The 131,074-nt window shown below is 42.4% G+C and overlaps 7 protein-coding genes and 2 pseudogenes across 7 annotated transcripts; 3 read left to right on the top strand and 6 right to left on the bottom strand.

The window, feature by feature from the left end:
• Positions 1–6,588: 6,588 nt before the first annotated feature.
• On the bottom strand, positions 6,589–10,886 carry LOC139392810 (probable polypeptide N-acetylgalactosaminyltransferase 8). Its single transcript, XM_071141076.1, has 11 exons — positions 10,697–10,886; positions 9,510–9,756; positions 9,103–9,269; positions 8,786–8,969; positions 8,497–8,694; positions 8,179–8,293; positions 7,813–7,998; positions 7,421–7,558; positions 7,158–7,253; positions 6,839–7,003; positions 6,589–6,723 (listed from the first exon to the last, which is right to left on the bottom strand). Exons 1-11 carry the CDS (start codon positions 10,884–10,886, stop codon positions 6,589–6,591), a joined length of 1,821 nt encoding a protein of 606 aa, XP_070997177.1.
• A 3,902-nt stretch (positions 10,887–14,788) lies between these two features.
• Positions 14,789–17,194, bottom strand: LOC139392931 (probable polypeptide N-acetylgalactosaminyltransferase 8). Its single transcript, XM_071141252.1, has 5 exons — positions 17,005–17,194; positions 15,818–16,064; positions 15,411–15,577; positions 15,094–15,277; positions 14,789–15,002 (listed from the first exon to the last, which is right to left on the bottom strand). The coding sequence occupies exons 1-5, from the start codon at positions 17,192–17,194 to the stop codon at positions 14,789–14,791; spliced, it is 1,002 nt and encodes a 333-aa protein (XP_070997353.1).
• An 11,795-nt stretch (positions 17,195–28,989) lies between these two features.
• Positions 28,990–35,003, bottom strand: LOC139392902 (dual specificity tyrosine-phosphorylation-regulated kinase 4-like). The gene is made up of 14 exons (XM_071141227.1): positions 34,769–35,003; positions 33,944–34,033; positions 32,866–33,039; positions 32,588–32,702; positions 32,229–32,392; positions 31,967–32,103; positions 31,702–31,842; positions 31,363–31,501; positions 31,126–31,207; positions 30,832–31,004; positions 30,652–30,712; positions 30,029–30,158; positions 29,456–29,646; positions 28,990–29,270 (listed from the first exon to the last, which is right to left on the bottom strand). Exons 1-14 carry the CDS (start codon positions 34,790–34,792, stop codon positions 28,993–28,995), a joined length of 1,899 nt encoding a protein of 632 aa, XP_070997328.1. The 5' UTR covers positions 34,793–35,003; the 3' UTR covers positions 28,990–28,992.
• Positions 35,004–39,420: 4,417 nt separating this feature from the next.
• LOC139393105 (RAD51-associated protein 1-like) lies at positions 39,421–43,463 on the bottom strand. The gene is made up of 9 exons (XM_071141459.1): positions 43,301–43,463; positions 42,922–42,968; positions 42,652–42,796; positions 41,803–41,909; positions 41,505–41,597; positions 41,243–41,380; positions 40,956–41,135; positions 40,698–40,850; positions 39,421–40,564 (listed from the first exon to the last, which is right to left on the bottom strand). The coding sequence occupies exons 1-9, from the start codon at positions 43,396–43,398 to the stop codon at positions 40,437–40,439; spliced, it is 1,089 nt and encodes a 362-aa protein (XP_070997560.1). The 5' UTR covers positions 43,399–43,463; the 3' UTR covers positions 39,421–40,436.
• Positions 43,464–70,000: 26,537 nt separating this feature from the next.
• LOC139393182 (fibroblast growth factor 4B-like) lies at positions 70,001–78,906 on the top strand. Its single transcript, XM_071141599.1, has 3 exons — positions 70,001–70,779; positions 71,289–71,392; positions 73,957–78,906. Exons 1-3 carry the CDS (start codon positions 70,440–70,442, stop codon positions 74,134–74,136), a joined length of 624 nt encoding a protein of 207 aa, XP_070997700.1. The 5' UTR covers positions 70,001–70,439; the 3' UTR covers positions 74,137–78,906.
• Positions 78,907–80,432: 1,526 nt separating this feature from the next.
• Positions 80,433–81,624, top strand: LOC139393247 (fibroblast growth factor 23-like). Its single transcript, XM_071141721.1, has 3 exons — positions 80,433–80,667; positions 80,774–80,877; positions 81,178–81,624. Exons 1-3 carry the CDS (start codon positions 80,433–80,435, stop codon positions 81,622–81,624), a joined length of 786 nt encoding a protein of 261 aa, XP_070997822.1.
• A 6,875-nt stretch (positions 81,625–88,499) lies between these two features.
• Positions 88,500–94,420, top strand: LOC139392930 (fibroblast growth factor 23-like; annotated as a pseudogene).
• A 3,060-nt stretch (positions 94,421–97,480) lies between these two features.
• LOC139393085 (fructose-2,6-bisphosphatase TIGAR B-like) lies at positions 97,481–105,992 on the bottom strand (annotated as a pseudogene).
• A 1,527-nt stretch (positions 105,993–107,519) lies between these two features.
• Positions 107,520–122,007, bottom strand: LOC139393019 (G1/S-specific cyclin-D2-like). The gene is made up of 5 exons (XM_071141336.1): positions 121,464–122,007; positions 120,276–120,491; positions 117,843–118,002; positions 115,769–115,917; positions 107,520–110,922 (listed from the first exon to the last, which is right to left on the bottom strand). Exons 1-5 carry the CDS (start codon positions 121,653–121,655, stop codon positions 110,734–110,736), a joined length of 906 nt encoding a protein of 301 aa, XP_070997437.1. The 5' UTR covers positions 121,656–122,007; the 3' UTR covers positions 107,520–110,733.
• Between the last annotated feature and the right edge of the window lie 9,067 nt (positions 122,008–131,074).

The raw sequence follows: 131,074 nt of genomic DNA, 5'->3' as shown, positions 1-131,074 counted from the left end.
GCTCCAACTTCTTAATCATAGCCTCAATTTTGTCCCGCACATTGAATATAGTTGCAGAGAGTCCCTGTAATCCTAGATTCAGGTGAGAAAAAACATCACCCAGATAGGCCAGTCGGAAACTCGTCATCATGCAAGCGGTCAGACAAGTGAAAATGATGGTCAGTAAAGAAAACTTTAAGCTCGTCTCTCAATTTAAAAAAAGGTGTCAATACTTTGTCCCTTGATAACCAGCGCACTATGTATGTTGTAAAAGTGTTACATGGTCGCTTCCCATATCATTGTATAGTGCAGAAAATACATGAGAGTTCAGGGGCCTTTCTTTAACAAAGTTAACCATTTTCACTCTCGTGTCAAAAATGTCTTTCAAGCTGTCAGGCATTACCACTCCACTGTGTCTCCTTGTCATGGCTTTTGTGCCATCAGATACCAACATGAGCAGCAGCTACGTTTGGCTACATATGGACTGTTAGTGGAATTCTCGCGAGAGAGTAACGGTTAATGTGATTGGATGTTAATTATTTGACTAGGCTACCTAAATTTGACATTGTATTGTTATTTCACTGAACACAAAATGGTTACATTTTATTTTTGGCAGTGAAACGAGGCTACTCAGGCGAGACAACAACCTCACCCAAATGTATAGCCGCATTTGAGAATATAAATGAACTGTAAAAATGTGAAGAAAACTGTAAATAAAAGTACATTTATAAACAAAAATGTGAATCACATTTTTATTTGGCGTACCCCCGACGGCATTGCATGTATCCCAGTTTGGAAATACCTATGCAAGAGGATTTTAGAATCTAGGCACTATCTTGTTGGCCTAATGTTATATCCTAATTTGACTTTGGTGCAGGTCATGTTGTTCTTCGCATTACCATATCTGATAAACACCCACACTATACCAAATAAAATCAACGTTCATTTGTCACATGCACAGGATACAGAAGGTGTAAACGGTACAGTGAAATGGTTACTTGGATAGTGGAGTATTTTGTTTAGCCATGTAGCTAGCTAGTTAGCTAAGCAATGAACGATGATCCCAACTCATGTTACACCCTGCATGACTCTACAGGTATTTAAACGTTAACCAACTAGGTTCAATGTTAGCTCGCTAGCTAACATTAGGCTATAACTAGCAATGCAAATGGCTAGGAGAAACGAATAATATTACTACACTAATCATACAAGTAATGTTAGCTAGTGAGCTAACCAGCCTACATTAGCTAGCTAGTTCACAGTACGCTTTAACTTGCAATGAAAATGATTTCATGGCAAAATTTTAAACGTATAATATCTGAAAATGTAGTTAGCTCGACTCTCTTACATGGAACACTTCTCCCTTTCTGTCATGGATGCCATGACCGCCCTTAGTTTTAAGATATAATCCGGAGACAGCTGGTGACAGGTGATTTATACAACAGCCATCTGTTCTCTTCTCGATTCCCCCTGCATTTGCAATCAAATGCCTGAGGTTTCTCCATCTCCTTAGCTATCATACTCGGCTTCCACCGGGCATTCCACTGATTTCAAAACCCGGTCCTACAGAAAGTGGAGCTCTATCTTTAAAAAAAAATGCACGTTAGAAAGGATTACCTACAAATACTGAGCAGCTCATTCTAGACAGAAGAAGAGTGCTACATGGCAGACCAATTCGAACTCATCTCTTGACATAACCATTATCTCAGCCAATCCTGGCCAGCGAGAAGGTTCCTGCTTTTTTTCCGTGGCTGAACCAACTAGGCTCGTAATTTAATGATTTTATTTGTATTTACAGATGTAATACAAGTCTGTTATTAAGGCACATGAAAGTTCACATGTTCCAGAAGGCATTTCTGCCAAAAATGCATTTTGATTAAAAAAAAACATTTATTTTACATTCAAATGCCTCTCCTGTGTTGATGTTTTCGTTGAAATGCGGTACAAGCTGGCTGTTCTGACCAAGATCAAACTCTGTTGGCCTGACTGGATTCGGAGTGCTTCCAGATCTATCTCTCTTTGTCGCGCTCCCAGCTCCATCTCTTTTAACTGAATGGCATGCGTACGTTCTTCTTGTTGTAGTCTGGCTGCATATTCTCGTTCTTTGGCTGCATGTTCATCTGATCTTTCCCTGTTCTCCAATTCTATTGCTCCAACTTTGCCTTTAGTTCTAACTCTTGGTTCAACCCGCGGCAGCTTAATCAAACTCTGTCAAGTAGAAGAACCTAAAGGACAAAACTGTAAATAAAGAGTGAAAACAGGAAGAGAAAGTAAACTAGTCAAATTATTTTACTAGCGAACGCGAAAACCAAGATGGAAGGGTGCTAAAATGCCTCTAACTCAGGGGTGGGCAGTTCCTCGAGGGCCTGATTGGTGTCACAGTTTTGCCCCAGCCACAGCTAACTCACCTGACTCCAATACTAATTGGAGCACTTGGTCATTTTGAGGAAACAGTGGAAAAAATGCTTACATGAAGCGTTTTTGATTTTCTTGTGACAACTAATGGCATTAAAGACGAAAGTGCCAACATTCCTTAGTGTGATGGGAGCTAAAACGTTTAACCTGCTAAGTAGCCTGGTCCAGCCTGAGAAAGCAGGTGACCAGTCATTTGTGGACATTGTGAAAACCTTGGAAGGACATTTTTGCCCCAAGCCACTTCTAATCCTACTAATATACAGTATATATTTATAAAAAAATATTTATGGAGGATTGGAAATCATATAGACAATTATATTGATGGAAGCTACAATCTATCTGCAATATTAAAGCTGATCTACCCCAAAAACTAAAAAATTATCAAAACATTATTTTTCAACTTAAAACACCCCACCTAAAAACAGTGACTGAAGCTTTCTAAATAAGTTAATGCTCTCTTTGTATCAAATGGTGTGACTCCTTGCAAAAATGTCTATAAATAATTTTTCCCTTTGTCATTATGGTGTATTATGTGTAGATTGATTTGAAAAAAAAGAGTAATTTAATCCATTTTAGAATAAGGCTGTAACATAACAAAATGTGGAAAAAGTCAAGGGGTATGAATACTTTCAGAATGCACTGTATAGTTTGGAATTATGGTTCATTGTTTATCTAGCTAGTGACATATCTCAAAAACAAAAGACTCCACATTATAAGATAATGATTACATGAACCATCAATTTAGCCAGGTGTGTCTGGGGTTGATGACAGCCATATTATTAACATGTGTACATGTCTAGACAATAGTGGCCCATCCACTTAGTTAGAGGTCTCTGGAGAGACTTGAAAATAGCTGTGCAGTGACGCTCCCCATCCAACCTGACAGAGCTTGAGAGGATCTGCAGAAAAGAATGGGAGAAACTCCCCAGGTATAGGTGTGCCAAGCTTGTAGCGTCATACCCAAGATGACTTGAGACTGTAGTGACTGCCAAATGTGCTTCAACAAAGTACTGAGTAAAGGGTCTGAATACTTATGTATATGTGATATTTCAGTTTTTCATTTGTTATAAATTTGCCCCACTCAAAAATGTATTTTTTATGTTTTTGCTTTTTCATTTAGAATAAGGCTGTAACGTAACAAAATGTGTCTGAATACTTTCCGAATGCACTGTACAGGCTTATATATAGATGTCCTAGCGTACCTATTTCAGGTAATACATTCAATGCAGTATTAGCCATATATTTAGCTAATGAATGATGGGTTATGAGTAATAAGCTTCTAACTTATAGCCTCTGTCTCTTGCGCAATACGCACCTGTGCTCCGCTGGCCTCTCTCTGTAAAATAGGCACCGTAGCTCTTGAAGTCCCATGCAGGAAAAGCTAGACTAGAACTCCTTGCTGGAATTTTTTTTTTGTGTGCATTTTTTAAAGCAATAGACTATTTCAAGAGGGATCCAAGCTCTTGTTTGGTGAATGTTTGAAAGAAGAACGAACACGCGATGGCGGTTCAGCTATAGTTATTATTTATTCAGACACATAACCATTCAATCCTCATGAAGAGAAGTGAAAGCCTCCTTTATCTCGTTCTAGTCCAATATTATTCAAGCATATCATTAGAATGAGGAAGATAAGGACAACACAACTTATTGCATTTGTTGAAAGAGAGGAAGGAATGGAGCAACGCTAGAGAGAGAAAGAGGAGGTAGGCTAATAACATAAGGGGAAATATTATGAAACATTTTTATCAAATTAGCTAGCCTATACTTGTAACTTTGTAGGCCGCATGTGCTGCACCTTATCATGGTTTGAACAAGGTGTGTAATTCCTGTCCATTTAATATATTACAATACAATAAAGTAATAGAGGTCACACTCAAAAAGATTACTGGAGCTTGTTTAATTTATTTACCCTTAGCATAGCTACATCTATGTGCTTTTATCGTTTTCTGTCTTATAAAAGTGTTGAATAGAGTGTCGACAGTGTTGAGTAAGAACTTGAACATGAACTCACTCATTAAACCAGCAGCTCTTTGCTGTATTCATTGACAGTTTAAACGTTTTGAAATCTCACAGTATCAACTTTGTGTGGCTTTCTTTTATGGCTGCTATGTTTCTTTTATGGCTGCAATGTTTCTTTTATGGCTGCTATGTTACTGCAGACTGTTACTGTAAGCATAGAGGGCACGTGATTTGTTCTCTAGGCCCGCCGGGAATGCAGAGTTTGTTCCTTCAGACACATGAAATGGTTCAAAATGGCTACCGTTCGCCTACCTGGCGCGCAGGGCGGCTGAAACGGGTGCATGTACCGCCAACAGCCCGAGACGGGGAAAAAAATAAGATCACAAGGCTTTATTTTTTTTTTTTTTTAAAGAAATGTTTGCCGATCGCCTAGGAATACCTTGCTTCTCTCTGTGGCCTGATATTTCTGCACAGCAGTCCTGGGGAGCTGTGTGGCAGTCTCTTGCTACTGCGTGCATGAGCAATCGCTATGTCGCTCTGGATAGAAGCGTTGGTTAAATTACTCAAATGTAAAAACCTCTTAATCGACTCGAAGAGTAAGGCTTACATGTTCGCAAAATAGAAGTGCAACTTTTGCAAGCATGCAGTGGAGTCCTTAGGCCATGTGATTGATGCTGACGTTCTCAACACAGCTCCATCGAAAGTGACAGTCATTGCAGAGGGACCTGCTCCCGAGAATGTAAGCCATCTGCGGTCTTTCCTGGGCCTCCTGAACTACTACGAAGGTTCATCAAAAAGCTGGCGAAGCAGCTGAAGCCTTTGCATGAGTTAATGAGAGAGAACAAACTCTGGTCGTGGACAAAGGAGTGTGACGCTACTTTCAAGAAAGCAAAGGCAGTGTTGATTGATAAGGTGTTGATTTACTTCAACCCATCCAATTCAACTGGCCTGTGACACTTCCCCATATGAAGTTGGGGCCGTCGTGTCACTCCACACCTGCAGGAGAAGATAAGCCCATTGCCTGCATTTCAAGGACTGAAATACCCGCAGATTGAGAAAGAAACGTTGGGTATTATCTTCAGGAACAAAAATTCCACACCTACCTGTTCGGATGGAGGTTCACCTTGCTGACAGAACATCGTCCCCTGACCTTTTTGTCCGCACTCTGGCAGCAAGCTGAGTGCTCACAGCTATGACATCAGGTAAAGGAAGGCCTGAAGCGCATGCCAATGCTGACAGCTTGTCACGGCTTCCCCTCCAGGACAAGTCTCTGAATGTCTTTGAGTGGCCCAGCCAGAGCCAGGACTTTTTAGAATAAGGCTGTAACTTAACAATGTGAGAAAAGTAAAGCGGTCTGAATACTTTCCGAATGCGCTGTAAAACTCCCTGCCACCGAAGCTGTAAGAGAGAGAGAACTCATAGAGAAATCCCTGAGCAGTCACGGACGGGTCTTCTTCAAAACTACACTGATGTCAACTCAGCTCTATATGATGTCAATGCAGAAAAATATTATATGACCCTCTTTGTTGAAAATCTACACTGAATCAATAAACCACAAATGAGCGTAAATACAGGAATCATATTTATTATTTCTTTGCAATTACATTCAGGCCCAAGGACAACACAGCTCAACAGCATTCCACATTCTGTGAAAAAACTGTAAATCTGTCCCCATGAAGCTATGTCCAACCAACACCTCACTAAGATCACACAGTCATCTCACTGCTGACCACTGATTGGCTTTTCAAAGCGTCATGATAATGCTATATTCATGAAGAAGTGGGAAGATGGTAATTACCAGTTGTGAAGTCGTAAATATCAGTTGAATGCATTCACGTGCTTTCAACTTGTTGAGAAACTCAGATTGGCTAACGGCCAACAGGCTACGTCAACCATAAACTGTAAGTACAGCTATCATGATTGTACAAAAATGATAGTGTTCAAAAACTTTGTGTAAATAATGTTTTGTTGTTGCATTTAACTGCTGATAATGCCGTTAAAAAGGTAATTTCCTTAGTAGGTGACGTCAGAGGTCAGCATCTGGGAGGTGTTGAATCTCAGGGATGATAGACGAGTTTCCCACAGGTAATTAATTACCAGTTGGATGGGTGTTCAAGTGGATTTTACAAATCGTATGTGGTAAGTCCCACTTTCCCACTTGTTTATGATCGCGGCATAACTCCTATAGTCCTGCTGTATTGTCTCTGGTACAGTAGGCCTAACTATCTCAGTGTATCAGAAGTCTTTTATCACATTCCGTATTTTCCAGTGCTGCCCACTGCACTCCTGAATGATGAGCTGGTAGAAAGTGTCCTCCCCGGGGGCAATCTCCAGACATCTCTTTGTCTGTCTGTTCTGGATGGCTTTTCCCTGTAAAACACAGCAAACATTCTACTGTACAACATCACTCTAAAGTCAAAGACATCTCCCATGTTTCCAACAGTTTATAAGCATCAATTTCCCTATTTCATGTTGGAGTGCTTACCTGTTGAAATTCCCAGAGCATGTGGAATCCCTTCTGCTTGGCCTCCTTGCAATCATACAGTCCTGGGGTTTGAGTGCCAATGTCCATCAGACAGCGATTACTGTTGTACTTGTGAGACTTGATGCCTCCAATGTAGATCTCCCCGCTGGCTCGATAATAACAGTTCTGGACAGAGAGGATAGATATTTAGACTTTTCTGTATCTGTGGTATTGACAGTACTTTGCATTGTGGTATGGGTTAAATCCTGGCTCTACTATGGGATGGACCATATTATACAATTGGCTACATTCTAAAATACTAAGCAATAATTCTACAAACCTGTGGAGTAAAATAATGGCATCCATGTAAAATAGGTGTGTTCCCCGGAACTGGGCCTTGATCTATACAGAGATCCGTCTTCAGGTCATTGACCAGCTGTTGATTTTATGGACACAGATTAAACAATTATAAAAGTGCAAATTCCTATCCTGATAATGAGTTGGAATTATGACCCTGCATCCAATTGAAAAAAAGAATGACATGCACCAAACATAGTTGATGAGGAAATTCCAGAACAACAGTAACATTTTAGCATTACTCACAGCTCCATAACCAAGCAAGTCACCCAGGGGGTCTAACATTGGATACACATTGTCCAGATACCACTGGAAGGGTTTGCAGTTCAGACTCTTTCTCAACTTCTTCCTCTCTGAAACATCCCCAATGTCTATGCCATGATCCTGTGGTGAGAAAGAGGAAGATTCCTAATACAGAATCACAGGCTGTGTGAGCAATCCTTGATGATGGCTTACCACCATCATTTTACATAGATCCTATGATCTTTATTATGGCATTGAGTAATCGAATATTTTATAATATTGACTGTCTAGTCTACTTATTTTCAAGCACAAAGCATGCATAACAGTGATGATTGTTATTCCATAGGAGCAGCTGAACAAAACCTACTTTTTTAATGGTTTGTTGTGTACAGTACCTTCAGTGGGAGGTTCCAGGCGATGTTGACATTATGTTTGTATTCATCCATCCAGACCTCAGCCACTCTCAGAGCATTCCTCTTCATTGTAATGCTCAGGTCTGGGAGATAGGGTTTATGGGCCCTTTCGATGTGGGCTATTTTAGAACAAGGTATGACCTCGACACTTCCACCACACAGCCACACCTAGACACACCAAACACCAAGAGACAAGTACGAGTTTATAGATATGGACTGAAGTGTCTGGATGTTGGACGTAGATTGGCTTGTTCAAACTGAACGACTCAAGAACAGAAAGCATTTCTGCAAACACAAGTCTGCTTTGATTTCTAACATTCATTCATAAACTGTAGCAGAGGGGCTTACCCGGATGCCCAGTTCAACATTTTCACCTCCATAGATCTTCATACCACCATCCAGAGCACCAATTTCCCCAAAGAACAGGCGATCAACCACTAGTATGCCCATAATGGAGGGGCTCCTGACAAACATACACAACAAATCATGGTCATTTCTAAAATGGGAGATGTGACATTCGTTTTAATGAATAGATATCGCAAAATAACAATACAGGTGTAAATAGTAGGTAAGATTTTCTTTTCAAAGCTGTGGTTTCCTTTTCGCCTATTCAAACAGACTTGTGAAACAGGACATTCCTTTGTGATGAAATCACAAACAACTCACTTTCCTGGCTGTGTCTCGTCTTTTAAGGCATACCACTCAGGTCTGAAGGACTCGTACATACACCACAGGGCCCAGTCAAAGGCGTTTGCATTCGGCCAATAACGTGTGACTGTCAAGTCATCGAAATGGACTTTGTCAAACACCGGTGTCAACACCAACGTGCGGTCCTCCTTTATCCGAGCTAACAGAGGCTCCGCCCTGTTCACAGAAACACAGAGTGAAAACATTGCGTTAAAGGAGACAAAAAAAGATCACTGAGTGTCTTTATAATATAAATCATTCAGACTACCATTCCACGTGGACTTCTATGTGGGCATCCAAGATGGCCACCACGTCTCCTTCAGCTTCCCTCCACCCTGAGAGGCGGGCCTGTGTGAGACCGAGCTGCTCCAGGTGTCTCACTCTCTTCAACAGGCCCGGACGCTCTTCATCGATGAAGCTGATGTAGGCATCCAACTTCTCCTTTAGGTCCTCTGGGAAAGCAGACACTTGCAAATCATTGGTACACAACAAAAGTTGAAATCCACACTTGAGTTCAAATATACTTTCAAATGTTTCTAGAGAGCATAGACAAAGAGCAGAGAGCATAGACAAATTAGGGCGAACCATTGGAGCTGTGGTCATCCACCAGTATGATGTCTTTGAGTAGGTGTTGGGGGGTCTTGTCTATGATGCTGCGGACAGCTCTCTTGATGATTGACAGGGCCTCGTCCAAGTAGATCAACACCACGCTGATGGTGGGCAGGTCATGGGGGTACTGGTGATTAGCACACCTGACAGACACAACAAAAACATTTGGTCCACCTCATATCATTCAGTCACTTCACCAAAGCTGCTGTTTCACTCTTAAAGTTAATCCATTTCAGTGTCATTTGTCAAATTGCATTAAAAGGGCTGGAGATGGAATTGACCTCGGATGAGCGCAATGGAACAGACTGATTATAATTCAGAAGTCTTGAGTTATCCTTCATTTTTTGTGCAGAGGTGGCAGAGAGATGAGGAAAAGGATTTACTTAGGATTGCGAGTATCAGGGATTTCCCTGTTCAGGGGTAGTCTGTCACTCAGGAAGGCATTGTATCCATACATCTGAAACAACCCTTCTGCCTCTTTCTGCTCCTCCTCTGAGAGCTCATCACCCCAGGTTGTAAACAGAGCTGAGTTGGGGTACAACTTCTTCACCACCTTCCTCTCCTTTTTGACCTTGGTAGCCTTCACAGCTTGCCCCTCTTTCAGACTGATCCTGTTGTTGATTGACTTCACTGTGGACACATGACAGATGTTCATCACACTGTAATACATGTTAAGGCTGCCAGAATCAATCCGAGTTAGTCCTTTTGATAAAACAGGGCATGACCTCGTTTACAGTATCTGCCTTGGAGAATTACCTTGAAGTAAAACCAACGTCAAACTTTCTTTATTTTTTGTTTGTAATAGTAAGCAATGTGGCAAAATTTGGCACACAGAAGTTGGTAGATCAACATGTTAACAAATGTTGTTCAACATGCAACAGCATACAGGATTAAAGAACAATCTGAAATTATTATATCTGTCACAATGTTCGTAATAATGGTCGGACCAAGGCGCAGCATATGTTGAGTTCCACATATGTTTAATGAATAAAGTGAAACTTAAGCAAATACAAAACAAATAAAGAATAAACGAACCGTGACGACAATTTAGTGCGAACAGGCAACTAAACATAAACAATATCCCATAACCCACAGGTGGAAAAATGCAATTTAAGTATGATCCCCAATTAGAGACAACGATTACCAGCTGCCTCAAATTGGGAATCATAAATAAACCCCAACATAGAAAATCAAACCTCGAACCCCACATAGAAATAATAAACTAGACTAAAAAACCCTAGTCACGTCCTGACCTACTCTACCATAGAAAATACAGGTTTTCTATGGTCAGGACGTGACAAGATCCTTTGTTAGTTCATTTAAACCCTTTATATAACTGAGAACAAATTCCCTTTTACAATCATCACTGTGAAGTGTGAAATAACATACTGGGATCAACTCTACATTTAGGCTCAGGCTAGATTCTAATGTGTTCCCTAACCCTCCCCTCTAAATCTGCCCTACCAGCTACAACAGTGGCAGACTGCAGTCCGGGTACAGTATGTGGACAGAGCTACTGACATTTCCCTTCCAGGTAAGTCACAGTTAAATGAAGGAGATTGAGACTTACCCACCTCAATGTGAGACTCCATCTTCTCCAGCCTCTTGAGCATGTCCTGGCTCCTGACCAAGTCATCCTGATGGGCCCTCTGCAGTCTTTCCCCATGAGAATCAACCTCCCGCTTAATGGATGTGATGTAGAGTATTCCAGCGCCCATGGCCAGCAAAGAAGCCAGCCCTCGAACCCAGCTTAGCCTCATCGTCCGTCTGCGTGTGAGCGCTCAGCCTGGGGATACAGACAGAATGGCCTTTCTCTCTCCCTCTCTCACTAAGATCCAGGCTCGCCTGAAAGGAGGGAGGGGTGATGTAATAGACAGTTCCAAGTGAACAAAAAAGAAGAGCAGTCGCAGATAGTCAATTAAAATGTATTTGGTTTATTACAAGTTGGAACAGAGAGAAAAATCCAGTCCATAATTATATAACACGTTTAACTGGTGTCCTCTGAGAACGCTCTTATATCCTTATCAGCATACAATTGTTCTACAAGCCTGAGAGGCTTGTAGGAAGAAAAAACAGAAGGCAGAGACTTTATCAGCTGCTACAGAATAATAATCAGTGTATCCTCTGTCCTTGTTCTTACAGTCTTGTGTCAACCATATCGGCAGTTATGAGTTTAATCCATAACATACAGCCTCTCGTCTAGTGACCATCAACGCGAGTGTTACGAACAGATTACTGGAATTCACGTGTGTTACACAAACTCCAAATATGCTAAACATTGTTTTGATCACTTAAAATTAAATACGAACTTTAGTCATAAATAGTCCCATTACAGGTGAGGTGCTCCATACCTGTCTGGCTGGCTCTCAGGGGGTGCAAGTTTCTCGTCACTCTCCTCCCCTAGGCCAGCGGACCTTTCTCTGCTGTCAATCATTGTAAGTGTCAATCCAGTCCCTGGTCCTGGAGTTTGGGTCAAAATGACAATTTGCAAAATTATGGGCACTTACAGTCATAATGTGTAAAACATTATTCCTCCTCCACCAAACTTTACAGTTGGCACTATGCATTGGGGCAGGCATCCGCCTAACCCAGATTCGTCTGTCGGGCTGCCAGATGGTGAAGCGTGATTCATCACTCCAGAGTCCAATGGCGGCGAGCTCTACACCACTCCAGACAACGCTACACTTCTGTGAGGCTGCTCGGCCATGGAAACCCATTTCATGAAGCTCCCAACTAACAGTTATTGTGCTGACGTTGCATCCAGAGGCAGTTTGGAACTCGGTAGTGAGGGTTGCAACAGAGGACAGACCATTTTACGCAATTTAGCACTCGCCAGTCTCGTTCTGTGAGCTTGTTTTGCCTACCACTTTGCGGCTGAGCCATTGTTGCTCCTAGACATTTCCACTTCACAATAACAGCACTTACAGTTGACCGGGGCAGCTCTAGGGCATCCTATGATGGTGACACGTTGAAAGTCACTGAACACTTCAGTAAGGCCATTCTACTGCCAATGTTGTCTATGGAGATTGAAAGAAGATTTTTTTACACCAGTCAGCAATGGGTGTGGCTGAAATAGCCGATTCCACTAATTTGAAGGGGTATCCACATACTTTTGTGTATATAGTGTATGTTATTTGACCTTGTTGATAGTACCCAGAGACATTGAAGCCCCCTCCTGCTGTTCAGAGACTGGCATTTTCTACAAGAAATCTTCCTCCAGAAATAAAAGATTCTCCCAGGTGGGTGTAACACCTACCCCATTGCCTGCTACACTGCAGCTTGGATTCCACCTGGCGATCTGTTCACCATCTGCCCTGGTTGTCTCCCCCTGTCTGGTACAGGTACCCCAACCACACCCCCCACCCACCCATTCCTCTCTCCCAAGCTTTCGCTCTCCTCCAGCACACAGGCACTGTTGATCTTACAATGACTAGCCCCAAGTCATTATATATATATATATATATATATATATATATATATATATATTATATATATATATATATATATATATATATATATATAAAAAATAAAAAAATTGTGCATTTTGCTATTTCACTATTTGCCTCATGACTCCTGCATTCTGTTGACTACGAACTTTCTTTACCCAACTGTGAGACAGACTATGTTTGTTCCCACACTCGGGACTCTGACTCTTTATTGCTTACACTGACTTTTGGCATCCCATCCCATTCTAACCATCTCTCGCCAGATTTGTATTTGTGTTATCTGATGAAATTGCTGTAATTGTTGCCATCTGATGCACATTCAGATGTCATAAATCATCACTGCAGAGCACTCCCTGTCCTATGCCGTGCCTTGATTGTATTACTGTTGATGATATCTGGAAATGTGCATGTACACCCGGGCACATCTTCAGTTGCTAGCCCCAAATCTGACTTGTGCTCTGATATATGCTTCACTGATATCTGCTCTCGTAAAAGCCTGTGTTTTCTGCACGTTAACACTAGAAGTTTATTATCTAACATGGATCAATTGAAAGTGTGGGTTCACAGCTCCAATCCAGATGTGTTGGTCTTTACTGAGACGTGGTTAAGGAAGAGTGTTTTGAATACTGATGTTAACCTTTCTGGTTATAATCTTTTTCGGCAAGACAAATCTTCCAAAGGTGGGGGAGTGGAAATCTTTACCAAGGATCACCTTCTGCTCTGTACCATCACTCATTCATATATCCTTATGTACATATTCTTTATCCCCTTACACTGTGTACAAGACAGTAGTTTTGGAATTGTTAGTTAGATTACTTGTTATTACTGCATTGTCGGAACTAGAAGCACAAGCATTTCGCTACACTCGCATTAACATCTGCTAACCATGTGTATGTGACAAATAAAATTTGATTTGATTTGATTCAGTGCTCGGTTGTCTCCACCAAGTCTGTCCCCAAACAATTTCTCTTTGTTGACTGTCGCTGGGTGCTATCGTTCTCCATCAGCACTGGCCTGTACCCTACCTGCCCTAAACTCTCTCTTGGCCCCTTACACTAAGTCTGAATTTGTCCTACTAGGTGACCTATATGCTTAAACCACCTGACCAAGTCCTAAAGCAATGGGACTCCCTAAATCTTTCTCAGATTATTACCAATCCCCCAAGGTATGACTCCAAGCATGCAGAAAAGGATACTCTTCTTGATGTTATCCTCACAAATAATCCTGATAGGTATCAGTCTGGGGTTTTCTGTAATGACCTTAGTGATCAGTTTTACAGCCTGTTTTTGTAATGGCTCCTCAGTGAAACGGCCTGTCCTGATTTGTCATAGCCTGTCAGGTGTGTGCGTACTGGTAGCGAAGTCAGGTGCAGGAGAGCAGAGAGTTGTGAACAGGCGCACACTTTATTGAGGCAGGAGAAACCAACAGACAGACGCAACTGCATCAAAACCTCCAGCCATAGCAAAAGTGCAAAAACGCGCAAAACAGTCACAATAATTTATGTTTAACCTGTTATGGCTGCAATCCTGATACCGGGATCGATATGACAACTACCAGTGAAAATAGAAGGCGCCAAAATTCAAACCACAGAAATCTCATAATTACAATTCCTAAAACATACATGTGTCTTATATCATTTGAAATCTATTTTCGTTGTTAATCCCACCAAAGTATCCGATTTCAAATAGGCTTTTCAGCGAAAGCACTACAAACGATTATGTTAGGTCTCCACCAAACCACAATAAGCACAACCATTTTCCAGCAAACTATAGCCTCCACAAAAACCAGAAATAAAGATAAAATTAATCACTAACCTTGAATTATCTTCATCAGATGACACTTAAAGGACTTCATGTTACACAATACATGCATGTTTTGTTTGATATAAAAATAAAAACACAACAACATAGAAGCCTCATTATTATTTCTATTGATGGTTGACATCGAGTGGAACCCCTAGGCAGTGCAACATCATTCATATCTCACGGGGATTTCATTGGGGACTCTGGTGAATACATACATTTCTGACTTCCTGTTTTGATTTCAACTCAGGATTTTGCCTGCCATTATGAGTTCTGTTATACTCACAGACATCATTCAAACCGTTTTAGAAACTTCAGAGTGTTTTCTATCTAATACTACTAATAATATGCAAATATTAGCAACTATGACTGAGGAGCAGGCCGTTTGATATGGGCACTTTTCATCCAAGCTACTCAATACTGCCCCTGCAGCCATAAAAAGTTATCGTCTTTTAAGGCATACCACTCAGGTCTGAAGGACTCGTACATACACCACAGGGCCCAGTCAAAGGCGTTTGCATTCGGCCAATAACGTGTGACTGTCAAGTCATCGAAATGGACTTTGTCAAACACCGGTGTCAACACCAACGTGCGGTCCTCCTTTATCCGAGCTAACAGAGGCTCCGCCCTGTTCACAGAAACACAGAGTGAAAACATTGCGTTAAAGGAGACAAAAAAAGATCACTGAGTGTCTTTATAATATAAATCATTCAGACTACCATTCCACGTGGACTTCTATGTGGGCATCCAAGATGGCCACCACGTCTCCTTCAGCTTCCCTCCACCCTGAGAGGCGGGCCTGTGTGAGACCGAGCTGCTCCAGGTGTCTCACTCTCTTCAACAGGCCCGGACGCTCTTCATCGATGAAGCTGATGTAGGCATCCAACTTCTCCTTTAGGTCCTCTGGGAAAGCAGACACTTGCAAATCATTGGTACACAACAAAAGTTGAAATCCACACTTGAGTTCAAATATACTTTCAAATGTTTCTAGAGAGCATAGACAAAGAGCAGAGAGCATAGACAAATTAGGGCGAACCATTGGAGCTGTGGTCATCCACCAGTATGATGTCTTTGAGTAGGTGTTGGGGGGTCTTGTCTATGATGCTGCGGACAGCTCTCTTGATGATTGACAGGGCCTCGTCCAAGTAGATCAACACCACGCTGATGGTGGGCAGGTCATGGGGGTACTGGTGATTAGCACACCTGACAGACACAACAAAAACATTTGGTCCACCTCATATCATTCAGTCACTTCACCAAAGCTGCTGTTTCACTCTTAAAGTTAATCCATTTCAGTGTCATTTGTCAAATTGCATTAAAAAGGCTGGAGATGGAATTGACCTCGGATGAGCGCAATGGAACAGACTGATTATAATTCAGAAGTCTTGAGTTATCCTTCATTTTTTGTGCAGAGGTGGCAGAGAGATGAGGAAAAGGATTTACTTAGGATTGCGAGTATCAGGGATTTCCCTGTTCAGGGGTAGTCTGTCACTCAGGAAGGCATTGTATCCATACATCTGAAACAACCCTTCTGCCTCTTTCTGCTCCTCCTCTGAGAGCTCATCACCCCAGGTTGTAAACAGAGCTGAGTTGGGGTACAACTTCTTCACCACCTTCCTCTCCTTTTTGACCTCGGTAGCCTTCACAGCTTGCCCCTCTTTCAGACTGATCCTGTTGTTGATTGACTTCACTGTGGACACATGACAGATGTTCATCACACTGTAATACATGTTAAGGCTGCCAGAATCAATCCGAGTTAGTCCTTTTGATAAAACAGGGCATGACCTCGTTTACAGTATCTGCCTTGGAGAATTACCTTGAAGTAAAACCAACGTCAAACTTTCTTTATTTTTTGTTTGTAATAGTAAGCAATGTGGCAAAATTTGGCACACAGAAGTTGGTAGATCAACATGTTAACAAATGTTGTTCAACATGCAACAGCATACAGGATTAAAGAACAATCTGAAATTATTATATCTGTCACAATGTTCGTAATAATGGTCGGACCAAGGCGCAGCATATGTTGAGTTCCACATATGTTTAATGAATAAAGTGAAACTTAAGCAAATACAAAACAAATAAAGAATAAACGAACCGTGACGACAATTTAGTGCGAACAGGCAACTAAACATAAACAATATCCCATAACCCACAGGTGGAAAAATGCAATTTAAGTATGATCCCCAATTAGAGACAACGATTACCAGCTGCCTCAAATTGGGAATCATAAATAAACCCCAACATAGAAAATCAAACCTCGAACCCCACATAGAAATAATAAACTAGACTAAAAAACCCTAGTCACGTCCTGACCTACTCTACCATAGAAAATACAGGTTTTCTATGGTCAGGACGTGACAAGATCCTTTGTTAGTTCATTTAAACCCTTTATATAACTGAGAACAAATTCCCTTTTACAATCATCACTGTGAAGTGTGAAATAACATACTGGGATCAACTCTACATTTAGGCTCAGGCTAGATTCTAATGTGTTCCCTAACCCTCCCCTCTAAATCTGCCCTACCAGCTACAACAGTGGCAGACTGCAGTCCGGGTACAGTATGTGGACAGAGCTACTGACATTTCCCTTCCAGGTAAGTCACAGTTAAATGAAGGAGATTGAGACTTACCCACCTCAATGTGAGACTCCATCTTCTCCAGCCTCTTGAGCATGTCCTGGCTCCTGACCAAGTCATCCTGATGGGCCCTCTGCAGTCTTTCCCCATGAGAATCAACCTCCCGCTTAATGGATGTGATGTAGAGTATTCCAGCGCCCATGGCCAGCAAAGAAGCCAGCCCTCGAACCCAGCTTAGCCTCATCGTCCGTCTGCGTGTGAGCGCTCAGCCTGGGGATACAGACAGAATGGCCTTTCTCTCTCCCTCTCTCACTAAGATCCAGGCTCGCCTGAAAGGAGGGAGGGGTGATGTAATAGACAGTTCCAAGTGAACAAAAAAGAAGAGCAGTCGCAGATAGTCAATTAAAATGTATTTGGTTTATTACAAGTTGGAACAGAGAGAAAAATCCAGTCCATAATTATATAACACGTTTAACTGGTGTCCTCTGAGAACGCTCTTATATCCTTATCAGCATACAATTGTTCTACAAGCCTGAGAGGCTTGTAGGAAGAAAAAACAGAAGGCAGAGACTTTATCAGCTGCTACAGAATAATAATCAGTGTATCCTCTGTCCTTGTTCTTACAGTCTTGTGTCAACCATATCGGCAGTTATGAGTTTAATCCATAACATACAGCCTCTCGTCTAGTGACCATCAACGCGAGTGTTACGAACAGATTACTGGAATTCACGTGTGTTACACAAACTCCAAATATGCTAAACATTGTTTTGATCACTTAAAATTAAATACGAACTTTAGTCATAAATAGTCCCATTACAGGTGAGGTGCTCCATACCTGTCTGGCTGGCTCTCAGGGGGTGCAAGTTTCTCGTCACTCTCCTCCCCTAGGCCAGCGGACCTTTCTCTGCTGTCAATCATTGTAAGTGTCAATCCAGTCCCTGGTCCTGGAGTTTGGGTCAAAATGACAATTTGCAAAATTATGGGCACTTACAGTCATAATGTGTAAAACATTATTCCTCCTCCACCAAACTTTACAGTTGGCACTATGCATTGGGGCAGGCATCCGCCTAACCCAGATTCGTCTGTCGGGCTGCCAGATGGTGAAGCGTGATTCATCACTCCAGAGTCCAATGGCGGCGAGCTCTACACCACTCCAGACAACGCTACACTTCTGTGAGGCTGCTCGGCCATGGAAACCCATTTCATGAAGCTCCCAACTAACAGTTATTGTGCTGACGTTGCATCCAGAGGCAGTTTGGAACTCGGTAGTGAGGGTTGCAACAGAGGACAGACCATTTTACGCAATTTAGCACTCGCCAGTCTCGTTCTGTGAGCTTGTTTTGCCTACCACTTTGCGGCTGAGCCATTGTTGCTCCTAGACATTTCCACTTCACAATAACAGCACTTACAGTTGACCGGGGCAGCTCTAGGGCATCCTATGATGGTGACACGTTGAAAGTCACTGAACACTTCAGTAAGGCCATTCTACTGCCAATGTTGTCTATGGAGATTGAAAGAAGATTTTTTTACACCAGTCAGCAATGGGTGTGGCTGAAATAGCCGATTCCACTAATTTGAAGGGGTATCCACATACTTTTGTGTATATAGTGTATGTTATTTGACCTTGTTGATAGTACCCAGAGACATTGAAGCCCCCTCCTGCTGTTCAGAGACTGGCATTTTCTACAAGAAATCTTCCTCCAGAAATAAAAGATTCTCCCAGGTGGGTGTAACACCTACCCCATTGCCTGCTACACTGCAGCTTGGATTCCACCTGGCGATCTGTTCACCATCTGCCCTGGTTGTCTCCCCCTGTCTGGTACAGGTACCCCAACCACACCCCCCACCCACCCATTCCTCTCTCCCAAGCTTTCGCTCTCCTCCAGCACACAGGCACTGTTGATCTTACAATGACTAGCCCCAAGTCATTATATATATATATATATATATATATATATATATATATATATATATATATATATATATATATATATATATATATATATATATATATATATAAAAAAAATAAAAAAATTGTGCATTTTGCTATTTCACTATTTGCCTCATGACTCCTGCATTCTGTTGACTACGAACTTTCTTTACCCAACTGTGAGACAGACTATGTTTGTTCCCACACTCGGGACTCTGACTCTTTATTGCTTACACTGACTTTTGGCATCCCATCCCATTCTAACCATCTCTCGCCAGATTTGTATTTGTGTTATCTGATGAAATTGCTGTAATTGTTGCCATCTGATGCACATTCAGATGTCATAAATCATCACTGCAGAGCACTCCCTGTCCTATGCCGTGCCTTGATTGTATTACTGTTGATGATATCTGGAAATGTGCATGTACACCCGGGCACATCTTCAGTTGCTAGCCCCAAATCTGACTTGTGCTCTGATATATGCTTCACTGATATCTGCTCTCGTAAAAGCCTGTGTTTTCTGCACGTTAACACTAGAAGTTTATTATCTAACATGGATCAATTGAAAGTGTGGGTTCACAGCTCCAATCCAGATGTGTTGGTCTTTACTGAGACGTGGTTAAGGAAGAGTGTTTTGAATACTGATGTTAACCTTTCTGGTTATAATCTTTTTCGGCAAGACAAATCTTCCAAAGGTGGGGGAGTGGAAATCTTTACCAAGGATCACCTTCTGCTCTGTACCATCACTCATTCATATATCCTTATGTACATATTCTTTATCCCCTTACACTGTGTACAAGACAGTAGTTTTGGAATTGTTAGTTAGATTACTTGTTATTACTGCATTGTCGGAACTAGAAGCACAAGCATTTCGCTACACTCGCATTAACATCTGCTAACCATGTGTATGTGACAAATAAAATTTGATTTGATTTGATTCAGTGCTCGGTTGTCTCCACCAAGTCTGTCCCCAAACAATTTCTCTTTGTTGACTGTCGCTGGGTGCTATCGTTCTCCATCAGCACTGGCCTGTACCCTACCTGCCCTAAACTCTCTCTTGGCCCCTTACACTAAGTCTGAATTTGTCCTACTAGGTGACCTATATGCTTAAACCACCTGACCAAGTCCTAAAGCAATGGGACTCCCTAAATCTTTCTCAGATTATTACCAATCCCCCAAGGTATGACTCCAAGCATGCAGAAAAGGATACTCTTCTTGATGTTATCCTCACAAATAATCCTGATAGGTATCAGTCTGGGGTTTTCTGTAATGACCTTAGTGATTTTTTTTTTTTTACAGCCTGTTTTTGTAATGGCTCCTCAGTGAAACGGCCTGTCCTGATTTGTCATAGCCTGTCAGGTGTGTGCGTACTGGTAGCGAAGTCAGGTGCAGGAGAGCAGAGAGTTGTGAACAGGCGCACACTTTATTGAGGCAGGAGAAACCAACAGACAGACGCAACTGCATCAAAACCTCCAGCCATAGCAAAAGTGCAAAAACGCGCAAAACAGTCACAATAATTTATGTTTAACCTGTTATGGCTGCAATCCTGATACCGGGATCGATATGACAACTACCAGTGAAAATAGAAGGCGCCAAAATTCAAACCACAGAAATCTCATAATTACAATTCCTAAAACATACATGTGTCTTATATCATTTGAAATCTATTTTCGTTGTTAATCCCACCAAAGTATCCGATTTCAAATAGGCTTTTCAGCGAAAGCACTACAAACGATTATGTTAGGTCTCCACCAAACCACAATAAGCACAACCATTTTCCAGCAAACTATAGCCTCCACAAAAACCAGAAATAAAGATAAAATGAATCACTAACCTTGAATTATCTTCATCAGATGACACTCAAAGGACTTCATGTTACACAATACATGCATGTTTTGTTTGATATAAAAATAAAAACACAACAACATAGAAGCCTCATTATAATTTCTATTGATGGTTGACATCGAGTGGAACCCCTAGGCAGTGCAACATCATTCATATCTCACGGGGATTTCATTGGGGACTCTGGTGAATACATACATTTCTGACTTCCTGTTTTGATTTCAACTCAGGATTTTGCCTGCCATTATGAGTTCTGTTATACTCACAGACATCATTCAAACCGTTTTAGAAACTTCAGAGTGTTTTCTATCTAATACTACTAATAATATGCAAATATTAGCAACTATGATTGAGGAGCAGGCCGTTTGATATGGGCACTTTTCATCCAAGCTACTCAATACTGCCCCTGCAGCCATAAAAAGTTAACAATAAACATCTTTGTGAACAACACAGTATAAGCAATCCAGTCTGGCGCGTTAACAAAAAAACAAAAACACGTAACACAATTAATTCCCCCTTTTCCCCTGCCCAGCTACAAAGTTTCTCCCTGCAGGCAGTCACTGAGTCCGAGGTGCTAAAGGAGCTCCTGAAACTTGACCCCAAAAAAGCATCTGGGTCAGATGGTTTATACCCTTTCTTCTTTAAGGTTGCTGCCCTTATCATCGCCAAGCCTTTCTCTGACCTTTTTAACCTGTCTCTCCATTTTGGGGAGTTTCCATTGCTTGGAAGGCAGCCACGGTTTAACCTTTGTTTAAAGGGGGCGATCAAGCTTGTCCTAACTGTTATAGGCCTATTTCTATTTTGCCCTGTTTATCAAAAGTTTTGGAAAACGTGTCAATAATCAACTGACTGGCTTTTTTGATGTCTATAGTATTCTCTCTGGTATGCAATCTGGTTTCACTGTGTCACTGCAACCTTAAAGGTCCTCAATGATGTCACCGTTGCCTATGATTCTAAGCAATGTTGTGTTGCTATTTTTATTGACTTGGCCAAAGCTTTTGATACGGTAGACCATTCCATTCTTGTGTGCCAGCTAAAGAGTATTGGTGTCTCTGAGGGGCTTTTGGCCTGGTTTGCTAACTACCTCTCTCAAAGATTGCAGTTTATAAAGTCAGGAAATCTGCTGTCTCAGCCACTGCCTGTCACCAAGGGAGTACCCCAATGCTCAATCCTAGGCCCCACGCTCTTCTCAATTTACATCAACAACATAGCTCAGGCAGTAGGAATCTCTCTCATCCATTTATATGCAGATGATACAGTCTTATACTCAGCTGGCCCCTCCCCAGATTTGGTGTTAAATGCTCTACAACAAAGCTGTCTTAGTGTCCAACAAGCTTTCTCTACCCTTAACCTTGTTCTGAACATCTCCAAAACGTGTGGTTTGGTATGAATGACCCTCTCCCAACAGGTTTGATTACTACCTCTGAGGGTTTAGAGCTTGAGGTAGTAACCTCAAACAAGTACTTGGGAGTAAGGCTAGACGGCACACTGTCCTTCTCTCAGCACATATCAAAGCTGCAGGCTGAAGTTAAATCTAGACTTGATTTCCTCTATTGTAATCGCTCCTCTTTCACCCCAGCTGCCAAACTAACCCTAATTCAGATGACCATCCTACCCATGCTAGATTACGGAGACATCATTTATAGATCGGTAGGTAAGGGTGTTCTCGAGCGGCTAGATGTTCTTTACCATTCTGACATCAGATTTGACACCAATTCTCCTTATAGGACACATCACTGCACTCTATACTCCTCTGTAAACTGGTCATCTCTATATACCTGTAGAAAGACCCACTGGTTGATACTTATTTCTAAAACCCTCTTAGGCCTCACTCCCCCCTGTCTGAGATATCTACTGCATACAACACCCGTTCTGCCAGTCACTTTCTGTCAAAGGTCCCCAAAGCGCACACATCCCTGGGTCGCTCGTCTTTTCAGTTCACTGCAGCTAGCGATTGGATCGAGCAACAACAAACACTCAAACTGGACAGTTTTATGTCAATCGCTTGATTCAAATACTCAATCATGGACTCTCTTACTGACAGTTGTGGCTGCTTTGCATGATGTATTGTTGTCTCTACCTTCATGCACTTTGTGCTGATGTTTGTGCCCAATAATGTTTATACCATGTTTTGTGCTGCTATCATGTTGTGTTGCTACCATGTTGTTGTCATGTGGTGTTGCTACCATGCTATGTTGTCATGTGCTGCTGTCTTGCTATGTTGTTGTCTTAGGTCTCTCTTTATGTAGTGTTGTCTATCTTGTCGTGGTATGTGTTGTGTCCTATACTTATATATATATATATATATAAAATAAAACATGTAATCCCAGCTCCCAGCCTTTTGGTAGGCCATCATTCTAAATAAGAATTTGTTCTTAACTGACTTGTCTAATTAAATAAAGGTTAAATATTAAGGTTAAAAATAAAATAAAAATAGTAAAATGTTATGTTTGAATAAATATCATTGTTTCAAGGTCATGCCATCAACCTAATTAAAGAGTTATATTGACATAAAATATGAAGCCACAGTCCTGCCTGAACAGTGACTCCTACTGGTTTATGTGACCCGTTTCAAGAAGCTAGGCGTATGTCTACCCCTGTAGAGGTGAATCCAGGCACTGCAGTGCCTAGATCCACTCCTATTCCTCAGGCGCTCTCTATTGATGACTTCTGTAACCGTAATAGCCTTGGTTTCATGCATGTTAACATTAGAAGCCTCCTCCCTTAAGTTGTTTTATTCACTGCTTCAGCACACTCTGCCAACCCGGATGTTCTAGCCGTGTCTGAATCCTGGCTTAGGAAGACCACCAAAAATTCTGAAATCTCCATCCCTAACTACAACATTTTCAGACAAGATAGAATGGCGAAAGGGGGCGTTGCAATCTACTGTCCTTCTATCCAGGTCTGTACCCAAACAATTTGAACTTCTACTTTTAAAAATCCAACTCTCTAAAAACAAATCTCTCACCGTTGCCATCTGCTATAGACCACCCTCTGCCCCCAGCTGTGCTTTGGACACCATATGTGAACTGATTGCCCCCCATCTATCTTCAGAGCTCGTGCTGCTAGGTGACCTTAACTGGAACATGCTTAACACCCCAGCCATCCTACAATCTAAGCTTGATGCCCTCAATCTCACACAAATTATCAATGAACCTACCAGGTTACCCCCCCCCATGCCGTAAACACGGGCACTCTCATAGATATCCTAACCAACTTTCCCTCTAAATACACCTCTGCTGTTTTCAACCAAGATCTCAGCGATCACTTTCTCATTGCCTGCATCCGTAATGGGTCAGTGGTCAAACGACCTCCACTCATCACTGTCAAACGCTCCCTGAAAAACTTCAGCGAGCAGGCCTTTCTAATCGACCTGGCCGGGGTATCCTGGAAGGATATTGATCTCATCCCGTCAGTAGAGGATGCCTGGTTATTCTTTTTAAATGCCTTCCTCACCATCTTAAATAAGCATGCCCCACTCAAGAAATTTAGAACCAGGAACATATATAGCCCTTGGTTCTTTCCAGACCTGACTGCCCTTAACCAACACAAAAACATCCTATGGCGTTCTGCATTAACATCGAACAGCCCCCGTGATATGCAACTTTTCAGGGAAGCTAGAGACCAATATACACAGGCAGTTAGAAAAGCCAAGGCTAGCTTTTTCAAGCAGAAATTTGCTTCCTGCAACACAAACTCAAAAACGTACTGAGACACTGGAAAGTCCATGGAGAATAAGAACACCTCCTCCCAGCTGCCCACTGCACTGAGGATAGGAAACACTGTCACCACCGATAAATCCACTATAATTGAACATTTCAAAAAGCATTTTTCTACAGCTGGCCATGCTTTCCACCTGGCTACCCCTACCCCGGTCAACAGCACTGCTCTTTCTAAAATTATCTGCCGAAATTGTTGCAACCCCTATTACTAGCCTGTTCAACCTCTCTTTCGTGTCATCTTAGATTCCCAAAGATTGGAAAGCAGCTGCCGTCATCCCCCTCTTCAAAGGGGGGACACACTCTTGACCCAAACTGCTACAGACCTATATCTATCCTACCCTGTCTTTCTAAGGTCTTCGAAAGCCAAGTCAACAAACAGATTACCGACCATTTCGAATCCCACCAAACCTTCTCTGCTATGCAATCTGGTTTCAGAGCTGGTCATGGGTGCACCTCAGCCACGCTCAAGGTCCTAAACGATATCATAACCGCCATCAATAAGAAACAATACTGTGCAGCCGTATTCATTAACCTGGCCAAGGTTTTCGACTCTGTCAATCACCACATCCTCATCGGCAGACTCGATAGCCTTAGTTTCTCAAATGATTGCCTCGCCTGGTTCACCAACTACTTGTCTGATAGAGTTCAGTGTGTCAAATCGGAGGGCCTGTTGTCCGGGCCTCTGGCAGTCTCTATGGGGGTGCCACAGGGTTCAATTCTTGGACCGACTCTCTTCTCTGTATACATCAATGATGTCGCTCTTGCTGCTGGTTAGCAATGTAGTGAAGTAAAAAAATATAAATAGTAAAGTACAGATACCCCCGAAAATGACTTCAGTAGTACTTTAAAGTATTTTACTTCAGTACTTTACACCACTGAGTATGTGGACAGAGCTACTGGCATTTTCCTTCCAGATAAGTCACAGTTAAATGAAGGATATTGAGACTTACCCAGCTTCTTGATCTTCTCCAGCCTCTTAAGCATGTCCTGAGTCATTCTGATGGGCCCTCTGCAGTCTCTCCCCATGAGAATGAACCTTCCTCTTTATGGATGTGATGTAGAGCATTCCAGCAGCCATGGCCAGCAAAGGGGCCAGCCCTCGGACCCAGCCTAGCCTTATCATCCCTCTGCGTGTGATCGCTCACCCTGGGGATACAGACAGGACGGCCTTCCTCTCTCACTCGCCGACTAAGATCCAGGCTCCCCTGAAAGGGGGGAGTGTGAGGTGCACCATACCTGGCTGCCACTCACCAACACCTTTTTTAAATATTTGCACAACTGAACAGGTCAAAAACATGCACCTAATGGATCCAACTGTTCATTTGGCATTCAAGTCATTGTTGAGGCCAGGGAATAAATGCCGAAAGCCACAATACTACAGGCTGCAAAGGTGTGGCTCTCTGAAAGTGATGGTCTTGGCTGTCACTAGCACTTTGTCTTGTAATTCAAACTCAAGCACACAATGAAGAGTATCTGTAGCTCTTCCCATTCTAGAGTAACCGAAAATCTGGTTGACCACCTGCTTTTAAGAGGTAACGGAGCAACCTGGTCTCAGAGCATTTCGTATTATTCCGTATGTAAATCCACGACACTCCGCTTAGTATGACATGTTATATTTCGTATGGTATGTATTCATTTGTAGTTGTTCATCATCCATTTTGAATGATACATTATGTTACGAATTACAATTCATATGATATGTCGCAAATTGCAATTCTTACAATATGTTATGAATTTGCAAGACGTATGATACTGTATGTACGAATTCCAATTAGCTAGGTGGATAACACTAACGTTAGGGGGTGGCTAGCGTTAGCTAGGTTGGGATTTAAGGTTAGGTTAAAGGGTTAAGGTTAGGGGAAGAGTTATCTAACATGCTAAGTAGTTGCAAAGTAGCTAAAAAAAAGTAGTACTGTAGGTAGTTGCAAAGTTGCTAAAAAGCTAAAGTGCTAAAGTTGTCCATGAGATGAGATTCAAACAGACAACCTTTGGGTTGCTAGATATTCACGTTATACACTCAACCAACCACCCTCCTTTTGTTCTTGCCTTAAGAGACCTTCGGTCTTATGCAACCATACCAAACGTAACATATCATACAAGTTTGAGCATGCCGGATTTACTTTTAGTATGCTACGTCTAGTCTATGAGACCAGGCTGAATGGAGCATTGAAGTACATCTCAATTTCCCCTGTGTCTAACTTGCTCTCAGAGCTCAAACCAAGCAGCATGAGGGTCTGGATGCACAAGGTTGACCACTGACCCTGTCTGGTAAATGAGGATTGAGCATAGAATGTGTGATCAATAGAGGCAGGGAACAATGACACTTTGTTAACTCTGTGATCACCATACCTTCTCTTCTTCCTCTGGCCTGTATGTTCACCCCTCACTCTACCTACATGGTAATGCTATATGTTGCTATCGTTTCGTCGACTCATAAGCTGAATGTTTGATTTACACAGCATCAAAATTATCAAAGGTCCAATCAAATGGGCAGAGGCAAGGAATATAAAACACAATTTATTCAATTATATGTTCTTTCAATTACATGTTCATTAATTTTTTCACATCAATGTACAGTTCATCAGGTGGAATGCCCTCAATTCAATTACTTCCAAATAGACCACAATGGTTGATTGTGAAATAATTTGGTTGAAATGAATGCACACACTTTATTTGTTTTAGTACAGTACAATAAAATCAACAATGTCCTGGCATGCTATTATACAGACTTAGAGAAAGCAAAACAGTAATTCAGTACATCACACAATATGATCATTATGGGCACCAGTCTGTGGGGCTCTCTTAAATAACAATGTTCAGTGAGCACGGAAGAATAAACAAGAAAATCATTAAAATTACAATTGAAACATGGTAAAAAAATATATATTTCATTGAGACATTGCCAATGTGACCTGGTTATGTACACATACAGTGCTTGAGATATATTACCACAAATATTTCATATACATGTCACACCTTAAACCAATCATTGAATCATAACAAAATTGTAAAATGTACATTCAATTATGTACTGTTAAAAAGGAAATCTATTCCATTTCTGATCATGTTACAAATATAAACACTGTTTTAAAACTACTTTCTATAACTGGAGCAAGTGAAAAGCATCAGTACAAGTTGCCATAAAGAAGTTTAGAGAGAACAAAAAAAATCTACTCTCCTTCATTTGGCCCAAGTTTTATTGAAGAAAGCTCAACATTGTAGCAAATTGTCCTTTTGTCGAGGTAAGAGAAGTTAATCAAAATAGATGGAACTGCTTTGATGAGGAATTAAGCTTTTTAAAATGAAGTTTGTGTGAGGAGGAGTAAAAAAACAGATGATGCATTGTGGGTCAGAGGGAAGTCACTTTGGATGCTGAAAGGCACATTTGAATAACAAGTTGTGAGGATCACTGGTCAGAATATTCCTGTTTTGCAGACACTGGAAAACTTTGTATATGACGTATGAAGAATATCAAACCATCCAATACCAGTCCAAGCTAGACATTTCAGGCCAGGAAAATAACATTCATCTTCATTGACAACTTGTGAGCCCTCTTTTAGAGGTAAAAGTTGTTGTCAGGTGGACAGCATTTTTTCTGACTTATAAGTGATTGTAATTTTATTCAGTAACACCTAGGGTTGTATTAATCTTCATAATAAACTAGTAATGAAACATACTATGATCAACAACCACAAATGATTGAATCAAAGTCAAACTCCATAAACATGGTAAACTCTGAGTAATCTCTAGGGGAGTTTGTGCACATTAGTGCTTTATGTTTTTCCCCTATCACCATCATCTCTGCATGGGAGATGCTTTGTGCTGCTAAGAGCCTTAAACATCGCATCCATGGCACGGGCAACTCCTTGGGCTTGCCATGCGTATTTCAGTGCAAACAGGGGCCAGGGCTTAGCCTGTGTATATTTTGGGTCAGACGTCTGTTGTCAAAGCCAAAACGTCAATGCCAGTAGAAAACGTGCAGGAAATTAGCCTACTCAAAGAGCTTTAAACCTCTGGCAAAAGGACATTAAATGTGGCTCGGCCTAACCTGGCTAGACCGAGAGTGGAAAACAGGCCAATCTGGGCATTGATCTGGGTTCTAAGCTAAGGGATCCCATTTTAAACTAATGCAAATGACCTGTGCTACTTTCCAAGCTTATGACAAGTGAATGTGGCCACATTCTAGATGCAGTAAGTCCATTTGTGACTACTGCAATAACAGAGAATACCAACAGTTGCTGATACACAGCTCATTACCAAAAGACCCACCAAAGACTGTGTTCCAAAGACGTCTCCTGCAGCTAGACAGAGTCCAAGCACTAAACATGTGATTAGACAAGGAAATAAATGTTATAGTGCAGCACAAATATAACAAATTGATAACCCACTACATCTACAAAACAGGATATACTCCAACCATGACCCCCATTTAATGTTATTAATATGTGTCTTATGTTTGACCTCTGATGATACTAACCCTGATGTGACTTATGCATCCCCCCTCCCCTCAACCCCCTCCCAGCCCCAAGCCCTCTGTCCCTGGGGCCTTTATGTGATGGGGGACAGGCCCTGCTGGTGCTCCAGACTGTCACTGTCTGCAGTGTGCTCCAGCGGGGGCCTGATGACAATGTGGACAGATCTCTCCCTGGGTACCTCCTGCTTGCTGCTGCTAACAGCCCTGGTGCTCTTGGTCCTGCCCTCGCCTATCTGGCCCTCAGCCGAAGCCCCGATTGGACGCAAGCGCTCGGCGGACGCCAGCTTCACAGAGTTCTCTCTCTTGGGCCTGTCTGTGGCGCTGGAGAACGGGCTGGAGAATGCCTTGTCAACTGCGTCAGAGAGGGGGAAGTAAGATGCCTGTTACTTTATGTACATCATAGAGATGTGGATTCAATTTAGTCTTTGTGTCAATCTGCCACTCTCAAAGTGTAAAAAATGCCTAGTGAAGTTTTTTTTTTTTTCACATGCAAACACATACGTATGAGAAAGTATGGTGGTAGACTGTTCCTCTTACCTATCCTGTTGATAAGGGCTGGTTTGTGGGAAATATGCTGCGCTATCTTGTTGTTGTTCTCCACGTTGCCGAGGCTCTCGTTGGGCCTTCTCACGGTGCGGGTCTTGGGCCGAAACTTGCTGGAGCGTGCCTCCTGGATCCACTCATGCTGCATGGCCTCGTCGGGCGTCATGCGCTTCTTAGGGTCCCACCTGACAGAGAGAAGAGAGTCAGTCAGAGGGAAAATCCCAATTGCATACTCCTCGCGTCCTCTCCTTCTCAAAACCGATCGGAGGAGAAAATCAGGGGTCCCTCCCCTCTGACCTTCTCCTCCATTGGGTTTTGAGATGGATCTCGGGAGAGAGAAGAGAGGATGCAAGGAGGATGCAAATGAGATTATTCCTGAGAGAACCAGAGGTAAAACCACACACTGGACTTCCTTGTAGATTTCAATCTCAATGGGCCTCACCTGGAAGCGAAAGAGGGCTCACTTCACCTGACAGTTTAAAATGATTCCTTACTATTAGTAATATTTGAGATTGGGTGATTCTATGGCTGTGTTATTGACAGGTGTACAGTGTGTACAGTACATACGTGAGACAGCGTTTGATGAAATCCAGAAAGAGAGGATCGTTGGTCTTCAGGGCACTGGCCAGATCCTTGGAGTTGGGCCGTCTCTTTCTCCCCTTGCTGTTGGTGATGTTCCTGGGGTTGCCCTTGGAATCTGCACAATCACAACCAGGGATTATCAACAAGAGGATCTCTTACTAAGAATTATAAACCGGGTAGTTTGGGTCCTGGATGCTGATTGGCTGAAACAGCATTTCAACCGGCTATATATCAAACAATATACCATGGTTGTGACATAAACATACCTGTTTACTGTTCTATTTATGTTGGTAACCAGTTTATAATAGCAATAAGGCACCTCGGTGGTTTGTGGTATATGGTTGATATTCATGCACTCCCTTTCACGTTGTGCATAAGAACAGCCCTCAGCTATGTTATATGGCCAAGATACCACACTCCCTCAGGCTTATTGCTTAATTAAACACCCTGTGACACTAAAATTATGCAAATCCCTACATCAGAAATGTATACATTTAACTGTGATCCTATTGGTACGTCAGTAGAAGTGAAAGGTCTCAGTTAAACAGAATTTCCATCGAACAGTCAAAGAGAAAACCATGTGACTGCACTAGATCAAAAATGCTTACCAAAAAATTGCCTTTTCCTGGTCGCTGTTGACAAGAAATCAGTTGGAGGCATTCCCAGTACCTGAGAACAAATCAGACAAACACACACAGTGAGTAATACATCAACATTGCTAGCCAAACCACAAGGTTGAAAGAGCCATTAACAAAGAGAACATGGTATTGTAGGTACTAGGTAGGTACCTCCATGATGCAGGCAATCTGCTCCACCTCACTCTCCCCAGGAAAGAGGGGGAAGCCAGTGTGGAGCTCAGCCAGGATGCAGCCAAAGCTCCACATGTCGATGGCCATGCTGTAGGGATGGCCCAGGAGCACCTCTGGGGAACGGTAGAAGCGGCTCTGGATGTAGGTGTAAACTGTGGAGGAGGAGAGCCAGGAATTAGGTATGCTATAATGTGATGCTATAATGAGGTTGTGCCCCTGTTTGCCTACTTGATCCAACCTTACATTAGAAAACATACAAACTAAGACACTCACCTCTCTGCTGCTCGTAGCAGCTGGAGCCAAAGTCAATGACCTTGATGTTGCCTTGGCCTTTGTTTGACAGAAGAATGTTTTCCTGGAAAATAAACACCCAAGTATGAGCACATTCTCTCCATCTCCTGTGGCACCATTCAACTGAACCAACAAGGAATATGTTTGCAAATATGCTTCACTTTTCATTATGTAATGTTAAGGTGGTTAGGGGTTAAAGGTCATGGCTAGGGGTCATACCGGTTTTAGGTCACAGTGGATGATCTTCTCTTTGTGCAGCATCTGCAGGCACTTGAGGAGGGAGTAGGCAAAGCGGCGCACCAGGATCTGGCTGAAGCCCTGGAAGTTGTTCTTCTTAAGGAGTTCGTACAGGTTCACTCTGCACGGTCAAAGATAAGCTAACATCCTTTAGATTTAAATGGCCAAATAATCTTAATACTACATGTTTACCTCCTGTGGATGAAATATAGCAGAAGTATTCTCTCCTGAACTAAATCAACAAATAACAAAAGGGTATTATTGTATTTCTGAATATGATCTTATCTTTGGCCCTACAGTGTCAGTGTCCGTCAATCCTACCCCAGGAGCTCGAAGGAGATGCAGAGATGGTTCCGGAAGTAGAAGTGCTCCTTCATGTGAATGACGTTGTGTTGGTTGTCTCTGTCCTTCCTTCTCAACGCATCCAGGATCTTCAACTCCACCATGGCCTGGTGGTGGAACCTGCAGCCAATCATAACAGAAAAGCAGTGTTATAACATGTGTCATAGCATGTTATTAGTGAAAGGTTGGTATTGGACAACCCAGCTGTACTACGATATGCTAGCTAGCTGGTGGCGTTAGTCACCTTTTCTTGTTGCGAATGACCTTGATGGCGACAAGTTCAGTGGTCTTGTGATCCAGGCACTTCAGGACCTGTCCGAAGGATCCTTTCCCGATCACCTCCAGCACCTCAAACCGGAAGCCTATGTGGTCATGCGCGACCTGCAGAGAAAAGGGCATAATTTACTTTAAAGCAATACTGCAAAAAGTTTACTCTATATGGCACTAAAACTGGTTCTGAAATTCACAGTTTCTTTACTGCCATCTTTGTGCCCATTTTATGTTACCTTCAGATAGCCTCCGCTCTCATCGTCGAAGCCAGAGTTGTGTGGCAGGCTGGGGGAACCCTCCATCTTCTTGGCATCCAGGCCCAGGTACCAGACCTCAGAGTAGTCCATGATCTCCTCCTGCTCATGCTCCGTCAGACGATCTTTGAACGCCTTCAGGACCTCTGTATAGGAGGAAAAGGAAATTCCTGTCAGCAAATCCCAGTTTGCATTTGTTTCTTCCTGATTAAATAAGATCAAGGGACAGAAAACTCTTTCTCCTTTAGAATTGCCAATACTAAACGCCAACACCAGCAACTTCCATCAACGCTTCCCTACTCTCCAACTCAGGCCTAGTCCTACCCTTAGCCCACACACACCTGCAGGAGACATGGGCAGATTTTGTCCCTCAATATTCCTCTTTTGCTCCTGATTGTTCTTCCTGTTGATGGACTCTGGCAGACTCTCCACTGTGGAGCTCCGTAATCTCTCATCCTGTCAATTACAAAACATACAGGAAATTAACTAGTTGCAGAGGTTTTGCATGGTAACAATTTAACACTGTTATAATTTCTCAGTGGAATGTTTCATTGCTTCACTATACTAGGCTCTAAGTACATAATACCAAGAGATTAGCCTAATTGTAACAAGGACTCACCTGGAAGCTTTCCTGGTGCCTGGTACCTGAAAGCTGCCCATCACAAGTGTTTTGCAGCCCCTTGCTGGTGATATGGGGCAGGATGCTTTCGGACTGGTGATGGTACTTGGCATTGTTTACAACCAAGGGCTTAGCATCCAGCTTAGGCAGAGTGCCTTTGCCCGAGCCACAGTTCTACAGCCAGAACAAGAGAGAGAGGGCAGCAGAGAGAGAAGGACCCACATTTAGAGGGTCATCTAGGTTAAATCAAACAGACAATACAGGTGTTGTTTTATAATGAGGTTTGAGGCACAGGGTGTTTCTAGTTTTCCTGCCGATTCAGTAATAAGGCAAGTAGCCTGTGGTGCCCAGAAAGGGCATAGAGTTACGTGCCAGGGCGAGAGTGAAGCAGGGTCTACAGCCTTGGAGGTCTGCTTTTCGACAGAAGCTTTCACTGCAGCCCGATTCGGAGTCTCTCTCTCCATGTATTTTTCCTTCACTCTCTCTTGTTTATAGGCTGATTGTCTTTCTCGGTACTCTATGTAACACATCCTCTCGAAAGCTGCCCAAAAGGCTAAGCTATACCAGGGCATCACCTCTGACTGAATAGAGCTGTGCTGCAGTTACAGTAGTATGGCTCTCGTGGCCTTATTGATTTGAACTGAAACAGCGCTGCCAAATCGAGAGGGGAATTTCTATTTATAGAATGCACTGTTTAATCTCCAGGGCTTTACTGCAGTATCTGCAAGATAAATTATTCATAAAAAGCTATATATAGCAACATGGTACCGAAGACAGTTACCTCTGCACCCGGCCAGCACGTTTTCACACTCTGTTATTATGAACATTGAATTGTTTGGGATAAGGAAAATTACTGTTAATCTTAAAACTCAGGATCCACGATTCACAGCTGGTGATAACTACCTTGCTCCATCTTTTCAGAGGTGCGGGCTGGGCAGTTGCATCATACAGTATTCCCCCACAGCTCACACTAGTCACAGTACTCCCACACAACGACCAGATCATGACACAGTCATCGTATTCCCCCGCACACCCACAAACAAGAGCAAAATACTGGAGGACCAGGGAGTAGCTTTACCTGCTGCTGCTGGTAGGCCCGGCTGGACCCAAGGCGTGTGCATTCAGGCTGGAGTTTGTGTTGCTGGGAGTAGGCGTCGGGCCTCCCTGCCTGTGGGGATTGGACGAGAAAAGAATGTCATATAATATGAGCTAGCTGAAGATGAACACACTTGTGCACACACCTACAAATAAGCACACATTATTTTGCTTGGCCCCAGCACTCACACACACACCAACTGCATATAGAATATCTATGAAGGCCAACGTTGTAATTCAATTACAATGTATTTTTAGAACTAGCGATGATTCTCACATGTGGTTCCTATGCAGCTGTAGTCAATACTGCATAAATGCATGGGGGGGGGGGGGGGGGGGGTATTCCACTATGGCTACAGTAGACACATTAAGCCCGTTTTTGAATACTGCAATATAAAAATGTGCAGTAGCCCAAATATATTGTGAATCCAGTGCTGACACCAGCTAGGTGTCAGCCATGACAAACAGATCATATTAACCCAGTAGACCCCAGGAAGCTAATGATCCATTCCTGAGCACACTGAGCTGTAGATCATGGGGATTAAAGTGGGTTAGTCCATCTGAAGGTCAGTGGAACCATGAGACCATGGGAGTAATTATGTTAACACATTGACATCTGATTCTGAAATCTGCTGAAAAGTGTTTTCAGACCTAATTACTGTCTGTCCAGTACAGTCTGTACAGTACACTTAGAGTGCAGAGAGGTTCCAAATACAGTACTGTGAAATAAAACATGCAAAAAAGCTCATGTTGAATTTGTATCCAATAAGCTACACAAAACAAAGCAATAGCATTCTTTATACCTCACCTTGATATGAATTTCTGGAAACATTGCTTTATAACCGGGTGAATTTCAATTATCATCGATAAATCACTCCTAGTTGGTCCACGTGAGCGCACAGCTTGAAAACATTCCCAGGCTCAATTTTATTCCCGAGTAAACGCAGAAACCAATATTCCGCTTCGCATCAAAACGACGTTGGGGCCCGGTGGAAATTGCAGAGTAGTGCTGCTGAATAGTAATGAACGGACTGTAATATTGGAAAAAGCTTTGTCAGCCGAAGATTATGGCGAGTGTGCACGCTGTTGTTAGCCTGACGCGCATATCGTCGGCTTATTTCACATCGACAAGCGACACCGTGGACTCCCGATATAGATTGCTTGTCAATTAATTCAACTGTCCAACTCCGCAGACTCCTCAGTCATAACTTTCCAAGCATGAGAATCAACATTGCGCGTAAAACCGTTATGTTGCTGGTAGCCTATAGAACCATGTACAGTATTTGCCAAATCCTCCAGCAAAACAAAATCCATCGATAGTTTGTGACCAAGCTTAAACAACAACAAATCCCCTCTCTCTCTAGCCCCTGTATTACACCACTTTTTCTTAAGTCCCAAGATCCTTGGGTTCAGTCTTCGCGGTATTTTATCTCATCGTGTAGGCCTACTGTAGAGAATGGGATGCACCCACACTGGTTCAATGCTCACGTGTCAGACTCACTGTCCGGGAACTGAAACTCAGAGAAACACTGCTGAGTAGCAACCACACATCTGAGGTTACTACTTCACTTTAGTCTCCCACGAAGGTACCATCAAAATAACCACATTAAACATCGAATATTTAATGATTCACAACAACTTTACATTTGTAAAGATATTTAGTTCAAAAATGCAATTGTCAAAAACAGTACTAAATCATCAAATGTTTAATCATTGGATCAGTTTTTAAATCACACACACAGCTATGTCTTACTATACTTGTAAGGACTTTTTGGTGGACCAACAATTGATTGCCATTTAAAATCATATTTTCCCTAACCCTAAACATTAGCCTAAAGCAGCCTTTTTATAAGTGAGGACCGGCATGCCCTCACTTCTCAAAATTGTACTGTAAAAAACGAATGCACGCACGCACGCACACACACACACACACACACACACACACACACCTTATAATTGAAAGGGAATTACACATCAAGGCAAACCATGTGTTAGCTCATCCAGAGTGGAGAATCCTTTGAGATGTGGAGGAGAGCCATCTACACCTTCATATGATTCATCCTACATACCCCAAGCGTGAAGTGGGTGGTACAGTATGTTCTACTGAAGCCTACGTCTGCACGGTCAGTCATCTCGGGGTAGACACGACTACATAACTGGTCGTTTCATAACACGTTTTTAACAGTGCTGACAGAAAATACCTGTTTTCTTTTCATTGCTACCCAGTGTATTTATCTCACCTTTGATATACCATCCATATATGTTTTTTTTGCCATTACACAAGCTGCAGTCTCCATGGTGATATGATTTCCAGCTTCAGTCCACAATATTGAAGATGCGCATACAGTCACAACCAGTCCTCACTAGTAAGCCTCCAGCCTTTATCTGTTCATGGCTATAGGCTAAAGTGTTTTCTTAATGCAGTGTAGCAGTTATACCCAAAAGTGCAGTTGAGGTAATTGGGCAAAGGGTCATTGTCCACACTATTTTTGGGCTTATAACACTGGACCAACTGGGAAAAATTGCACAAAGGTAAAACATAGCCCTTTTTATTTTCTAGTGGAAACAAAGGTGTGTTTTTCCTGCAGCATGATGGAGTGCACCAGTAGACCTGTGTTGTTGTAGGTGGGTGTTTATTCTCTAACTTTAGTAGTAGGAGGTATCCAAGGCTAAGGAGTATGGAGGGACCACCCACTGGTCTAATCCAGATCAGGCTAAATGCCATTAGTAGCCTGCCCTGGACTGACTGCCAGAGACACAGAGGAAAACCACTCTGGAAGGAGCAGAGCTAGGAGCATAAGCACTGTGGTGGACATCAATAGCAACACAACTCAGAGCACACAAGGCAGTGTTAAAACTATAGCAATATAACTAAAACACAGTGGCCAAGCCTACATCTCTATTGTTAAGACCTCTACACACACACACACACACAAACCAAATGCCCTTCATGCAGTATGAATTTATATGATTGAATCCAAGGTAAATCCAACAATAACAAATAGCATTCAATAACAACCACCTCTTCACTGCTGATCCAAATAAAGACAAAACAGGCATTAGTAATCTGCCCTGTTTAGAGTCTTACCTTGTCATCTTCATGTCCCAGAACAGGCCGGGGACAGACAGGCTTGGCCTGTGTAGCTGGCCTTTCCCAAGGACCCATACTATAACACAGATTGTATCTGCTTCTATCTGCATACAGAGTCAGATAGACAAAATATTGTCTTGAGTAGACTAATATGGCGCTGCTGGCTTTACCCTAAACAGTGCTGTCTGTCAGGGGTCAGAACCGGTCTAACCTTGCTGGTCAGAGTGAACTCTATCCTTTTGACTGAGCAGTGTTGGTGACACAACTGTCCCAGACAGGCAGGCAGGCAGACAGACACCTCAGGCAGGCGGTGGCTGAGGAATGGGAAGTGAATGACAGGTTCATTCCTCTGGGAATGTGTGGGTTATTTGACTTAGCTACAAGGGGTCAGAGAGTGCACATACTTGCTTTTCTTTGTGCTTTTCCAACTAAATACTTAGACCAGGAAAACACCGGGGACACACCACAGACAAGTCAACAGAAATGTCCATCGCCATGTATAAAATGACTGCTCAGTGGACTGTCTATATAGCATGTATAACATGTTGTAGAGCACCCAACGCCTTTGGCTTATCACTCCCCATAAACCCTGAACACGGTGTAAGCAACCTGTCTGCATTGTCTGCCACTCTGAACCATCTGTCGGCACATCCGCCATGTGGTGGGGTGGGGTGAGCTGCACTGTCTGTTCCCCTGTCCGCTGTCCATGGTGCTGGAGATGAGACAGGCAGTCTGGCTCAATGTCAGCCAGGTAAGCCAAGACAGGTTTACGTCACCTCCTCCACCCCCTGCCGAGGGCAATGGGCTAGTGCTCTAACAGGCCATTTTCGGCTGCCACTGTTTGCAACCACATATGGGAACAATGAACAGACATGAGCATTTTACCTGAAACAAAATGTATAATGTGATGTTTCTTTTGAGTCCAATAGGAACCAATGAAAGCAAGCTTTAAATCAAGCAATGCTCATGTTTTTTTCTTCACTTTCATTATCAGCCCCAGCTGAGTTCTGATAGTATGTTCCAGAGTTTGTGGCAGATCGTGCTGCAGCCAGCAGCCCTAAATAGACATTTGATCAGAGAAGTCTGTATAACAACATATCTAGTAGCATGGAGATGTTTCCTTCGTGCATGGCGTGTAGAGGGAATTCATCATCTCTCACTATTTCATATTCCTGCCTTTGATTTCAGGCTTCCTCTCACTGGTATGCTACATAAAAATGAATTAGCACCACTGGATCAGGGAGTCTCCTGATGATAATGACTACTGTTTCAATTATTTGGAACTGCAGCATTGCATAGAATTCAGCCTGTGCAGAGACTGTGCTACTCAGATATCAACATATGGTCTTTTTTAATTGCCAGAGGATTGAAATTTAACTAGGGTAGGGCTTCAGATTGATGGTAAGCTTACCTTCTTCCTGTGGTAGGCCCAGTTGGATCCAAGGCTGGAGTTTTGTTGGACTGTTGGATTGTGGGCTGATCTCAGGTGGTCAAGACATAATCTAAGTGTCTGCTAAATGCCTATATTATACATATCAAGAGGAATACAGTACCTTTTCAACAATGGGAGAAGTTGGTTCCTGTTTTCGATAAGTCTCTTCAATTTATATTTCATTTCTTTCCTATTGAAACAGAAAGGTCATCAACTAGAGAGGTTGAGAGTCTGAAGATTTTTGATCTTTTGTGAGCAAGTTTTTTAAATCATATTTGTCTGTTATCCCTTTAGATGTTTGCATACAGTCAGTTGATGAGTAAATAACACAGCAATAGAATGAAAAAAAATAGAAAATGCACTCGAAAATTAGGCAAATTCACGGTTCTTTTTTTATATTTTTTATTGTTAAACAACATCTTAAATGGAAGTCATACAACTAATTCACACTTACTTTCGCTCATTGGATGGATTTACTTCGCTCATGTTCGGTGTTTGCTGCTGCAAGGTAACATAGTAAACGAAATATTGAACTCAGTCAAACGCAATGGTCAAACTGACTATGCATATATACGCGTCATGTCATTATGATTTCATGATGTCGTAATGGAGATACATTCGGACTGACGGCGGCGCGCTGTCGACTGATCAGCGCTAAAAGTGAAATTAACACGTAAAACAACGCATTATGTAACGCTAAAAATCATGATAATGTTAAGTGATTCACTTTCCATTTCTGGTTTTGGGAGAAATGAGCATTATCATTCACTCGAAAAACAACTGTCCACAATGTTCCATACCACAGGGGAGATGTTGCACAAACTCATTTGGGCCTATACAGGCGATACTGGAAACATGCTCACTACATAAAAACGTATCGTTTATATTGAATCTTTAATGTTTTATATTTACACATTGTACAAAGCTTTCGCTGAACAAAATCCACAAAACTTTTAGAAAAATAGTTTCCTATTCTACTTGATGTTAGTAAAATCAAGGTAAAAAGTTATATAAAGGGCCATTCTGTAGTTGCTACATCCATTATTTTACTTTTAAAATAAGCTGTTTTACTCCAATGTTTGTGACAGATAAACAATAAATCAACTAAATGCAAACAAACACTACCCACTGGGCAGCCTTCAGTTCAACTTCTCGTTTTTATTTACATTTGGTTTAGTTGTCAACTAACGCGAATTTAACATAAAATTAACAACAAATGTCATGTCGTTTTAGGTTAAAAGTTGGGTGAAAAAAATATATAATGCCCTTACCTTGACTTTTTGTAAATCCAAATCAGTTTTTCACGTTGATTCAACTTCATCACATATATTTTTTGGGTTGAAATGGCGTGGAAACAAAGTTGATTCAACCAGTTTTTGCCCATTGGGTATATAGCCTCAAAACATGGTTAAAACTAGTTTTGATATCACGGGTGGTCAGTCCTTACATCCACAGCTTTGTCTATGAATTTCAGAGTGGTTACATTTCTCCAGCCTCATCCCTCAGCTTTTTACCAAAACGGGGGCGGGGTCTCCCGCTTTGTTGTTGATTCAACTGATTGCCACTTTAACAATGATAATTTTGCATTTTAAGATAATTATATCCAGCAGAGTGCGCCATTGCACCATTTAATTTACATGTTGGAGTGAAAACTAAAAACAGACAGAAGACAAACTCTATTTGAAATAATAAAACACACAAAGGGTTTGAAATCTGAAGGCTTTGTTATAGGCCAAAAAACAGTATAAGTTGGGAATTGTCCTTTGTTAAGTCAAATGGTCCAAAAGAAAAAAGCTGTTATAAAAAGGAGAGCATGTACGACCCCAGACTAATAATAATTTACAGTACAATTTTAATGCCTCTTATAAAATAGACAGATCTAGAGGATTACAAAAGAAATCCTGAAAGTCAACTGTCAATTACACAGAGCCCCTCTCTAATAGATAGGTGGGGTCAGTGACTAGCAACACTGGGGTGCAGGGGTTTGACCCGCACCATGCGAGACAGTCCAAGTCTTAGACCCTGCCCTGGAGACTTCACTGGGGCACTCTGTGATGAGCTGGGACTTCTTCCAACGTGACCTGATGACAAGTTGTATGATAAAAATAATGGGTGAACTGGGTCTTAAAATGCCTGAATACAAGGCACAAACATGCAGTCCTACAACTGCTTATGAGATTACGATGACCTCCTTGACCTTTCAGTCCGTCTTACCTGGAGGATTCCACTTGGGTATTCTGCCCCCCGCTGGACTGCCAGAGACTGCAGGTCTGGAGACAGGAGAAGTGCCAGGAGACCTCTTGGGCACAGAGGCTGGCTTGGCAGTTGGACTTCTACCTAAGGTGGGAGTTTTTAGATTGGGAGTCCCTGTAAGGAACAGAAGGACAATTTGATTGAAACTCTGCAGGCTGGGAGCATAAAAAGATTGAGTTATTAGAATGGCAGTTCATAGTTCCTAAAGCTATTAAGTACCTGTCAAATGTGGTTTGGTTTTTGATGGTTTTGAAGGCTGCTTTTCTTCCTTTGGTTTAGCTTTTGGTTGCTCCTTCTTGGCTGTCTTCTCTTCTGTGTTCTTTTTCTTTGGTTTCTTTACTGTGAACTCATCATCATCACTTTCAGCTGGATCACTGAAATCAGCATCACTCTCTGAATCTGAATAGAAAGGAATATTCACTATACAGTACGCAACAAATGTGTGTCATGTAATACCTGGAATATAGAAAAACAAAGAGCTTATGCCTTTGGGTTGCTATGACAACCTGGTGTCCCTTTGGGATTGTAGTCCTCATCGCCATCCTTCAGCATGCTCCTTTGCTGCTCTGTAGCCTTGGAAGCTGCCTTCCTCTGTCTGGAGGGGGCGCAAGGGGATCCCCGATCATTCGTGATCTGGTCAAGGCCTAAGGGAGGAGAGGATCTAATCACAAAGGGATCACTAGTGACTGTGAGATGCAAAGGCATTGGATTGAATAATATTAAATAGATTTGGCAGTGGTGGGCATTTGAGATATCAAAAATAAATACCTAAAAGGTTGATGTCCACACAGGAGTTGGAAAGGCGTAATGATGGATCCAGATTTTCACCATCTCTTTGTGGTTGATTCTTGACATATTTTTCTAAAAATATATAGAATAAAACAAAATTAAATTGCAAATAATTTTTGGCACTGAGTGAGAAATGTGAGTCATCCATTCTCTACTGTATGTATGTGCATATTGTGATAAAACTACCATGGAGCCAAACCACTCCAAATTGCTGTTTTGCTGTTGAACAGCAATGTTTCAAACACCAGCTGTTAAGAATCAACAATAAAATGCAAACCTGGATTATAAGAACATTGTTCCTCATTTATCTCGGTGGTTTTAAGCAACGACAAAGTAAGAGCTGCTTCCAAATCTCTGTCATACAGCTTCTCATCCAATGGTTTCCTGAAAAACACAGGTACAATTCTGATGTTAGCATATTTTACATTAAAGGCCTTCTCAAAGTGACATGTGACAAAAGTGTGACAAAGCTAACATGTAACAAGTGATATGTGTAGTGTAGTTGAATTCTGGTCATCCTGACCTGCAGTGCTGAAGTTTCACCGACAATACTGATCAACATAGAGCAGATTGATCACAAGGTTACATTCAGAGAGACTTTGACTCTGTATCACCATGACACATCAAAACACCCCTACTGCCACTGGCCTCAGAGACCTTGCCAATGATTCACCACACCTTGTGGCTTTTTGTGATTTGATGCATGGCAGATCACAAGCAACGCGTCTGGCTAAAAGACTCATTTGAGTTTGAGCACTGATTTATGGAGTTCTCTGGGCCAGTGGTCAGCCTGATGTCATTCCATACACCATCTAGACACACTGTCCCGAATACTGCCTGCAACTGGCTATTTGTTATTGTTTATCTCTCACTATGCAGAATAAGGTGAAGGGGCACTGACTGAGGGCAACAAAGACATTCAGAGTGTCTGTGTTCTGAATGCATGCTTCTGTTTGCATAGCTGCTGTCACACACTACAAAACTGTTAAGAATGTGTCATACCTTTTGTCTCCACAACATATATATTGAGGAACAAAGAAACAAGTAATTCTATTGAATATATATATGGTGTTGTTTTATAAACGTTTAAGGGTTCTTTCTGCTTGTTTCTGATTCCACTTCCTACCTGTTCTTGTGGCCTATGGGTTGTGAGCTAGTCTCTTGACTGGAGGCCTTGTTTGAAGATTTCTTGCTCTTCTCCTGCGCTGGCTCTTTCACACTCTCCTTGGCTTTTTTGCTGGGTGGTGCTTTCACAGAGGCAAAATCATCATCTGTTTCACATGATCAGAAACAGTGGGACACATGATTACATACAAACCATAAAAGGAGAAGGGAATTGCAACACCAACTGGCTATTTACACCATAAATTAATGAAATACATTGGATTTGACATACCATCAGCCAAGTCCTGGAAATCTGAATAATTTACAAGCTTTGTCTTCCTGTCAACAAACCACACACACACACACACACACACACACACACACACACACACACACACACACACACACACACACACACACACACACACACACACACACACACACACACACACACACACACACACACACACACACACACACACACACACACACACACACCTTATAAGTGACGAGATTTGCAAGATCAAGTAACGTTAGTCTCTCTAGACAGACGGGTTGCCTCCCACAATGTACTGATGTCGGTCTGGGATTCGTACTAACGTTACGTTAGCAAGTTACTGTAGCTAATTAAGCTTAGCTAATAAAAAAAAAGGTAAGCTTTGGTTACAAACCTCGATGGTCGCTCCATATCAGTTTTATTTTCTTTAGCGATGGTTAAAATTATATTATTGCTCAAATGTTTTAATGATCGTATCATAAAAGTAGCCATAAAACATACTATGCAGATTTCTTTCAACAGTGGTCTCTGGTACACGAAAACAAAATTTCAATCATCCCGCCCGAAAATGTGATTACAAATCTCACGATTTAGATTCGTTGATTCGTCGTTTCTTGTTCTTCACGTGTGTGTGAGCCAAAGGGACATTTTCAATTCTATAGTATCGTTGCGTCCTCTCTCCTCTCTTCGTCTCCTTCTCAAAACCCAATGGAGAAGAATGTCAGAGGGGTGGGACCTCTGGCGTTCTCCTCCAATGTGTTGTGAGAAGGAGACGAGATCTTCCCAAAGATATGTATAACTAACCCTCCTTGTTCCATCTGTGTGATGGTGAGAAGAGGCGAATCTACTGAGAAGAAATACAACTTTCACCAATCTATAAACACAGGTCTAGGATCAGATTAAACCAAAGTATAGTTTTTATTTTACCTTTAGTCAACTAGGCAAGTCATTAAGAACAAATTCTTATTTTCAATGACGGCCTCGGAACAGTGGGTTAACTGGGGCAGAACGACATATTTTTTTCCCCCTTGTCAACTCGGAATTTAATCCTGCAACCTTTCGGTTACTAGTCCAACGCTCTAACCACTAGGCTACCTGCTGCCAATAAAAGTTTAATCAACAATCAGTAATCAATTAACAATTCGAGGGGTTTTGTTTTGTACAGAAATCGTTTTCTGCTTTACTTTTATTGAATTGTAAATTATGTCATTGAAGTTGTAGAAGTAGCAAGTGTTATGTGTGGCCTCTGTTTCAGGGCTAAAAATCGCTGAAATTAGATTAGCTAATTTAGATTTTGTTGTGTGAATTAACAATATCAACTTAATTAATTTAATTCGAGTTGTACAGGTTTAGCTACATAAATTGACATTTTAAGGAAGTGCAATATAAAAGCAATAGTGTAAAGTACTTAAGTAAAAATATTTTAAAGTACTACTTAAGTATTTTTTGGGGGGGGGGGGGGGGTATCTTTACTTTACTTTAGATTTTTTTGACAACTTTTACTTCCACTTCACTACATTCCTAAAGAAAATACTGTACTTTTTACTCCATACATTTTCCCTGACACCCAAAAGTACTCGTTACATGTTGAATGCTTAGCAGGACACGAAAAGTGTCAAATTCATGCACTTATCAAGAGAAAATCCCTGGTCATCCCTACTGCCTCTGACCTGGCGGACTCACTAAACGGGAATGCGTTTGTTGCTTTTTTTTGTAAATATTATTCATTAAATTTATTTTTAAGGGGTGCTTTGTTTGAAAATTATGTCAGTGTTTAAACCATGTACATTTAAAAAACATTGTGCCATCTGGTTTTATTAATATGAAATGATTTATACTTTCACTTTTGATACTTAAATATATTTTAGTAATTGCATTTACTTTAGATACTTAAGTATATTTAAACCAAATACTTGTAGACTTTTACTCTAGTAATATTTTACTGGGTGACTTTCACTTATACTTGATTTATTTTCTATAAAGTTATCTTTCCTTTTACTCAAGTACGACAATTTACATTGGCTGATGTAAAAAACGCTTCATAAATACATTTGATTGATTGAATGATTGGGTACTTTCTCCACCACGGTATAAAAGGTTAGTGCTGGCTGTGCTGGCGGAAATATTTGAGGGGGTTATTGGTAAAGTTGCCATACCGACCGGCAGATGGCACTATTTATTTATTTTATGTCGTTTGTCATGTGTGTCCAACTGGAATGTATGCAGCCGTCTATACACTTGCGTCCATTCAGGATGCAAGGGTGTCGATTTCCTTCTTAACTAGCTTTAATGGCGAGCCGCCAGAAAAGAACTGGAAAAAATATGCGTACTGTGTTAATAAAAAATACACGCCATTCCGTTCAGCCAAGGGTAAACAACAGACTGCTGCAACAGGATTGGCTGAACATCAGGAAGTACAGTAGCATTAGCCACTCTAGCATGGTGGTGGAACATTATGTTGTATTATCAAGACATTAAGCATATTGTTCCTGCTTTTTCCTGGCAGCTTTCCATTCAAGCTCTGTGTCAATCTAAGTAACATAAAAAATAAAAATAAATCCCAGTCAAAATTAGTCAGTTTAAACTAGAGATTACATTTTTTTTGCATGGCCTGCGTCTCAATCTGCCGCATGACGGCTTTCCACAATTGCGGTGGAAGGAGGCCGACCATGAGTGTTAGACCATGAGACATCATGAAAATCGTTCTTCTCTCAAAAACGTTAGTATTGTTCGAACGGTTTGGGCTACAAACTAATGTCACCACTTCATGGAAAGATGAGACTCACTCACAGTGCCCTTTCCCACCTGGACAAAAGGAAAACCTACAGTGTATTCGGAAAGTATTCAGACCCCTTGACTTTTTCCACATTTTGTTACGTTACAGCCGTAACTTTAAGCGTCAGCTGTCAGAGCAGCTTACTGACCTCTGCAGCTGTATACAGTCCATCTGTAAATAGCCCATTCAACCAACTACCTACCTCATCCCCATGTTTGTTTTTGTTTTTCTGCTCTTTTGCACATCAGTATTTCTACTTGCACATCCTCGTCTGCACATATATCACTGCAGTGTAAATTGCTAAATTGTAATTACCTCGCCACTATTGGATTATTTATTGCCTTACCTCCTTACTTCATTTGCACACTTGCACACACTGTATACAGGTTTTTCTATTATGTTATTGACTGTACGTTTGTTTATCCCATGTGTAACTCTGTGTTGCTTTTGTCTCACTGCTATGCTTTATCTTGGCCAGATCGGAGTTGTGAATGAGAACTTGTTCTCAACTGGCCTACCTGGTTAAATAAAGGTGAAATAAAAAATATATAAAAAATAGTTTTAAAAAATATTCTAAAATTGAAAAAAATAATAATAATGTCCTCATCAATCTACACACAATTCCCCATAATGACAAAGTGAAAACAGGTTTTAAGACATTTAAAAAAAAAAAAAAAATCTTATTTACAAAGTGTAACGGTCAAAAGTTTGGACACACCTACTCATTCCAGGGTTTTCATTTATTTTGACTATTTTCTACATTGTAGAATAATGGTGAAGACATCAAAACTATGAAATAACACATATGGAAACATATAGTAACCAAAAAAGTGTTAAACAAATCTAAATCTATTTTATATATGAGATTGTTCAAAGTAGCTTCCCTTTGCCTTTGTCACGCCCTGACCTTAGTTATCTTTGTTTTCTTTATTATTTTGGTTAAGTCAGGGTGTCAGGGTTTTTTTTTTTTGTATATCTATGCGGTTTTGGTATTGTCTAGGTAAATGTAGGTCTATGGTGGCCTGAATTCCCAATCAGCTGGTTCCTGAATTCCCAATCAGCTGGTTCCCAATCAGAGACAGCTGTTCATCGTTGTCTCTGATTGGGGATCCTATTTAGGTTGCCATTTTCGTTTTGTGGGTTATTGTCTATGTGTAGTTGTATGTCAGCACTCGTGTTATTAGCTTCATGTTCGTTTTGTTATTTTGTTAGAATGTTTAGTGTTCTTCGTTTTAATAAAGAAGAATGTATTCATCTCACGCTGTGCCTTGGTCTCATCGTTATGACGAACGTGACAGTCTTGATGACAGCTTTGCACGCTCTTGACATTCTCTCAACCAGCTTCACCTGGAATACTTTTCCAGCAGTCTTGAAGGAGTTCCCACACATGCTGAGCACTTGTTGGCTGCTTTTCCTTCACCCTGGGGTTCAACTCATCCCACACCATCTCAATTGGGTTTAGGTCAGGTGATTGGGTTTGTATAGAGAAGATTGTCAGATTTGGTAAGCTAAGGACACTGGGACTAAACACCTCCCTCTGCAACTGGATCCTGGATTTCCTGATGGGCCACCCCCAGGTGTTATGGGTAGGCAACAACACATCTGTCACGCTGATCCTCAACACAAGGGCCCCTCAGGGTTGCGTGCTTAGTCCCCTCTTGTACTCCGTGTTCACTCACGACTGTGTGGCCAAGCACGACTCCAGCACCATCACTAAGTTTGCTGACGGCGCAACAGTGGTGGGCCTGATATCCTACAACGATGAGACAGCCTATAGGGAGGAGGTCAGAGACCTGGCAGTGTTGTGCCAGGACAACAACCTCTCGCTCAACGTGAGCAAGACAACGCAGCTGATCGTGGACTACAGGAAAAGGAGAGCAGAATACGCCCCCATTCACATCGACTGGGCTGTAGTGGAGCAGGTCGAGAGTTTCAAGTTTCTTGGTGTCCATATCACCAACAAACTATCATGGTCCAAACACATCAAGACAGTCGTGAAGAGGGCATGACAATGCCTTTTCCCCCTCAGGAGACTGAACAGATTTGGCATTGGTCCCCAGATCTTCAAAAGGTCCTACAGTTGCACCATTGAGAGCATCCTAACCGGTTACATCACCGCCTGGTGAGCATCCCCCCTGTTTTTACACTGCTGCTACTCTCTGTTTATTATCTATGCATAGTCACTTTACCCCTACCTACTTGAACAATATACCTCGACTAACCTGTACCCCCGCACATTGACTCGGTACTTGTACCCCTGTATATAGCCTTGTTATTTTATTGTGTTACTTTCTATTTGATTTTTTACTTTAGTTTATTTAGTAAATATTTTCTTAACTCTTGAACTGTACTGTTGGTTAAGGGCTTGTAAGTAAGCATTTCACGGTAAGGTCTATAACTGTTGTAGTCAGCGCACGTGACAAATACAATTTGATTGGATTTGAACCCATACAAATTAATGGACGTATCGATGTATTAATGTGTCCAAAAAAAACAGAAATATTTCCTCAGCTTTCTTATATCTCCTAGATATAGGACAGGCACTTAAAAATATTATTCCTGAATTCTTTCACTGTCTGTGTATGTATATATGTATGTATGTATGTATGTATAATCTCTCCAAAGGGGTCCTAAAATGTAAAAAATAAAACAGCAAAATGCTCCATGGTAGGACCATCTTAAAAAATGTAATATGTTAGCTTACTACCCCTCCATGTTTGAACTGTTGTGAAATAATTTGAATTTGTACAATTTATTTTGCATATGTTGAAGGACTGACACTAGAGGGAGCTCCTGCATCATGATCATCATTCATAACATGCACATCGTAGGAGGCTGGTGGGAGGAGCTATAGGAGAACGGGCTCATTGTAATTGCTGGAATGTAAGAAATGGAATCATATCAAAAACATCAAACATATGGAAATCCCATGTTGGACTCTGTTCCTTTTATTCCATTCCAGACATTACAATTAGCCTGTTCTCCCATAGCTCATCCCAACAGCCCCCACTAATGCACACCAGGGTCTAGTGTGAGAAGACATAGCTATTTTCTTTACATTTAGAGTTACATTTGTCACATGACCAGAGCAGTACGTTGTGTACTGATACCTTCGATCACTGTTGCTGGCCCAGACTTAAGTGACATCCACAATTCCACAGAAGCCAGTGATCCAGCAGGTGGCACTATGTGACTTGTCCCACTGGATAAGTTTCAGATGGCCTGGTGACCTGGTGAGTGACATGAACGTGACACGTCCCCAGCCCGCCCACACGCCGGCTGGAAGCAATCACAACTCACTCATTTTCTCTTATAACGAGACTTCTGAACAAGCACCACTTTGGAGGGTTGTCATTTTCTAGTTTGTGGGTGGGTGGCAGACAGTCGGGTGTGGTTTGTCACGCAGTGGACCTTTCTAGTGATGGTCCATATCCCTGGACCTAGACTTAGGACGGAATGCTTACTACAGCCAGGCTAAAGGGCTTGCGGTCACATTCCTCTACTCCTACAACACTGCCTACATTTCAGACTAAAATAGGTAAAGGTGTTTCAATAGCATACAGAATGTAAAACGTTGATAGTTGGTGTCATATGCCACAGACCAGACAGTCTGAGGCAGGAGAGACAAGACTATACTAAACTGATCTAGGACATACCCATCAGAAATTTGCATTGGCACTTATCCATATAGACTTCTAGCTCTTTTTAACTCGGTACAGGAAAGGGGAAATAGCACACTCCCTGACCACTATATGTACCCAAACAAAGTCAATCATAATATTTTGGGCAGTAAGAGTAAACATCACTGTTGTTTCTGCTAAGGCAGACAGCTAATGGGTTTTACAAATGAATACACTATATTGCACTACATTTACCATTTAATCAATAACTGGAGGTTATGGGTATTAAACACAATGAATTACAGTTTAATTAAAGAGTGAATATCCAATGAATAGATTTCCAGTGTAATTACCCATTCAGAACATTCTGTGACAAGGTAGGCTAATTACATGTGACAATGTAATTACGTGCTAAGTGCTGGAGCAACCACCATGTAAATCATCTAGAGGATTTGCTGACAAATTCAACAAATAATTCACTCATTCAGTCTTAGGACTGAGTGGTTATCCTACTTGGCACGGCAGCAGTGCGGTCATCTGAATGCTACTTACTGTGAACATGTAGTATAAAAGATTGGAATTGGACATTTTGTTTCTCTTTAAACCACTACCATAACTCCTATCATTATGCATAAGACTAATGACTGTCAGTTTTAGTGGGTCTCCTAGTATAGACAGGCTGTCCTTATATGGAAGTTTCGCAGCATTTGTTGTTGTTATTTACGTTCTTTACATTGGAGTACATTTTTTAAAATCCCCTAAAAAACATATATTTAAATATATAGGTCTGTTGCTAGATATTGATGCTGTTACTGGTCACAGTCTCATTGAACCCTACATTACATTGGTTTGGTTTGGCCACACAGATTTTCATTGTTTGACTTGTCTCCTTTAATAGAGGCTCAGACAACAGGAAGATGCTTTCACAGGGACACTACCTGCGGTTATCTTCCGCATGCATCCAGTGCATGTATTTGTTGTATTCACATTACGAATATTCTTGGAAATCACAAGTTTAAGGCATTTCAACTTTTTTAAGTTAAGTTTTGCTAAATCATTTGCAAAAGGATGCTTGTCCAAAAGGATGTTTTTTTTTTTTTTACGGAGGCACAACCCTGATGATGGCACAGCAATCACACCAATATATTGGATTGAATATTGAAATCGTTGAATTCATTTGATTGTTTACCAATTAATTCAGTACTACTAGACCGGATAGTGTAATTTGTACTCTATAGGTGGCGCTGTATATATGCACACTCAACCCTCTGCTAAATATGGATTGTCTGGCTCATAAGTGTTTCGGATATCCGCCGGTACTGAGGTTGTGTCAGCGTGGTGTTGTTGTAACTCAGAAATGGCCTTAGGTCTGATGTCTTTGGGCACCAAACAGTTCTGACCACAGCAGCCACCGCTCCAGCCCTCAGGCGGACCAAAGTGGGCCAGACCAGTCACTCGATCAGTGTGTTCCGGAGTTTGTTGTCTAAGACTCCTCTTCATAAGTGTACGCTTTCAGTTACTTTATTTATGCACTCACCAGGCAGCCACAATGCTAATTGCTGGGGGGATGTGAGGCGGTAGAAAAACAATCACAAAGGGACTCACCACAGACTCAATTTCATCAGTGCTTCTCTGAGTGAGGTAGGCATATTCCGGTCCCAGAACTGAGCTGGCCTTGTGTGTAAATATCTGTGATATAGCCTAGCCAACACAGTGAAACATTGTATCCAAATTGTAAATGTTTTGAACAGGAAGTATATTGAAAATATCAAAATTCAGTTGCAGCTGTATAGTACATCATCAATGGCATATTATTCTGTAACCTTTGCACAAAACTCAGTCCTCAAATACTCCAGAAATAGAATATAACAAAAATATAGAGTTTTATATTTGATGATGGAGCACTATCAGAATAGTGCATATGAATAAATATAAATTATGTTGTATGCTGAATCATTTTTGGGGAGGAATGTAGGAACTTGAGTTCTGGGGAAGGGGATGTGGGGGGTTGTTGCCATTGTCAGCCCCTGGGTCAGGCATCTGCAGTATGATTACAAGTGCTGACAGACTCAGGGGATATGAACAGCATCTGAAGGGCCTCGCAGCATTCAGTGCTGCCAGTCTTACACTCTGACACCATTCAAAATAGCATCTTTAAAACAGCATAGTTTTCTACACTCCGGCGTGGCACTTGAAGGGCACCCGGGATCAGCCTCATTAGGACGACTTCTCCCCCAGAGGAAGTGTCTGGCTGAAAGACATTAGGACTACCTTGCCCCCAAGGGAAGTGTCTGGCTGAAAGACACAAGCACTAACAATCCCATCGCAATAGCCAGTGTTCCTATGTAGGAGTCAACTGTATGTAACTATGTAACTGGCCGTATGACAAATGCTTATGAACATTTAACTAGAGAAAATGACATACAAGTCCTATTGTATTACTTTCTAAATAACCTTGTCCCCACCCAGGCTAATTCTTACCGTAGAGAGAGCCGGCTGGCGGACGAGACAACTTGCAAACTGATTTCATATTCTTTGTACAATATGTGTGTTTTGTTTCTCGTTAAAATCTGTAAATGACTCTATAAACACAGTTTTTCTGTGATTCATGTAGCGATAGGTGTATTGCGTGTGTGTTCACTGTGCAGCTGTCTGTATCAGACCCTCCCTGTCATCCTTACCCTCACACCCTCCTTCTCTGTGCTGACGTAGAGAGACAAGCCCAGCTTTCAGACCAATCAGAGTCCCCACAAACCCACATACACAGCACTCGTCGCTTCCGGTGTAATCAAGGCATTTGGTTGCTGCACATGGGATGACTCCAGTCCCACCCTTCTCAATGAATTATTCAAAATCCATTTCATTTGTCAAATTTCTACAACTTCTCCATGTAATAGCAAATGGAAGAGATAAATTAACACAAATTAGTTATCTTTAGGGAGGGAACAACAGTTACAGCAATTAAACTGCCGTATTAAAAATATTTAGGTCTAATGTAGCTCCCTCTTGTAGATGCTCCTGGGTAGTTATTTCCTGTTTGCTATTCCACTGAGACTCACTGCCTGCAATGCAGGGGCTGACACAGTGTCCTATCACTAAAACAATGCATGATGCATTGGCTTGATAAAGTTAATCTGCTTATGTTCATGCTCCAATTAAGGAAAGGTTGTCTGTGAAAACAATGCAGATGTACAATTCTTAAACAATTCTTTTTTTATGTCCTTTAAAAATAAAAAAGACAGTTGATGCTGAGTCAAGCCATGTGCTGGTGGTGGCCCAATGAATGCTGCAATGCAGTGAATTATTATGTTGGACAGGGTGTGTTGTCTTTCCACCTGTTCCACACCAGATGGCGATGTTCACAACAGTGACTCACGCAGCCCAGAATGGAAACCAATTTCACAGTGCTACGCCAAGCCTTTTTCATCAATGTCAAGCATTGCCCTTTGACTGTGATCCAACAGTGCTTCCTAACAAATATGCTTACTACCATTTTAAAAATAAAAATCCAATGAGTTCTATCTGGACAACAAGGTGGAGTATGAATTTGACTACTTGTTATAATATGGGGACTTTCAAGAGCTTGAACTGAATTTTAAGAATGTCACCAAAAGAAACACAGATTTTTATCCAATAAATTAGCTTTCCGAACTAAAACTAAAATGGTAAAACACTGTTAGATTTAGATAAAGACCAAGGCCCGTATCCACAATGCCTCTCAGCGTAGGAGTGCGGAAAGCTTCAAGTTCCTTGGTGTCCACATCACCAATAAACTAACATGCACACCAAGACAGTCGTGAAGAGGGCACAACAAAACCTATTCCCACTCAGGAGACTGAAAAGATTTGGCATGGGTCCTCAGATCCTCAAAAGGTTCTACAGCTGCACCATCGAGAGCATGGTTGCATGGTTGCATCACTGCCTGGTTTGGCAACTGCTCAGCCTCCGACCGCAAGGCTCTACAGAGGGTAGTGCGTACAGCCCAGTACATCACTGGGGCCAAGCTTCCTGCCATCCAGGACCTCTATACCAGGCGGTGTCAGAGGAAGGCCTTAAAAATGATCAAAGACTCCAGCCACCCTACTCTACCTACATGTACATCCTACCTCAACTATCTGGTGCCTCCGCACATTGACTCTGTGCCGGTACCCCACTGTATATAGTCTCGCTATTGTTATTTTACTGCTGCTCTTTAATTACTTGTTACTTTTATTTCTTATTCTTATTCATATTATTTTTTTAAAACTGCATTGTTGGTTAGGGGCTCGTAAGTAAGCATTTCACTGTAAGGTCTACCTGTTGTATTCGGCGCATGTGACTAATACAATTTTGATTTGATCTAGGATCAATTTAGCCTTTTAGATCACAATAAATACAATTGCAAAGACAGGTGAGGACTTGATCCTAGATCAGCACTCTTACTCTGAGACGCTTTGTGGATGTGGGCCTTGATTAGCATTATTGAACATTTGAGACGTTTTCCTTGAGTACAGTCAACTTTAATTCAGTTCATTACAGTTATCCCCTCAGCTTTGTTTGATAAGTTCAGTGAATGCGGACATCCTGTCTGTTCTGTAAAGGCTGTGATAGACAGAGATTATGTCAACTTTGGTCTGCTGGCACAATGACAGAATCGGTGTATCGATGACTCACAACTACAGGGTGTGCCATCCCTGAGCGTCTCCATCAGCAGGATCACCTTTATGGATGCCTATTACATCACAAATCACTCTGCGGAGGCTAGGTGGTCACACCCTCACACCGCGCTCAAAGCCGGTGGCACAGTTTACGTTGTGTGAGGGTGAGAATGTGCGAAGCGGTGAGTGAATATGTCACAGAATTCCTTACATTCCCGGGATAGGTCTGGGGGAGTCTGGCTCGGTGTTGGGTTCCTGGGGGTAAGGAAAGAGGAGCCAGGGGAATAGGGTGCCGACTCAGCAGCTGACACCTCTGATCTCTCTCTCTCCCTCTCTCCGTCCTCCACCCTTAACTAAATACTAAGCCACACTTTTAAAAATGATCTAGCTGTTTCAACAAAATATTATTAAGTAACTGGGTTCCACAGCCTTTTTTTTGTTTACCCAACTTTTCGGGCAAAATATTACCTGAACTTAACATTTTAGTTGGCTCAAATTTAGCTCCAACATGAGAAAAACAAAGGCAAAAAAATGAACAAAACGTACAATGATGTGTTAGCTCAAATTGTCTCATAATATGAAAATCACACAGTGCTTTTAACATATAATATTTTAAACTTTCGTATTTAAACACTTTGACATGATTACATTGGGTATGTTAACTCATACAGTAATTAATATTCAACATTATCTCACCTAGGATTTTAGCTCACAACCTCTTGGTAATCGTTCTGTTACTCCACCATGTCTATGTCAATAACTGGTTTCACCTGTATTTCTACACGTTGCACTTTAAAGTACATTTCAGCTATGTTAAAAGTACACTCAAGAAAAACAATTTTATTTATCTTAGAGATTAAAGAGTGACAGTAAAACAGAGTAATATGCCCCACCAACATTAGACGAAATAAATACTTTTAGCATGCTTATAGGGAAGGCCACTCAACATGTTCGGCACTGACACAAATGACTGATGATTGGCTGAAATACATTTATAATAAGAAGATTATGTGAGCTGTTTCGGAGGGACTTCAGTATTGGAGAGACTTTGGAGTTTCGGAGGGACTTTGGTATCATTGAGCATAACATATTGCTGAAATAACTTAGGTGTAATGGATTAACATCTTCCGCCTTATCATATAGATGGGCAGATACCTATCCAATAGAACACAGAGGATTTTCTTTAATGGAAGACTCTCTAATGCAGATTCAGTTGAGTGTGATGTACCGCAGGGCAGCCAGCTTGGACCATTATTATTTTTTTTGTGTTTACTAATGACCTTCCACTGACCTTGAATAAAGCCTGTATGTCCCTGTACACTGACAACTCAACACTATACACATCGTCTGCAACAGTAAAAATAAATACCTGACACCCTTAGCATAGAGCTACAGTCAGTTTTTGAATGGGTACTAGCAATAGGCTGGTATTAAATATCTCAAAAACCAAGGGATGCAGCGGTCTTGTGGCATCACTACAGATCCGGGACAAGACTGTAACTACCAATTGTGGAGAAAAAGGAGTAAAAAGTCAAAAAATATATTTTAAAATAACTGAAAGCATAATTTTTGGGACAAATCATTCGCTCAACCCTAGATAGCAAGCTATCATGGTCAAAACATATAGGCACAATGGTTGCTAAAATGGGAAGAGGTCTGTCCATGATAAGGCATTGCTCTGCTTTCTTGATATCTCAGTCAACCAGACAGGTCTTACAGGCCCTAGTTTCATCACACCTGGACTACTGTCCAGTTGTGTGGTCAGGAAGGACCTAGCCAAATTGCAGTTGGTACAAAACAGAGCAGCAAGTACTTCACTTAGTTGTACAGAGGGTGAATGTCAATGACATGCATGTCAATCTCTTCTGGCTCAAAGTGGGGGAGAGATTGACTGCATCACTATTGGCCTTTGTGTGAGGTGTGATGTGTTGAAGGTACCGAACTGTCTGTTCAAGCAGTTGGCACACATTTCAGACACTCATTGGTACAACACAAGACATGCAACCAGAGGTGTCTTCACTGTCTCCAGGTCCAGAACATAGACTGGGAAACACACAGTACTAAATAGAGCCATGACTACATGGAACTCTCTGCCACCCCAGGTAACTCAAGCTGGCAAAAACACATATAAAAGAACACCTTACAGCACGGCAGGGACAGTGAAGAGACACAGACATTTTTATGCATTTTGTATTGTATTTGCATTGTATTCTGTATTGTATTTTAGTATGCTTGTGATATGTGTTTGCGATACAGCTGTGATATGTGGTTGTCTCACCTGGCTATCTTAAGATGAATGCAATAGCTGTGGGTCGCTCTGGATGAGAGTGTCTGCTGAATGGCTTAATTATAATGTAAATGTAGTGCTATGTATGTATATTATGTATTTTATTTGTTGTGTTGTTTCCTGTTTGGAACCCAGGAAGATGCTAACTGGGGATCCTAATAATGACTAAAAACTAATTGATGAGGGAATAGTAAGATGAACTGAAAATTGACACAGACATAGTGGTGTAGCAGGAAGATTGGAATGCCATGAAGATTTTGCCATGTAAGACCTACCAGTCTGTTTGATCACATCTCATTGAAGAGGCATTGCTGTTCCCCTCACCTCTCATGGGGTGAATCAATGTCCATGTTGTGAAGCATCCTCTTGTCATTTGGAGTGAAAGCCAATCTATTAGTTAGCCTATGAGTGATGTGGCTCGACAGGAATTGCTTTTCACCACTCAAGCCAGATGAGGAGAAAATGTGGTCATGGTCCACATTTTCCACTTCATTTTGTCCATTGAATTTGCAACTGTGTGATCAAAATAAATACAGTATCTAAAGACCTCATATCAGATTCTGCTTAAAGTGTATTGAATGGACTTAAACGCACAATTGAGTTTGGCTGACAATTTATCGGCATTGGGTTACATTGTTGTCATACATGGTGTATTGTATTTATAGACTGAGAAACCTCTTAGGAGATACTGGAGAAGTATCACATCCTTCCGACGACAGCCCTCTTCTAAGACAGTCCAGAACATTTTGCTGGAAGTATGCTAGGAGTTCCTGTTTAAATTGTATTTTTGACTCAAGTAAAATGCCAATGATTTCTGCTGTGTCATCGATTAATGTGGACCTGCAGAAAGGTCACCTCTGCCCTGGTACATTTCCCTTTAAACACTTATGCCCATTTGAGAATTTCTGTGACACTTGTGTACCAGATGCACTTTTCCTTTCTGTGCAGAGGCTGTATCCTTGAAAACTGCTTTCCACTCTGAACACTCCCGTCTGCCGAGCTGCACTTACCCAACTCAATGCCGCCAAAAGGTCGCACTGAGCATGCCATTTGAACCAGGGTTTATTATTGATTACATTCCGTGGGCCCTCTGTGGCAGCCTGTCTGTTTAGTGGTGTATTTCGTTTTTTTTTTAGGCTAGTGAATGTAGGCTACCGGGTTGTGTGTTGTGCTCACTGCTGTTCAGTAGCTTACTCCCAATCTCTCCCATACACCTCTGACTCTTTCACGTGTTTATTCCTATCAGAATGTTATGTATGCACATGTTATCCACCAGTACATAACTTAGGCTATCAGTTACGTTTCTAAGTGAGCGGCATGCATAAGTAGGTGAGTGTAACGGTTTTCTTGATGAGAAGGAGAGTCGGACCAAAATGCAGCGTGATTATTGCGATTCATGTTTAATGAAAAAACACACTAAACACAAACACTACAAAATAAAGAACGTAACAAAAACCTAAACAGCCTATCTGGTGAAAACACATAGACAGGAACAATCACCCACAAACAGTGAAACCCAGGCTACCTAAATATGGTTCCCAATCAGAGACAATGACGAACACCTGCCTCTGATTGAGAACCATATCAGGCCAAACATAGAACTGGACAAACTAGACATGTAACATAGAATGCCCACTCAGATCACACCCTGACCAACCAAAACATAGAAACATACAAAGTAAACTATGGTCAGGGTGTGACAGTACCCCCCCCCCCCCCCAAGGTGCGGACTCCGGCTGCAAAACCTGAACCTATAGGGGAGGGTTTGGGTGGGCATCTGTCCGCGGTGGCGGCTCTGGCGCTGGACGTGGACCCCACTCCATAATAGTTTTAGTCCACCTCCTTAGCGTCCCTAGATAGGTTACCCTCCTTAATGACCGCTCGGGACAGAGGGGCAGCTCGGGACAGAGGTAGCTCGGGACTGATGGGTAGCTCAGCACTGAGAGGAAGCACTGAGAGGAAGCTCAGCACTGAGAGGAAGCTCAGCACTGAGAGGAAGCCCAGGCAGGTAGTTGGATCTAGCAGATCCTGGCTGACTGGAGAATCTGGAAGAGTCTGGTCGACTGGCAGATCTGGAAGAGTCTGGACGACTGGCAGATCTGGAAGAGTCTGGTCGACTGGCAGATCTGGAAGAGTCTGGTCGACTGGCAGATCTGGAAGAGTCTGGTCGACTGGCAGATCTGGAAGAGTCTGGTCGACTGGCAGATCTGGAAGAGTCTGGTCGACTGGCAGATCTGGAAGAGTCTGGTTGACTGGCAGCTCTGGCTGCTCCATGCTGATTGGCTGCCCCATGCTGACTGGCAGCTCTGGCTGCTCCATGCTGACTGGCTGCTCCATGCTGACTGGCAGCTCTGGCTGCTCCATGCTGACTGGCAGCTCTGGCTGCTCCATGCTGACTGGCAGCTCTGGCTGCTCCATGCTGACTGGCAGCTCTGGCTACTCCATGCTGACTGGCAGCTCTGGCTGCTCCATGCTGACTGGCAGCTCTGGCTGCTCCATGCTGACTGGCTGCTCTGGCTGCTCCATGCTGACTGGCGGCCCTGGCTGCTCCATGCTGACTGGCGGCCCTGGCTGCTCCATGCTGACTGGCGGCCCTGGCTGCTCCATGCTGACTGGCGGCCCTGGCTGCTCCATGCTGACTGGCGGCCCTGGCTGCTCCATGCTGACTGGCGGCCCTGGCTGCTCCATGCTAACTGGCAGCTCTGGCGGCTCCTTGCAGACTGGCAGCTCTGGCGGCTCCTTGCAGACTGGCAGCTCTGGCGGCATCCTGCAGACTGGCAGCTCTGGCGGCTCCTTGCAGACTGGCAGCTCTGGCGGCTCCTTGCAGACTGGCAGCTCCCTGCAGACTGGCAGCTCCTTGCAAACTGGCAGCTCCTTGCAAACTGGCAGCTCCTTGCAAACTGGCAGCTCCTTGCAAACTGGCAGCTCCTTGCAAACTGGCAGTTCTGAACAGGCGGGAGACTCCGGCAGCGCTGTAGAGAAGGAAGGCTCTAACAGCGCTAAACAGGAGGGAGACTCCGACAGCGCTGAAGAGGAGGAAGGCTCTGGCAGGGCTGGACAGGCGAGGCGCACTGTAGGCCTGATGCGTGGTGCTGGCACTGGTGGTACTGGGCCGAGGACACGCACAGGAAGCCTGGTGCGGGGAGCTGCTACCGGAGGGCTGGGGTGTGGAGGTGGTACTGGAAAAACCGGACCGTGCAGGCGCACTGGAGCTCTTGAGCACCGAGCCTGCCCAACCTTACCTGGTTGAATGCTCACGGTCGCCCTGCCAGTGCGGCGAGGTGGAATAGCCCGCACTGGGCTATGCAGGCGAACCGGAGACACCAAGCGCAAGGCTGGTGCCATGTAAGCCGGCCCAAGGAGACGCACTGGGGACCAGCTGCGTAGAGCCGGCTTCATGGCATTAGGCTCGACGCTCAATCTAGCCCGGCCGACACGCGGAGCTGGAATATACCGCACCGGGCTATGCACCCGCACTGGAGACACCGTGCGCACCACTGCATAACACGGTGCCTGTCCGGTCTCTCTAGCCCCCCGGTAAGCACAGGGAGTCTGCCCAGGTTTCCTACCTGGCGTAGCCATACTCCCTGTTAGCCCCCCCCCAAGAAATGTTTGGGGCTGCCTCTCAGGCTTCCATCCGCTACGTCGTGCTGCCTCCTCATATCTGCGCCTCTCAGCTTTCGCCGCCTCCAGTTCTTCCTTGGGGCGGCGATATTCTCCAGGCTGAGCCCAGGGTCCTTTACCGTCCAGTTCCTCCTCCCATGTCCATTTCTCCAGGTGGTGCAGCCTCTCCCACTGCAGCTGCTCCTGCTGCTGCTGCCTCTGATCCTTCTCCTGCTGCACCTTGATGCGGCTACACTCCCCTGGTTTAGCCCAGGGTCCTCTCCCGTCGAGGATTTCCTCCCATGTCCAGAAATCCTTACTATGCATCTCCTCTTTTCGCTGCTGTTGCAGCCTGTTGACACGCTGCTTGGTCCGTTGGTGGTGGGTGATTCTGTAACGGTTTTCTTGATGAGAAGGAGAGTCGGACCAAAATGCAGCGTGATTATTGCGATTCATGTTTAATGAAAAAAACACACTAAACACAAACACTACAAAATAAAGAACGTAACGAAAACCTAAACAGCCTATCTGGTGAAAACACATAGACAGGAACAATCACCCACAAACAGTGAAACCCAGGCTACCTAAATATGGTTCCCAATCAGAGACAATGACGAACACCTGCCTCTGATTGAGAACCATATCAGGCCGAACATAGAACTGGACAAACTAGACATGTAACATAGAATGCCCACTCAGATCACACCCTGACCAACCAAAACATAGAAACATACAAAGTAAACTATGGTCAGGGTGTGACAGTGAGCATAGTATCATGCATGTTTTATTTACTTATTTACTTTTTTATTTCACCTTTATTTAACCAGGTAGGCCAGTTGAGAACAAGTTCTCATTTACAACTGTGACCTGGCCAAGATAAAGCAAAGCAGTGTGACAAAACAACACAGAGTTACACATAAACAAACGTACAGTCAACAACACAATAGAAAAATATATGTACAGTGTGTGCAAATGTAGAAGATTAGGGAGGTAAGGCAATAAATAGGCCATAGAGGCAAAATAACTTCAATTTAGCATTAACACTGGAGTGATGGATGTGCAGATGATGATGTGCAAGTAGAGATACTGGGGTGCAAAAGAGCAAGAAAATAAATAACAATATGGGGAGGAGGTCGTTGGGTGTGCTATTTACAGATTGGCTGTGTACAGGTACAGTGATCGGTAAACTGCTCTGACAGCTGATGCTTAAAGTTAGAGGGAGATATACAGTGCCTTGCGAAAGTATTCGGCCCCCTTGAACTTTGCGACCTTTTGCCACATTTCAGGCTTCAAACATAAAGATATAAAACTGTATTTTTTTGTGAAGAATCAACAACAAGTGGGACACAATCATGAAGTGGAACGACATTTATTGGATATTTCAAACTTTTTTAACAAATCAAAAACTGAAAAATTGGGCGTGCAAAATTATTCAGCCCCTTTACTTTCAGTGCAGCAAACTCTCTCCAGAAGTTCAGTGAGGATCTCTGAATAATCCAATGTTGACCTAAATGACTAATGATGATAAATACAATCCACCTGTGTGTAATCAAGTCTCCGTATAAATGCACCTGCACTGTGATAGTCTCAGAGGTCCGTTAAAAGCGCAGAGAGCATCATGAAGAACAAGGAACACACCAGGCAGGTCCGAGATACTGTTGTGAAGAAGTTTAAAGCCGGATTTGGATACAAAAAGATTTCCCAAGCTTTAAACATCCCAAGGAGCACTGTGCAAGCGATAATATTGAAATGGAAGGAGTATCAGACCACTGCAAATCTACCAAGACCTGGCCGTCCCTCTAAACTTTCAGCTCATACAAGGAGAAGACTGATCAGAGATGCAGCCAAGAGGCCCATGATCACTCTGGATGAACTGCAGAGATCTACAGCTGAGGTGGGAGACTCTGTCCATAGGACAACAATCAGTCGTATATTGCACAAATCTGGCCTTTATGGAAGAGTGGCAAGAAGAAAGCCATTTCTTAAAGATATCCATAAAAAGTGTTGTTTAAAGTTTGCCACAAGCCACCTGGGAGACACACCAAACATGTGGAAGAAGGTGCTCTGGTCAGATGAAACCAAAATTGAACTTTTTGGCAACAATGCAAAACGTTATGTTTGGCGTAAAAGCAACACAGCTGAACACACCATCCCCACTGTCAAACATGGTGGTGGCAGCATCATGGTTTGGGCCTGCTTTTCTTCAGCAGGGACAGGGAAGATGGTTAAACTTGATGGGAAGATGGATGGAGCCAAATACAGGACCATTCTGGAAGAAACCCTGATGGAGTCTGCAAAAGACCTGAGACTGGGACGGAGATTTGTCTTCCAACAAGACAATGATCCAAAACATAAAGCAAAATCTACAATGGAATGGTTCAAAAATAAACATATCCAGGTGTTAGAATGGCCAAGTCAAAGTCCAGACCTGAATTCAATCGAGAATCTGTGGAAAGAACTGAAAACTGCTGTTCACAAATGCTCTCCATCCAACCTCACTGAGCTCGAGCTGTTTTGCAAGGAGGAATGGGAAAAAAATTCAGTCTCTCGATGTGCAAAACTGATAGAGACATACCCCAAGCGACTTACAGCTGTAATCGCAGCAAAAGGTGGCGCTACAAATTATTAACTTAAGGGGGCTGAATAATTTTGCACGCCCAATTTTTCAGTTTTTGATTTGTTAAAAAAGTTTGAAATATCCAATAAATGTTGTTTCACTTCATGATTGTGTCCCACTTGTTGTTGATTCTTCACAAAAAAAATAAAGTTTTATATCTTTATGTTTGAAGCCTGAAATGTGGCAAAAGGTCGCAAAGTTCAAGGGGGCCGAATACTTTCGCAAGGCACTGTACTAAGTCAAAACCGTCCAGAGTATTGATGCTAGTCGGGCGGACGGGTGCGGGCAGTGATCGGTTGAATAGCATGCATTTAGTTTTACTAGCATTTAATAGCAGTTGGAGGCCACGGAAGGAGTGTTGTAATGGCATTGAAGCTCGTTAGGAGGTTTGTTAACACAGTGTCCAAAGAAGGGCCAGATCATTACAGAATGGTGTCGTCTGCGTAGAAGTGGATCAGAGAATCACCAGCAGCAAGAGTGACATCATTGATATATACAGAGAAAAGAGTCAGCTGAGAACTGAACCCTGTGGCACCCCCATAGAGACTGCCAGAGTTACGGACACCAGGCCCTTCGATTTGACACACTGAACTCTATCTGAGAAGTAGTTGGTGAACCAGGCGAGGCAGTCATTTGAGACATCAAGGCTATTGAGTCTGCCGATAAGAATGTGGTGATTGACAGAGTTGAAAGCCTTGGCCAGATCGATGAAGATGCCTGCACAGTACTGTATTTTATCAATGGCGGTTATGATATCATTTAGGACCTTGAGCGTGGCTGAGGTGCACCCATGACCAGCTCGGAAACCAGATTGCATAATGGAGAAGGTACGGTGGGATTTGAAGTGGTCTGTGATCTGTTTGTTAACTTGGCTTTCGAAGATTTTAGAAAGGCAGGGCAGGATGGATATAGCTCTATAATAGTTTGGGTCTAGAGTGTCTCCCCCTTTGAAGAGGGGGGTGACTGCGGCAGCATTCCAATCTTTGGGGGTCTCAGGCGATACAAAAGAGAGGTTGAACAGGCAAGTAATAGGGGTTGCAACAATTTCTGGGGTCATTTTAGAAAGGGAGGGTCCAGATTGTCTAGCCCGGCTGATTTGTAGGGATCCAGGTTTTGCAGCTCTTTCAGAACATCAGCTGTCTGGATTTGGGTAAAGGAAAACAAGGGGTGGGGGTTGTAACTTTGAGCAAGTTGCTGCAGGGGGTTGCAGAGCTGCCAGGGTAGGGGTAGCCAGGTGGAAAGCATGGCCAGCTGTAGAAAAATGCTTATTGAAATGATTGATTATCGTAGATTTATCGGTGGTGACAGTGTTTCCTAGCCTCAGTGCAGTGGGCAGCTGGGAAGAGGTGCTCTTATTCTCCATGGACTTTACAGTGTCCCAAACCTTTTGGAATTAGTGCTACAGGATGCAAATTTCTGTTTGAAAAAGCTAGCCTTTGCTTTCGTAACTGCCTGTGTTTATTGGTACCTGACTTCCCTGAAAAGTTGCATATCGCGGGGGCTATTCGATGCTAAAGCAGAACGCCACAGGATGTTTTTGTGCTGGCCAAGGGCAGTCATGTCTTTTGAATGGGGCATGCTTATTTAAGATGGTGAGGAAAGCAATTTTAAAGAGCAACCAGGCATCCTCTACTGACGGGATGAGGTCAATATCCTTCCAGGATACCCAGGTCGATTAGAAAGGCCTGCTCGCTGAAGTGTAAAAGCACATGCTCCATCAAACAGAATTAATAAATAAATACAACACTGCCAGTTCCTGCTATCGTAGAAAACGCCAAACGGCAAAGTCATACTGCTTCTTTTTCTGCTGATGAATTATGGATCAGCTGCATCGGCAAGAAAATAGTCCCCAGTCCCCACGTTGTATCCAGTCCCCACGTTGTATCCAGTCCCCTTTGACTTGACTGGCCTATATTCCTTCAAACTGAAATCCAATGCTTTTCAATATGCTATCCCATATTGATTACTGGGTTTCTTAATTGTCACCATATTACTGAAGTGAATGCTTGTCCACTTTGTTTTTGTGAGTTTTATTGCTCACTTTTAGTGAGATGGAAATTCAGCTTTGTGATCTGAATGAGCTCGTGCAGCAGAGTTACTGCTAGTTTTGGGTTCAAGTTCAAATGTGAATTTCTCATCCCATTGGACAAAAACAGGTTGAATCAACATTGTTTCCAAGTAATTTCAACAATAAAAAAAATCTACATTATGACATTGAATCAATGTGGGAAACAGATTGGATTTGCAAAAAATCATCAATGTAAGGGAATTTCGTCTTTTAACCTAAATCTAATGACATGGCCACATTTTTGTTCATTTCACGTTGAACTCTCATTAGTTGACAACATAACCAAATCAAAACTAGATGCTGAAATTACATCTGTGACCAGTGGGATGTCAATTCCTGAAGTGTAATGGTCAGGAATGTTAGTACTGAAAGGGATAATTGATAGATGAGCAGTCATGCAATCGTGCAACAATTTTTAAGTACTGTATTGACTTTCAACAGAATGTTTCTCATAGTATCCTATGTTTAAAGAATGCTATATCATTTAGGCTACACTAACAGTGCTGGGTTGGGCTAGTTGCTTGAAGATAGCTGTGCTGAATACACTGCTGGGGGAATGCTAGTGGTTCTGATGTCATCCTTGAACAATTCTCTTCCAATGCATACTGGGTCTCCCCAGCTGTTGTTTCAATATCATCTAACCCCACATTAATAAAAGCCTAATTGAAGGAGCTTGATATCCCAGTATATCCAGTTACTTGCACTTGTACACAGAGCCTGTATGAATGGCTATACCCTTCGGCCCGTTCTGTGTGTGTGTGTGTGTGTGTCTGTGTCTGTGTGTGTTGAATAGAGGACCCTATAATTAGTATGGAGGCAGCTGACCTGCCAATAACAAAAGAAACCTCTCTGGCACATTTCCCTCTGAGTAACTGCCTGTATCTTTGTTCCGTATATAATCATTCCACACACACACACACGCACACACTATTAATGTTTGAGGTCAAGGCAAGTCAATTAATGCATTTTGATCTAGCTGTTAACCTTACAAGGCTAAATCACATCTTGATATTATGTGCTGTTGTGCCAGATTAGTAGTAGGCCTAGGCTCAGTTTGCTTATCAATCATTTATAGTACTGTAAATCTCTCTTTCACCCTCAGTATTGAATAATCCTGCCGACTCAGTGATTTTCTACATATCAAACAAACTGTAAGGTCTTAAATGTGATGGGGAGGGAGGAAGAGAAATGATGATTATGAACTCCATAGAGGGGACTTCTTCTCAGAGTAGAGAATTTCTCTTTTCGATGGTATCCTTAGTTTTTCTGAAATTGGCTGTATATTATTATAAATTAAAGCAAACACACATTTGAGACCCAGTTTGTTCGACAACGGCAGTTGCTGTTGACCTGTTTCTGTTTCCTTCTTGTGCTGCAGGCAGCTGTGTTTAATTGTATCTTTCTAGTCAGATTGCTGTGGATAGTAACCCAGCTGTTAATGGGTCAAGTGCAGTTGTCTCTGTCAAGGATTCATGCATCTAGACGTGTTGTCTTTTAATCTCGCTGTGTGATATAATCCATTCTAAATGCTAATGGAAAGTATGTCAGAACATGCTCTGGGAAATTGCAATGTTCTTGGCTGATACCCATTAGTTTTCCTCCCATACCATCATCTCCTCATGGTCTGTATTGATGCTTTGAAAGTATTGTCACGATTCAAAATGTAGAGGTGTCGAGGGGTCGTTCATAAGATTAATAAGATCAACGTGGCCATTGGGCAACCCCCCTAAGCATTTTAAATATTAACTTTGCTCCAGAACATTATTTTTAGGATGTCTCAATACCATTAAACACTTCAAATTTGCCAATGGATCTCTTAGATTTCTGCTAAAGAACCCCCTACATTTTGTCAGTACAGATGCACTTGATATGGAAATTCTGGACAAAAGCAGATAATCTATTTTTTTGCCATGATTTTTTTGTACAGAGGATACAGATATGATGGCCAATATTAGGTATATACATTATCATCAAGTATCCCTGCAGTAATGTCAGGACTGGACATAAGGTGGTAAGCTGATGATGATGGTGGTGGTATAGCAAGGTCTTCTCTAAAATCACTATCTGTTAGGCTATGTCATTACACACAGCAGTTTGAGCTGCACTTTAATCAGACTATTGAAAGCTCTCTGTGGTCCATGTCTGTGTCTGAGAGCTCAGCAGCGTCAGTGTCAGGGCCTCAGCATGGTTCTCATTAACATAGCTTTCCCAAAATTGATTTAAGGTTTACTTTGTCAGTGACATCTTCCTTTTGCCTATTCAGATGCTGTCTGCAGGACTTACAACTTGCCCAGCAAGTTAAATGCTGTAGGCATACAATAAATGTGCTTTTCAGCAGGGTTTACTGATGTTGTAACTTAAATTGTAGAAGCAGCAGGTACAATGAAGACATCTAAGACATCTATTCCATCTGGCCGTGCTGCTGCTCCAGTTTCAACTGTTCTGCCTGCGGCTATGGAACCCTGACCTGTTCACCGGACGTGCTACCTGTCCCAGACCTGCTGTTTTCAATTCTCTAGAGACAGCAGGAGCGGTAGAGATACTCTTAATGATCGGCCATGAAAAGCCAACTGACATTTAATCCTGAGGTGCTGACTTGCTGCACCCTCGACAACTACTGTGATTATTATTATTTGACCATGCTGGTCATTTATGAACATTTGAACATCTTGGCCATGTTCTGTTATAATCTCCACCCGGCACAGCCAGAAGAGGACTGGCCACCCCTCATAGCCTGGTTCCTCTCTAGGTTTCTTTCTAGGTTTTGGCCTTTCTAGGGAGTTTTTCCTAGCCCCTGTGCTTCTACACCTGCATTGCTTGCTGTTTGGGGTTTTAGCCTGGGTTTCTGTACAGCACTTTGATATATCAGCTGATGTAAGAAGGGCTATATACATACATTTGATTTGATTTGCTCTAACTAGCTTGCAGGAATCCATTGTTGTGGGTTCCCACTATGGCCAAGCTGCAAAGTCAAAACATCGTCAAAATGTATGTGTAAAGAAATTGCTTAGGGTTAGGTTCAAAATCAGACTTTAAGAAACCAGGGCTTCTTGGCCAGATAGTGACGACCATTGTTGTGCACTAACGGCCTGTGTTAAATGAAGACGGTGGGGCGATGAAACAACGTAATTCATTCCTTTTCAATGGAAGAAAAGTGATGAGAAGCAAAGTGGGCGAGGGAGCGTGACCAAGGCGGGACTTAAGTTGGGGAAAATGGAACTTTATGCAAGTACTCAGCAATATTGCGGGGCTATTGACCAATCGAAGCTCACTATAGCTTAAAGCCCCTACTGGATTGGCTGTTGATACCGAGCACTACCTAGCATGTTGTCTGCTTGCTAGAAACCACATGACGAGCCACTCTGAACAAAGCTAGCATGGCTAGGCGATGCATCAATGCATATTAATACCCCCTAATACCGCGGCGCGCAAACATTCAGCACCATGGACAGAGCCCCGATCAGCATGAAGTAAACAAAACAGCGCACGCTCAAACATTCAGCACCATGGACAGTATCCCAATCAGCATGAAGTAAACAGAACAGTGCACGCTCAAACATTCAGCACCACAGACAGGACCCCAATCAACACGAAGTAAACAGAACAGCGTACGCTCAAACATTCAGCACCATGGACAGTAGGCCTACCCCGATCAGCATGAACTAAACAGAACAGTACGGTCAAACATTCATCACCATGGACAGTACCTCGATCAGAACGAACTAAACGGAACAGTGCAGCCAAACATTCGGAACCATGGACAACACAGCAATCAGCGGAAAGAAAACAGAGCATTGCTGATTCAGCACCGCGGTCACTGAACAGCGCTGTGCTCAGGCAGCTCATATAGATTAAAGAGTGAAGATTGCAAAGCGCCTATGTAACTGTTTTTTTTTGTGTTGAATTTTCAAACCTACAATCTACCTGTAGTGAAGCCATTCAAAATGTACATTACATTCCAATCATCTAGCAGACACCCCCATCCAGAGCGACCCACAGAGGCACCCAGGGCCAAGCGCCCTCCCCAAGGGCACATCAACAGCAACTGTTTGTTGGCCTCTGTAATGGTTTGTTGGCCTCTATAATGGTTTGTTGGCCTCTGTAACTGTTTGTTGGCCTCTGTAACTGTTTGTTGGCCTCTGTAACGGTTTGTTGGCCTCTGTAACGGTTTGTTGGCCTCTGTAACGGTTTGTTGGCCTCTGTAACTGTTTGTTGGCCTCTGTAACTGTTTGTTGGCCTCCGTAACTGTTTGTTGGCCTCCCTAACTGTTTGTTGGCCTCCGTAACTGTTTGTTGGCCTCCCTAACTGTTTTTAGCCTCTGTAACGGTTTGTAACGGTTTGTTGGCCTCTGTAACGGTTTGTTGGCCTCTGTACTTGTTTGTTGGCCTCTGTGCAGACTGAGGGCCTGCTGAATAAACTCTCTGCCATGCTTGCCTATTCTACTGTTCCCCTTTCACTTGAACTGTAGATCACTTAAACTGTATAATTGTGAAAAATATTGGAATGCTCTGACTCTTTGGTACCCCACTTCAACTGTCCCATTTAGAATTTTTATAGCAATCATTTTTGGAAGTTACAACATTAACAACAGTCATTGCTTATTGTATAGTAATGGAGTGTTTTATGTTATTTCACAAATAGAATAACAGTCCATATCCACTTCTGGAATTACAAAAATCAGGCTACTCAACTCCATTCCTGTAGACCTATACAAATACAATGCAATATTTGCCAATAACATGTTAATACAATGTTACAGGCTAAAATCTTATTTCTCATGGAAACCAGTCTACATTCTGATTTTAAGAATTGTATAGATATGAATTATGTAGCTTACAAAATGCTTTGTCTTTTCAAATTGAAAATGTTGCCAAAGCAAAGCAATGATTTCATATAACTGTTGTTTGTGTGTCAGCAACAGCGCCCCTCTTAGTGGTTGCCAAGGTATGACTTGACTTGTGCTCCTTGGCACCCAGAGCAGGGAACCACGTAGCATGGCACTCTCTGACGTATGGGCATTCCCCGCGGTATATGTATTATGTAGTCTGTTCAAGGCTGACAATAACACCGCGTTTTCCAGTATCCCGAAGTTTGAGGGGGAGAGGGTGAGGGAACCCGGAGACAGAAAAATCACTCATATTCCTGTGACATGTTAATATGGGTTTTCCTTTTTTAATCGGTGACAAGTGCATTCTCTATATAATAAACTTTCTAGACATTCCGAAATAATAATAAGAAATATGTCCAGGCATTCCGAAATGTGTTGTTGTGTAAACTTCCTGAACAAACAGCGAAGGAAGTGGCGGACAAGATTGCCATTGCTCTCCGGTGACTACTGGACTGTTTTTACACCTTCATTCTAAATAAGGAAGCAGCCTGTCAGACATATGACCAGCGTCCCAATTTGGGCTCGGTCAAAGTACCCCATCGCATCCCATGATTGCTCAACTCTACCCAATGAAACTCCTCTCCCCCTGCCCCAGCTCACATGTGAGGTGACAGCGGCTGCACATACTCTCATCAGACTTGCAGCTCAGCGCTTGCTGCATACACTTGCTGGGTTGCAACTTTTTCTTCCTCTCTCCCCTCCCTCACTTCGACGGGCAGCAATGAAGTCAGAGTGATGTCATATAAGGATGCGAGTGCCTGGCAAGGTGACATAGGTTTTTGGTGAGTGGTATTCTCCACAGCCAGCGTTGCCTATCGAGAGAGGCGCGGAGCTGCAAAAGATGATCATCACCACCACCTCAAGCTCTGTCACACTCTCTCCTTTCTCTACTCCTCTTTCGGGCTGTCATTTCATGCCAGAAGACCTGACCTGCCTTCCAAAAATAAGCCTTTACCGCCATGCCGAAGGAAGAAAAACAAGAAGAGAGGTATTTTTAGGGCCATTAACTTTGACCACGTGCCCCGAAGGTAAACTGGATGGCCATTGCGCAAAGGTTCTTCATCGGTATGTGCAACGAGGCAAGCACGCACTGGACGTTGACTGCAATTGTTCTCTTGGGGTCTCTATTGGGGATTGTGTCATCATATCCGATTCCAAGCAGGACTAATGCAACTTTATTGGAGCAAAGGTGGGAGACCCTCTTTTCCCGCTCTGTTCTGGGAATCTCTGGGTCGAAATCGGACAAGAACTGGGAGAGTGACTATTTGCTGGGCATCAAGAGAGTGCGGCGACTTTACTGCAACGTGGGCATTGGATTTCACCTGCAGATCCTCCCTGACGGCAGGATAAACGGTGTACATAATGAGAACCAGTACAGTGAGTCGCATCCTGAAATGTAATTCCATAGAGAACATATAGTATGAGCGGTCCCAAGTAAAGGCGACTTGAGAGCTCCTTGTCGGTCTTGCATGATATTTAATCATTGGGGTCGACAACATTGAATGTCTCTCAAAGCAAAGACAAATCTATTAAAAAACCTTGTATCAGTCAGTGCTAAATATCTTCCCAGGCCAAAACATGACATGAATGCTTGGACCAATATAGACGCCAACTTATTTTTACACTGGCTCCTTCTGTGGCCCAGAAAAGGATTGCCTTGCACGTCAGAAAGTGCAGTTATGATATATATTTATTTGGGCAATAGGAAATGAACAGCATTGCTCCACAAATGATACAGAACAAAGACGATGCATGCAGAGTAGCCACCTACAAGGTTACACCCACCGCTGCATCATGCACGTCTTTGTTCCACCGTAATCAAACGCATTGATACAATGTCAATTTGACAAGGTTCCTCTGTATAACACCATGCTTTGTTTGACTAGGTCTAATAGAGATCTCTACGGTGGAGATAGGAGTGCTAAGTATGTATGGGGTGAGAAGTGAGCTGTTTGTCGCAATGAACAGCAGAGGAAGATTGTATGGAACGGTAGGTGTGCGCAATTGTATTTCCCTCTATTGCTGGGCATGCTGTTTCTAAGAGAGGTGGAGAAAAACGCAATGTGTTTGAGATTAGCTAAATTCTTTGTTAATATGTTATTACAAATTATATTTTATGAAGAATTTGTTTCGTTAAGTAGAGCCTCTGCATTATTTTGTTCTCTCTGAATCAAATATTACCTCACTGATGGGAGCGTTCATGAAGCACGGAATGAATCCATTATAAATTATTCATAATTCCCAATTGCCCAGGGTATACCTTGTTTCAGTATGGTCTTTCTGTAGCCCGTGTAGAATAATGGAAAGGGGTTTTGTAATCGATAACAAACATATAATTCTTATTGAAATATGATCTGTTGAATAAGACGATATAACCGTTGCTTATTGAACTCGTTAGTTAACATTAGCCTAATAGTCCATCAATCATCTAATTGCTTTTCTGGCAGTTGAATGTCTGAAGTTATTTATTGAAGGAATCAATCAACTTTCATGGTAGGACTACTAATCTAAAGTGAAGGAGTTTTAGCATTGATTATATCAAGATTGATTTTATGGCCCATTGTTGAATTAAAATATTGCACCACAGTGTTTGCCTACTGCTGTAAATTGGTCTGAATTGGCAAACATTAGGGTCTGACATTTTAGCCTATAAAACTGCACCCTGCTTTTGTCCTGCAGTCAAAGATGGTTGAGTATGAAGATACCATAAAACTTAAATTAAATGCAGTCTCAAATAGCTGCCTGTTCCTTTTAATAGCCGGGCATGTTTCAAATAAACGATGGATCTAAATACATTGTTTACAAGTGAACTTCAGTGCAAATGGTAAAGATTGCGCAATAGAAGATACAGGAGAGCAACAGTAATGCTATGGATGAGACTGCAGTGTGGGTTGACATGGTCGCCTCAATTACAGTGGATACAAAGAGTGAGAGAATGATGCTGAAGCTGAAATTGCAAGTCTGATCTGCAATGGATGTGTTATTATAATGTTTATACTGGTCATACTGGTCACAATAAAGTGTGAACATGTTATTGAGCAATAGATTCCTTGCTCAAATGGAAGCCTCCAATTCAAACTCCCATTAGACAGATCTGCAAGTGTTATAATGTATGCGCCAGTTGTGTTCGGTGATTGAAGCAAATAAACCGCTCTGGCTGTTAATTTAAGTTGTATAGTATGTAGACACTGCATCTCCAATAGAAATCCCCTATCACGCTTGTAGGTGATGTCATGGCAACGTTGGCTAGCTAAACTCATGCGCAGAAACACATAATCGGTACTAATGGTCATTCGGTGTCGAACTGCGCATGTGCAGGCCACCAATCAAAGGCACTCCTTTGATATAAAATTGTTTTTGACAATTACAACATGTAAGTGTCAGATTTCGAGAAAATTAAAAACTAAGGAAGATTTTTTTTCACTTCTCTCATTGACCTCGCAAGGGTTTCCGGAAGTCTCGCGATGTTGGGCTTCTGGGTTGAGAAACTGACTGAACTGAGTAGTGTTTAGCTGCAGGAAACATCCAAATCTATTGCCGTGGAGGAGATCTCCAACTTTCTGAAATGTATTTAATATGTTCAGCTTGACGAGACACTGTAAATCAGCAGGCAATGATTCATCATGAAGTTGATGAACAAGGAGTGTCTGAACTCTTTTTAACCACATTTAGTCCAGTCCTCTGTTTCCTCTGTATTTTGAAAACTCTTGAAATAGTTTATTGTCTGTATGTTTATGTTAGATTGGCAGAAAACCCAATACTTGAATCATGAAAAATGAAAAATTGTCAAAAAAATGATTACTATACAACTTGTAAATTATTGAATATGAATGACTGCGTTACAACATAAATTTAGAGCATATGGTTTTAGAAGTTTGAAGTGGTTATTTAAAGCCAGCATGCAGTCTTTTTAATTAAGATTTTTAATTATCACTGCATGTCTATTTCTTGGAAAATAACTCCAAATATGTTTTTTATAATTTACTTCACTTTTACCATTGAAATTGTCTGATCATGTAGGTGGGTTGATATATTTACATAAACAACCATGATTGGTGGATAGGATCGTTTAGACTATAGAGCCTGACCCGTTTACCCCTTCACAGTAGGAGGATACATATGCAAAAAAAAATGGTCAGAATAACCAGATCAGATTATGATGTCATGCTGTGGGCCAAAACTCCATCCCACCTTAACAGGCTGAAATTCTAGGCGTTTTTTTCCAAAAGCTCTTACACTAAAAGGACAATATCATAATTTTCACAATTTCAGAGCGTTATTTCCACCTCATATTTTGGAAATATCATTACAAAAACTGGAAATCAGGTTTTTGAATGCACTGCCCCTTTAAATAATGAGCAAAATATAATCCATCTCAAATGTTCCCCAACAATATTTGTCTACTGAACTGTGTCATGTGGTCTGGTGCAGCAAGAGAAACTATGCCATCCATCTAAGCTTATTGCCAAAGCACGCTTGTAGTGTAATGTTCATCCTGTGGTCCTCCTAACTTGATATTTTTGTTGACCTTGTCTCTCCATTTGCCATTTTTAGAAATTCTTCCGGGACGAGTGCAAGTTCAAGGAGACCTTGCTGCCAAACAACTATAATGCCTATGAGTCTTCGGTTTACAAAGGCTCCTACATCGCCCTCAGCAAGCATGGCCGCGCAAAGAGAGGCAACAAGGCAACCACCGCCATGACTGTCACACACTTCCTCCCACGATTATTATGATCAAAGTTGGCAATAACTCACTAATTTGCACATGTGGATGTTCTCCCAGGTAATATAGAATTACACAGTATACATATACACCATTACAAAAGGACTGCAAAAACTACACAAGTATTTATTATCTTTATATATGTATATTTGGATAGCTACCTTTGTATTAGAACTTATGTATGTGTCATTATTTGCTGCTTATCACATATCATTATTGATTGAGGAGTGTAAAGCCTTTGCCAGTCTTTACTTTGATGCGTGCCATAATGGAAGTACGCTTCATCCTGCCCCAGTATCTGTGCGTTAGAGATGTCGATGATGAGTATGACGTGTCTTCTTTCTAACTCCCAGGAAGCTCCAAATCAAACTCCCATTAGACAGATCTGCAAGTGTTATAATGTCAAAATACTTTTAGCTGAGAAACTATCGTCATTTAATCCCGTTACAGCCGGTATGGACTTCCAAAAAAGGAAAAACAAAAAATTTACAAGCAACTACATTTTTTTTCCTATTTCGCACCTCCAATGTATTGAGATGTTGTAGACTTCGGACCTGTGCGTGGCATTAATGAGTGATTGGATGTGCTGAATAGGCATTTTTTCTGTTGCTTCTCAATTTTTATTTACACCTTTTCTGGAAGTACACACTGGTCGTAACTTGAGTAAATTAAGATAGTTGTTCAGCCAAACTACATATTTGCTCAGTCAAACTCCATAACAAACGGATTTTGACGTTATAACGCTTGCATAGCTGTCTAATGGAAGTTTGAATCGGAGCTTCCTGGGCGTTAAAGACATTTCTAACTCACAGATACTGGGGCTGCTTCATCCCGTCTTCGGGGTGGATGACTAATATCCTTAGCTTTTAGGAGTGAAATGGATACTTTTTATTACCTCAAAGAACCACTTGACTGGATAAAGAGATGCATGGAGTTACTGTATGCTCAAGGAAATACCTGTTTAGTTTATCCTTTTTCTGAGACCTTTGAGCACTTGCTGGTTTGCTATTTCAAGCAAAAAGGGGGATTGAGAACGAGACTTCTTAAATGCACTTCCCTTGCTGCACGATGTGAAGGTGCCTTGGTGTTCCCACTTGTGGCCCCCTTAAACTTGCATGTAAGAGACACCCACTGTAGTCAGAAATAGGGCTGACACTCCAAGGAGGGCATCGGGGGGGGCAGGTCTATCTCTGGTTTATTTTATTTTTCTGTTATTAGATCGATTAAGTAATATACACTCTGGTACACAGAGAGAAGACTAGAGGAGAACTCAGCCATGAGTGTGGGGAGGTAGAGAAACTCAGTTGCCCACCCACAGTAGAAGTTTAACCGCCATGTGAGACTCTAGTCTCTCCACAAGGTCATTTAAACATGGTGGGGCAGTTATGTGTTAGACTGGACAGACTGGATTCAAACCTCCTTTGTATCAGAGCTCCTTTGCATCATGGCTTGAAATGAACTGAAAAAGGGACTAGCATAAGAACGCACAATGGAACATGTATCTGCTCACAAACTGGGACACTGCTGACATACCCAAAAGCTTTAGCGTTTGGCTTTGGGTGAGTGTGTGAAATGTAAAATTGCAAGCTTTTGTGCATCGCCATACATAAACACTTCTATTAAGCCAATGAAAAATGATGTAAATATTGACAAATGTGAAACAGAAAAAAAGAACCAGGAACAAGTTTCGTAGTTCAGGTTGCACAGTGACCATTCATGATGGTGCCTGATGTCTTTTATGTTGGTGAGAATCGTTCCCATACATGATTATTTATTTAGTTGTTTGTTAATGTGTTTGGTGTTTGGTGAGATCAGTGTGCTCTGCAGCACCATTGCAGTGGCAGAAAGTTGTTGGAAGCTGTAGTTGGATGGTTTTAAATGTAATTACGGGAGGCTCAGTTCCTAGAGTCAATGTGTAGCACTGGACTGAAGGACAGTGCAGTGCCTCATAGTTGATAGTGTTCTTTCCTCTGCTGCTGCTTACTTGAAAACTGAGGCTTCTCATTCTACCCGACCCCAAGTCACCCTCTGGGAATGTTCTCTTTGGTGGAGCCGAGGAGGAGCAGGACTATTTTAACCTAGGAAAGACTTATGGGATGCGGCCTGCTGTCTCTGTTTGTTGAATCCCCTGCAAGAATGTGTCTCATCCAGGATGACTGGCTGCTCCCCACATACTCCCCTTTAACCAGTACCACCCCGGTCTTCAGATACCCCTGTGAAACCCCATGGGGCTGGAGGGACCTTGGGATTCCAGCAGTAACCCAGGAGCTTCCTCTTCTGCTTTAGTCCTTTTTTAGTTCACGGTCAGAGTCATGGACCAGTGTTGACCCTGACTCTGTGTCCAGGGTGGTCTGCTATTTGGGTCACCTCCCATCAAATCAATGTTTGTCTCTATTTGATAGTGTTATCTCTCTATTTGATTCATTTGCAATGAATTTGATGTAAAGCTAGTTGATTGGTTTTAAAGGGACATACAGGGCTGTGCTGGGTTGATTATTTATTTATGGAATTCTTTATGCACTGTTTGAATGGTCTCCATAGAAAGACCATCAGTGGTCTCCAAGATTCCATCTTGTCCTTAATTGCCCTTATAAACGTGGCTTTAAAGCTACAGTCTGTGATTGGTGCATCCATTTTTGGACATTAAATGTAATGTAATGAGCATTTATAGCCATTTATTCTTAAAGAATATAACTTAGAAATGCCTCGTGACCTTAGTTAAACAGTCTTACCCCATCAGAACCCAAAATATAAGCTTGGTCTATTCCACTGTTTGTGAGCAATGTAATTGTAAACAAACACTGTGGGTTAAAATAGGTTAAATCTATAAAAACTAGTGGCTAGGCAGCGTTTTGTTTTTCGAATCATAGACTGTAGCTTTAAAAAAATATATATACAACTGTCATTGTCACTTTTCATATCTGATTGCCTGGCTGAGAATACATGTGTCTGAGATCTACAGTTGTTTGAGTTATGTCTTTAATTTATCTTGCCGAAGTTCAAACACTTGGTTTGATGCGTCTACCCTGCATTAATGTGAATGCAGATTTCATTTTTGCTCCTCTCACACCCCTTCCCTCACACACTTGTGCGTAGCCTATATCCGAATACTTCCAGGGAGGGGACCTCTGCAGACTTGATGCAGTACTTGAGACAAAGAGCAAAGTCACTGCAAGTCTCTATCCTCCCAGTTCTCTGTGTCTCTACAGCAAGCCTTGTGGGCCACTGTGACGTCAACCAACCAACTGCTCTTCAGGAATCACCTGGCTCTGCCTGAGAACCAAGGCTCTGATATCAAAAGACTGTGGACAAGAGCTTCCAATCCTATCTAAAACAACCCTTCCCTTACACTTTCACAGTCTTTACAGAGAGGTCTTGGAACGGTTATTTAAAGATTTTAGTGGCACATTGGAGTATTGCAAGGGAGTTTCATATTGCAGAGTAGCTGTTAAACAATTTCCACAGTTTACAAGAGTCCGTTGAGGTTATTTTCAGGATTGATGGAAGCTTTCTCTAAAGGGCAGCACCTACACCTACATGTACACTTACTAGTGGTGTGCAACAGGAACTTACTTTTTTAGGATGGATTATTATGGACATGCAATGAATCTGTCACACGGTATTGTGGCCTTGATCAAATCTCCTTTTCCTAACAAGTTGTAATGAGAATCTATGTACTGGAAGTAAATCCTGTTGTTTGTCTATTGGTTAAAGAGTGTTCTCAGAGATCAGACTAAAGACTTATTGCCGCTTTGACTGCATGTGGTATTACATGAAAACATTCTGGGATAGTTTTTGACATGGGTAAAAGTAAAAACGAAAAGAAATAATCAGATACATTGTTCTGATAAAAGTGAGGCAAATATGTATTTAATAAGTTCAATGTGAGTTCATTTAACAGCTAAATCCTCATGTCAACATACCAGGGTGTGTGTGTGTGTGTGTGTGTGTGTGTGTGTGTGTGTGTGTGTGTGTGTGTGTGTGTGTGTGTGTGTGTGTGTGTGTGTGTGTGTGTGTGTGTGTGTGTGTGTGTGTGTGTGTGTGTGTGTGTGTGTGTGTGTGTGCGTCTGTGTGTGTGTGAGAGAGAGAGTCTTGCACACCCTCCCTCAAAGTCAACAAGATGTCAAAGGTGCACCTTATCAGAGATCTTGAAAATATTGAAAGTAGTGCTGCTTGTGAAAAGTGAAAGTTTGTTATCTTAAAGTAGCTTATAAAATGCTGTCTTTCCTATGTCTGAGCATGGTAACGGGATAGTGAGGCAACCAAAAGCTGGAAGCCTAAATATTACCGGTTGATATTCTGTTCCCTATCAGACTTGACCAAAACATATGACCGCAATAAATTCTAGTTATTTTTGAAAATTATTTGTGAAATGCGTCAATTAACTTCAGCAGAGAAGGCATCCTGTTATCATGCTCCGCTAACTCTTAAAGCTGTCTGAAGCCCACCAAGCTTGATTGGGAGTGTGTCTGCATGTGTTTCCCTTGTGTGTTTCGGCAAAACTTTCGTTCTCTTGGTTTTGTACCCCTGCACTAAGGGGAGTGAGCTTCCACCTATGCCCCTTCTCTCTGTTAACATATACCTCACCTTCTGCCTTAGTTTTAATTTGTTATGACGATTGTAAAATAGTAGACTTCTGCAATCATTTATTTCTGAAAAACTGATGAGGCTACGTAAGAAAACTAATATATTGAAAATGTGTTTCCTTTTATTTTTGTACGTATGTGCTGTGCACAGCATTCTACTGTATTCCTGAGATACCAATAAACGTTTGTTTTATACTTGTTGTTTTCTTGGTTTCTTATTGAGCCCGGGGCTGGATGGCTTTGTTAAAGGTGACAGAGAATAATGTACACATCACCTAGGAGAGATCAACTTGATCTCTTCCTAGCACCTCCCACACAAAGATGAGTGACTTACCAAACATATAGTGTGTAATGCACACTGACCAGTGCACTGTGCCCTCTACAGCCTATTGCAATACTTAAGGTGATCTACTATTTTAAGGTTCAGGGGCACTGCTCGGCAAAATGTTACCCCTGAACTCCCTTATAGAATGTTAACACTTCTTATGTTGAAGCACCAACAACAAAGGCAAATCTGCAGCAGTTCATGCTTGGAAAAGTGTCTAACATGAAATGCGTCAATTAACATCATGTCTGAAGATTAGATTTGATCAACTTTATTGTCCCACCAAGGGGAAATTAATTTAGTCAGGTGCTTAAAAAACCAAGTACATAAAACATAGAAACAGAATAACTAAATGAATTTGTAAGTGCTATAGTCTACATATATGAAATAAGATAGTTATGACTGGTCATTTTATTTTTATTTGGTCCGACACTAGGACCCCCTGTGCCGTCCATATTGTGGCATAGATTACCTTGTGGTTCCCTCTGCTGGTCAAACTCTGTAATGGTGGAATTGTTTGTGATGGGAAGTTGACACCAATGACCATAAGTTATTTAAGGGGGCAGCTCATCGTCACATATACACACAGTGTAATGTTAATTTGGAGCTTAATTAGTATTATTCAGGCATGGATTTATGTTTTTATAATTAAATAGAAAATGTTAGATAGACATACAGCACTACATTAGATCTGTGTTTTTAAATGGTCAAATATGTATCTGAGTCTAAGATGTTGTCTTATCATTTAATTCAAACAGATTGTACCATAATGTTCAATTACTATCATAAAATGACGTTTTCAAAACATTAGAATGGTGTTGGGAATAGGTTTTATAGATTAGGGACAGGAAACCTTGGGAATTGGTTGTATAGATTATCTTTAGCCTTATAAAATGGGTAAAACTGGACCCAAAAAAGGGCTTAACCTTGACTCATTGGTTTTTTTCTATACCTCCAAAAAATATGGTTAATAGGTAATTATAATATGCTTACTGGACAGAGGGGTATATTTCACACACTGAAATGACAGAGGGTACATGAGTCCAAGGATCCTGATTGTGAACGTTTTTATGCGTGAAAAAAAAAGACGTCACTTTTGTACAGACATTGCTCAAGGAGACTACTACGTTATTTGGTGACCAATACCTATTGACAAACATTCAGGTGGAGATGCACCCCCTTCCTTCCGCCGAGAGAAAGACCCACATCTGCGTTGGGGGCGAGCGCTGCGTAGGCTAAAGGATGTGAGCAGGAGTGGCATTTGGGTCCCTTTAAATAGAGCCGTTCTCAAACTTTGGACCATCAGATCAGCTGAAGTTTGCAAACAGTTTGCGGCAGAACTCACAGCTACATCCGAAATCTCTGTGATACATTTTCAGTGTTCTTTGGGGAAAATATGGAAATAACCAAGACATCTGGGATGAGGGACGCCGTCCTTGTGCTCTTACTGGCTGTTCTTCAGGGATTTCGACTTGTGGATGCCCTTCCAAACCCATCACCTCTCCTGGGATCCAACTGGGGGAATCCGAGAAGATACGTACACCTGCAGACGTCTTCAGACGTGAACAATTTCTACCTTGAGATCCGTTTAAATGGCCACGTGCGCAAAACTACACTTCGAAGCTCATACAGTAAGTTCTTATTACATTTTTGCCGTTTCTTTTTGATTGAAATTTGGTTTTAAGTCGTTGTCTTTAATCTGCTTCTATAGGCTAACACAATTAATTTTGTCAACAGGTGTGATTTTATTGAAGGCGGAAACAAGAGAGCGCGTGGCGATACTTGGAGTCAAAAGTAACCGCTACCTGTGCATGGATGCCCTGGGAAACCCCTTCAGCTCAGTAAGTAAATGTCCATTTTCATTATCCATTGAACTGAAATACATGTTTTCTTAACATTTAGAATAAGACTCGTGAGATTATTGAATGGCACTTTTTCCTCATTTGAACTAAAATGCGCTTTTACGCACGGATTTCAGACCACTTTTATCCAAACACACAGCCTATATTTTATCCTTTTTTGTTTTGTTTTACACTGGTCGAATCGTTCTTGTGTTTAGCACTGAAGCAACACTTAAACAATTAAGTTCATGGATATACGTTTCTAAATTGCAGTTTTTACGTAAATGTATCTGTTTACAGACTGTTTGCCACAAGGAAGACTGTCTTTTTAACCACAAGTTATTGGAAAACCACCGCGACGTGTACTACTCTTGCAGAACTGGTATTCTGCTCAACTTGGAAGGGATAAAGCAAGTGTTCACAGTGGGTCAGAATCTACCGCAAACCTCCCTCTTCCTATCGGAGAAGAACACGGTGCCACTGGAGCGCCTCTTGCACCGGGAGAAGAGAAACCGGGTGGTTGACCCTTCTGATCCGTACAACATGCTGGGGCAGACGGAGGAGGATGAGGACTCCCGGGCTATGCCGGAGCTGGATGACACCTTGGAGATGGACCAGGAGGCTGAACTCCCCGAGGGACGCAACATCTCCAGGGAGACCACCCAATCTCCCTCCGACGACCCGTGGAACGTGCATTCCCTAAACCCCCCTCCCAGCCCCCGTATAATGAATGCAATGGTGGGATAAGAGGACAGGACACTTGCAGTTGTACACCTGGTTTTAAGAATATAAATTGTGTGCGCGTTCACGTTGGATATTTTCCAGCTGGTCTGGAAACAAACCCCAACTATTACACCTGTGAAAGTCTGACCGTGACAGGCTTATTAGAGCATATTAGTCATTTGTATATAGTCATAAGACGGAATATTGTATTTTGTTCATTTTTCACTATAGCACAGTAGCTAGTGGGTATATAACTATTGGTTTCCGTGCTTTTTAATTCTAGGACGCAAATTCTGCACGAGTGCGCTCTGTTTACGGGATGGATTCTTATGAGAATCATGCTGAAACCCGAAATATTTGTGCGTCTTCTTCGAAGAAAAAAAGTAAGTTGAGCTGAAGTCACTTTATTAAATGTTTTACAATGTAAGAAGCCTACAAGAAAATACTCGGGTTATCAAATCAAGCTTTATTTATACAGCACATTTCAGACATGGAACGCAACACAATGTGCTTTACAGGAAAAACAGTTTTTTTAAATATTTTTTTACTAACTATGAAAATAGAAGCTGAAATATTTATTAAACAACAAACATGAGATAAAAAAACAAAAGATGACACAAACTGAACAACAAAAAAATGACCCCAATGAAAAGCAAAGCTAAAATATGTGTTTTAAGATCTCTTTTATATATGTCCACAGTTCTGACCCCTCTCAGGTTGTCTGGCACGCCTCTCCATGCTTCTTGGTCCTAGGCTTTGGGATAGTTAAAAGGCCAGTGCCATTGGACCTGAGGGCCTTAACATAAAAGTATGTCTAACATGTATTGAGGTGCACAATCGTGGATAGATTTAAAAACCAATAGAAGAATCTTAAAATTAATTCTAAAACTCACAGACAGCCAGTGCAGAGACCTTTACAATTGGTGTAATGTGTAGCCGTGATGCAGCATTCTGTATGTTTTGCAGTTGACCATTACAGTTGTAGCATTACAGTAGTCAAGCCTGCTTGAAATAAAAGCATGGATGAGTCTCTATCAGCCTGAGTGAGAAACGGGCGCACCTTGGCAATGTTCCTCACATGGTAAAAAAGCTATTTTGGTCAAATTCCTAATGTGTGATTTGAAATTTAGTTCAGAATCTGAAAGAACATAGTTTTTTTTACCTGGTTGTTTTATCTTTATTGCCCGTGAATTAAAATGTGTGGCTAGATTCTCTCTCTGGGCTTTGGCTCCAACAATAAGTACCTCATTCTTCTCTTGATTTAGCTGGAGGAAGTTGTGAGCCAACCAAGTATTTAAATAATAATTCATACGTGTAGCTAAAATCCTCTGGTGACACAGAAATGTAAAGTTGTGTAATGTCTGCGTAGCAGTGAAAATCAATTCTGTGCTTTCTGACGGTGCCAAGGGGTAGCATATATAAACTGAGCAGTACCAGACCCAAAATCCAACGTTGTGGAACCACATGATATGTATTTTCTCAGAGTTTTGTTCACCAAGGGTGACAAAGAACTCTTGACCAGTTAAATAGGTCCTAAACCAATATAGAACTGGACCTGAGAGGCCAACCCACCTCTCCAGTCTGTCCAGAAAGACATCATGGTCAACAGTGTCAAACGCAGCACTTAAATCTAAGAGTACAAGGACAGATTATGATGATGAAATTTAAACATATTCCATATAGAATTAGGTCTACTACAATGTTTAAAATGCCAGTACGCCTACATGTTATAGGCCATTTAATTTAAACCTGGAATGAATGGTAGGCCTACAACCTACAGGGTATCAGAACACATAGAAAGTATAGGTTGGTGATAGGTGCTAGCCAGCAAAAGCAAGCAACAAAGCCAATCCCAAGAAAGTTGAAAGTATTTATTTATTTAAATCTATTCATTTATTGTTATTTCTAGTATTTATATGGATGCTTAACTGTTAAAGAGGAATTCTGAGTTGGCCTTTGATGGGATATAGCTTCCAGTTCCCCAGAAAACCAGATATGGGGACTCAGCTCAGGCGTTTATTTTATGGCTGCTACATTAGGTTAGTTGTGAGTAAGCTGTGTATGAGTATTGGTGACATTTATCTTGAAAAAAATGATTATTATGAACAAAATATTACTATTTTCAATGTATTTATTTTTGGGGATTATATTTTAGATAAATATTTTAGTACTTAAGGATGAAAAACTGCATACCTGATATCCCCATGATGTCACAATAGCAAGCAAATGCAGTTCTGGGTAGAGAAAATGCATACTCTGTTTTGTTTCTGAATCGTCTGAATAGACTTGATATTCACAGTAATCTACAACGTTAGGGACTTTGTAATTATATAAATTACAATAAATCCCATAATCAGCCATATAAGATTTTTCATGTGTTATTTTGCTTATGTTTAGAGCTTGCAAGAAATCTATTTCACTGTACTTGTGTATTTGACATTAAAACTTAACTTGCTGTGTGTTGCTGTTTGAAAGGTTAGCAATCGCACCAGTGGGCATAAAGTTGGCTACAGTCAAACAAGCTGATGGCTATCGAGAATTCAAACAAAAATAAATTAGACGTCAATTCACCATATTCCCTTTCATTGACTACTTCAATGTCTAACTTGCTTGCTTATAGGACTTTGCATGCAATGTCCTGATATATTTAGTGCTCAAATTTCCGTGTTATTGTAATTTGTTATAGGCTGTTTTTAAGGACATGTAAATGTGGTTTATTTGGCCAACATCCCTCATTTATAGATGGTGCTGGCTACGCCAGGTTGGATCTGATTGCATATCAGTGGTGGGCCGTCAGGGCCAGCAAGGCCTTCTCTGCTGGCCTAAACATCATCCGAATATATATATTTTTTAAATATATTTTCCCACAAATATGTATTAAATTATTCCCCAGAGTAAGAGTTATACTCTTAATTTCATAGCTTTCCTCTTGGTTGCACTGCTTCCAGCCCCAGGTTGAGATTTGGAGGGCTGGTCTTTATGTTAGATCTTTTATCCAATCATATTCAGCCATCATGTGTTGCCAGGGGTCTAAAATCTGCCCTCAGGCCTTCAGAATCAACAGTGCGGGCGCTTGTAGCTTAAAGTGAATGGAAATTAACATTTAGTGTCAACCAATCAGCTTTAGAGTTGGCTATTGTACGCCTGCTGGCTGGCTCCAGTGTTACACAGGAGCCAGCTAGCAGGCGTAGTGCGTGCACGTCTTTTGATTGGATTACCAATATTGAGAGGCAGGTCCTATATGGGCAGGTCTATGCAGAACCTCAGAACTAGGAAACTGAATTTGATAAACTAATTAATTTGCGCACTACTAAGCTGTTTTTTCAACCCACAATGGCGGAAGGAGAAGATATCGATTTGGTCGAGGATATAATTATAACGCCATTCTCAAGACAAACTTGTCAAGAAAAGACATTGTCAGGAGAGGTCGACGCCGACGCTACAAAGCCTGTCACAGGCGTGAAAGGGGTTCGTTTCACCACTTTCAAAGTTCCAACTACGAGCGCTATCAATGGCTCACAGGCTCCGAGAAGCACTGCAAACTGTACTGCTGGGAATGCCTATTATTTGCAAGTGATCGATTTGGTGTTTGGAGCCACACTGGCTTTGCAAACTTGAGTTGTCTAACCAAGGCATCAATGAGACACCAAAGTACGGCTGGGTACTTACAAGCAATGGTGCTTTTGAAAACTTTTGGGGACACCCGAGTGGATCTACAGCTCAACGAACAAGCGCGCAGGGCAACGAGGCTGCACAATGAAAAGGTATTGTACTCTTCCCCTGCAATTCTCTGAATAAAAATGGCAATTTCAAGGTGACGCAACGCCTGGTTATACTGCGTTTCTGTCTAAATGTATAGTGTCTAGAGCCATGGCATCATAATGATGGTAATAAGAGGTGGATTAATTTGGGTGGGACTGTGTAGGACTTCACTGAAGGCCCAGGCCCCAGGCCCACGGCACGCCACTGTTGCATATGGATGTCCATTATATTCATCAAATGTTCAGTCAATTAAAATCTCCCCTGTCATGTTGTCCGGCGCCAAATTCTCCTAAAGGAAACAAAGTTATTTTTGAAAATTCACATGAAAATCTGTTACCAACTGGATGGAAACCTAGCTATAAACACCACAACGTCTCTGGCAAGTGTGCTAGTCATGTGTCACTTGGATTATGCCTGCACATCATGGTTCACCAGCAGCCCCAAACATCTAAAGAATAAGCTACCAGCCTAACAAGCTTGTAATAATTGTACTTAAACTCCCCACTCATACTCATCCGGAGGTTGATTATTTTGCATCTCTATTTCTGTAATGTGTCTGGATCTATGTACACTGAACAAAAAAATAAATGCAACATGTAAAGTGTTTGAGGTGAAATAAAAGATCCCAGACATTTTCCATACTCACAAAAAGCTTATTTCTCTCAAATGTTGTGCACAAATGTCAGCGTATGCGCTACTGGTGTTGAAGTCAGGTGCAGGAGAGCAGAGTTGTGATCAGGCGCACACTTTATTCGGCAGAAGTAAACAACAGACGGACGCAACAGCGTCCAACAAACCTCCAGCCAAAGGCAAAATGTTACGACTTCTAGGAGTAGTGGGTAAAAACAGGACCCAAACAGTCCGGAGAAAATAAGAAAATAGCACATCCACAAAACGAACAGAGAAACAAGCCCGCACAAAAGCAGGCGGGCATAACCGGGCAAAACCCAAACAAGAAACAATAACCAATAAGACAAAACCAACTGTTCGAGCGCTGCCCGAACAGGAAGAGGAGCCACCTGCGGTGGGAGTCGTGACACAAAAGTGCAAAGCGCAACAAAGTCACAAATAAGCAAAAATGTTTAACAATCAAACATCCTCCGGGTTGAAACATAGTACCCGGGAAAAAAACAGCTAGGCGAGTCAATACAAAACACATAACAAAACAATCCCACACAAAGACATGGGGGGAACAGAGCCGCCCGAACAAGGAGGGGAGCCGACTTCGGCAGAAGTCTTGACAGTACCGCTGAGCACGTGCACTCAACTTATTTGGTCGACCATGGCGAGGCCTGTTCTGAGTGGAACCTGTCCAGTTAAACCACTGTATGGTCTTGGCCACCGTGCTGCAGCTCATTTTCAGGGTCTTGGCAATCTTCTTATAGCCCAGGCCATCTTTATGTAGAGAAACAATAATTTTTTCAGATTCTCAGAGACTTCTTTGCCATGAGGTGCCATGTTGAACTTCCAGTGAACAGTCAGTATGAGGGAGTGTGAGAGCGATGACACCAAATTTAACACACCTACTCCCCATTCACACCTGAGACCTTGTAACACTAACGAGTCACATGACACCGGGGAGGGAAATGGCTAATTGGGCCCAATTTGGACATTTTCACTTAGGGGTGTACTCACTTTTGTTGCCAGCGGTTTAGACATTAATGGCTGTGTGTTGAGTTATTTTGAGGGGACAGCAAATTTACACTGTTATACAAGCAGTACACTCATTACTTTACATTGTAGCAAAGTGTCATTTCTTCAGTGTTGTCACATGAAAAGATATACTCAAATATTTACAAAAATGTGAGGGGTGTACTCACTTTTGTGAATTACTGTATGTCTCCATAGCCGCTGTCTCCGCTTGCGACAGGGGATACCCGTGACTCCTGGGAAGTGGAGAATCTACCAGGAGATTTATCGCACAATCCCCCCGTCGATAGGGTGGTAATTGAGTCGCCTTCTTTTTGGATAAGACGAGAGCCAAATTGGCATATTCTGGGGGGATGCGCACAGTGGAGACCTGGTCTGGACTTTACACCGTGGTAGCACCAATGGAAACCCCTACACACCTCCTCGAGTACACTCGCGACCACCCCGTTAGAGCCCTCTGTTGCCATAAAATGGTGGGGTCATGACTAGCCAACTAGGGAAGGCCTAGCACCACGAGAAACGCAGGAGAGTCAATGAGGAAGAGACTGATTCTCTTCTTGTGACTCCCCTGCGTCACCATAGCCAGGGAGATGGTGGCTTCCCTAATTAACCCGGACCCGAATGGTCGACTATCTAGAGCGTGTACCGGGAAAGGTCTAACCACAGGAACAATTGGAATCCCTAAACTAAGGGCGAACGCTTTGTCAATAAAATTCCCAACCGCACCTGAATCGACAAGCGCCTTATGCTGGGAATGCGGGGAAAACTCAGGAAAACAAACATGCACAAACAGGTGGTCAACAGAGGGCTCTGGATGAGAGTGGTGCAGACGCCAGAGAGCCTCGGTCTGGCTCGGATGCCACGGTACCAGGCACCCCGTAGTGCCGGAAGAAGTGTGTAAACAGGGCCTCCGCAGTCTGTAGGGCCGTGGGGAGACTGGGCAAAGGGAGGAGACGATAGGACTTTGAAAACCAATCCACCACGACCAGGATCGTGGTGTTGCCCTGAATCGGAGAAGTCCACCGACAGGTGTGACCAAGGTCGCTGTGGAACGGGGAGGGGTTGTAACTTCCCTCTGTGCAGGTGCCTAGGAGCGCACACCGAACAGGAAGAGACATAAACCCTCACGTCCTTAGCTAAAATGGCCCACCAGTACTTCCCCCTAAGGCATCGCACCGTCCTATCGATACCAGGATGACCAGAGGAGGGTAACATGTGAGCCCACCGAATCAACCTGTCGCAAACACCAAGCGGGACGTACTTCCGTCCAGCTGGACACTGAGGTGGAGTAGGCTCTGACCGAGATGCCCGCTCGATGTCCGCATCCACCTCCCATACCACCGGTGCCACCAGACAAGAGGCCGGAAATATGGGGGTGGGATCGATGGACCACTCCTCTGTATCAAAAAGATGGGACAGTGCGTCTGCCTTAGCGTTCTGGAGACCCTGGTCTATACGAAATCGTAAATCTGAATCAGGTGAAAAACATGGCCCACCTTCAGTCTCCTCGCCACCCGGATGTACTCCAGATTACGGTGGGCAGTCCAGATGAGGAAATGGTGTTGAGCCCCCTCAAGCAAATGTCTCCACACCTTCAGAGTTTTTACGACAGCCAGCATCTCCCGGTCCCCCACGTCATAGTTTCGCTCCGCCAGGCTGAGCTTCCTCGAAAAGAAAGCACAGGGGCGGAGCTTCAGTGGCGGAGCTTCAGTGGCGCGCCCGAGCGCTGTGAGAGCACGGCTCCAATCCCAGCCTCGGATGCAGAGATTCAGAGATATATGTTTCCATAGCCACCTTCTCCTCCTGTGTCAGGGGGTACATGTGACTCCTGGGAAGTGCAGCGTTTACCTGGAGGTTTATCGCACAATCCCCTCGTCGATGGGGTGGTAATTGGGTCGCCCTCTTTTTACAGAAGGCGATAGCCAAATCGGCATATTTGGGGGGAATGCGCACAGTGGAGATTTGGTCTGGACTCTCCACCGTCATTGCACCGATGGAAACTCCCACACACCAACCTGAGCACTCCTCTGACCACCCTTTTAGAGCCCTCTGTTGCCACAAAATAGTTGGGTTGTGATAGGGGGTGTCCGAACAGTGCTCGGCCTGCCGTCTCAACTCCCAGATGAGTCCCTCCAGCACCGGTCGGCAGTGTGCCCTCTCCGACCACACCTAGTGCAGGAAGGAGCTCCTCCTCCAATCGCCCTCGCTGCAGCACCCCCTAACTCCATGGGGGTTGGCGCAGATGCGCTGGGGGGTGGAACCAACAGAACCTGTTCCGGACGCCCGCGTGTAGCAAGCAAGTTGTCCAACCTTATGGACATGTCCACTAGCAGGTCCCGGGTGAGGGTGGCGTCTCTGCATGCTAGATCCCTGCGGACGTCCTCCCGTAAGCTGAACCGATAGTGGTCAATTAGGGCCCTGTCGTTCCACCCTGCACCGGCGGCCAAGGTCCTGAACTCCAGAGCGAAGTCTTGTGCGCTCCTTGTGCGCTCCTCCTCAGACGTTCACCCGCTGCCCGACCCTCAGGTGGATGGCCGAACACAGCCCGGAAGCGGCGGGTGAACTCTGGGTAGGGGCCCCTCGCTGAGTCTCCATTTAATAATGGTGCGGGATTCTGTAAGGTGCCTCCTAAAGAAGAGGAGTCAGGAGCAGGAGAGAAAGGAATTCCAGTTTGCACAGTAGTTTACACAGTAGTTTGTAGTAGAAGTAGTAGCACAGTAGTTTGCACAGTAGGGAAAATCATGAAACATGCAGAGGAGAAATCTTTACTCCTAAATATACTACCCACGGTACAAAGACTGTGAGGAAAAAACCCTGTGGTCCAAACACGCAACCCTAACAGAGCTAACAAGCAAAAACAATCCCGCACAAAGACTAGCAGGCAGCGGAGGTTAATAACCTCTAGTGACTCCCCATCCCGCATGAGGGAACGTAATCATCGACTGACACTAATTAGCATAACGCAACGGACATAAATATTCCTAGAAAATATTCATATTCATGAAAATCACAAGTGAAATATATTGAGACACAGCTTAGCCTTTTGTTAATCACCCTGTCATCTCAGATTTTCAAAATATGCTTTACAGCCAAAGCTAGACAAGCATTTGTGTAAGTTTATCGATAGCCTAGCATAGCATTTTGTCCAGCTAGCAGCAGGTAACTTGGCACGGAAATCAGAAAAGCAATCAAATTAAATAGTTTACCTTTGATGAGCTTTGGATGTTTTCACTCACGAGACTCCCAGTTAGATAGCCAATGTTCCTTTTTTCCAAAAATATAATTTTTGTAAGCGAAATAGCTGTTTGTTCTTCACGTTTTGCTGTGAAATCGCCCGGAAATCGCAGTCACGAAAACTCCAAAAAATATTCCAAATTAGCTCCATAATGTCGACAGAAACATGGCAAACGTTGTTTATAATCAATCCTCAAGGTGTTTTTCAAATATCTATTCGATAATATATCCACCGGTACAATTGGTTTTTCAGTAGGACCGATTGGAATAATGGCTACCTCTGTATTTTACGCGATAATCACTCAGAGCATCAGGTGACCACTTGCGCAATGTAGCCTCTTACGGGTATTCTTCAACATAAATGCATAAAACTACATCACAATGCTGTAGACACCTTGGGGAATACGGAGAAAACGTAATCTGGTTGATAGCCCATTCACTGCTCAATAGGGACACATTGGAACGCAGCGCTTTCAAAACATGAGGCACTTCCAGATTGGATTTTTCTCAGGCTTTCACCTGCAATATCAGTTCTGTTATACTCACAGACAATATTTTTACAGTTTTGGAAACTTTAGAGTGTTTTCTATCCTAAGCTGTCAATTATATGCATATTCTAGCATCTTGTCCTGACAAAATATCCGTTTACTACAGGAACGTTATTTTTCCAAAAATGAAAATACTGCCCCCTAGACACAAAAGGATAAACCCACCACAATTAACTAATCAGACACAGGTGATTACAATAAAAGACAGACACAAACGAAAAGGAAAAATGGATCAGTGGCAGCTAGTAGGTCGACGACGACGACCGCCGAACACCGCCCGAACAGCGGAGGAGCCACCTTCGGTGGAAGTCGTGACAGGGGAACAGAGGAATATATATATATATATATATGCAGTTGATTAGGGAATATAAACCAGGTGTGCGGGGAACAAGACAAAACAAATGGAACAATGAAAAATGGAGCGGCAATGGCTTGAAGGCCGGTGACGTCGACCGCCGAACGTAGCCCGAACAAGGAGGGGAGCCGACTTCGGCAGAAGTCGTGACAACAAATTTGTTAACATCCCTGTTAGTGAGCATTTCTCTTTTGCCAAGATAATTAATCCACCTGACATATCCATCCACCTGTGGCATATCAAGAACCTGATTAAACAGCATGATCATTACACAGGTGCACCTTGTGCTGGGGACAATAAAAAGGCCATGCTAAAATATGCAGTTTTGTCACACAACACAATGCTACAGATGTCATAAGTTTTTAGGGATTGTGCAATTGGCATGCTGACTGTAGGAATGTCCACCAGAGCTATTGCCAGAATTACATTTTATTTTCTCTACCATAAGCCGCCTCCAACTTCATTTTAAAGAATTTGTCAGTATGTCCAACCGGCCTACCAACTGCAGACCACGTGTATGGTGTCGTGTGGGCGAGCGGTTTTCTGATGTCAATGTTGTGAATAGAGGGCCCCACGGTGATGGTGGGATTATGGTATGGGCAGGCATAAACTGCAGACAACGAATACAATTCCATTTAATCGATGGCAATTTGAATGCACAAAAATGCCAAGAGTGTACAAAGCTGTTATCAAGGCGAAGGGTGGCTACTTTGAAGAATCTAAAATCTATTTTGATTTGTTTAACACTTTTTTGATAACTACATGATTCCATTTGTGTTATTTCATAGTTTTGATGTCTTCACTATTATTCTACAATGTAGAAAAAACATTTTAAAGAAAGAAAAACTCTTGAATGAGTAGGTGTGTCCAAACTTTTGAATGGTACTGTAGTTCAAATGGAGGATCCTGCATTTAGCCTGGAAACCAATTGGTTGAAGAGAACACACCAGTACTCAACTCAAGTTCAAACACAACTGCTTGTCACAGGATGTCAACAGGGTAACTTTGTTGTCTGGACACAGCAAGGCATTTCTGTCATCAATCTTCCCCGAGATGAGGCATCCATTCAAGACCTGTTGATCAGAACCCAAGCTTTTGTTGAACATCACCTGATTCCAGAGTTGCAGAAAAGGAAGTTGCAAATGGTATTGAATGAATAGGAGGAGGGATCAGCAGGAATCTGTTCCTGCAATAGACATCTGTTCGGCAAGATAATCTGCTGCACAAACGAAGACTGCTTGGTGAAGTGGTTCCGTTACAGATGTGTAGGAATCAAAAGGAAGACAGGACAATGGTTGTGCAATGCGTGTAGGAAGTAACCTTAACAAGAAGCGGCAGTGTTGTTTCTACACAAGGGGTAATATTGGACTATAGACTGGGGTAAGTCTAGCTCCCCCAGTCATCATAAACTATACACACAGTTTAATGTTAATTTTGGAGCTTAATTAGTATTATTCAGGCATGGATTTATGTTTTTATAATTAAATAGAAAATGCTAGATAGAAATACAGCACTACATTAGATCTGTGTTTTTAAATGGCCAAATATTTATCTAAGTTTAAGATGTTGTCTATCATTTAATTCGAACAGATTGTACCATAACGTTCAATTACTATCATAAAATTACATTTTCAAAACATTAGAATGGTGTTGGGAATAGGTTTTATAGATTAGGGACAGGAAACCTTGGGAATTGGTTGTATATATTATCTATAGACTTATCTATAGTCAGTTTTTCAATGTGAAATGATTCATATGTTTCTATATCTATAGAAAATATATAGGTCTATTATAATATGCTTACTGAACAGAGGGTTGGTTATATTGCACACACTGTGATGACATGTGCGATTTAAAGATTAGTGCAAGGATCATGATTATGAAAGTGCTGATGTTTGGAAAAAAATACGTCACTTTTGTACAGACATTGCTCAATGAGACTACTACGTTATTTGGTGACCAATACCTTTAGACAAACAGTCAGGTGGAGATGCACCCCCTTCCTTCCGCCGAGAGAAAGACCCACATCTGCGAGTGCTGCGTAGGCTAAAGGATGCGAGCAGGAGTGGCACTTGGACCATCAGATCAGCTGAAGTTTTCCAACAGCTTGCTGCAGAATTCAAAGCTACATCCGAAATCTCTGGGATACATTGTCTGTATTTTAGGGGTAAAAGATACTGGCTATTCTTCAGGGATTTCGACTAGTAGACGCTCTTCCAAACCCATCACCGCTCATGGGATCCAACTGGGGGAGTCCGAGAAGATACACATGCAGACGTCTTCAGACGTGAACAATTTCTACATTGAGATTTTAAATGGCCATTTGCGCAAAACTACACTTCGAAGCTCATACAGTAAGTTCTAATTACATTTTTGCCGTTTGATTTTGATTGAAATTTTGTTTTAAATCTTTGTCTTTAATCTGCTTCTATAGGCTAACACAATTCATTTTGTCAACAGGTGTGATTTAATTGAAGGCGGAAACAAGAGAGCGCGTGGCGATACTTGCAGTCAAAAGTAATCGCTACCTTTGCATGGATGCCCTGGGAAACCCCTTCAGCTCTGTAAGTAAATGTCCACTTTCATTATCCATTGAACTGAAATACATGTTTTCTTAAAATGTAGAATAAAACTCGTAAGAGAAGTTTCCTAATTTTAGCTCTTTCTGTCATATGCCAACCAAAGCACTTTTAACCAAACACATGGCCAATATAATATCACATTTTTACATTGGTCGAAGTGTTCTTGTGTTTAGCACTCAAGTACCACTTTGAAAATGAAGTTAATTTATGTACGTTTCTAAATGGTCTGTTTTCGTAAATTAATCTATTAATCTGTTTACAGACTGTTTGCCACAAGGAAGACGGTCTTTTTAACCACAAGTTATTGGAAAACCACTCTTGCAGAACTGGTATTCTGCTCAACTTGGAAGGGATAAAGCAAGTGTTCACGGTGGGTCAGAATCTACCGCAACCCCCCCTCTTCCTATCGGAGAAGAGCACGGTGCCACTGGAGCGCCTCTTGCACCTGGGAGAAGAGGAACCGGGTGGTTGATTCTTCTGATCCTTACGACATGCTGGGTCAAACGGATGAGGACTCCCGGGCAATGACGGAGCTGGATGACATCTTGGAGATGGACCAGGAGGCTGAACTCCCCTAGGGACGCATCATCTACCGGGAGACCCCTCAGTCTCCCTCCAACGACCCGTGGAACATGCATTCCCTAAACCCTCCTCCCAGCCCCCGCATTATTAATGGAATGATGGGATAAGAGGACAGGACACTCGCAGTTGTACACTTGGGTTTATCAATGTAAGATATGCATGTGTTCACGTTGGGTCTTTTCCACCAGTTCTGCAATCAACCCTCAATGTTTTAAACAGATGTTATACGTGTGAAAGTCGGACCGTGGCACCCTTATTAGGGCATATTAGTAATTGATATGTTGTCATAAGATGAAATATGTATCCAAAAAAGTACCACATTATAACGTTTTATTTCGGCCATTCTTCACCATAGCACAGTGAGTAACTCTTGGTTTCCGTGATTTTTGATTCCAGGACGCAAATTCTGTATTTGATTGCGCTCTGTTTACCGGGAGGATTCTTATGAGAATCATGCTGAAAGCCGAAATAATGTTGCGTCTTTTTTTGTTGTTGAAAAAGGCAGTTGAGCTGAGGTCACTTTTATTAAATGTTATACAATGCAAGAAGACTGCTAGAAAATATTATTGATATGAAACTTAAACATATTTAATCTAAAATTAGCCCTACTAAAATGTTGAATATGCCAGTAGGTCTGCATATTATAATGCATGTTCTTCTAGTGAGACGTTTCATTTTAAAAGGAAATTAATTGTCCTCTCTACAGGGTATCAGAACAAATACGATTGGTTATCGATGCTGGACATCAAAAGCAAGCAACAAAGCCAATTCCAAGAAAGAAAATCCATTCATTTATTGTATACTATTTATATGGATGCTTAGCTGTTAAAGAGAAATTCTGAAAACCTGTAAGTTATGAGGCTGTGTGTGTGAGGGCCAGTGACATTTATCTTGAAAAAATGTATTATGTTGAAGAAAATGACTTAATTTATATTGTATTTTAGATCAATATTTTAGAACTTCAGGATGAATAACTGCATACTCACAGCCACTTCATCCTAGAATTCTATGTATGATGCAATCATATAAGTACAGGCTAAATGTGAGGAAGCTCTGTCACATTAAGTGCATAAGCAGGTTGACCATTGACTCATTCACTTTGAGCTTCCAGTCATTAAGGTTGCATGTCTCACGCTTCCGCATCTCATTATGGAGAAAATTGGCATATCTTAGTTTCTGCCAAACCATCATTGTCTACAAATAAACATTTCCACATTCTATTTTTGTTTCACTCTCACTAAGTAACATGTTTGAGGTATTTTAGTCAAAGGAAGTGACCACTAATCTTTGTCCTGTTTCACAGAGGTTAAACCACATTGACTTGGCTGTCACATCTGAGAAGCCTTAACAATTTCAGTGGCGGTCATGAGTGAAGGCACATTTTTTTAGATTGATATGATAGTGTAGATATTTTTCAATATTTATTTAGGCAGTTTATTCACACATTGCAATATTCTTTCAAAAGAAGAGCTGTAATAACAAGTTTTAAGCAAACCCATTCATGTTGAAGGATCAGATTTAGTACAGATGTTTATGCTGCCACTGGTGCCTTCGGAACATTACTCATGGTTGTCTCTGGAACAATCAGGTCAGTAGCTGTCGCATAATTTTCAATTGCCCCAGTTCTTTGACCGGTCATGCTCAGCCTGAGCACTGAAACAGTGATTTCTATTAGGTTTTAAACGTGAGAAAGCCTGTAACTCGGAGGTGGCCCCTCGGGTGATTAAACCTGATATTTCCCAACCTGCAAACGTCCACAGGTTCAAATCCTGCTTTGCATAAAGAAACTACAAGACTTGCACACGCTATTGCCTCTTACGCAACCTTTAGTGACAATTACATTTGAGCAAGATCAGAGGAAGCTTGTGACCACTTTGGACACTTGAAATACATAACCATTGAACATGTTAGACACCAATATTGAAGCCTTTTTTTGGGTTGTGATTAATCAATACAAACGCTGTACTTTTTGCAGTGTATAATTTCTCATAATGGACAAGGACCACAATAAGTGATAACTCCATGTTGAATTGTAAAGGCTTTAAAAGATGACATTCCTCACACTTTTCTGCCTTCGGTATATGACAAAAACAATACAACTAAATCTTCAACATGATCAACTTAGTAGTGGAAACAAACCATTACATTATCCACACTAAAACATTCCAAACAAGTCCTCATTTCATTGGACTATGACACAGGAAGTGTTAAGTGTCCATAAAACATTCCATGGATAAATATTGGAAGACTGGGAAAATCGACTCACACAGGATATACAGACATCCTGCCAACAGTTCTGCAGAATTTGCACTGAGCAATGATCTACTGTAAAAAGGGTCCATTGAGAGCAAAACATTTACCCTGTATTCCCCATAATACTTTGTGTCCTCTACTTCTCAGTGTACTTGTCTGTGGTCGGGTATTCATTCCTTTCTCGTGATTAATTTCTGATAACATTTGTTAATAGAACGGGAAAAACAGACAAACCTCAATGACAAAGGAGCAAAAATGTAAAATAGATACATGATATCACTACGGGGATATGGACCCAACTTCAGACTGATTCAAGCTGCACCATCCGACCTCTCAAGCCAACCCACCCCGATCTCTAGCCAAATAAATACACAGTCGAACAATCAAAAGAACAACTGAGGTAGTACATTTGTGTGTAATTTCCATTGCAGCGCCATGCATCTTTTCTGCTGTTGTTAAACCTGTCAGCATTACACGTCATTGTTGGAGTGACAGTGTGTGTGAGGAGTCATCCTTAAGGACTGGTATAGGGACTCCAAGAACATCAGATAAGGTAGATAAAATACCGGTCTTCAAAATCTATCCACTTTGGGGCACTTCCAATACATATGCATAAAAGAGCCTAGGTCACCATGGTTACATAACGTGTAGGTTACTTAAAAAGCTTTAAAACAGGCGAAGATATAAACTGTGCAAAAATGCTTAATTTATTTACCGTGTATAAAATTTAAAAAATGAATCAATTGAAGTGTTCTTCAATGACCCTAGTAAAATCTCCCCCCAACTCATATCATCAATATTAGACAGGTCACTGTGCCAGATATTCTTTGCTTTCAGTGGTTTGTTAGCTACAGTAAATAACATTTAAACAGAACAGAGTAGTGACTAAACCTTTTGTGTTGCCTTGTCCATCTTTAATGTGTGATGTAACATATGTTACGGGAGGTCAGGTGGTCCTTCCTGTTGGTGAAAACACAGCGAACAGCAGAGAGCGCCAGGCCAGACTCTGTGGGAGAAACGATGAGGACAAAGCGGCTGATGCCTGTGTTGGGGCAGGCTGACAACACCTTGGACATCTTCAGGCCCTGAGGCAGAGAACACTGCAGGTCCTCCACAAAATGTCTCACAGCCACACGGATGTAGGCCCCGTGGCTCACCACCAGGGCATGGAGAGGGACACCCTCCATCCCATCGTCAGGCAGACCAGGTAGGGGCCCATCTGTGCCAGACTCGGCTGCACCAGCCACGGCCTCTCTCCCTACAGCAGCAGAACTCTGTCCTGAGCAGCCGTGGTCGTCAACCATGCGCTGGTAAAGGGACTTTAGAAACTTCTTGCATCGCAGCCTTACCTTGAGGGAGACAGACAGACGTTTAAATTATTCAAGGACTAAAATAATACTCATCTCCCTAGAAGAAAAAAATCTATTAACCTCTCTGAACTACGTGTTGAGCTTCTGCCTTGAAGTTCCGAGTTGAACCCCTGCATGGCACTGTTGGCCATGGAATCCAGCTCTTAGCTGTTGCTAGTCAACAGCAGGGCCAAAGGGAAAGCTGATAAAACGTTCAGATCCCAGTCTAACCTGTTCCAAGGTTTCCCCTCCAGGAGGAGTATAGTCGACACGACTGGCCGGCTCTGTTAGCCATATTCTTCAGATCCTCCTTGGGCCTTCCTTCTGCAAAACCCTGTATGATTAATGAAGCACTTTGATGATCATTTTCTATGCATTGCATTTGAATGTCAAACTCTAAAAAGGTCCCTGTTGAGGTAGACTGGGCTGGATCAAATGTATACTACATACATGTAATAGGAGGCATATGAAAGACTTACCCTCTCTCTGAGTACCGGGTCAAAGACCATTTCAACGCCCGAGGAGTGAACATTGTTCCTCATAATGATTTCTGCAGTCTGACAAAGGATAAGGATGTGTGAACAATGACAGCATTGTCTTAATCTCCACACCTACAGCCAAATCAGCTACTAGGCTAGAAACTAACATTGCCCTCATTACTGTACTTCTAAACTCAGCAAAAAAAGAAACGTCCCTTTTTCAGGACCCTGTCTTTCAAAGATAATTCGTAAAAATCCAAATAACTTCACAGATCTTCATTGTAAAGGGTTTAAACACTGTTTCCCATGCTTGTTCAATGACACAAACAATTAATGACCATGCACCTGTGGAACGGTCGTTAAGACACTAACAGCTTACAGACGGTAGGCAATTAAGGTCAGTTATGAAAACTTAGGACACTAAAGGGGCCTTTCTACTGACTCTGAAAAACACCAAAAGCCAGGGTCCCTGCTCATCTGCACAAACATGCCTTTGGTATGCTGCAAGGAGGCATGAGGACTGCAGATGTGGCCAGGGCAATAAATTGCAATGTCCGTACTGTGAGACGCCTGTTGTAAGGCAGATCCTCACCAGATATCACTGGCAACAACGTCGCCTATGGGCACAAAACCACCGTCGCTGGACCAGACAGGACTGGCAAAAAGTGCTCTTCACTGACGAGACGCGGTTTGTCTCACCAGGGGTGACGGTCGGATTCGCGTTTATTGTCGAAGGAATGAGCGTTACACCAAGGCCTGTACTCTGGAGCAGGATCGACTTGGAGGTAGATGGTCCATCATGGTCTGGGGCGGTGTGTCACAACATCATCGGACTGAGCTTATTGTCATTGCAGGCAATCTCAATGCTGTGCGTTACAGGGAAGACATCCTCCTCCCCCATGTGGTACCCTTCCTGCAGACTCATCCTGACATGACCCTCCAGCATGATAATGTCACCAGCCATACTGCTCGTTCTGTGCGTGATTTACTGCAAGACAGGAATGTCAGTGTTCTGCCATGGCCAGTGAAGAGCCCGGATCTCAATCCCATTGAGCACATCTGGGACCTGTTGGATCGGAGAGTGAGGGCTAGGGCCCTTCCCCCAGAAATGTCTGGGAACTTGCAGGTGCCTTGGTGGAAGAGTGGGGTAACATCTCACAGCAAGAACTGGCAAATCTGGTGCAGTCCATGAGGAGGAAATGCACTGCATGCAGCTGGTGGCCAAACCAGATACTGACTGTTACTTTTGACCTCCCCCTTCATTATTCAATTTCTGTTAGTCACATGTCTGTGGAACTTGTTCAGTTTATGTCTCAGTTGTTGAATCTTATGTTCATACAAATATTTACACATGTTAAGTTTGCTGAAAATAAATGCAGGTGACAGTGAGAGGACGTTTCTTTTTTTGCTGAGTTTAGTTCTACCTGCTGACATGTCTCATATCCTGTAGTCTACTTCTGTGGTTCAATATATCCTCTCCTCTATTCCCTCCTTCACAGTAACATATACAACAGAGCAGTTTTGTTCCAGGAATTATTGAAGTGACTTTAATGTCTGATCTGAGTGTTTCCCACTGAAAAGGTGTTGTAGTAAGGAATGATTTTACTTTGACATCAGTTGCCAACATCTGCCATTTTCTGCTATTGAACGGCAGTGACAGTGCAGCCGCAATTATAAGTCCTCACTGGGAATCTAAACTAAACAGAGGTTACATCCTACATCTGCTGTGCATTGTTAATCTTTCTGGTGGTCACCTAACCTTGGTCCCAGGCTCAATTGCTACATAGAGCCAACTGGGTGGACGAGGTTAGTGTCACCCAACCGTAACCTAAGACGACATCACATGTAACACCAGTGGCATCTCAGGAAAACTCACCTGTCTGGCGCGCTGCAGGTTACTGACAAACACATTGGAGAACCTGAGCTCTCTGAGGTACAGTCCTGCAGCCTCTGCCTGCTGGAGCCCCGGCTCCGACAGAGAAGTGTCCACCCCCTGACCTGACAGCACAAGACCAACAGGTACAGTTGAAGTCGGAAGTTTACACATACCTCAGCCAAATACATTTCAACTCAGTTTCCACATTTCATGACATTTAATCCTCGTAAAAATTCCCTGTCTTAGGTCAGTTAGGATTAGAGGTCGACCGATTAATTGGAATGGCCGATTAAAAGTTTTCATAACAATCGGAAATCGGTATATTTGGACACCGATTTAATTATTATTATTTTTTTACACCTTTATTTAAATAGGCAAGTCAGTTAAGAACACATTTTTATTTTCGATGACGGCCTAGGAATGGTGGGTTAACTGCCTTGTTCAGGGGCAGAATGACAGATTTTTACCTTGTCAGCTCGGGGATTCAATCTTGCAACCTTACGGTTAACTAGTCCAACGCTCTAACCACCTGCCTTACATTGCACTCCACGAGAAGCCTGCCTGTTACACGAATGCATTAAGAAGCCAAGGTAAGTTGCTAGCTAGCATTAAACTTATAAAAAAACAATCATAACCACTAGTTAACTACACATGGTTGATGATATTACTAGTTTATCTAGCGTGTCATATAGTCGATGTGGTGCGCATTCGCGAAAAAGGACTGTCGTTGCTCCAACGTGTACCTAACCATAAACACCAATGCCTTTCTTAAAATCAGTACACAGAAGTATATATTTTTAAACCTGCATATTTAGCTAAAAGAAATCCAGGTTAGCAGGCACTATTAACCAGGTGAAATTGTGTCACTTCTGAGTTCATTGCACGCAGAGTCAGGGTATATGCAACAGTTTGGGCCGCCTGGCTCGTTGCGAACTAATTTGCCAGAATTATGACATAACATTGAAGGTTGTGTAATGTAACAGGGATATTTAGACATATGGATGCCACCCGTTAGATAAAATATGGATAAAATATCCGTATTTCAATGAAAGAATAAACGTTTTGTTTTTTCTAAATTATAGTTTCCGGATTCGACCATATTAATGACCTAAGGATCGTATTTCTGTGTGTTAATGTTATAATTAAGTCTGATTTGATAGAGCAGTCTGACTGAGCGATGGTAGGCACCAGCAGGCTCGTAAGCATTCATTCAAACAGCACTTTCGTGCATTTTGCCAGCAGCTCTTCGCAATGCTTCAAGCATTGAGCTGTTTATGACTCAAGCCTATCAAATCCCGAGATTAGGCTGGTATAACCGATGTGAAATGGCTAGCGGGGTGAGCGCTAATAGTGTTTCAATCGGTGACGTCACTCGCTCTGAGACTTGGAGTAGTTGTTCCCCTTGCCGCGGCTTTTGTGGAGCGATGGGTAACAATGCTTCGAGGGTGGCTGTTGTCAATGTGTTCCTGGTTCGAGCCCAGGTAGGGGCGAGAAGAGGGACGGAACTATACTGTTACACTGGCAATACTAAAGTGCCTATAATACCAATAGTCAAAGGTGTATGAAATACAAATGGTATAGAGAGAAATAGTCCTATAATAACTACAACCTAAAACGTCTTACCTGGGAATATTCAAGACTCATGTTAAAAGGAACCACCAGCTTTCATACATTCTCATGTTCTGAGCAAGGAACTTAAACGTTAGCTTTCTTACATGGCACATATTGCACTTTTACTTTCTTCTCCAACACTTCGTTTTTGAATTATTTAAACCAAACATGTTTCATTATCTACTTGAGGCTAAATTTATTTAATTGATGTATTATATTTTTAAATAAGTGTTCATTCAGTATTGTTGTAATTGTCATTATTACCCCAAAAATAAAATAGTCCGATTAATCTGTATCAGCTTTTTTTTGGTCCTCCAATAATTGGTATCGGCGTTGAAAAATCATAATTGGTTGACCTCTAGTTAGGATCACCACTATTTTAAGAGTGTGAAATATCAGAATAACAGCAGAGAGAAGGATTTATTTCAGCTTTTAATTTCTTTCATCACATTCCCAGTGGGTCAGAAGTTTACATGCTACCAAATACTAATTGAGTGTGTTGCCTTTAAATTGTTTAACTTGGGTCAAATGTTTCGGATAGCCTTCCGCAAGCTTCCCACAATAAGTTGGGTGAATTTTGGCCCATTCCTCCTGACAGAGCTGGTGTAACTGAGTCAGGTTTGTAGGCCTCCTTGCTCACACACACACACTTGTTCAGTTCTGCCCACAAATGTTCTATGGGATTGAGGGCAGGGCTTTGTGATGGCCACTCCAATACCTTGACTTTGTTGTCCTTAAGCCATTTTGCTACAACTCTGGAAGTATGCTTGGGGGTCATTGTCCATTTGGAAGACCCATTTGTGACCAAGCTTGAACTTCCTGACTGATGTCTTGAGATGTTTCTTCAATATTTCCACATAATTTCCCTAACTCATGATGCCATCTATTTTGTGAAGTGCACCTGTCCCTCCTGCAGCAAAGCACCCCCACAACATGATGCTGCCATCCCCGTGCTTCACGGTTGGGATGGTGTTCTTCAGCTTGCAAGCCTTCCCCTTTTTCCTCCAAACATAAAAGATAGTCATTATGGCCAAACAGTTCTATTTTTGTTTCATCAGACCAAAAGACATTTCTCCAACAAGTATAATCTTTGTCCCCATGTGCAGTTTAGTATAATCTTTGTCCCCATGTGCAGTTACAAACCATAGTCTGGCTTTTTTAATGGCGGTTTTGGAGCAGTGGCTTCTTCCTTGCTGAGTGGCCTTTCAGGTTGTCAATATAGGAGTCGTTTTACTGTGGATATAGATACTTTTGTATCCGTTTCCTCCAGCATCTTCACAAGGTCCTTTGCTGTTGTTCTGGGATTGATTTGCACTTTTCGCACCAAAGTACGTTCATCTCAAGGAGACAGAACCCTTCTCCTTCCTGAGCGGTATGACGGCTGCGTGGTCCCATGGTGTTCATACTTATGTATTATTTTTTGTACAGATGAACGTGGTACCTTCAGGCGTTTATAAATTGCTCCCAAGGATGAACCAGATACAGTGGGGCAAAAAAGTATTTAGTCAGCCACCAATTGTGCAAGTTCTCCCACTTAAAAATATGAGAGGCCTGTAATTTTCATCATAGGTACACTTCAACTATGACAGACAAAATGAGGGGGAAAAAAAATCCAGAAAATCACATTGTAGGATTTTTAATGAATTTATTTGCAAATTATGGTGGAAAATAAGTATTTGGTCACCTACAAACAAGCAAGATTTCTGGCTCTCAAACCTGTAACTTCTTCTTTAACAGGCTCCTCTGTCCTCCACTCCTGTATTAATGGCACCTGTTTGAACTTGTTATCAGTATAAAAGACACCTGTCCACAACCTCAAACAGTCACACTCCAAACTCCACTATGGCCAAGACCAAAGAGCTGTCAAAGGACACCAGAAACAACATTGAGGACCTGCACCAGGCTGGGAAGACTGAATATGCAATAGGTAAGCAGCTTGGTTTTGAATAAATCAACTGTGGGAGCAATTATTAGGAAATGGAAGACATACAAGACCACTGATAATCTCCCTCGATCTGGGGCTCCACGCAAGATCTCACCCCATGGAGTCAAAATGATCACAAGAACAGTGAGCAAAAATCCCAGAACACGGGAGGACCTAGTGAATGACCTGCAGAGAGCTGGGACCAAAGTAACAAAGCCTACCATCAGTAACACACTACGCCGCCAGGGACTCAAATCCTGCAGTGCCAGACGTGTCCCCCTGCTTAAGCCAGTACATGTCCAGGCCCGTCTGAAGTTTGCTAGAGAGCATTTGGATGATCCAGAAGAAGATTGGGAGAATGTCATATGGTCAGATGAAAGAATACCATACCTACTGTGAAGCATGGGGGTGGAAACATCGTGCTTTGGGGCTGTTATACTGCAAAGGGACCAGGACGACTGATCCATGTAAAGAGAATAATGAATGGGGCCATGTATCGTGAGATTGAGTGAAAACCTCCTTCCATCAGCAAGGGCTTTGAAGATCAAATGTGGCTGGGTCTTTCAGCATGACAATGATCCCAAACACACCGCCTGGGCAACGAAGGAGTGGCTTTGTAAGAAGCATTAAGGTCCTGAAGTGGCCTAGCCAGTCTCCAGATCTCAACCCCATAGAAAATCTTTGGAGGGAGTTGAAAGTCAGTGTGGCCCAGCAACAGCCCCAAAACATCACTGCTCTAGAGGAGATCTGCATGGAGGAATGGGCCAAAATACCAGCAACAGTGTGTGAAAACCTTGTGAAGACTTACAGAAAACATTTGACCTCTCATTGCCAACAAAGGGTATATAAAAGTAGAAAAACTTTGGTTATTGACCAAATACTTATTTTCCACCATAATTTGCAAATAAATTAATAAAAAATCCTACAATGTGATTTTATTGATATTTTTCTCATTTTGTCTGTCATAGTTGAAGAGTACATATGATAAATTACAGGCCTCTCATCTTTTTAAGTGGGAGAACTTGCACAATTGGTGGCTGACTAAATACTTTTTTGCCCCACTGTATGTGTAGATCTACAATTTGAGGTTTTGGCTGATTTCTTTAGATTTTCCCATGTCATCAAGCAAAGAAGCACTGGGTTTTAAGGTAGGCCTTGAAATACATCCATAGGTACAACTCCAATTGACTCAAATGATGTAAACTAGCCTATCAGAAGTTCTAAAGCCATTACATAATTTTGTGAATTATAAATTAAATAATCTGTCTGTAAACAATTGTTGGAAAAAATACTTGTGTCATGCACAAAGTAGATGTCCTAACGGACTTGCCAAAACAATAGTTTGTTAAGAAATTTCTGGAGTTGCTGAAAAGCTAGTTTTAATGACTCCAACCTAAGTGTATGTAAACTTCCGACTTCAACTGTATACACACTTAGAAAACCAGTTGGATAAGGGATTAGTCAGTGTCTGTGTGATTGACCATTCTTTTAACATTCCCCCTCAAGTGAACATGGAAACATGAGCATCAATAACTTTGATTCTACTAGCTGATACATGAGCAACAAGGAAAGGTTTATAGCTGGTTCTTACAGCCTTTGTTTTTAAATCACACAGGATTCCCGAGTGAAGGTCATTACTGGTCAAGGTTAGAATGTTTACAAATAACATACCTTGCAGCAACTTCTCCTTGTTGTATTGTGTCTCCCCACTGTGAAATTGAGACGATAATCACTTTGAAAATGACATGCACAGCATTTTTCTGAGGATACAGAGTATCAGAAATTCTAGAGGTGCACAAATAGCTTAAAAGTTAACGTTAATAGCTTTGATCACTTGCATGTCAAGGAGGTTGCATGCGAGATAGGCTTTATATACGGTCTATCGAGAGAGGACACTCAGGGTGACACTGCTTCGATATGGTGGCAGAATAAGAAACCTGTGGATTTAGCTAGGCAGCCACTTTGGCACAGAATAATAATGTTAGATGATACATTTGAATAGGCAACACGCTTCCTAGCTAATATTGTTGGCAACTGACAGCTGTGCTTTGAAGTGGTTCAATAAGGCTGTCAAGAATGCAGAAGCCTACGTACATTTTATGAAATATATTATACATACAGCACACAAAACAGAAAGGTGGTGGTATTTACTTACTGTCGAACAACGGTCAAGCTAAATGTAAGCATTTTAGGCTAAGCCCACCCCCAAAAATTCTGCCTCCTTACTGGCTCAATGTTTACGGGTTTCTTCCTAGTTATATGACACGTGGACGTGACGTCGAAAGTCACGAGGTCTACTCTAACAGACCAATGGCATTGCAGAAGGTGAGTCATTAGTTAGTGGAAAAATGATCCGAATTGGATTGCCTGCCCACCAGCCATTGGTGTGTAATGTGATAGATGTAGCCTATTCATTGAAGTAAAGAGAGGGAGTTTAAGGATGCTTGCAACTGAAAAGGTACAAAACCATTCAATTTGAGTTGGACATATTTTCTTCAAGGTTGTTTACCACTCTGTATATTTTATCATCTAAAAGAAAGCTGCTATATAGTAGTAACTCATTACTAGTATGTCACCTCTGATGATTCAATACTGCAATTGTTAGTGAGAAGATAATACCCAAACAACTTGTGCTTTAATGTACATTTCCAAAACTCTATGTCAAATATACAAAGATAATTGTAAGAAGTGTGAAGAGGTATGTGGCTCTGCGGTTTAAACCATAACATGCAGCCAAGAATTTGTAGGTTCAAATATCATATTGTGTGTGCGTGTTTCTGCAACTCTCGATGTCAAAATTACAAGGAGTATAAAAAGTGTGAAGAAGTCTGTGGCTCAGAGGTTAAAACCATACCTTGCACCTGAGAGTTGAAGGTTTTATCCTCTACGCTTACATTTCAGTGGATTTCTGCAACTCTTAACATCAAACATAGAGAGGAAGAAGAAGCATTAACCTTTTACTGCAGTGGGCAGTATCAGGATCACACAGTGTTTCTTGGTAGTCTTAAACAAATCTAGTTTGAAACAAAAGTATACACCTCACACACATGGTTATGGGATTAAAAAAAAGAAAACCTGTACCATATCAGATTTAGAGTTGAAACGTATATATTTTTTTGTCTGCATCCCAATATTACACGTTATATACATCACAGAAGACTGAAATATAGCAAAACAGTTTTACATAAACACCAGATTTTGGGGCGTAAAAATAGTTTATTATTTATGAAATTAAGTAAAATATGAATAAGATTCCACTCGAGGCCACTTGGTCATTTGTCTGCAGGAAAGGGGTACAGACTTGGTGGTTTAATAGTCATAGCACTGACTTACAGCCAAGAGGTTGTGGGTTTAATATCTTCTGTGTGCTTTTGTATACATTTTTGCAACTCTCATTGTCAAAATTACAAAGAAGAACATTTGAAGGAGTCTCTGGTTCTGGCGTAAGGATCCCACCCCATAAGAAGTTTGAACCCACAGCCACTAGGTCAGATAAGACTATAGCTGCAGACACAAAATACTATTTTGGTGCAGCATATCTTCAATCAAATGAGAAGCCATTTAGCACCCTCAATCTTTAACTTACCTTCATATGGGCCTGCATAGTTACTTACCTGCACATGCACCAGCGATTTGAGCCTGGAGATGAGGTTAACCTTCCCTTAACCAGCACAGAACAGAAGTACATTACTAGCCAGTAAAGATGCTTCACTCTTTTTTGTGGGTCAAATTTATTGAACAGAAGTTGTGGATCAGACACTTCTGAGGTACATGTGGTTGGCAGTGGTGGGGGTCAAAACAAACTGGAATTCCACAGTTTTCCACACAAACATTTTTTGATTATATAAAAAAAAAAACCTCACTAAATGGGTACCTCACAAAATGCATTCCACTTAATCCAATACACTGACCCTAAATGTGCCAATTAGGTTGTAACTCGTAAGTAGGAAAAATAAGATAATATATTTTTTGTTTGTTTTCCAAATACATTTCATATAGCCGTCTCTTATTTAGCACTAGGTATATGAAATACCTGGTATTTGGTCCTTTACTTGGCCAACGACAGATCAGTGTAATCTGACGGATGACAAGGAACTTGTTGTCTGAAGAGAGGAGGTGCCACGTGAATCTCCTGCCTCTCATCCAGGAAAAAAAATCTAGAACCTATCAAAATGCATCTGAGTCAGATTTGATTCTACTAACTCCCTGAAAAACTGCTGAGTTGTGAGGTATTGTCCAATGAACCTGAGGTACAACAACATTTCAATGGTAGAATGCAGCAAGGAAACGACAGAACACCAGATAAATGGAAAGAGTAAAACATGCTATTTTAGAAAACTGCGGAAGGTACTTGCAGTCGAAGACGTGTCCCACTTTACCGCTCACCAGTTTACATACAGCAAGGAAAAAGCAAGGAAATAGGATACTTTAAAATTCATAATTTAGCAGCACAAGTGAATATCACAATTCTAAGATTGAAAAACAACAGGCTTAATAGCAGCAAGAAAAATATATCAAAGATAAACAGATCCATTTAGTCTTTCATCACTTAAATCACTCAATTAATTTAAGTAATTGACACAAACAAAACTTTAAATGCTTACCCATATCTTTTCTCAGTTTATAGCAAATTGCGTTTCATGAGAAAAATAAAATAGGTTTTAAATACTTTCTGCATTGGTGAACGTGGTTGCCAAAAGTAAATAGCAGTTTTCTGCCTATAGGTTTAAAGTCCATTTGTTATTTATTTTCTCTCTGAAAAACAAGCTGAACTGTGGAGCAAAACAAAATACAAAAAAAACTATGAACCAGAAAAAAAAACATTGTGTAATCCTTTCTTAGGACCATCATATTGATTTGGATATGAAGCAGGCAAAAATAAAATTCAAGTTAAATGGATGTATTCAAATAATCAAGTCTAGATGTGATTTTTAATGCTTTCCTAGGTTTGCATTGCAATTGATTTGGTTCCATGTTGGTAAACCCTTCTCCTACTCATTGGTCAGGAAATTCCTTCTAGTCCTTGTGCATCACCCGAAGTGGGGATCCAGCCCAGAGAATATCAAATAACTTAAAATTAAAAAATAAAATTATAAAAAAATAAAACATTAGAAAACCCACCTACCCCATTTGATCACCATCCCCTTCAGCTTTTACGGAACATGTTTTTAAAAGTGCATTTAGGTTGATCCAAGTCTTTGACCATGACTTAAATATCTAGTTGGATTTAACAACAGGCCATTACAGGAAATGTTCCAGCACACCAAACGTCTCCCTCGTGATCAACTCTTGACCTATCAGAATGACAACTGCCTGCAGCCCTTCCAATCAAGAACAGGCTTGTTCTGGTGTGCCACAAGAGCTTCCTACCATGTCTTCATCCATTTCCCCCTCATTTGAACTGTTTGCAGTCCTTCATTTCATGGCACCAATCGTGCCGTCTCTAGTTCCATTCTCAAAACCTCCCTTTTTTGCCATCTCCTCTCACTCTCCAATAGGCTACTCCACTTTTGCCAAACTTTCACTGCTCTAAATGTTCCACACTCCAACTCTACAAAACTTTTTTAACAAGCCATCTGACACTAACAAACAACTGTAGTTTCATTCTCATCTCCAGACTAAGACCATCCCTCCAACATGCTGTCTCCCTTTCCCTAGTATTGGCTTTGTCTGACCCAGAACAAAAACATGCTTTCACGCCAAGGTTACTGACAGACTTAAAACAGTGCTCCCTGGTATAAAAGGTATATATGATCCTCAATCATTTTCTAATAACATGCAGGAGTTTCTCAGAGCACACAACCCAATAACATATAACAACAAAAATAGCTTTGTTCAATTAGAAAGTAAATATTGGCTTGGTATTAACTTGGCAATGAAATCAAGACCTTAACAGCTGATAGTTGTTCTGTCCTTGCTCTCACCCTTAGGGGGCAGTATATACACACCCTCAGGACACCTTACCTGTGTCTCTCTACCCCCTCTCGCTCTCTTTGTGTTCTGTGTGAGTGGGCCCAGCCCTCTCCTGGCCAGCATATAAGAGCATAAATAGGAAGCAGTGCTACAGATGCAGAGCTAAGCAGGCAGGAGATACCGCTCTCTTCATCCTGTACATTAGCTTCTCCTAAATAAAGGTGTATGAACACTGTGCAGGACCAAACCAGTACTTAATGTAATGCGCACAGTACTACAGGGGCTTCCTGTATTTGAAATTGAGGGAAACACCCAGCCACTGTGAAATTGATAAATGCTTACTAATGATTAACAATTATTATAATAATCATAAAACTAAATTATATTGAAATAATGATAACAATATCTAGAATAACAATAATTAAAATACAATAATATGAATAATACATGTTTTTGCTAGCTTTTTTAGAGTGAAAAACTATATTTTGTATTTTTATCAAGTAAAAAAACTAATATTTCTATATTTATTTAATAATTCAATGATGCAAATCTATTCAAGTTTCCTTTCTGCAAACCTAAGGCACTATCAAGTTTTCAAATACATTGGGTCTAAAAAAGCTTGTTTAATTCAATAGGGCACATATGTCAATATGTGACCAGCTAAATATAGATGGGAGCCACCCATTTTTTTTTTTTAACCTATTCTCTATATTGTTTGTAAAAGTTCTTATCAGTTGATAATTCCAGCATAATGCTGTTGACAGCTCAGATTGCCAACCCAAACTTTGTGGGACCTCACAGGTTGACTTAACAAACAAGGGTGGGAACTCGTAGGTTGGTGTGGCATTTAGTGGTGGGAGTTCATTGGTTGACTTGGCGTATGTGCTGGCAGCTCATTGCTTGACATTGCGAATGTTGTTAGATCCCATAGATTGACAGAGCGACGTAATTGTTGGGAGCGCGCTGGTGGGCGTCACTCTTGTAGATGGTGGTGGTGGTGGGGGGGGGGGGGAGCTCATAGGTTGACGTCGCGTACGTCTGTTGGGGTGCTGGATACGTCTGTTGGGGTTCTGGATTGGTCTTGCTGCTCCATGGCCTTGCTGCCCGGTCTGCCTTGGGCCATCTGCCTCTGCTGCTGTTGCTCCTGCTGCAGGCTACTGGCCAACACCCTCTCTATTTGCTCCTGACACGCCTTCAGACAGTCCTGCAACAGACACAGAGAAGAGACATCAATACACTAACACCTCTACTTAGGGTGCTGTACACACACTCTTGATTGACCCCAGACACCTGTGGACGAACAGTTAACGCTGTCATGCAGTTACACGTTCGACATCTGACTGTTATTGGAACAGCTTTGGTCACATGCATGGCAAGTCAGACCGGGAGGGTATTATGAGTCTTGTGGTCGTGCCTGTTTCATGACCAGTCAGTCACTAGAACAATGGGTACCAGCGCACACAGACACCAGGCAGAGAGTGGCGACTCATTTGGGCCCTTGAATCCTCCTAAACACACGTGAGGTGTCGGTAGAACATTCCTAATTGTCCTAAAGTCAATAATGGGCTAGACTTCCAAATGGTTACATAGTCCCTTTATAGTGCAACATTTTTGACCAAGGCCCATTGGGTTGTTGAGAGGAACACAGCAGCCCTGAGACCAAAGAAACCTTTCTCATCACTCAGGACACAGCGGGTGAATCTCAAAAGTAATTTCCCTGATTCCGTGCATCCTCTCGAGGGAGGTCTGACTCTGGAGCCGAAAGCGCGGGCCCTAAAGAGTGCACACAGCTCGCAAAGAGGCCAACATTCCTTTGAAATGTACGGATAACTAAAACTTAATGGGCCGCAGTCTTAGCGCCAGCGTTGCCATGGCCACATAATAACCACAGGTCTATCGAGAGCTGCTGGGTTGTTCCTAGTCTTAGACTGACTGTGGCCCCTGAGTCCCTGTGTGCTGCTGTACTGGCCTCAGGTTCCTTTGTGTAAGCCAAGAGCGCAGACTTACAGTGATAAAGAAATATCTTAGACAACAAAACAGCGATTTAATCTGTGACGTAAAATTATAGATTCACATCCGCAGTATATATACATATACAGTGCCATCAGAAAGTATTCAGACCACTTGACTTTTTCCACATTGTTATGTTACAGCCTTATTCTACAATGGATTAAATAAATTAAAATCCTCAGCATTCTACACACAATACCCCATAATGACGAAGCGAAAACAGGTTAAGTATTCAGACCCTTTGCTATGAGACTCGAAATTTAGCTCAGGTGCATCCTGTTTCCATTGATCATCCTTGAGATGTTTCTACAACTTGATTGGATTCCATCTGTGGTACATTCAAAAGATTGGATATGATTTGGAAAGGCACACACCTGTCTATATAAGGGTCCATAGTTAACAGTGCATTACAGAGGAAAAACTAAGCCATGAGATCAAAGGAATTGTCTGTAGAGTTCCGAGACAGGATTGTGTCGAGACACAGATCTGGGGAAGGTTATCGAAACAATTCTGCAGCATTGAAGGTCCCCAAGAACACAGTGGCCTCCATCATTCTTAAATGGAAGAAGTTTGGAACCACCAAAACTCTTTCTAGAGCTGACCGCCCGGCCAAACTGAGCAATCGGGGGAGAAGGGCCTTGGTCAGGGAGGTGACCAGGAACCCGATGGATACTCTGACAGAGCTCTAGAGTTCCTCTGTGGAGATTGGAGAACCTTCCAGAAGGACAACCATCTCTGCAGCACTCCACCAATCAGGCCTTTATGGTAGAGTGGCCAGATGGAAGCCACTCCTCAGTAAAAGGCACATGACAGCATGCTTGGAGTTTTCCAAAAGGCACCTAAACACTCTGACCATGAGAAACAAGACTCTCTGGTCTGATGAAACCAAGCGAACTCTTTGGCTTGAATGCCAAGCGTCACATCTGGAGGAAACCTGGCACCATCCCTACAGTGAAGCATAGTGGTGGCAGCATCATGCTGTGGGGATGTTTTTTCAGCAGCAGGGACTGGGAGACTAGTCAGGATCAAGGCAAAGATGAACGGCGTAAAGTACTGAGAGATCCTTGATTGAAAACCTGCTCCAGAGCGCTCAGGACCGCAGACTGGGGCGAAGGTTCGCCTTCCAACAGGACAACAACCCTAAGCACACAGCCAAGACAATGCAGGAGTGAGTGGCTTAGGGACAAGTCTCTGAATGTTCTTGAGTGGAGCAGCCAGAGCCCGGACTTGAACCCGATCGAACATCACTGGAGAGACCTGAAAATAGCTGTGCAGCAACGCTCCCCATCGAACCTGACAGAACTTGAGAGGATCTGCAGAGAAGAATGGGAGAAACTCTCCAAATACAGGTTGGCCACGCTTGTAGCATCAAACCAAAGAAGACACTAGGCTGTAATCGCTGTCAAAGGTGCTTTAAAAAGGACTGAGTAAAGGCTCTGAATACTTATGTAAATGTGATATTTCTGTTTAATATATATATATATTTAAATCAGCAAACATTTCTTAAACCCTGTTTCTGCTTTGTCATTATGGGGTATTTTGTGTAGATTGATGAACAATTTTTTGAATCAATTTTAGAATAAGGCTGTAACCTAACAAAATGTGGAAGGCAAGGTTGTCTGAATACTTTCCGAAGGCACTGTGTGTGTGTGTATACACACATATTTACACACACACACACACACACACACACACACACACACACACACACAGTGGGGCAAAAAAGTATTTAGTCATCCACCAATTGTGCAAGTTCTCCCACTTAAAAAGATGAGGCCTGTAATTTTCATTGTAGGTACACTTCAACTATTACAGACAAAATGAGATGTATTTGCAAATTATGGTGGAAAATAAGTATTTGGTCAATAACAAAAGTTTCTCAATACTTTGTTATATACCCTTTGTTGGTAATGACAGAGGTCAAACGTTTTCTGTAAGTCTTCACAAGGTTTTCACACACTGTTGCTGGTATTTTGGCCCATCTCCTCTAGAGCAGTGATGTTTTGGGGCTGTTGCTAGGCAACACAGACTTTCAACTCCCTCCAAAGATTTTCTATGGGGTTGAGATCTGGAGACTGGCTAGGCCACTCCAGGACCTTAATGCTTCTTACGAAGCCACTCCTTCGTTGCCCAGGTGGTGTGTTTGGGATCATTGTCATGCTGAAAGACCCAGCCACATTTAATCTTCAATGCCCTTGCTGATGGAAGGAGGTTTTCACTCAAAATCTCACGATACATGGCTCCATTCATTGTTTCCTTTACACGGATCAGTCGTCCTGGTCCCTTTGCAGAAAAACAGCCCCAAAGCATGATGTTTCCACCCCCATGCTTCACAGTAGGTATGGTGTTCTTTGGATGCAACTCAGCATTCTTTGTCCTCCAAACACAACGAGTTGAGTTTTTAACCATCTCACCATATGACATTCTCCCAATCTTCTTCTGGATCATCCAAATGCTCTCTAGCAAACTTCAGACGGGCCTGGACATGTACTGGCTTAAGCAGGGGGACACGTCTGGCACTGCAGGATGAGTCCCTGGCGGCGTAGTGTGTTACTGATGGTAGCTTACTTTGGTCCCAGCTCTCTGCAGGTCATTCACTAGGTCCTCGCGTGTGGTCCTGGGATTTTTGCTCACCGTTCTTGTGATCATTTTGACCTCACGGGGTGAGATCTTGCATGGAGCCCCAGATCGAGGGAGATTATCAGTGGTCTTGTATGTCTTCCATTTCCCAATAATTGCTCCCACAGTTGATTTCTTCAAACCAAGCTGCTTACCTATTGCAGATTCAGTCTTCCCAGCCTGGTGCAGGTCTACAATTTTGTTTCTGGTGTCCTTTGACAGCTCTTTGGTCTTGGCCATAGTGGAGTTTGGAGTGTGACTGTTTGAGGTTGGGGACGGTGTCTTTTATACTGATAACAAGTTCAAACAGGTGCCATTAATACAGGAGTGGAGGACAGAGGGGCCTCTTAAAGAAGACGTTACAGTTCTGTGAGAGCCAGAAATCTTGCTTGTTTGTAGGTGACCAAATACTTATTTTCCACCATCATTTGCAAATAAATTCATTAAAAATCCTACAATGAGATTTTCTGGATTTTTTTCTCATTTTGTCTGTCATAGTTGAAGTGTACCTATGATGAAAATTACAGGCCTCTCCCATCTTTTTAAGTGTGAGAACTTGCACAATTAGTGGCTGACTAAATATTTTTTTGCTCCACACACTCACACCCACACCCACCCACACACATAGCAGTGGAGGCTGGAGCTATAATAATGGCTGGAATGGAATAAATGGGACAGACTCAAACATGTGATTTCCATATGTTTGATACCGTTCCATTCATTTAATTCCAGCCATTACAATGAGCCCGTCCTCCTATAGCTCCTCCCACCAGCCTCCACTAATATATATGGTGTGAGAGCTCTCAATGCATGTCATCTTAAGGAGTTAGGAAATCTGTGTGTTTCTCATCTGCCATTTCGCCTGGAAAGATGGAGCCTCTGTTAGGCATAAGAGAAGAGTTAAAGTGGGAGCCATGCAAAGGAACTGCCTGCCTGTGTTCTACCACAAGAATGTGGGCCCTGGGTTCTAAGAAGACATTCCCTTGCCTCTGCTCTTTATAGCTGCAGTCTAGGTCCCGAGCCAAAACCCACAGGCTCTGACTCCATGAAAAGTAAATAGCTTCAATGTGCGACTACTGCAGGCATACTGTAGCATCGCTCTTGTTTACCAGGAAGATCTCCGTGCTCCAAGCCCAGGAACGTTGGTGAATAGCTAAGTCTAACAGGCAGCCAAAGAGGGTGTCGGTGCCCATTGTTGGAACACATTAAGTATTTTGTGCTATACGCTCGCCAACACTGATATTACCATCTCTTCAAAAGTTTCCCGCCATGCTCCTAAAATGTCTGCCATGTAGCACTTACCTAGCCTGATATCAGATCTGTTTGTGCTGTCTTGCTAACGCCTTGTCATTCATTGACATAACAAGGAATTGGCCAAACATTAAAAACAGACCTGGGATCAGGCTATAGACACTACTTACCACCTCTGTGTTGGTGATCTTGGCCAGCAGGTCAGTCAGACGGTCTCGACTCAGGGCCTGGTCTGATTGGTCCAGCTGCAGGCCGCAGACGGCCGCCCCCACGCTGCCCGTAGCGATCATGGAGGGGGGGTTCATAGCGAAGCTGAAATCTGAGGATAAGAGACAACGTGATCCGTCAGTCACCTGCCGGATATCAGTGAGTTCACAACAGTGACAAATCACAATCATAGTTGCACATTCAAGTCCAGGAGTAGTGAGGAAGCATTTAGAGGGGAAAAATCTACAATATAAGCTACGAACTGAGTTGAACTGTACTTTCCCACAGACTAACACAAGACGCACTATCAAGTCAAGATGTAGTCCAAATGAAGTAGCTGAGCATTTAAAGACGTTCAAACATCTTCATAATCTCTTAATATGAGCTTTTAAAGAGCTTAACCCAACTTTCCCATAGTCTAACACATGGGCCTGGTTGTCCTCCATCAACCAGGCCCAGAGCGCTCAGCGACAATAGCCCTGCCTGCTGGCGGGGGAGGGAGGAAGCAGGCCTGGAGGAAAGGAAACGGCCCTAAAGTGGACTGGGTTTGGCTCCAGCTCTAGCCCAAGCACAGTCCAGCCAAGCACAGACCTTGGTCTCTGTGCTGTGGCCTTCTCTCTCTTTATAGAAAGAGGATGCGACTGATAGCTTTGGATCAACCCCAGGGAGTAGTCCAACCACTCTCGTCTCCTCCTCAAGAGGCCAGCTGTGCAGAGGCCAGAGAGCTCCCCTGTCATGAGAACAACATTCAGAGCAGCACATAAACCCCCAAACATTTACATTATTGCTAAACCACAGCAGACTCTATTTTATTGTGGCTTTTTTGCGCTTGTGATATAAACGGGCTGCTTATGAATAGTGGGGAGACCGCTGAAACACACCCAAATAAAAAATGCAACACTAAAATGGCACTAAACAGCCACAGGGCATGAACCTCATTGAAGGAGCCTATGGCTTGAATACCATATTGTAGTAAACAAGGACTTATGGGCCAGATCGGATCAAAGAGACACATGGCAGTAAATCTCAATACATCAAAGTGGACTTTTTCCCTAAGTTACATTTCCTCCCTCTAAAATTGTCTGACGTGAAATATGTAATATATAGGAGAGACAGAGAGCAGCAGCTGCCTACAGGTCAGCTAGATCAGACTGTCTTATTACTGCAGTCCATTCAATCAGAACAAGGACATAGGAGGTAGGGCAGGTAGCCTAGTGGTTAGAGCTTTGGGGCAGTAAGCGAAAGGTTGCTAGATCGAATCCCTGAGCTGACAAGGTGAAAATCTGTCGTTCTGCCCCTGAACAAGGAAGTTAACCCCACTGTTCCGAGGCGGTCATTGTGAATAAGAATTTGTTCTTAACTGACTTGCCTAGTTAAATAAAGGTAAACAATACAGTAGGATAAAGGAAACAACCCCATTGGGATTCACCCTTAGAGTTTAGGAAGGGTCTGAAGCAGCGTCTGAGTCCATCCTGCTCCACAGAAGAGATGTACAGAGGCTAGGGGAGGAAGGAAGACCACCGGCTGCAAGTTCTGACTTATCAAACCTGGAAGGGCCTCTGTGTTTGTTTTGAGAGAGCGAGAGAGACCCACAGCTGCTGTACCCTAGTCCACAGAGGAGGTGGTGGAAGGGGAGCCAAACAGCAGGCGAGGAGACTCATTCACCCACTGTCATCACAGGGAGAGGCTAACCTAAACACAACACGCACTGAGAGGATTCTCCCAGCCTCCTTTAACTATACTATTAATGCCTTATATGCTCAAAGTGCTCTCGATACTGCTTGCATCTGCTTTTAGCAGCCGTTCTAATGTAAAGATGACCCCATTAGGCTACGAGAAGTGTTGGGAAGAGAAACGTGGAGAGCAGCCATTGGATGGATGTGTGTTTGTGGACCCTGCCCTTAGACTGCTGAGTAGAGGGTCAGATGAGTGCAATCAACGATGAGTCACAATGTCAGATAGATTGTTAACGAGAAAAAAGGCGAGACTATCCTATCAGGAAGCAGAAGTTCTCCTGAGGTAATTTCCTGTTATTACCTGTGGCACACAGGGCGATGAATGTCTGTGTGTGCTTGCGGACCACAGATAGCTTATCTTTGGGCAGGGGCAGTCTGTGCAGGATGTGATCCACAAAGTCGTTTGGGATGACTGCCGCCATGTTCCACTTCAACTTCCCTAGGACCACCAACTCCCACTCCTAGAGGACAGAGACAGAAGGAAGAAAACAAAGCATGAGAAGAATTGTAATGTCTTGTGGATCATTATTATGCATTCACCACTTTTACTCAGCCTTACTGTCAACAAATGCATGAGCTGGGTTTTTTAAGCTGCTGACACTTTATAGGGTATTAGTGCTAAACGATTAACCAACATTTTGTTTTTTAAACTACTAATTGACTGACTGTCTGTCTATTCAATTATTAGAATGCCATTTGTTTTTTCTTCTTCTTCTGTGAGCTCAATGGGCACATCGTCCAGTTTCTCTAGAGATAAATCATATTGAGCCTGAACTGTGCGATGTAGTAGGGTGTTGTCGTTTCCAACAGGCCAATATTCTATATAGTTTAGCGAAGTAATTAACTACAATAACCATAATCCATTGCGCATCTACTTGTCCGGTCTGGGTTTATTTTACGCCTGCTACGGAAGAGAGATCAATGCACGATGAGGTGATATAGAGAGCAGCTGTTGCTTCGCAAGGAATCTACCTGAAAATAGATTGATGGTATTCATAAGTAATAAAAATATGCCTTATTTACTTTGAAGCACTACTAAAATAGTGATTTTGTCAGACAATAGGCAGCAGCTCTACAGAGATGAGATGACTTGGAATTAAATAATAGTCCTCAAATAAAACAAGTGTAATATACACAACTGAAATACTTTATTAAAAGTAAAATGATGGTTAATAAGTGATAAGCAGTAATGGGAAGTCACTACCATCATGGGACTTTTAATGGTTTTATTCTGTTGCACTATAGGGTATTGAGGGGATGTGTGTTGATTCTGTTCCTCTTCTGTTTGCCATGAAATACCATGCATACCAACAAGTCCGTCTCAATTCAGAGGAGATATCATTCAACACCAAAGCAACATTTTCCTTGACACTCTCTCTCGTTCTGCATGGTTCTCCCATTACTCTTCATGTGACGCGTCGAGCCTCGCCACTGGTTCCAGCCAGACAGCAGCATCACAGCCACAGTTGCTTCCTTCCTGTCACAAGCCTTAGCTAGCGTCTTTGGTCTGCACCGCCCGTGTTGGTTAGCACGCTGCGGGGAGCTTTCATGTTAAAAGCAGCCTCACCCCAAGGGGAAAAGGAAAGGAACAAAACAGCCAATGTGATAAATTCAGCTGACCCCCCCCCCCCCCCTCCTCTTTTGAGATGATGGGTCAACCCGAGATGGAGACTGTGGCAGGGAACGCCCATGTTTACTGAAACCCCTCTGTTAGCGTGGACAGGGACAGGCCCCTCTCTGAGCGGCTCTCTCAGATTATAGGGGCAGCCCAGAACAAGCGTCAGCCATACTTCATTAATCTATATGTGTTTCCTACCAGCGCAGCGCCACACATGCAAACGATTAACCTATGGTAAGACCGTGGAGAATGTTGACTGAAGATGTGCAGGGAGGTCTGTCATATTGTCACTGCTGCGCTCACTTCCTGGACAGCTGCCCTTGCTAGAAACCCCCTGAATTCCCCTCTCTCTCCCAGCTGATGCACCAACAGTGGCTCATTGACAAAGAATCTCAATTTCACCATCCTGGTCCCAGGTCTGTTTGTGCCGTCTAGCATGAGTTGGCATTACTGTGACCTTAGGAATTGGCAAGACAGCACAAACACATCTGGGATCAGCCTCTACCTATAAGTTTCCATTCACTTTTTCCTAGGAAACCTCGAGCACAGGGGTTGTGTGATGATGCAACCCCGGCAGCTGGACAGCAGAGAAGAGGACACAGTCCTATAGCTCTCCTATGGTGATTCATATTTGGACACTTGAGCAACATGGGTGGGACATGCCATGGGGGGGGGGGACCTGTTATTCACAGGTTATTCCTGTGAATAACAGTCCCCTGAGAGAGACCAATCATTCAATTAAGAGAAAGTGGTCAGGAAAAACACAGTTGGATATTATGAAACTAATGTATATAAACTTCCTCAGCCAGTGGATATTAATAAAACCCTTGTGGATTTATGCACGACTGTTCCTTTCTACAAATGATTAATCCACAATGTTGGAAATGTTGAAATCCTTCTACCACAAGACAGACTGGATAACTGCCACTAGGTGGCAACACAGGCCACTTTAGCTCAGACCTGATCAGGCACTCTCCTCATGCATGCACAGGCCCACTGTATGGCCAAGGAATGAATCAGTCTCCAGAACTGTACACTGATATATTTAACGAATGTATGATGTTTTAAGTAATTGCATACTTTTCCATGCATTAAGAGAAAACAATAGTTTCTTACCAGCAGCTCCCTTGGTGTGATGGAGTTGTCTGTGTACATGCACAGCATTTCTGCAGTTAATGGACGACTCTCCTTTAACTTTGTTGCAAGGAACATGCATACAGCTCCTAGAAGTTGCAAATAACACTTTCTAGTGGGCGCCACCGCTAAAAATCTGTCCAAATAATTAATAGCCAAGGGGAAAACGTCTTCCTCACTCTTCTCCTCTTCACAAACCTGGTGGGAGATAATATTATTATATTAGGCCTACTATTTTTAATTACTCTATCAATATTTACATGAATGTCTGCAGACATCCCATTTCAATAATTGCATGATGGGGAAACCAAATGTTGTCGATATTCATTCAGTGGATCCGCATTAAAAGCTTAAATATCAAAGTATATCAAAGAGCTCTCATTCGTTATAGCCTGTAGCGGAAGTCGTGACCAAACACCCACGCAGCTCACTTCGCCATGTCCGTCATATTTTCAAAAAATAATTACAAATATAAATAAATTAGCTACAGCAGGAAAATTGTATGCATAATGTTCACAAGCCATTCATAAACCATTCCCGAAAATTGAGAAAGTAATTTGTCTTTGATTAAAGTTTATAATGGCCAAAACTAAAGTAGCCTGTGCGTGCTTGCTATTTTGAGGCAGCAAGAAGTGAAAATATTTTTTTCAAAAAAATTGTCATAATTATTTAGAACGGACAAATTGTATAGATTCAACATGAAAATGAAGCTTAGAATGTCTTCTTTCATTTAACTGATTCCATAACCGATACAATACAAGATATTGACATTCAGCGAACTTAAATGTATGGTGATGACTTTAGCTAGCCTGGTGGAACTTCCCAGGCACCACATGCCTTGCATGGGTCATGTCTCAGTGAATTAAATTGTAAAAATTCGGCAACATGTCAGCTCTCAAAACAACCATGCTATGAAACTTTAATAAACCATCTGAATAAATAGACAAACGTATTACAGTTATTAGAACATGCAACATGTGCAACATTCTTACACAACGCACACACCCTTGTAGGCTAATTTGTTTTAGATAAATCAAATCTTACTATACACAGTACACTTATTAGAGTGAGAGATATGCCCTCAAACAATACACCTGACTAATGCACAAATGCATTGAAAACAGCACCATACCTGACCAATGCACATGTAGGCTAAAAACGCTCACAAACCTCGTGCATCCATCCTGCAACCATTCGCCTCATGTGTGGCTGAATGTCCTTCTGGACACATTTAAAATACGAACATTGCGGTAGAAACCTGTCTTCTATGGTTAGAAGACTTTGCAATACTCTGTCGTCATAGAGAATGCTGGGGTCAATTTGGGCAAGCACGACTTTGTCCTCGAAGCAAAGAAGTTCCATGGTTCGGTTCTTTCCTTTGCAGAAAAAATAAATAACGTCAAAACAGTAGTGGGGACAGTGTAAAACAGCTGGAGAAGAAGGCTATTCGGGAGGAAGCATGGGTGAGACTGCAGGGTTTATTCCAGCGTAGTCCTGCCTCTCGATAGCCTGTTTCCTCTCAGCCCTGGGCTTTAGGCTACTTGCCGCTTATTGAAGTCTGAATAAACGCAGGGTAGTCTATAGGCTATGATGCAAGCATATCTCATTCTGCACAATAGTTGGCTAGGCTATAGTGATAGAGCAAAAGCTTGTTGTACAATCTATCATTTGCTGTGTTGCTAGAAGCAGGAACCGGATGAATGCCACCTCACTCGTTTAACTTGTCCCTCTCCCCACCCCAACTCCGGTCTCACACATGCGCTGATGCAGTGAAATCGAACATTAGGCTAAAGAAATGTCAGACATGAACCTAATCGATCACAGTAGCATTGTGAGGTTTCTGTATCTCTTACATCTTAGTTTGTCATATTTAACCAGGCTACTGCTTCTACTACGGCTAACGAATATGACTAGGCTATTCTTAATTGGCACTTATTGTGTTAATTATCAAGAGCTTGGAATCTAGCAAACTAAACTGCAAGCTTTTCTTTAGTTCAACTAACTCAATGTTTACAGAACAGTATCCTATACTGTTGAAAAAGGAACTAAAAACCATTGAGCTGAAAAAGCAACATCTTACTGGGATGATTACACACATTTCCTCCTTCACTACCAATCATTACCAAAAATAACTAAATTAAATATGCCACATCTTCTGAGTTTTTGTGAGAACAGAATGCGCAGAAAGAAAGGGAGAATTGTCTCTATGGGAATGTCAAGGTTAGTTGGATTAGTTTTACTTCAAAGGGGACAGGCTGAAACCATTCAGTTTGCATTCCACTTTCAGGTCAGACAGATATGCAATTAATATAGGCCTATGGGGGAACAAGCTAAAGAACTCAGTTATGGTGTGCATGAGTCTCAGCTGGAGACCAAATGGAACCCTGGCTGCCATGTTCATACCAGGCAGCATAATCCAAACCTTGGGGGAAACGGAGGTGTCAGACAGATAAAGCTCCCTTTGCTCAGTGCTGCTGTGTGTGCATGTGTCTAATGATAACACGTGTCAGCCACTATCACACAGTCCAAGTCGCACAGAGGTAACAGAGACTGGGCAGAGCCCTGGGAAAACGTGGAGGAGCGTGAAATCACCTTGATCCAAAGATTCCTGCTGCATACCAGGCCACTGAACCCATTAGAGCAGGGGCTCCGAGACTTACAGGCCCTCAGATCAGAACAGATCACAGGATGACACCAGGGTCAGAGAAAGATACACACACACACACACACACACACACACACACACACTGGGGAGAGAAAGATAGTGGGGTAAAAAAAGATATTAGCTAATCCCTGAAATTGTCCTGAAGGTCAACGTCATTATGTTAAGAATGATGTGTGATCAAGTGAGTAATACAAGCAAAACAGGTAAATAAATTCCACCATGAAGTGTCAGTTAACTGCAAAACCTGATTATAGAGTGCCTACATAGCCAGGGCCCAGAATTTTTCATGACAGTCTGACCCTCAGGGACAACTCAGAGCACCACGATGGCACATGAAGAGGCACAAAGTCTATTTTGGTTTATTTGCAGCAGAGCGGAGCATTCCAGGCTGGAATGCCTGTGTGTGAACAGTCAGTGGTGAGAACCTCTCTCAGAGCTGTAGAGTGGCACTTGGAGCCAATGAGGGTAAGAACCTCTCTCAGAGCTGTAGAGTGGTACTGGAAGCCAATAAGGGTAAGAACCTCTCTCAGAGCTGTAGAGTGGTACTGGAAGCCAATAAGGGTAAGAAACTCTCTCAGTGCTGTAGAGTGGTACTGGAAGCCAATGAGGGCAATAACCTCTCTCAGAGCTGTAGAGTGGTACTTGGGGCCAATGTGGTAAGAACCTCTCTCAGTGCTGTAGAGTGGTACTGGGAGCCAATGAGGGTAAGAACCTCTCTCAGAGCTGTAGAGTGGTACTGGAAGCCAATGAGGGTAAGAACCTCTCTCAGAGCTGTAGAGTGGTACTGGAAGCCAATGAGGGTAAGAACCTCTCTCAGAGCTGTAGAGTGGTACTTGGGGCCAATGCGGCAAGTACCTCTCTCAGAGCTTCTCAGAGCTGTAGAGTGGTACTGGGAGCCAATGCGGTAAGTACCTCTCTCAGAGCTTCTCAGAGTTGTAGAGTGGTACTTGGAGCCAATGCGGTAAGAACCTCTCTCAGAGCTGTAGAGTGGTACTGGGAGCCAATGCAGTAAGAACCTCTCTCAGAGCTGTAGAGTGGTATTGGGAGCCAATGCGGTAAGAACCTCTCTCAGAGCTGTAGAGTGGTACTGGGAGCCAATGCGGTAAGAACCTCTCTCAGAGCTTCTCAGAGTTGTAGGGTGGTACTGGGAGCCAATGCGGTAAGAACCTCTCTCAGAGCTTCTCAGAGTTGTAGAGTGGTACTGGAAGCCAATGCAGTAAGAACCTCTCTCAGAGCTGTAGAGTGGTACTGGGAGCCAATGCGGTAAGAACCTCTCTCAGAGCTTCTCAGAGTTGTAGAGTGGTACTGGGAGCCAATGCAGTAAGAACCTCTCTCAGAGCTGTAGAGTGGTACTGGGAGCCAATGCGGTAAGAACCTCTCTCAGAGTTGTAGAGTGGTACTTGGAGCCAATGCGGTAAGAACCTCTCTCAGAGCTGTAGAATGGTACTGGGAGCCAATGCGGTGAGATAATTACATTACAGATATTGGGTAATGGACATGACGAGCACAGCTTCAAGGTTTGTGTGTGGTAATGGGGTTAACACACTCAATAGAGTTATGTATGTGTAGGGTAGTCTGCATTTTACATAAGAGACTCCCATCACTCCTAAGGTTCTTCTCCAGAGCAAAGTAAACCTATGAAGAAGCCAGTGAATGCGAAAAAGCTGACCTGGCACAGAATAAAAACCATAGAGAGCAAAAGGCATGTGGGTTGGCCTGACTGCAGCCTAAGTCATTCCTTTCCATTTGAGTCCTGTTGAAGACTGAGGGAAGATAATAAAATATTTACATAGAAAACATAGACAGACACACAGACGTAGTCTATGCAGACATGCATAAACAGTTAAATTTAGTCTCAGACGAGCTAGAGAGAAATGAATGGAAAGAACTATACATTCAGAACAGGAAATAGAGGGGTGTTTCCCACATTGTGCATTGAGAGATTCTCAGTGAAACTGAAAGCTCTTATACAAAACCCAATGGCAACATTTAAGAAGACAACGTTGAGACAGTAAGCACTACCGTGTTTGTCTTTGGTCTTGAACACAGACCTGAGTCAGTGGCTCTATCCAACCTTCTCTCAGCCCCTCCTATATACAACTATCCCTCTATTTCTCTCTCTCTCTAGCTCTCTCTCTGACGTCCATCAGCTTGTGTCTCTATCTTGTAAACAGCATCGCTTCGAGAACATTAGCCTACTCTGTCCCTTCCATACACTCAGGAGTGAGTTGGGAGGCAGGTAGCCTAGTGGTTAGAGCATTGGGCCAGTAACCGAAAGGGTGCTAGATCGAATCCCCGAGCTGACAAGGTACAAATCTGTTATTCTGCCCCTGAACGAGGTAGTTAACCCACTGTTCCTAGGCAGTCATTGTAAATAAGAATGTGTTCTTAACTGACTTGCCTAGTAAAATATAAAAAAGAGAGAGGGTGCAAAAGGAGGAAGGGGGGAGCTTGAATTAAGTCATGAGCAGCTAGTGAAATAGGTTGGATTTTTACTGGGTGAGATCACATCCTCTCCTCTGAACAGAGAACAAAACTCATCCTCTGACGCCTGGAGGAGCGCACTCTGCCCAGCCTGAGACGGGGTCTTTGTATGTCAACCTGTTCATACAGTGTGTAGGCTATGAGCGAGTGAAGTAGCTTCTGTGAATGCCATACTTGGTAGAGGGATTCTGCGTTATGTAACTAACCAGCCTGAGGCTGAGCCCCCCCCCCCCCCCCCCCCGTGCTGCTCAGTCTGTCAGTTCATAGGAGGTTGGTGGCACCCAAATTGGGGAGGACGGGCTTGTGGTAATGGCTGGAGCGGAATTAGTGCAACGGTGTCAACTAAATCAAACACAGTTTCCATGTGTTTGATTCCATTCCATTCGCTCCATTCCAGCCATTATTATGAGCCATCCTCCCCTCATCAGCCTCCACTGAGTCAGTTCCCTTCCTTGCCCTCTGGTTGCCTCTCCTCTCCTCACATCACAGACATCTCAAGGCAGTGAAGAAGGGAAGCGGTCTGAGTGGGAGCCAATATTCAGTGGGCTGCCTGTCACAAGTGGACCGGGTCTCTGCGGTCAAAGATCAGGGGAAGGGAGAACACAAACAAAAAAGATTCCGGTGAGGGAGCTCCTGTCAGCAGCAGCGTCGGCTGGTGCTTTCTGAATGGGGAGGATGCTGTATTTGGTTGTGCTGGGCTGAGGGGGTGTGTCCTTGTGACCACCAGCATCCTCTTTAACGGCTGATTCATCAGGGACAGGATGTCCAACAGGAAGACAGGCCCAGGGGGCAGATAGACCAACAGAGTAGCTGGTGCGATACAGTATCCTCGTCCCAAACAAAAGTTCTGTACAAACGGATGATTGCTGTTGTTCTGTAGCCTGTTGAAAACATGGTGTGTTAATCAGTGGCGAGCAGTTTCCAGTAAAACATTTTCAGAGAACTTTATTTTAAAGCGCTGGCCCCACTTGTCTACAAATAACATTGCTTTCTTTGTCTCTGTGACTTCCCTCCGTCTTTGCAACATTTCCTCCCCAGCACACTTACATTTCCCTCCAGAGAAAAAGGAGGAAATGGGGCCATAGCTCGCATGGCTGAAGAAAGTGCTTTGAAAACTGCTATAGCAAGGTGATTCGACTCCCTATAAATCACTAGCAGGGGAGGGTAGACTCCTGGGTCTGCTCTGGGGGCCCTGTTCCTTTCCTGTGTGTGATGCATGCTAACCATGGGCCTTATATTCCTATACCAGGCACAAAGAGACCTCTGTGAGAGAATAGCCATCTCAGCTCCCATCTTAATTCACCTTATTGGTCTCATTGCTTGATTAGATTGAGGGAGGACGCAGGATGAGAGAGCTCCCCTGTCGCCAGACTCAGCCATTCAACAGGACGATAGAAGTCATCGTGCAGCCCAAAGTGGGACTTGGATTCCATCCAGCCAGACCAGGGTTGAAATAATTACAATATTTCAAATACTTTATCTGTGCTTGATTGAGCTTGCCTGGCTTACTGGACCAATAGAAAAATCCCCAAAAGTGCAAACCCCGTTCACCTGGCACTCCAGCAAAGCTAAAGCAAACGCCCAACAAATTTGAAAAACGTCATATAGTATTTGAACCCAGGTCTGGAGCAAGCACAGAGTGTTATCCTCAAACACTGCAGTATCCTGGGGACACTGCTGGGCTTCAAGCAATTCAAGGGGAAAAAGCCATCCATGTCTGTGAGGCACAGTAAGTCTTTCTGACTGATTTCCCAACATATTTCTCTCAAAGTGAAAAGCCATTCTAGGAACCTTGGCTGGGTCAAGTACAATCTTGCAGCACAGGCTTGGTTAGCGCACTCAGGGACCATAGGGTGGGGGCGGTATGGCCCCAGAGATGGCTGTGGCCACTACGGTCCCAAACCTCTCACCACAAACCAGTCCAGCAGCAGAGACCGGCAATTAACAAAGCAAACAAACAAACACTCTCACATTACGATGGTAATTTAAAAAAAATCCCAACAAAATTGCATAATCTTACATTCCAAACAGCCTAGAGAAGATCCGAGATAAGCACCAGGCATACCAGCCTTATCACCTTATCTGCAGGAAATGCCATGATATGAATTAGAGTGGTGAGGTCGGTGTGACCGGCAGTGACCATTCCCCATGCTACCCCCCATCCCCTGGGACACGGCCTGGATTTGATCCTGTGATTTCGCTCCTGGCGTGGAGGACCAGGGAGGCAGAGGAGGCTGACCTGACCAGGGTGGGACCAGTATTGCGGTGGTCTGCCTGGGATCAGAGCGTGGTGCCATGAGGCTGGTATGTCAGTGCTCTGTACCCACCAGGGCATTCCTTTGGACCAAGCCAAAGAATTTCACATACTGCACACTGCAATCCTCTAATCTCAACTCAATTGGAGAAATATGAGACTTAAACATGAATGGATTGGAGCAAGTGTTGATTGCTCAATAATGTGGTGTTGTGATAAGTCATGTCCTTTTTCTTCTTCTCTGTTCCTCCTCCAAATTACACTGAAAATATGTTTAATTGTTCTCCCATAATTCCCTGCCTGTCCGTTCAGAAGTATGGTCACTGTTTTCCCGTGTCTTTTTTCCCATGACACATTACTTTGGGCACAGCCCTTTTTTAGCTGGGAGCCTAAATTCAGTTCAACAGGCTGGATCTTTATTTAGCAAGAGGGCAATAAGCACTTTCTCCACAGTGAAAACCAGTTGAAATACAAACCTGGATAAGAAACTAATAGGACCTGATACTGGTGTTGTCACATACAAAGTTAGAGACACCCAAGAAATGGGAGGTGTATCAGAGCAGGCTGATGATGATGATGGCATTATGAAGGGACCAATAAGAGAGCAGGGTTATGATGTCATAAAGGGATCAATCAGATAGGTTATGAAAACATCCCAATAAAGGTACCAATCATAAAGCAGGGTTATGATGATGTCATAATGAACAAACAATCAGAGAGCAGGGTTCTGTAAGAGATAATCAACGAGAGGCTATGCATATTATAGAACATAATTAACTCCATGGATGGTGTGTTCCACGTCGTGCTAGCGGAGTGGAACTGACCCTCCACAGAGTTGCATTGTTTCGAGTTGATTATCGCTTTTATACCATGGCTATAATTTAACACATTTGCCTCTAAAAATGTGTCCATTTGCAGGTAGAAATGTGTTAAACATCCACTGAAGTAGAAGGCAAGTTTACTAAATAGCTACAGTAGTTCTTGGTAACTAAACAAACAGACTTGCTAGTCTAGCTAACCAAACCATCAGTGCTAGCTTGCTATTATGAAAATCGAATTCAACAATGCCAATAATATTTTCAATTCGACTTTTACTTTCAAAAGCAGCACAAACATAAAACATATAAGAATGAACTACAGCCATTGAATTCTACCGTGCTAATACCCGAGTTCTAAGGAAATAATGCAAGCTCTCGAATACCCTTCCAGTGTAACGGCTTTCTTCTATGGACGAAGGAGAGGACCAAAGCGCAGCGTGGTTAGTGTTCATCATGTTTAATAAAGACGATAAACGTGAACACTACAAAGTACAAAACAACAAACGTGACGAAACAGTTATTTCTGGTGCAGACACACAAAGACAGAAGACAACCACCCACAAAACCCAACACAAAACAGGCTACCTAAATATGGTTCCAAATCAGAGTCAATGACTAACACCTGCCTCTGATTGAGACCCATATCAGGCCAAACATAGAAACGGGAAAACTAGACACACAACATAGAATGCCCACTCAGCTCACGTCCTGACCAACACAAAAACAAAGAAAACACAAAAGAACTATGGTCAGAACGTGACATCCAGCCCATCAGAAAAGAGTATTCAACAATGCCACAGTATAAGACAATGTGTATAATGTAAAATTGACCCCTTATTATTACATCATCATAACTCTGCTTTCTGATTAGTGCATCATAATGACATTGTCATAACCCTGCTCTCTGATTTGTCCTTTCATAATATCATGTTCTTACGATGGACTAATCTGAGAGCAGAGTTATGATGATGTCATAATGAGAAACCAATCAGGGAGCAGGGGTATGACGTCATTATGAAGGGGCCAATCAGAAAGAAATGTTATGATGATATCACAATGTCCTAATAAAGGCTGGGGCTAATCAGAGAGCAGGGTTATGACAATGTCATTATGATGCACTATGCCATTATGAAGGGACCACTCAAGAGAGTAGCAGGTATATTATACACACAACATGTCACACACACAAGCCTTATTTCAACATTTTGAGAAACAAGTGATATACAATCAGAGTACAAAATTCCCACAAGGACTGTTCAGATCGCTCTATTGGGCATTTTAATACCAGATACCCCTCTGAAGAGACATATCCCTCCCTCGTCCCTGAGATCAAACGAGAGGAAGTCATCGATTCTTCCCACCAAAACTCTGGGAAGAAGAATAGAGGCCCAGAGTCTTTTTCCTCTTAAACGTTATTATTCCAATGTCAAGCCCCACACCAGCCGGTCCACTTGTGTGAGAGGAGAAAGCGAGGTTCACAGTGCTGCCGAGGCTTTGCTGCGATGCTCCAGGCTCACCCTGGGCCACCATTTCCCAGGACCAAGGCCACATCCCTGGGGATCACTCATCCAGTTTTGGCCCCCATCGCTTCGGATCCTCCGTGGTCTTCCGGACTGGGAAAATGGCCCATCAGGCCATCACACTGACCTACATAGCGCACTGTTGGATGGTGCCCATCTATCAAATCCATCAGACATACAGTGCACTCAGATCGTTGTAGCCTTTTAATTTCTAGGAATGACGAATGTGACATATCCAATGTTTAAAAAACAAACGTTCTTCTGCTGGAAGCTGAATTTTTCCATTATTCTATGTCAGACTAAAGCCATGTAAACAAATCATAATCAAAAATCTTGCTTTATCCACCTGCCGTCATCAATTTACACACAGTGATGCACATACTGTAATTATATCATCTGAGGAATATCTTGATAAGAAAAAAGCAAGGTTGGGTTACAGAATAATAACCCCATTGGAACTTTCATTGATGCCAAATACAGAGAAGGTGTCCTGGCTGTTTTTGGAATTGGACGACCTTGGATGTCTGTGTTTCCGAGCCTTATGTAAGCATCCATAACAGGAAGTAGTGAGGCATGTGTTATGGTTGGAGCTATGGCTGTGCTGGAGCTCAGGCCCTTGGTCAGGATTCCCACTGTCAATGAGGAAATTAAGGCAAAGGGAGGCTCTCTTTATGGTTAGCCCTGGTATACATAAATACTCCAAAGGAGGAGGAGGACTTTCAATGGGGAAAAATAACGGAGGACTTATTCTATCTTGCACAACGCACAAAACTGAGCAACTGGATAAAACATTGAGCAATGAAACTGACCACAATGCAACAGGACATTTTCATTTCAATCTAATCAAATTGAAGTCTTGGTAAAGAGACCAAATATTTTCAGGAATCTCTGCAATGCACAGTGTGGGAGGAGTGATTATCCAAACTGAGATGTTTGTAGACATGACAGAGCATTGAAGGTGTGGCTCTTTTCTCCATGTCCTTTGCTGTAATGGTAGTCATTCATTATGAGACCACTACTCCTGGGTGTGTAAACTGAGT

This window comes from Oncorhynchus clarkii, chromosome 33, assembly GCF_045791955.1.
Source record: "Oncorhynchus clarkii lewisi isolate Uvic-CL-2024 chromosome 33, UVic_Ocla_1.0, whole genome shotgun sequence".
NCBI classification, from domain to species: Eukaryota; Metazoa; Chordata; class Actinopteri; order Salmoniformes; family Salmonidae; genus Oncorhynchus; species Oncorhynchus clarkii.
Note: the sequence above shows the minus strand (reverse complement) of the source record. Positions and strands in the feature narration are given on the sequence as shown.

Excerpts from the sequence above, each read along its gene's own strand:
- LOC139392810 (XM_071141076.1), bottom strand. The coding sequence starts at position 10,886 with ATGAGGCTAAGCTGGGTTCGAGGGCTGGCTTCTTTGCTGGCCATGGGC. Across the intron at positions 9,270-9,509 it reads CCTGATACTCGCAATCCTAA|GTGTGCTAATCACCAGTACC; the intron begins GTAAATCCTTTT and ends TGTGTCTGTCAG. Across the intron at positions 8,695-8,785 it reads ATAGAAGTCCACGTGGAATG|GGCGGAGCCTCTGTTAGCTC; the intron begins GTAGTCTGAATG and ends TTCTGTGAACAG.
- LOC139392931 (XM_071141252.1), bottom strand. The coding sequence starts at position 17,194 with ATGAGGCTAAGCTGGGTTCGAGGGCTGGCTTCTTTGCTGGCCATGGGC. Across the intron at positions 16,065-17,004 it reads GGAGTCTCACATTGAGGTGG|TGAAGTCAATCAACAACAGG; the intron begins GTAAGTCTCAAT and ends ATGTGTCCACAG. Across the intron at positions 15,578-15,817 it reads CCTGATACTCGCAATCCTAA|GTGTGCTAATCACCAGTACC; the intron begins GTAAATCCTTTT and ends TGTGTCTGTCAG.
- LOC139392902 (XM_071141227.1), bottom strand. The coding sequence starts at position 34,792 with ATGTTTCCAGAAATTCATATCAAG. Across the intron at positions 34,034-34,768 it reads TTCCAGAAATTCATATCAAG|GCAGGGAGGCCCGACGCCTA; the intron begins GTGAGGTATAAA and ends CAATCCCCACAG. Across the intron at positions 30,713-30,831 it reads AGATTGCCTGCATCATGGAG|GTACTGGGAATGCCTCCAAC; the intron begins GTACCTACCTAG and ends ATTTGTTCTCAG.
- LOC139393105 (XM_071141459.1), bottom strand. The coding sequence starts at position 43,398 with ATGGCTACTTTTATGATACGATCATTAAAACATTTGAGCAATAATATA. Across the intron at positions 41,381-41,504 it reads TGTGGACATCAACCTTTTAG|GCCTTGACCAGATCACGAAT; the intron begins GTATTTATTTTT and ends CTCCTCCCTTAG. Across the intron at positions 40,565-40,697 it reads ACCCAAGTGGAATCCTCCAG|GTCACGTTGGAAGAAGTCCC; the intron begins GTAAGACGGACT and ends ACTTGTCATCAG.
- LOC139393182 (XM_071141599.1), top strand. The coding sequence starts at position 70,440 with ATGGCCATTGCGCAAAGGTTCTTCATCGGTATGTGCAACGAGGCAAGC. Across the intron at positions 70,780-71,288 it reads ACATAATGAGAACCAGTACA|GTCTAATAGAGATCTCTACG; the intron begins GTGAGTCGCATC and ends TTGTTTGACTAG. Across the intron at positions 71,393-73,956 it reads GAGGAAGATTGTATGGAACG|AAATTCTTCCGGGACGAGTG; the intron begins GTAGGTGTGCGC and ends TGCCATTTTTAG.
- LOC139393247 (XM_071141721.1), top strand. The coding sequence starts at position 80,433 with ATGGAAATAACCAAGACATCTGGGATGAGGGACGCCGTCCTTGTGCTC. Across the intron at positions 80,668-80,773 it reads TACACTTCGAAGCTCATACA|GTGTGATTTTATTGAAGGCG; the intron begins GTAAGTTCTTAT and ends TTTTGTCAACAG. Across the intron at positions 80,878-81,177 it reads TGGGAAACCCCTTCAGCTCA|ACTGTTTGCCACAAGGAAGA; the intron begins GTAAGTAAATGT and ends ATCTGTTTACAG.
- LOC139393019 (XM_071141336.1), bottom strand. The coding sequence starts at position 121,655 with ATGGAACTTCTTTGCTTCGAGGACAAAGTCGTGCTTGCCCAAATTGAC. Across the intron at positions 118,003-120,275 it reads TCACACCAAGGGAGCTGCTG|GAGTGGGAGTTGGTGGTCCT; the intron begins GTAAGAAACTAT and ends TCTGTCCTCTAG. Across the intron at positions 110,923-115,768 it reads AGATCACCAACACAGAGGTG|GACTGTCTGAAGGCGTGTCA; the intron begins GTAAGTAGTGTC and ends TGTCTGTTGCAG.